This window comes from Capricornis sumatraensis, chromosome 22 (assembly GCF_032405125.1).
Source record: "Capricornis sumatraensis isolate serow.1 chromosome 22, serow.2, whole genome shotgun sequence".
NCBI lineage: Eukaryota > Metazoa > Chordata > Mammalia > Artiodactyla > Bovidae > Capricornis > Capricornis sumatraensis.
The window spans coordinates 22618990-22763168 of NC_091090.1; the positions used below are offsets into that span (position 1 = coordinate 22618990).

Sequence of the window (144179 nt, forward strand, 5' to 3'; positions counted from 1 at the left end):
AGGTTTAGGAGTCGCAGTACGCAGGGCTCATCTAGGATGAGTTTTGGCTCTGCTGTCTGTCCTGATGCCTTGAAACTTGATGGTGCAGGTTAGAGACCTGGTCTCTTTCCAGAAGGATGGAAACAGAAGCGGGAGTAGCTCAGCTCGGGCCTTTGAAATCCATAATCCATCCCCCCATTTATTTGTTAAACTGATCATTGAGTGCCTGTATGTGCTAGGCACTGCGCTAAGTGCTTGGTGTATAGCAGTGAACAAAACACGAAAATCTCTGCCTTCCAGGCATCGCAGCATCTTAATGTTAGCTGGGCAACAATACTTTTAAATTTTTTTCAAGGTTTCTAGAATGACCACTTTTTTGTTTTATAATCAGTAAAAATTTTATTAAAATAAAAACACAGTCTAACTTTTTTCCACTTCACCAAGGCAAAAGTTGCATCAGAATTTGAACTGAGGGACATAAACCAGAGTCGGAGAGAAGGTTTGCCTGCAAGATTGATTAGTTGCTAATAAGAATTAAGTAAGATAATTTAAGTTGGTATGATGGACAGAGTGGTAGATTCGCAGTGAGAAAACTTGGAAATGAATCTCAATTTTCTGGGTGACCTTGAGCAAGCCCTTGCTCAAACTCAGCTTTCTATTTTGAAAAATGTAGCTGGCTGCTTAAGGAAGATAACATCCACCAGGGCGCCTGGCCCAGAAAAGAGGCTCTGAAGTGTTAGGTGATCTTGTCCAATCAATGCCAGTTATAAGACCGCATCTGCAAGCTTTTTTGGAGGGCTCATCATTCACTGCCACCAGAGGTTACAGTCCTGATAATGAAAATTGCCTGGAGAAGAACCACAATTAAAAAAAAGTATTTGTTTACTTGGCTGCACCGGGTTTTAGTTGCCTCTCACAGGATAGTTCCCTGATCAGGGATGGAACCCAGGCTCCCTGCATTGGAGCGCGGGAGTGAGTCAGCCATTCGACCACCAGGGAAGTCCCCACAGTTCTTAAAAAGAAAAAAGAAAAAATTCAGAAACACAAAGCCACTTTCCCATTGGTCCTTGCCCACCACGCCCCGCCAGGGCTAGGGACTCTGGTTTTGCTCCTTTAAAAGACTCCATCACGTGCCCAGAGAGCCGGGGGAAGCGAAGAGGACCGGGAAGCACCGCCTGGCGGGAGGCGGCGGCGCGCGTTGCTGGGCTGGTGTCCTGGCAACCCCGGAACGCGCCTCCGCGGGTGAAGCAGGTGGCCGCAGCGTCCCTCTTGCCCTTGGCTCTCGGATCCTCGGCCTGCAGTCCGGCAGTTCGGCTGCCGGTTGGGGTTGGTGCGTTGATGTCGGCTGTATCATCCTTGGAGGCCTCGGAGCGTAGAGCCAGGCCTCCCCTGGGGGAAGGGGTGGACCACCCAGCGGAGGAAGGGAAGGAGCATCTCGGTGGGCGGGCGAGGGCCCAGGGAGCTCGGCGGGCATCCGAACCCGGAAACGCCCAATCAGAGAAAGCGAGGGAAGCTTTGATCAAGAGGCCAGCCCTGCCCTCTAGACTTTCGGTGGCCCCTGAAGTTTCTGTTTCCTTTGATTGATGCCTTTTTTTTTTTTTTTTAAACAAAGGTCTTTTCTTTGTCTCCGGCTCGCTTTTTAATATTTAAATCAACATCTGCACAGCTGAGTCCATGGACGCTGGAAGCTGTCCTCGGGGCTCTCGTCTCCGCCTCCTCTACAGCAGAGACCTGAATAAGGTTCAAGAGAAAGGAGACTCTGACATCACCACTGGAGACAAGAGATACAGTTGAGGGCTGACTGGGATTTGGTTGCCCCAGCCAAGTACACTGAGCCAGAAGGCATCTTTTGACGTTTAAAAGAAGGCTAGTTTGGGACCCTGTAATAGGGACTATTTGTATTGATACTGTCTGTATTAACCCAAGGTCTGCTAAGGCAGAGAGCAGCATCCAAGCAGGCGTTCTCATAAATGACCTCCCTGGATCTCCTAATATATCTCACGGGGAGGTATATTACAAAGAATGAAGAAGGACATGGGTTTGACCTGCCCAGTGCGTCAGTCAATAAATGATAAAGCTGGGATTTGACATGAGTCTTCCGGTCTCCAAACCCAGGCCCCCACTTCTTTTTTCTCTTTGCTCTTATATCAGATTTGTGGCACTGTTCATTGGATGGGACAGCTCAGGTAGAAATTAGGAACACTTTGATGAAAGGTTTAGCTTAAACAGTGGATGGGAGCTCTGTGATTGATTGTTATGGCTGAAGAGAATGTTTAGGGGTATATTTGCCTTTAGAGAACAGTGCTGTGGAGTAGAACAGCCAGAGTCTCTCAGAAAACCCCCGAGTGAGTACATTTAAGTGGGTAGCCTTCATGCCACAAAAAGAGATTGTAGACCGTTCCATCTCTGCCCATGAGAGCTTGGTCTTTGGTCTTCTGTATTCCGGGTCTGTGATCTCTCCATTTACAAGCGCAGGGAGAGGGTGGCAGTATGATTTACTACCTACCTACAACTGGGGCTCCCCTGGTGGCTTTGACAGTAAAGAATTTGCCCTCAATGACGGGTTCAATCCCTAGGTCAGGAAGATCTCCTGGAGAGGAGAATGACAACACACTCCAGTATTCTTGCCTGGAGAATCCCATGGACAAAGGACCTTGGCGTGCTACAATCCATGGGGTCGCAAAGAGTAGGACACCACTGAGTGACTCAAACTTTCACCTTTTCTTACAAGCAGGGGCCAGTGGAACAATAGAAATTAGAGCCACTAATTGCCCAATGTGGCTAGTTCAGCAAGGAGAAAAAGGTTCTGGGATTCTAGCTTTAAGCTCCAGAATGTTCCGCAGTTTTCAGATTGACCAGGCCTAAAGAAGGATGCTGCTATTTTAAGGGTGGGTAAAAGGGTTTCAGGTTTCAAGGTTAGGGCTCCTGGAAGAACAGCAGCCCCTGAGATTGCCACACCACATGGCTTCCTTTTCTGTTGGAGAGTGGTATCCACTCAGGAGACCACATCTGAGCTCAGCTTCACATGGAGTCCACCGGTTTCAGTAAGGAAAGGAGCATGGATCCATGAACCAGCATAGGCTAAGTGCACAACTCTGGATGTGTATGCATTTTTCCAGCAGAGAGAACCCAGGACTTTCTTTATTTCTTGGGGGGAGTCTGTGATTCAAAAAAGGGTTAAAAACCACTGTCCTAGATCTTTCATTTGTTTGTTGAGCAGATAAACAGGGACTGGAAACCAAGTGTTTGGTTAAAGATATCCACAAGAAGCTAACTTGGCTTGCTGTGTTATTTTCTCCCCGCCAGACAGTGCTATTGTGTAACTCAGCTGAGATGACAAGCGTGTGAAAGTGCCTTGGTTATGTAAGGTGTTATTCCTGCCTGACGGAAATGGAAATAATTATTGTGAATTTCACAGATGGTACCAAAGAAACAGACTTTCTTCTGAAACAGACTTTTTTCCCCCTCAATTCCTTTCTAGTCATCAGAACTTTCTCTTAGGTTGGACCATCTTTTTTTCTTTTTTTGTCTCGAAGTGTTTTGACGTAGGATTTTCAAGTTCATGGCTCACTGGATATCTCTTGTATTTGCGTAACAATGAGCATGATAAATGGTGACCCTTTCAAGAAGAATGTTCCTTAACTTACCGTGTCTCGCCTCTGGCTACAGTGCTAGATAGAGAGGTGGGGCAGGCATTGTGAGCTGGGCACAACAGGTCACTGACTTGCTGAAAGTAACTTGATGTTACTCTACACAGCGGAGGCATCAATATCAGGATGGGAGTGTTCGGACTTGAGGGTTCCGTCTTGCATTTCCAGCGCTCTTCTCCCCTCTGGTGGCTCAGACGGTAAAGCGTCAGCCTGCAATCAGGGAGACCCGATTCCTGGGTCAGGAAGATCCCCTGGAGAAGGAAATGGCAATTCACTCCAGCACTCTTGCCTGGAAAATCCCATAGACGGAGGAGCCTGATAGGCTACAGTCCATGGGATCGCAAAGAATCGGACACGACTGAGTGACTTCACTTCACTTCTCCCACCTGAGGAGATGTGGAGAGGCAGCCTGGGGTCAGGCTTAAGTGTCTCCAGATGATGTTTGAAGCTGAGTTTCTTCTAGGAATTTCCGGAAGTCAGCCAGGTTTGGAGAAGGTGCCAGTTGAGCAGGCAGACCCCTCTTCCAGCCCTTGCTGGTCCGTCTGCAGAGTGTGCTGTTAGGGCAGCTGCAGCCGCTTTCTAGAATGTTGCCATCACAAAACTTCTTAAGTAAACAGGGAAATAGGCTAAATTTGTAGATGTGATTTCACTGGCTCGCTGCTTAGGGTTGCATAATATATTTACATTTTACCTCTCAAAAAAAAAGAAACCCCAAAACTTGTGAGGGGGCCCCCTCTGATACCATCCTTAGCAAACAATCCTTGCTTTGGTGAATTCGCCAGTCCCCCTAGTGGCCGAATACAATATAGAATGTGAACTATTTAGAAAAGGAAGTCTCTGTTAAAACCTATGGGCAAGTATTCTCATAAGTAAATGCTATGATAAGTAACTCAGAACTGACATGAGTCTCAACCCAGAAGACATCTCTGCTCTTAATCTTATTTTTTCCTTTACATATGTGGGTCCTTTCTGCATCTTTATATATACATTTCATACCTTTTTCATATGTTACTGAAAGTAGAACCTTGGAATGAAAGAGCATTTCTCATAGGTTTTGGAAGACATCAGTGGCCAAAGTACTCTTCAGTAAGATGGAAGTTTTTTTCAGCAACAGTGTACAAGAATGTCATTCCTCCAAGCTGTGCCAGCCTTAGGTATTTGTAAACGGATAGAAATAATAATATCTTATTTTAAGTTCAGCTCTTTCATTAATATAAGGATGATTTTTTTTCCCCAAACATATATTGTCTATATATGCGTGTTTGGTGAATTACCTAATTATGTCTTTTGCTCATTTTTTTTCCTTTGGGTATAAGATTTTCATCTTATAAATTTTTAAAAACTCATGTTTTGTCATGATTATTAGCTCTTTTTTTATCCTGTATGTTATGAATCTATTTATAGTTTGCTATGAAAGTTTCAAATGTGTATGTTTTCAAATCTACGCATCTTTTCTTTTGCTTGTATTTTATACCTTTCTTAGAAATAACTTCCCCATTCTAACATTATTTAAACATTTACTTGTTATTTTTTCAGATACATCTTTAAATTTTTGCATTCAAATTTGTAATTCATTTGAAATTTATTTGGGGATAAGGGAGGTTTAATTTTATTTTCATTCCAAATGGTTAATTAGCTGTTCCAGAAATATTTTTTTGAATGATCCATTCTTTCTTCACTGAGATAAAATGCCACTATTATCACATAAAATTTTATTCTAGCTACATTTGCTGTTTCGTTCTGTTGATTTATCTGTCGGGGTTTGTTTCAGTTCCATCATGATTATTGTAACATTAAATTACATTTTTTTGTTGTTTTGTTCTTTTGGCTGCACTGTGTAGTATGTGGGGATCTTGGTTCCCCAACCAAGGATCAAACCCATGTCCCTTGCAATGGAAGCTCAGAGTCTTAACTACTGGACTGCCAGGAAAGACCCTAAACTACATTTTAAGAGTTATACTCCATTGCTCTGTAACCTTGTACAAGTTATTTGATATTTCTGGTACTCAATTTCTTTATGGGTAAGATTATTTTTGTTTTATTTGTAATTGTGGTCTCTTTTTCATTTCTTATACTGTTTACTTATATTAAAATTTTTTCTTGAACTTTATCTACATTTTTAATTTTTTCCATGAACCGCTAATTCTGATAATCATCTTTATTTCATTCGTTTCTGCTTTTATTTTATGATTTCTTTCCTTATCATTTTGAGGCATTTGTCTTTTTCCCCTTGTATCTTGAATTGAAAGTTTAGGTCATTCATTTTAGAATCTTTGTTTTCTGACACTATAGCCTGTCACTTGTAAGATGGACATTTTTCACAGTTTGTGTCTCTGAAGTTGGATGGGTCTTACCAGTGCCATGGGCCCAGTAGCCCCTGTGAAGTAGTTGATATAAACTTTGCTGGATGAGCACTGAATAATGCAGAGGTGTGTCTGTGGTTTGGAAGAAAATTCCAGAGGCACTTAAGAAATGCTCCATCACCTACATTCTTGTTGCATTGCGAAAAATTTTGGTGGAAAATGTGAACATCAGGGATTGAGGTGAAAAGTGATTCAATAATCAGACTTTCGAATGTGCATAAGGTTTAAGAATGCCTTGTGCTCAGTCGCTCAGTCTTGTCCGACTCCTTTCCTCTGTCCATGGATTTTTCCAGGTAAGGATACGGAGTGGGTTGCCACTTCCTACTCCAGGGGATCTTCCTGACCTAGGGATCAAACCCGAGTCTCTTGTGTATCCTGCATCGACAGGCAATTCTTACCACTAGCACCACCTGGAAAGCCCCACGAGTGCCTTTAGCCATTTAATTTTGCTTTTATTTTCCTTCTTTAAATATGCACAGGATTAAAATCTATATCTAAGTAAGTCTAAAAGGATTCTTCAATAAATATAAAAGTCCAAAATGATAAAGCATGTGTCATAATTTAATTGGCAGCCTCTGTTCTTTGTGGTCCATAAAATAATAATGTTTTTACAACTGATGGTGTCTTATATTCAGTAAAATGCAGTGTATGCATTTAAGGCTCCAGGTTCTAATTACTGCTTTAGTTGAATCCACAAGTTTTGATATATTGTATTTATGTCATTGATCATTAAGTACCTCATGAGTCACATTATGCTTTCTTCTATTATGTGAAATGTTTGGAGATGTGGTTTGAGTTTCCAAGCTTATAGGTGTTTTTTGGCTGTCTTTTTATTATTGATTTTTTAATAGTATTGCCTGTGGTCAGAGAGTGTGGTCTGTATTATGTTCTTGATACCACACTGAGGCTCCATATCTGGGGCTGCTGGAGACCTGTGCTCTTTCTTCACAGCTCTGCCCTTCACTGGGTTCCACTCCATCCCAATTACTCACTCCTCAAGCAACCAGTTGGCCCTCGTGCATGGAGGGCTGCCCTAGGCTGCATGCCATGCTGTGCTTAGTTGCTCACTCATGTCCGACTCTTTGCGACCCAGTGGACTGCAGCCCGCCAGGCTCCTCTGTTCATTGGGATTCTCCAGGCAAGAATACTGGAATGGGCTGCCACGCCCTCCTCCAAGGCATGGCTCAGGGCCTTGTGCCAAACACAGCTCTTCCCACACTTGGCTGGCTCTGAGAATCACCCGAGGTGCTTCTTAAACATACAGACTTCTGGGTTGCCGCCTCGCTCCCGCCATAAGTTGGCTTGGAACCCTGGAATCTGCATGTTGAACAAGTGTCCCAAGGTGATTCTCATCACTGGACACATGTGGAGAATCAGGAAGAGGGGCAGGATAGAATGAGTGCATTGATGGACCTGGGCTTGAAGAGGAGGAATTTCACTGCCAAACATGAGCCTAAGAACTACTGAGGGAGTGAGGCTTCTTCAAAATGTGGATTCCCAGGCTTCACTGACCAAGATTCCAGTTTGATGGGTCTGTAATGAGATTTGGGAATAGGTATTTTTGAATTATTTCTTATTTTTTAATGTTTTATGTTGTTTTTTCTTCCACCACCCCCATTTAACTTTTTAAAAAAATTTTATATTGGAGTGTAGTTGATGAACAATGTTGTATTAGTTTCAGGTGTACAACAAAGTGATTCAGTTATACACAGTTTTTAAAATTCTTTTCCCATTTCGGTTATTACAGAGTATTGAGCAGAGTTCCCTGTACTTTACAGTAGGTCCTTGTTGGTTATCTGTTTTAGCACCCCCTTTTTCCCATTTATTCTGGTAAGCTGTATTTTTTTCTTAAAAAAAAAAACAACTTTAAATTTTATATTGCAGTATAGCCCATTAACAATGTGATAGTTCCAGGTGGACAGCAAAGGGACTCAGCCATGCAAATATATGTATCTATTCTAAACCCGCCTCCCATCCCAGGCTGCCGCATATCATTGAGCAGTGTTCCCTGTGCTATACAGTAGGTCCTTGTTGGTTATCCATTTTAAATATAGCAGTGTGTGCATCCCAAACTCCCTAATGATCCCATCCCCCATTTTGCCCCGCTGCTGCTGCTGCTGCATCGCTTCAGTCGTGTCTGACTCTGTAAGACCTCATAGATGGCAGCCCACCAGGCTCCCCCATCCCTGGGATTCTCCAGGCAGGAACACTGGAGTGGGTTGCCATTTCCTTCTCCAATGTATAAAAGTGAAAAGTGAAAGTGAAGTCGCTCAGTCGCGTACGACTCTTAGCGACCTCATAGACTGCAGCCTACCAGGCTCCTCCGTCCATGGGATTTTCCAGCTAGCAACCATAAATTTGTTCTCTAAGTATGTAAGTCTGTTTCTGTTTTGTAAATAAGTTCATTTGTATCATTCTTTTTTTAGATTCCACATTTTTATAAGGGATGTCTGACTTCACTCATATGACAATCTCCAGGCCCATCCATGTTGCTGCAAATGATGTTATTTCATTTTTTCTAATGGCTTGAGTAATACTCCGTTGTATATATGTATCACATCTTTATCCTGGGAATCTGTATTTTTAACAGGCCTCTCAGGTAACGCTGATGCAATAGTTCTTATCCTGAGAAACCCCAGGATGAGGGTATTGTGAGAGGACAGATTTTATAGAATTTAAACTTTAAGCTTTGTAGAGTCACAGGCAAAATCCTCCTAAGAGTAAAGTGCTTGGTAATAGAGTTGGGTCTTGACAAGTGTGGGAAGGATATGATTCACTTGATAGATGAATTTGAGAGGGAGTTGACAGGAAATGAATAAAACCTGGCTAAGGTAGTCCCACTGATGGATGGTGGGAATTTGCAGAGGTGCCCAGTAGATGCCACACACATGTGAATCATGAAATGGTAGGTGGAACAGCAGTCCTTCTAAAAATGTACTCCAGCGTCAGAGAAGTCTGACTCTTATTTCGGAGAATTTTCTTATAGCTTTTTTAAAAAGAAATTATTTACCATCTGGGGAACAAGATCAAGTGGGAGGTAGTTTCATGAATGTAATCCAGTGGTGATATCTATGTGTTACAGGTACCAAGCGCAATGATCTTGTGGAATCTAAGGGATGCTTTGCCAACGTAACATCACCTGGCAGAAGGGTCAGCCCCTCATCTACTGAAACAGGTCTATGTGTCAGTGGGCCTCTCAGCCCTGGCAGAGGCTTTGTGCACCTAGAGTAAGTAAGGGTCCAGGGAAGAGCCGTAGACATTGGGGTCAGTTCTAACCAGGGGACCAACAGTCTGACAGGGAGTGTGACATGTTTACAAGAGCATGGGTTCCGGAGCCAGACTGGGTTCAGATCTCACTCTGTCACTCGGTATCTGTGTGAATTTGGGCAAATTACTTCACCTCCCTGGGCCTCAGCTTTCTTATCTGCAAAATGGGGGGAGGTGGTGGTAATACTTCAGGAGATTGTTGTGAGGATGAAATGCGGTAATACATATAAAGTGATTAGAAGACTCCTTGGCATGAAACACAGGCTGTGCAAGGGCTCGCTATTATGAAGGTGAAATTAAACTATGTAATTTTGGGAGTGCAAATATACACACACAGGTGGCAAATCTTTTACAAAATATTTGTTTATGTCATTTTTGCTTTTGGCTGCATTGTGTCTTAGTTGTGGCACATGGATGTTCCTTGTGGCATGTGGGCTTAGTTGCCCCAGGGCATGTGGGATCTTAGTTTCCTGACCAGGGATCAAACCTGTGTTCCCTGCATTGGAAGGCAGGTTCTTAATCCCTGGACCGCCAAGGAAGTCCTGGTGGCACACTCTTAAAGAACAGCAAAGAAATGGTTACCATAATAGTCGGAGTCAGGATTGTAGTTACCTCTCTGGGAAAGGGACACAGATGGTTTCTGGGGAGTGGGAGGAAAGGGCTGGCCATGCGTTATTTCTTTTCTTGGATGTTGGCTTTAGAAGTATTTGTAAAACTGCACTGTTTTATATACTTTGCTCTGTTTGATTTCTTATGATAAAAAGTCTTAAAAAGCTTTTTCTAACAGTTTCTGTTGTAATGAAAGTAATTTAGTGGTTTCCATGGTGGCTCAGTGGTGAAGAATTCTCCTATCAACGCAAAGGACATGGGTTCAATCCCTGGTCCAGGAAGATCCTCCATACCAGGAGCAACTAAACCCTTACATTACAACTACTGAGTCCACGTGCTCTAGAGCCCAGGAACTGCAAGTGCTGAGCCCTTAAGCCTGTGCTGTGCAACAAGAGAAGTCACCTCAATGAAGAAGCCACAGCTAGAGAAAAGCCTGTGTAGCAGTGAATACCCATCACAGCCATAAATACATAATTAAATTAAAAAGTAAAGTTATTTAAGTTCATTATAGGAATTTTGAAAATATAAAAACAGTATAAAAAACAACCACCATGGTAATCTCATCTCTTAGAGAACTGGTGTTAACTTTTTTTATATGCATGAAAGAAAAATCTATTTCTTATACATGGAAATATGTAATTATTTTTCACAATTAAGATCATATTATACTACTTTTTTGCAAAACTTGCTTTTTCTAACTTTGCACTTACCCACTGTTTCACAGTCACCTGTTTATCTTCCCCTTGACCCTAAGCTCCTGAAAGCAGGGACTGTTTGGATCCCCAGTGTCTAGACCAATGCTTTCCACAAAATGTACTCAGATATGTGTTTGTTAAGTGAAACAAATAGGTGGATAATCCTAAAATTCTTTTGGAACATTTCCTTTATCTTGGCAATGTTTTCTACACAGTTAATTCAGCAAATGCAAATATATAAAAGTATTTAGGAGAGACATATATCACCCAGTGTCAAAGTTATACATTTGGAACTGGGAGGGTAGACTCTGAGTTGTTGGCTTTTTTGCTTTATCTGCACACTATGGAAGTTCAAAGACATTAGTATGGGTATGTTTACTTAAAACTGAAGTTGGACTATGCAAGACTGTGTGTTATGGACCGAGGGTTCTTTATGATTTTTAGGCAACATAGTCTAGAGTTAACCTGCAGATCCAGCTCGGCCCCTCTCTAGGGTGTGGGTTGTTAGTTTCTTTGAGGGGTCATTTCCTTTGCAAATGGAAATGATTCTACTGGCCCCACCTATAATAACAGGATTTTTTGTCAGGAGCAAACAAAATGATCAACATGAAGTTGGTTTGAAATGATTCCAATATCAAGGTGGCATAATATTTTGAAAAAAGATCCTATGACTTGATAACAGATAACTCTACCTGAAAGCATTGTCCAAGGCCATCTATCAAATGCTAGGCCACTAAGACCAGAAGTGATGGCTTTTTCTGTTGACGCCCACAATAGCTCATTACAGGAATTTTTAACTGCCAGGAAGTTCTGTACTAAACATAGTGCTATGTTATTATAGCCATTTCAGTTGAGTCTTATTTTTGATTATTTCTTTCTCTTTTCTTTATACTGATTGATTTTTATTTCCATTTAATTTTTTTATTGAACATGCATTTTTTTGGTAGCAGTTTTAGTTGAAGCATAATTCATATACATGTAATTCAGTTTAATAATGCAACCATTATCACAATCAATTTTAGGACATTTTTTAGGACATTGCCTCCTTAAAGAAACCTGTCGCCCTCATGTCCCCTATCCCTCCAGCCCTGGATAACCATTAATTTTATCTCTATGGATTTACCTGTTCTGGATATGTCATGTAAATGGAATCACCAATATATGGTCTTTGGTGTCTGGCTTCTTTTATTCAGCCTAATGTTTAGGTGTATGCCAGGAGTGGAATTGCTGGGTTATATGAGAATTCTATATTTAACTTTTGGACACCAAACTGCCTTTAGGCATGCATCTTTTGAATATATTTCAGTTCCCTCAAATTATGAATCAATAAATTATATGCTCATGGACTTTTATTGAAGAGTAGTCCTAGTTTTCATACGTGAGGGCAATTCTAGTGTAAGAGATGTAAGATCAGGCTGTAACTTCCAATTTAAGCACATCGACATTTTCATCCTTCTGCTTCCTTTCCAGCCCTGCTGCGGAGTTGGATCTGAAATCCTCCTCCTCACATTCTGATCACTCCTCTGAAACTTCACTGCCTGGAGTCCAAGAGGATAAATATCCCCAGGAATTCAGCCTGCTCAAGCTGCAGACAAGTGAGTAGGTTATAGGTCCTCTCCATGTGCCTCCATGCCCAGGGTCTTTGCAGAAGGCTGCCATACTGTTGGGTGCCATTTGCTGAAGACCCACTGGGTGCCTGGCATTCAATATACTTCGTCTCTAATTCTCACAGCTCTGTGGGGCAGCTACTGTTATATGTTTTGCAAAATTAAAATGCCTTATAAACATAAAAGTACTATAATAAAATATTAAAATAATAAAGAAGCATGTAGAATATGAAAACCCCTTCCCCAATATTTTCCAATCATCCCCTTATTCTGCTCCATAGCTGTGAAGAATTTGATATCTGTTCTTCGAGAATTTTGAAATGTAAATGTATATGTATTTGAGATGTATATGTATAAATATATATATGTTTAATATATGTATATATATATGGATATATATATTTATGGATTGTAATATACCACCATATTTTCACTGATAGGAAACAGTACAAAATTATTTTCAAAGTATTGTTTTCACTCAAAGTACAAATAGATCATGGATTCTTTCTGTGTCAATACATATAGACCTATGTGGCTAATACAGACCTCCCCGTTTTACACAGAAGGAAACTGAGGCTGGAGAGATTCAGTCACCCACAGAAGCACACATAGTTGGGAAGTGAAGGGATGGGATTAGAACTCAAACATGCCTGCCTCCAAAGCCTCTGGTCCTTCACGGCCACCAAGGAGACAAGAGTTTCTTAAGCCACCCTAGAGCTGTCAGATCTTTCACCGTTCAAAATCACTTGAGCAGTTTTATTGGAAAAGGGTCGGACGAAGAAACAGACTAAGGTCTCAGAGCAGCCCTTCTCCTCGGTCCTAATCACACTGCATCTCTCTGTGTTTCTGTAGCCTGGCATGTGCCAGTGTTGGCTGCCAACACCATATGCCATCTGGTTAAGATGCCATGGGTGTTCCAGCCCTTCCCCTGACGGGCTTTCTATTCCTACACATTTATTAGAGTGAAGATTGGCTCACAGATGCTTGTAAAACTGTCTCTGAGCTTCCTCACCCATACATCACTTACAACCATAAAACTGGCCTTATTTTTGAAAGGGAGAGTAAAAAGGAAAAAGAGAAGAGCCCTCTTAGATAGCTTTCTTTCTACTTCCCTTCTTTTGTGCCTAGTCCCATAGAGGTTAACACTGCCCTTGATGTAGAATTACGGAACTACACACATGGGTACAGGTCGTATAGCCAGATAGTGCTGGGGGTGGGGGTGGGGTTGGGGCTTCACACCATTTTGTTATCCAGCTACACTGTGAGGCCTGAGCAGTGCTGATCGAAGCATTTCTGATGTCTTGCAGAAGATGGGCAGCGTCCTGAGTGGACATTTTATCCAAGGTTTAGCAGCAACATCCACACCTACCATGTTGGAAAGCAGTGTTTCTTTAACGGGGTCTTCCTCGGCAATAGGAGGTCTCTATCAGAGAGGATAGTGGACAAGAGCCTTGGGAGAAAGAAATATGGTAACGTTTTCCTCCTGAATCTTCATTGTGCAATGCCCCAGAATACTCGTGAGTTGTCATTCCGGCAGCCTAGCCTTGTGTGGCTGGGGCAGACCTAGGGGGTCACTGTGTCATCCAGGTGCAGCCAGGAAAATAGGAAAGACAAGGGGATGGTTGGCAGGCTGCACTTTTTGGCAAAGAACTCACACCATATGCTGATCCACATTTTTGTTTTTCTCTGAGTTTCATAAAATGCTAATGTGATATTTGAGTCATCAGATAAGTTCTCTTGGATACTTATTAATAGAAATCTCCATTGAAGTCCGAGGAAAAGAATTCATGTTTCAATTAGATGCTGCTTGTCATATGCATTTAAATTGTACTTTCGATTCTTTACAAGGAAAACATCCTGTAACCCTTAGCTTCAGTGTGTGTTGTTGTTTTGTAGCTGATTTAAAGAAAGGTAGATGTGATGAAGTGTGTATATATATCTCCTCAGCTTGTGACTTGGTGAGTTCTCTGTTCCAACTTAGCCATCATAAGTTTATTGAAAGACCCTAAAGAGTTTCTGAATAGCAAGGGAGCATTTATGGCACACACTTCTATAGAAATACCTGTATAGGAGTCAGCAAGTGCTTCAGGGAAGAGTAAGATTGCTGTAATAGGAATACAGGGCTTCCCTGGTAGCTCAGCTGGTAAAGAATCTGTGTGCAATACAGGAGACCCCAGTTCAATTCCTGGGAAGATCCGCTGGAGAAGGGCTAGGCTACCCACTCCAGTATTCTTGGCCTTCCCTGGTGGCTCAGCTGGCAAAGAATCCGCCTGCAGTCTGGGAGACCTGGGTTTGATCCCTGGGTTGGGAAGAGCCCCTGGAGAAGGGAAAGGCTACCCACTCCAGTATACAAAGAGAAATAAATAGAAACTTCTAGTTTTATTTATTTATTTTTTTAGTTTTAAAATAGACTTTTAAACTCACAGCAGAGACAAGTAGTTTTGAAAACCAAGGCTTTTCCTTGGGTAGTTGTTATTTAGTTGCTAAGTCATGTCAAACTCTTGTCCGACCCTATGGACTGTAGCTCTCCAGGCTCCTCTGTCCATGGGATTTTTTAAGGCACGAATACTGGAGTGGGTTGCCATTTCCTCCTCCAGGGGATCTTCCTGACCCAGAGATCGAACCCATGTCTCCTGCATTGACAGGTGGATTCTTTACCACTGAGCCACCAGGGCAGCCCTTGCATGAACAGAGAATACACCACAAGCCAGACTAGAGGAGGTAAGAAAGTAGTCATTGATACAGGGACTCTGAGGAGTCCTGTGTCCTACCCAACTCCTGAGATCAAAATCTAGTGGCTGAGGGGACATGAGTCTAGCTGGGGCTTCTGCCTCACAGGGTGGCTGGGGGAAGACCTTGAGCTTCCAGATGAAGTGGCATCTCACCTGACTGTGCGCAGAGAGCGATGATAACTCTGGGCAATGTTTGGGGAGAAAGCCTCCTGAGGGTCTCATCCACCCAGGAGATGTGGACGAATAGCAGCGTTTCTGTGCCTTGTAAAGACTGTGGAGCTTAGGACAGAGAGAAAGAGAGTGATAGCGAGCAAGCGAGCAAGCCAGGGGAGCTGGTTGTACGGCTGGAATGCTGGCAGGCCACCATTATACTGTTGATCACCAAGCCGGGGGTCATATGGGAATAAATGTGTGTTTCACCTGATGCATGCCAGACAGGGATGGCTTCAGAGGATCAGACTGCTGCTGCTGCTGCTAAGTCGCTTCAGTCGTGTCCAACTCTGTGCGACCCCATAGACGGCAGCCCACCAGGCTCCCCCGTCCCTGGGATTCTCCAGACAAGAACACTGGAGTGGGTTGCCATTTCCTTCTCCAATGCATGAAAGTGAAAAGTGAAAGTGAAGTTGCTCAGTCGTGTCCGACTCTTAGCGATCCTATGGACTGCAGCCTACCAGGCTCCTCTGTCCATGGGATTTTCCAGGCAAGAGTACTGGAGTGGGGTGCCATTGCCTTCTCCAGAGGATCAGACTAGATGGCCCATTTTAGTAGACAACAGAAATAGATACCAGCTCTCAGAGAGCAGCAGGTACCCATGTGGTTTGCAGATGGTGACCTAGGACCCAAAGCCTTCTCATAGATCCTGATGTCATGTAAGCCTGCTGTGCACACTCTGACTTCTCACTCCTGAGAGGCAGCCCTAGGGAGGAGAGCCAAGTATTTATTTAATTGGTTTAAATCTGGAATAGCTGAGAAAAACCAAGAAGGGACTAAGTTTAGCTGTCTATTACTTAGGCATGCTTTTGGCTACAAGTAAGAGAAAAATCAAATTATCAGAGACTTAAATTGTAAGATATTTATTAAGTAATTAACAAGACCAAACGCTTTGGTATCTAGGTGACCTATATGGTCTGGTTGCCCAGTGATCTCATCAAAGACACAGGCTCATTTTGGGTTTTTTGATGTATTACCATTCTTCGTAATGTTGGATTTTTTTGTCTAGATGCTTGTCCCCTTATGGTTATAAGATAACTGTTGTAGTTCTAAGCATCATATTTGCATTCAAGACATAAAAAAGGAAAATCTCCTGTTGCCTTCCCCTTTTAGAAGGAAGGAAAGTTTTCCCATATGGTCCTTGGGAGACTTCCTTGTCTCACTGGCCAGAACGGGGACAACTTCAAGTATATATTAAAAGTAAATGAGGAGGACTTCCTTGGTGGCTTAGTGGTAAAGAATCCACCTACTAATGCAGGAGACATGGATTCCATCCCTGGCCTGGGAAGATCCCACATGCTGCGGAGCAACTAAGCAACTAAGCCCGTGTGCCACAGCTGCTGAGCTGTAGAGCCCAGGAGCTGAAACAACAGAAGCCCAACTAGAGACAAGCCTGCGCAGCAACCAAGACTCAGCACAGCCAAAAAGCAAAGAAAATGAGGGACTTTCCTCCTGTTCCCAAAGCGGGAGCCCGGGTTCAATCCCTGGTCAGGAAGCTAGATCACACATGCTGCAAAAACGAGTGAAGATTCCCAAGTGCCATGGCCAAGACCTGGCCCAGCCAAATAAATACAAAGACAAAAAAAACTTAAAAAGAAAAATTTTAAAAGAGTCCTGTCTGTTGGGTGTGAGCAAAGAAGGAGGTTGTGTCCCCAGCCACATGGCCCTGCTTCTAGTCCCGAGGCAGTCTTGCAGGCCAGGATTACTTTCTTGGGAGAGGCATTTGGCATTGGAGGTGCATGTTTAAATGGCCATCCTGTGCCAGCCTGACTCCATGGGAACTCAAGTGGTTTGTTTCTTGTTCCTGGGGCATTGGAAGGGGCTGGGTCGGGTGTCAGAGCCTGGGCTGAATAAGCAGTGTTTATTCAGCATCAGTAGACTTTTTCTTGACTCCTCTTCACCATGAAGGCCACCTCCCACTGCTGCGTGGCCTCATTCTTTTTTTTTTTTTTTTAAATTAATTTATTTTTGGCTGTGCTGGGTCTTTATTGCTGCATGAGCTTATCCCTAGTTTCAGTGAGAAGGGGCTACTCTCTAGTTGCAGAGCACAGGCTTCTCATTCTGGTGGCCTCTCTTATGGAGTGTGGGCTCTAGGGCTTAAACAGTTGTAGTGCGTGGGCTCAGTAGTTGTGGCCCCCGGCTCTAGAGCACAGACTCAATAGTTGTGGCACACGGGCTTAGTTGCTCCACAGCATGTGGAATCTTCCTGGACCACAGATCGAACCCATGTCCCCGCATTGGTAGGCAGATTTTATCCACTGCGCCACCAGGGAAACCCCCGTCCCAGTTTTTGAGACAGAAGGAGGAGCCAGGATCCTTATTAGCTGAGATCCAATCAGAGAGGCAGAGCCCCAATTAAAATGGCCTCTAATCCCTGAGGAATTCAGGGATTCAAAGTGCTCTAATGCCTAGGGAAGAAAAGATTTCAAGTCAGAGTTCATGCTCCTCATTGCAGATAACTTTTGATTCACCATTCATTTTAAACCAAACCATCCCATCCAAACCTAAGTTATTGTTCTTTCTCAGGGTAAAGTAATCATAACACCTTTAAAAAAAATCTCAAACATAGGCTCACACTTGAAAAAAGTTTTTAAATTTGTTTCTTAAATTTATTTTTTACTTTTATTTCAAGCTCACACTTTTCATCTCCTCAAGGTGAAACAATCATAAACAGAACATTTAAGAAACCTATATGTACCTAATGATAAAACACTAAATTATCCTATTTCCACTGTCATGTCAATACTTAGAACAAATCTGGGGACCATCTTCAGCTCTTTTTATGATTTCATTTTTAAACACCATTCGCAGTTCTTGACCCCAGGAATGGCATCCCAAAGTTAACTCCAGGAGATAATCCATATATGTATCCAGAACAGAGTAAAGGCTTTCATAAAGCAGGATCAACTCTCCCGCCAGTGAATTTTTCATTGTAAGTATATGTTAATACTAGCATTATTTAGTGAACTTTAAAGGAATCATATTTCTCTCTGTTACATATAAATTATATTTTTCAAGGGGCAAATCTCAACAGGACATGGTGAAGATTTCTAAAAAGGTCCACGTCTATTTCCTTAGTGTATGTATATTGCATGTGTGTAACTGAGATCATACACAGGATCTTGACTACAAAAATGTGGTTGCTAATTTTGTTGCTATTATTACTACTACAAATATGAAGGCTTAAATTTTCATTCTGAATCATATTGTTGGTTAGTTGGGTTGACTTACACTTGAAACTAAGCATTGACGAGAAAGGGAGGGTCACTAAATTAAAAGAAAAATAGTTGGTGTGGTACATTAAAAATATTTTAGAAAATTAATCACGTTCCGAAGAAAACAAAACCACCAATTTGAAAACATACATGCGCCCTAATGTTTATAGCAGCATTATTTACAATAGCCAAGATATGGAAACAACCTCAGCAGATGAATAGATAAACAAGATGTGTGTGTGTGTGTGTGTGTGTGTGTGTGTGTGTGTGTGTGTATATCTTCCCTGGTGGCTTAGATGGTAAAGCGTCTGCCTATAATGCAGGAGACCTGGGTTCAATCCCTGGGTCAGGAAGATCTCCTGGAAAAGGAAATGGCAACCCACTCCAGTATTCTTGCCTGGAAAATCCCATGGGCGGAGGAACCTGGTTAGGCTATAGTCCATGGGGTTTCAAAGAGTCGGACACGACAGAGCGACATCACTCACTTCACTCATACATATATATATAACACACACACATATATATATTATATATATTATACAATGAAGCAATACTCCACCATAAAAGGTGAAATGTCATTTGCAACAACATGGATAGACTTGGAGGTATTATGCTTAGTGAAATAAGTCAAACAGAGAAAGACAAATACTATATGATATCACTTATCTACAGAATCTAAAAAGTAAAACAAACTAAAAAGTAAATATAACAAAACAGAAACAGACTCACAGACATAGAGAAGAAACTAATGGTAACTAGTGGGGAGGGGGGTTGGTGGGGGGCAAGATAGAGGTGGGGACTGAGAGGTACAAACTACTATGTTTGAAATAAATAAGCCACAAGGCTATAAACTACAGGGAGTATAACCAATATTTTATAATAACTACAAATGGAGTATAACCTTCAAAAATCATATATCACTTATGTATCCACTTTAAACATACTGTAAATCAACTATATACCTCAATAAAAATTAATCATGTTTGTTTTAATGATGTTTACAAAAAGCGATAAAAAAAAATACTAAGAACTATGGCCCTTAATGGTTTTGAAGCCCATACATGGCAATTAAAACAAGAAAATAAGACATTGTATTGAACACAATGAAGTATTGATATCTTTGCCATAGAAGCCATACCAATCTGATGGTTGTCTTTTCTGATTTTCAGAGTGCCTTATGAAAAGAAATTTGATACATTCATTCCACTTGAGCCTCTTCCACAAATCCCCAAGTGAGTTATCTCAACATATTTCATATTATCCTACCTTTATGAAATAATCAATTATTTATTTTCTCCTATGGAGGAGCTCATAGACACCTGAGGCATAGGGACATTTTGAATCCTGGCAGCTGGGTGAGGCAGTTTGAATGGAGGGTTTCTGGTTTTGAAGGTCAAGTGTCTATGGAGTCTAGTCTCTGGGCTGCTTACATCTTCAACAGATATGATTGACAGACCGCCAGATGCCACGTGTTATTGTAGGCATGCACCATGAGGGGTTTTATGTGGAGAAACAGTCAGGGTCCTTGCTTTCCAAAACACAAGAGTTTGTTGTGAAAGAAAGACATATACTTAAATAAGTGCAGCCAGGGAGGATGGTTAGAGTTTGAAGAGGCAGAGAGTAAACTAGTATTTCTGTATTTCAGGAAAGTATCATTCCTCTGATCTTTTCTTTTTAAAGAATATTCATTTTTATTTATTTGGCTGTGCTGAATCTTTTAATTACAGCATGTGGGATCTTTAGTTGCTACATGCTAACTCTTAGTTCCAGCTTGTGAAATCTAGTTCCCTGACCAGGGATTGAACCTGGGTCCCCCTGCATTGGGAATGTGAAGTCCCAGCTGCTGGACTACCAGGGAAGTTCTCATTCTTCTGATCTAATAGTTTAGCTCTGCTCCATTCTGAACCAAAATATTTTGATATGTAAATTATCTTTATTTTTTTGAAGAATTCTGTCATTCCCACTGATAGTTCCCTTTTGACTAAAGAATTCCTTAATAGGGAGATTTTCTAGATAGGGGAGCTTTTTGGCTTTTATTTTGTAATTCATTCTTAGTTGTATTACCTTGTGACCAGAAAGTATTTTTATTATTTTTATTTTATTTAACTTATCAAAGTTTTCTTGTGAGCTAATATACATTCAGTTTTGGGACTCTTTCCATATGCATTTGAAAACACATTCTAGGGACTTTCCTGGTGGTCCACTGGTTAAGAATCCACCTTGCAGTGTAGGAGATGTGTGTTTGATGTCTGGTTGGGGAACTAAGATCCCATGTAATGTGGAGCAGCTAAGCCCATGAGCTGCAACTAAGACTCAATTCAGCCAAATAAATATATACATATATATTTAAAAGAAAGTGCATTCTATTTTATCAGGATGCAAATTAGATACATACCCAAAAGATTTATCTTATTGTTTATTGTTTAGTCCCTATTTCTTCTTACCCATTTTTGTCCACTTGACTGCTCATTTGGTCCACTTGTACTAAGAGTTGGTGTGTTAAAGTGTCCAAATATTAGTGTGTTTCTGTCTTTATTACTAGTAGCTTTTAGCATTTCAAAAATATCTTTTTCTCATTTAATGCATTTTGTCCTGTGTTATACCTAGCCAGATATTAAGATTACAACTCTTACTTTGTTTTGTTTGCATTTGACTAATATGCTTTTGCCCATTCTTAGACTTTCAAATTACTGTGTTTTACGTCTTTCTCTCAGAAATAGAACTGGATTTTTCTCTGTGAGTCAATTTGAAAAGTAGTTTCTCTAAGAGGTGATTTAGGGTCACTTGCATTTATTGATTTGACAGATTTGATTTAAATTCTGTCAGAATAGTTTGTTACATGTGTTATGTATATTATATTTACCCTGAGTCTTTCACCATTTTATTTCAACAAAAGTTAAAAAATTATTTCTTTGGATGTTTAGGAATGCTGGTGTTTTTTATTTTATTGGTCCTTTATGCTGATATCTTCCTATATTGCTTTTTGCCCTAATTTTTTTAGCTGGGCTTCTAGTGGGTTGGCCAAAAAGTTTGTCTGGATTTTTACACAAGATGTTATGAAAAACCTGAACAAACTTTTTGGCCAACCCAATAGTATTGTGTTGTCAGCTTTAAATGATATCCCATCTATTCCTACACGTGGTAATCCTCCTCTGTCTTCTTACAGGGACTTCCTTACCTTCAGTTTATCAGGGTGTTTTCTCAATCATAATGCATTTCTCCCCCCAAATATGAAAATTCTAGTGGCCAAAAGATGAAAGCATTCTTCATCTTCCTGCTCTGACTCATCCCAGGAGCCAGACTTCCCAAGACCTCTTGGATCACACACAGCACAGCCCAACATATGCCCTTTCAAATCTCAACAGACCTGGGAGGATGCCAGGTGTCTGTATTAGCTGAGGTCCCAGCAGAAAGCAGAAGGCATACTTTGCTGGGATTCTGAAGACAGTTTAATGAAAGGACTGTTTCCCAATGAGTGAGCAGGTTGAGGGAACTCACATGGGATGGTGAAGCACCCAGGGACTCCCACCAGTGGGAAGCACTTAATAATGTCTAGGTCTGAACAGCAGGAGAAGAGCTCATGGTTCACAGGGCAGTGAGAGAATGGAGAAGGGCTGTTGTAAAGGAGCTGTGGCTGTGGAGAATACAGCCACTCCAGAACTGGGGTACCTCAGGAGACAGGGTGGGAGTCAAGGAGCTCAATAAGACACATCTCAGTCTCTGTCTTTGCACCTTCTGATCTCCTGTGGGTGCTTCCCACTAGCCAAGCCCGACTCAAAGGTGGGGGCAGGGAGGAGTCAAGGTGATGCAGGGTACAGGGCTCAGATTCCTGGGCAGAGAGGGACACAAAAGAGACATGGGTTTGGGGCAGGGACAATGATGACAACTAATATGATGGGTTTTTTAAAAATATTTATTTGGCTGCATCGGGTCTTAGTTGTGGCATGCAAGATCTTTTATTGCGGAGCTCAAGCTTCTCTCTAGTTATGGCACGCGGCTTCCAGAGCATGCAGGCTCAGTAGTTGCGGCTCGCTAGCTTCGTTGCAAGGCATATGGGATCTTAGTTCTCTGACCTGGATTAGCCCGCATCCCATGTATTGGAAGACAGATTCTTAACTGCTGGACCACCAGGGAAGTCCCAATACGGTGCTTTATGTCGACACCCGGTCTCCAGAATTGGAGGCCTTCTTACTTTTGGAGAATGGAGTACCTTGTCTCCTGAAAGTGTTTGCAAATTTTGCATCAGGCGGACTGAAATGGTGTTGTTCTCTTCCCACAGCTTGCCTTTCTGGGTGAAGGAAAAGGCCAACATGCTGAAGAGCGAGATAAGAGAAGTCGAAGAGCTTGACGATTGGCAGCCAGCAGTCTCCTTGCTACACAGTTTTCTACCTGCTGGTGGGTCAAAGGACTTTCAAAGAATAGCATAACAACTGGAGGCAAGCCCGGAAGAGCAGGCTTTTGAGAGGCTTCACAATGGAGAGGAGAGAGGCAGAGCCTCTCCCAGAGTGGATGGAATCCTTTGCCCCGAGGTGGCCCCTGGGCGGATGTCACGGCTGTGGGTCGCTGTCAAGTGTATGTTCGAGAACTGTTAGTCTTGCGATGGAGCACAGCCTTTAACTCTGTGCCTCTATCCACAGGTTCTTTGGACTTTCCAAGACAGTCCTGAACAGGTCCAGGAAGCAGGCCCTGACTGGCCCCTAGAGAGCCTTTTCCTGTTGAGTGCTCCTGTTAGTGCAACTGTTCTAAATCAAATGTTTGACTTGGACGGAAAATCACTGTGTTTTGCCTTTTTAAACGTTGTTATTATTTTTTGGCCATGCCATGCCATTCGTGGGATCTTACTTCCTCGACCAACGACTGAACTCCGGCCCTCAGCAGTGAAAGCTCGGAGTTCTAACCACTGCACCACCAGGGAATTCCCTTCACTTGTATTTTGAAAACTTTACTGATGGAAAAGTTTTCAGAATCGTACAACAAACATCTACATATTCTTCACTTAGAATCTACAGTAGTTTTGTCCAAAGGTACACACATTCTTTTTCTCATATTATTCCTATTGTTATTTTGCTCAGTTATCTGAGGGTGAGTAACAGGCGTCATAACTCTTTACTCCTACCTACCTATTATACTTCAGTATGGTCAATGGTAATTGACTTCTTCATGCTTCTCCTAAGGTCAAGGGTAATCTGGCGGTTCACAAGAACCAGCTCACTGTGCAGGGGTGACGTCTGGGAGTAGCCTCCGAGTGCAGGGCACCCAAGTCCAGGGCCAAGCCCCTGAGAAGAGCAGGGCTGCCGCCTCCATGGAGTCTTTGGACTCATCCCTTCTCCCTCTGGTCCCCTGCCTTGGCCCCTCTCCCATCTTTTTGTCCTGGGACCTTTCTCCCCATCTGGGCCTGAAATGCACTAAAGGAACCCCCTGGCCCTGCATCCCTTGTAGTTAGAAGTTCAGATGCTGATTTAGTGCGTCTACTGGCCAAGTTCGAGCAGACTCGAACTTGGGAAAGACTGGGAGCCCACTTGAGATGTCTCGTATTCTCCCAACACCAAGGAATTCCACAGGGGTTATGGCCTGAGCCTCCCCGGGGGGTGGGGTGGCCACTACTGACTTGAGGCTCCCAAATTTGGACTTTGTAAGAAATCCATGAAAACTAAACATTTTGTGGTGCACATGGAGAGACCCAGCCTCATATCAAATAAGAAGCCCCAAATCCCAATGGCTTGTTTCTGAAGAAATGTTTCTGAGTCCAGCAAATACAGAGAGGGTGTGGGGGCAGCTTCTAGTGATGACGGTGTGAGCATGGGTGTGACCATCTGGCTAGAAATATGTTCTATTGGCTGAGCGGAGCGTGGGCTGGAGGAAAAAGCTAAGGTTCTCTTGGAAAGAGAGGACAGACGGAAGGCATGGGGCATAATTATACTAAAACCCGCTTACTGTCTATTTGAAATTCAAATTTAACTGGGAACTCTGTATTTTTATTTGCTCTATCTGGAAACAAAGAGCAGAGGTGGCACATAGGAGAGGAACTGGAGGGCTGCCTAGGAGATGAAAATGGCAAGACTCTGGGATGACTTGGATACGAGTGGGAGGAAAGTATGACGGAAGGGAAAGTGGCAACAGGTAGATGGTGGTGCTGTTGCCAGGGCAACATGTGGTGTTCTGACCATAGAGTGTCTTCACTCACCTAGAGAGAGATGCTCTCTTGACAGACATTGTCCCATGGATGCATTACTTGGTGAGCAGTGTGCAAATTAGATTTTAGCCTCTATTTGTCCCTTATGCAATGAACCACTAACACAACCATACATGCCAGCCCTGTGCTATCCCCTGAAATAAGGAATACTGGGAAAGTATAGGTTTTCTAGAGGGAGCTCAGTTTTTGTTTTTTTTTTTTGGCTCCACCATGCAGCTTGTGGGATCTCAGTTCCTGGATTGAACCCAGGCCCTCGGCAGTGAAAGCGTGGAGTCCTAACCACTGGACCACCAGGGCTTTCACAGGAGCTCAGTTTTTGGAAGTTGAATTTGAGAAACCTGTGACACGCTCAAGTGGAACTGTTCAGGATGTAATTGGGCATATGAGTTTGGAATCTGGTATATGAATGTGGAAAAAAAAAAACAACAGTCTCCTGTGAGAAAGGTAAATCTGAAGCCTATGCCTTGTGGATGCAGGGTTAGATGTAAATTATCTGATTGGAATATTGATCCCAAACTGGGAAATGAGCTCGAAAAGACTCTTGAACCTCTGGGGACTGAGAATGAGAGTATTCTCTTTGGGAATACTTCCCCACCCCAGGGCACCCCATAAATAACAATCATGAGTGTCTGAGAAAAAAATTACAAGCTACAACTGATACACCACAAGGGAGTATTGGTAGGTGAAACTCAAGCCAGTTTAGATGATTAACCATGGTTAACATTATGGTATGGATTACTAGCATTTAGGGTGCATGGAATTCCATTTTGTAGTAAGTGGACACCCAGGGAGGAGCTTATGGGTGGCAATCTGGTAGATGCAGGGCAGGGCTGGAGGACCTGTCTTGAAATTATATTTGCAAAGCATCAGAGTATTTCTACTTAAATTCCATATCCTTATTTGGGGAGATGATGAAGATGACGAGGATGGCTACCCCTAGCCTCTTGCCATGCCTTGGTGTTGTCACAGGCTTTTGACCCTAATTTTAGCCCTTTCTTGCACAGTTTCTTGATGGTAAAAAAAGGGATATTAGAATTTCACTGGGACATACATGCATTCAAGGGTGTGTTGGGGAACTTTTAATAGGGCTTCACTGTCCTGGTGGGCAGGTTGTACAACACATGTCCGTAAGGGGGTGCAATTTGTGTCACAGACATGGGCGATCTAATTTTCATATAGTAAGTGTCCTGTTCTCCAAACATCAGTAGTTGTTTTTTTTTTTTCAGTAGTTTGTTGACAGTTTTCCACCAGGTGTCAATTAAAGTGCCTGCAGGAAGGGGCACCTTTTTCTAGTTGGTAAAAAGCTGACATAGAGGGTAAAGGTGGTCCTGAGTGGAAAGGAGAAGGCTCTTGGGATGTTAGATCTGAAACGGCTTTTGAGAGAGGATAGGTTCAACTCTGGATATGCTAGGAATCTGGCTTATAAATAACAGAAACCCAACTATAACTGGCTAAAGCCAAAAGGGGTAGTAATCATTAGAACTCAAGAACAGGGATGCACCGCGGACTAAGGAACAGGTTGCATCCAGGAACAGCGGCCCAGCCAAGACCGACCTCTGTCTTCTATACTCTCCTCTCTGCTTCTCTCAATGCACCTGGGATCCACATTCCCCCCTTCTCAGTCTACATTGTACAAAACATGGTGGCAGACAACTCCAGGGTGTCATGTTAGAGGTTCATCGGCCAGCAGCGACCCGGCTCTTCTAGGTTCCAGTGTCGAAATTCCTTGGGGAGGAGATTTAACTGGCTCAGCTTTGATCAAACCAATCGGCCAGTGTGTCTGTGTGAGAGACAAACTGTAACCACTGCAACTGAGTGGATATTGGGGCTGGGGTAGGCAGGAAGTAATGGTCACGAATCCTACAGAAGAGCCCTGCAAACAGAGGTCCAGAGACAGAAAATGGTTTGTCACCAGTCACACAGCCAGCTGACAGCAGAGACAGGAGTGGACTGACATCTTACAGCACAAACAGCAAAGTCTGTGTGTTCTTCATAATCTGACACTGTGTCCTCTTAACAAAGTAGTGATTTTATTAATACAATTTCCCATTTCATGGCAAAAAATATACATATAATCAGAAAGTTCTGTAGCTTTTTCAGAAGAGGCAAAGGGAAAAATGAAGAAATATAAAGAGAAACTCGTTAAATACTTACGGGGTATCCCAGTCTCCTGAATATTTTCGTCCCTTCCAGGACTAGCTCCAAAGAGATGTTTTTGAATGGAGAAGGAAACCAAGTGAGTTGGAATCCCAGTTTGGCAATCCCTATCTCAGTGGGTTTTTGGCCTCAACTAATTTGCCCTTCAGATTTATGAGGTATAAATTGTTAACTTCATTTTTCAAATCAGGATACTGAGATTCAGTATGATTATTACTCAAGCTGATGAGGGAGCCAAGATTTCAACCCCGATCAAGTTTGCCTAATACTAGCACCTATCAACAGTAGCTCTCTGCTATTAATATTAAGCCATGTAGACTGAAGTGCAATAATTGGAAAACTCTGACATGACTGTTTCTGGGACAATCTCTGATCACTTGAGCTTGCGCTTCTCGTAGTAACAGTTGCCATTTTTGTGAGCACTTCTTAGGTATCAGATACTACGATGGATTTACGATCTCATTTAACCCTTGTTAGTTGCTCAGTCCGGAGAAGGCAATGGTACCCCACTCCAGTACTCTTGCCTGGAAAATCCCATGGATGGAGGAGCCTGGTGGGCTGCAGTCCGTGGGGTCGCTAAGAGTCGTACACGACTGAGCGACTTCATTTTCACTTTTCACCTTCATGCACTGGAGAAGGAAATGGCAACTCACTCCAGTATTCTTGCCTGGAGAATCCCAGGGACGGGGGAGCCTGGCGGGCTGCCGTCTATGGGGTCGCACAGAGTCGGACACGACTGAAGCGACTTAGCAGTAGCAGCAGCAATTGCTCAGTCGTCTGCCACTCTGAGACCCCATGGACTATACCCCGCCAGGCTCCTCTGTCTACGGAATTCTCCAGGCAAGAATACTGGAGTGGGTGGCCATTTCCCTCTCCAGAGGATCTTTTCCATTCAGAGATCGAAGCCTGGTCTCCCGAATTGCAAGCAGATTCTTTTACCACATGAGCCTCCAGGGAAACCCCTATTCAATCCTTAGGACAACCCTATGAAGTTGGCACTATTATTATCTCTATTTTGCAGGTTAGGAAATTTAGGCTTAAATAAGCTATTGCCTTTCCCTGAATATTTTTTGAATAAATTCCTGTTCGTTAAATGCTTAATAAAGCGCTAAGTTAATAAATTATCAACGCTATTTTTAGACCAGCCGAGCTTAAACCCTACAGGAGTGACGTTCCTATTCTTTGCCACAACGTGACGTCACGACCAATCCCAGGACTACATTCCCAGCCAAGAGCCTCCGCCGACATCTCGCGAAAGCCGCGGTTTCTTCCAACCTATTTTGGGCATGCGCGCGGCTTCGAGTACCTTGGCTAGAGTGGTTTGATGATTTTCTGTCAGTCTCCCTAGAGTAGAGTTTTACCATCGAGGCACTTATTTCCTTCGAGTCACTCCAGTTATCGCGAGACTTGCTACTCCTGCTCTTTCCCCACCCTGCCCCCGCGCTTGCGCAGAGCTCTTCAAAGCAGACGGTCGCGCTTGGAGGAAGTGGCGGCTTTGGGTCCCGTGGCCGCTGCGCCGTTACTACTTCTCGGAAGCTCCGCTCGGCCGCTTGCCGAGACACCCCGCCGCCAAGATGCCTCGAATTATGATTAAGGGGGGCGTGTGGAGGAATACCGAGGTAAGTCCCCCTTTCCCGCCGTCTGCCCTCCGCCCCTCCGGCTGCGGGTGCGCACGCGCGCAGAGGTCCGGGAGGCGGAGAGGATGCCTTCGGGGTCTGCGTGGGGGGTGGTGCGGGGCCTTTACCCTGTGCCTGGACCTCAGTTATCTGAGCATCTCAAGGACGGGGACCGTGATTTAACCGCTTGATTACCTGCTGGGCACTTATTAGGCCCTCAGTGAACATTTGTTGAGCTGACGCGTCCTCCGCCGTGGTGGAACTCACAGTAGGAGGGGGACACAGGACAATTGCGATAGTCGGTCTTCTAAGCCCCGCCCCCCGCACCCCACCGTTCCTCATCCCAGGCTCCGCGACTCTCTGCTGTTCAAAAATGAAGAGGTGCTGTGGCCACAACTTTGTTCTTTCCTTGAGTTCCTTGCTGAGGGGAAGCAGTTTGAGTGCCAGGTCTTAAGTACCCGGTTGTGTCCGCGTCCCCGCGGTCATGTTACTACGGGGTAACTTGTCCGCCCTCCCGTCACCCAAGGCCTGTCTCTTCCGCTTCATCTTGGATAGAAGCCAGATAGGCCTACCATAGTCTCTTTGCTTCCAGAAATGTAGTGGATCGTGCCATTGGTGAACCAAAGAACAGTAGAAGAGTAAAATAGAAACAAGGTTTTAGTGCAGTTTCTGTTTATAGTGCCCTGAACTTGTCAGTTTCCCCAGAACACTCTGTCTTTTTACATCTTGCACCTTCTTGAAATATCCTCCTACTGCTTGGCATCTTTCTGACCTTCCTTCAAAAACAGTTCAGAAACTCTTCTGAAATTGGTTCAGAAGACCAATTTGCCTGGTCATCCGGTAAAAAGTAGTTGCACCTGCAGTGGTCCCTGGACACCTCTTTCATCCATTTGTTATGGTTTGCTTTTTTTTTTGCAAGCATCACATCCTGTGTGATACTGGGATTATTAACCTCTCAGAGACTCAGGTTTCTAATGGGGATGATAATAATATACTTATCTCTCGGAATTAAATGAGTCACTACATTTGGAATATTTAGAACAGAGTCTGGCACATAGTAATCTTTCAGAAAGTACTAGCTGCTGTTTCTTTTCCCCAGTAGACAGCACTGCAAGTGGGCAGGATCAGATCTTGCTATCTTTAGAACTCCGGACAGTGCCAAACAAAGTTTGCTTGGGAAGTTTTGCTGAATGGATCTAGTAGGGTGGATAACTGTAGTATATACTTAGTTGAAGATGTGATTAAGTATAGCAGTCCTGCAACAAAGTTACAAATTAAGTCAGTGAGAACCTTGCCTCTCAGCTTACACAGAGGCTGTTTCAGTTGGAGAAGAGATGACTTCTGAGGGAGAGACAGATGTACCAAATCAAGTAACAGCAGGATTCTGATGCTGTGGCCAAAGCCCTGCAGTCCTTGAGTCTCAGATGTTAGGGGTGTGCAGTGGCGAAGAGTGGCTAACATATGAGGCATATAGCTCAAGTTCATTGTGGGGAAAAAAGCCTAAAAGTAAAATGCCCTGAGTGCATTCATCTATGGCTCTGATATCCCTGGTGTCTTTGGTTTAGCCTGACAGGCTCCCTTGGGATTGGTGAATTCCTTATTGGAATGGGTGCCCTGGTGAAATAGTATCTAGAGACTGGGGGGAAATTAGAGACAGAGTTGATTGGTGACTTAGGGGAGACGTACTTAATTCTTAGGTTAGACCTGAGATATGGATTCTTAGGTCAGAGTGGGGGCTGTGGGACTGGAGAGAAAATGCTGTTCATAAACTGGGAAGCCTCAATTGGAAATTGGATTCACTTGAATCTTGACTTTTTGAGGGCTGGATGTGTCCTGTTTTATCTTGTTTTCTCAAGTATTGATATACAAGACCTGATACAGGCTGGTGTTTGGGCAGTATTTTTTGTGAATCAGTAAATCAATGAGCCATAATCTTTTTAAGAGACTAACAACCACACATTGGAGAATTCTTTTTAAAATCTCTGTCAAGTAGGGTTTCTCACATTGGGCTGTACCCACTCCCAATTTTTGGACGGGATTAGGGGAGGGGTTGTGTGTAAGGGAGGGTAGGATATCCTTCTAAGGGAGTTCTTAATTTCTTTCATTTTGTTGATTCTGGGTTGCTGTTTTTTAAAAATTTTTATTACTGTAATGAAGTTTTATACTTTTGTTTTAAATTTAGGATATATGTGCATGTTTATATCTCTTTCTCCCTAGTACAACCCAGTTAGAGTTAATTTAAATCTTGTCTTTTCTCACTTGGAGTTTTGTGAATGAATACATTGTTTTTCCTTTGAAAAAATTTAGGATGAAATTCTGAAAGCAGCGGTGATGAAATATGGGAAAAACCAGTGGTCTAGGATTGCCTCACTGCTGCATAGAAAGTCAGCAAAGCAGTGCAAAGCCAGATGGTATGTATCAGCTAATGAGTGGAAAACACAAAATGACCTTCATTATGATGAGGAGAATGTCATTTCTTTGAACCTTACCAAAGAAAAGCAGGCACTGTGATGTAACAGAAAGTAGGGAGTGGGAGTTGGGAATTTCAGTGTAAGAATTAGCTGTCTTTTGCTTCCTGCGTGGTCTTAGGCAAGCCATTTTCTGTCCCCTCTCTCCTGCCATTGTTGTCTTCCAGTGGTATGACTCTTTACCCTAACTCATGGAGATGTGAGGCTCAAATTAGTTAATGTTGTTTGAGAATGCTTTGTGAAGCATGAAATAAAACTAATTTTGGGTACAGATGGACCCCAGCTTATAAAAGGATTGTATTCCAAAAGTTTGTAAGTTTATTGTCTTAGAACTTACTTTCCCAAAGAAATAAACAAGACATGTTGGTTATTTTTCTAGGCTAGCTTTCAGTAGTTGAGTTTCCTCATTAATGGTTGAAACATTACATATTTGGTTTCCCAGAATATAATATACCCCAACATTTCATCTGTGGTTAAAGGGCAGTGGACACATTAAGTTCTTTACATGTGTTTTTGGCATGAGTGATCTGGCCCTAGCACTGACCCATGTGGTACTAGGATCATATTTTGGATTGTATAAGGTGACCTAATTTCCTGGGCACCTGCGTAGGGGAAAGGATCAGAACGTAGAGATTGGCCCACAATGAGGAAGATGGTCCTCAGCCTGTGTAAGTGGTTCTGATTTCTGCTTCTCTTAAGTGAAGCTAAGCTCCTACCCCCATGTTTGGTAAGGCTTATATATTGTTTGTAGGCTTCTCCAGCTAAGTAGACTAGATGGAAAAGTTGGGTCAGGTGGGGCATTAGGAAAGACAGCTATGACAATAGCGGTTTTACTTAAACTCACCATACAAAAACATACAGTGTTGAAAAGTGTATAGTCAAATGCTTCAGAAATAAGCGAAGGTGTTGTGAGAAAATCAAAATGTGAGAAAGTACTATAAAAACTGGAAGCACTATGAAAATATGAGATAGTTTTATCTTATTTGCAAATAATTTCAATACCTCTAATAAAGTATAAGGTGAATGACAGCAGTTGATAGTTGAGAAGGAAGGCATATTGTCATGTTTCAGTCAGGTTACCTTTTTCAAGCATTACTAACCTTGCATAGTTAATTAATAGAATTAATAGTTAATATAGTAGAATTTAGTGAAATAGGGTATTTGGAATGGAATAAGTTTAACCAAATAGGGGATATTCTGTTGTAAAAAGAATAGTTTTTGTGATTGACGGATGAGAGTTAGCTTGCATTTTTCGAATGCTAGAAGTTAGTATGTCTAAAATGTAAATATTCATGCTGGATGACTGATTAAGGTATGAGATGATGTCTTTTAAATAGGTATGAGTGGCTGGATCCAAGCATTAAGAAAACAGAATGGTCCAGAGAAGAAGAGGAAAAACTCTTGCACTTGGCCAAGTTGATGCCAACTCAGTGGAGGACCATCGCTCCAATCATTGGCAGAACAGCTGCCCAGTGTTTGGAACACTATGAATTTCTTCTGTAAGTGAACCTCCAAAAATGGTACTGAAATGTGTGTATATCTTTTGAATGAGGCTGAATAAACTTTAGCATTTTCTATCTTTAAACATTAGTTGAAGATCTGAATAAAGCCAGAGGAGCTAAAGCTATTGGATAGTATATTCCAGATCTCATGTGGTTGATCAAGATTATGTCTCCAGTTATATACTTTTTAAAAGAATAATTTAAACATATTACACAAATCATACATGTTCATAGAAAATAGGGGAAAAAAATAAAAAAGCAAATAAAAATCACCCATAGTTACACTGCTGAGAGTGAACAATTGGAACACGTTAGTTGTTCCACTAAAAGCTTTTCTGTGTAGCTCTGCTGCATTTGTGATTTAGGAAGCATCTTTGAAACAGCTAGTTCATGATGAATGGAACCACTGAAACTATAAATTTAAAACCATCTCTTTTAGGTGAAGCAATAGTAAGAAATGCTTTATTTTGTTATGCCCATCCATTGGGTTTCAAGAAAGAGTGCTAGTACTAGGGAATCTGGTATTTCTAAGACTGAATGGTGTGGTGGTGTGATTATAATTACTCTGGATTCATTTCTAGGGATAAAGCTGCCCAGAGAGACAATGAAGAGGAAACAACAGATGATCCACGAAAGCTTAAGCCTGGAGAAATAGATCCAAACCCAGAAACAAAGCCAGCACGGCCTGACCCGATTGACATGGATGAGGGCAAGTGTACTTTTGTGAGGAATTTATTTCTTTGGTAACTATAGACTCCTCAGGCTTTCTTTTACCTTTGAGTTCTTTTCCAAACTTCTCCGACTTTTTAGAACTGAGGTTCTGTCTGCAGTTGTTACTCTCAGTCTCCTTCCAAATGCGTCCACCCTTCTGTTGTAGGGTAATTGCTCTTTTTGGATGCTGTCCCTTTATCTTTTAATGTTTCAGTTCACTTAGTTAAGCAGTGTGGTATTCCTGGACATTTCCTGGTGGCTAGAGGTAAGCTCTTTAGGACTTTGTTGTCATTCCTCTTCTGAGGGATGAGAAGTCTGGATTTGGGGATCCAGTGCTCCTATTAGCTACTTCTTTGACTTCGGACAAGTAGTTTGAGTTTTGTGAAAAGGCAGCACTGTAGTACCATGATGATGCCTTTTTGAGACATTGAATCAGGAATCAGAGGAACTAGACTTTAGCTTAGTGCCATATCTGCCAAGTATTAAGCTCTTTGACTTTGGGTGAGTCAAATAATCTCTCTGAACTTTGGTTCTGTTTCCTGTCAGATGTAGAGTAATAGTGTCTGTCTTACTTCCCAGGGTTGTTGTGAGCATTCAGTGAATATTTGTCGAGTTTTTAGTTTAAAAACTTGAAGGTGGTGGTTCCCAGAGGCAGACTGGGGCTGGGCTGGCTGCATCACTGTCAGATGGTGAACATTAAAAAATTCAGGTACCAGGGCCTCCCCAGGAGCTCTGACTCAGTAAACTGGGGAAGGGGAATGGAGGGTAGGGTAATCCTGGAATCTGAGATTTTCTTTTTTTTTAAAGTTCCCTTGTGATTTCATTGGACACCTTTGTATGGGAATTGCTCCAAGGTATCAGTAATGAACTCTATTCTACTCTGGAGAACTATGGAAAATGTACTGGAGAAGAGAAATAGTTCTGAGGGAGAAAAATCAAGGAAAAAATGATAATGAAGATTATCAGTCCCCTTAAAATTAAATTACAGCTTTTATAATATTTCACAATTTGTGCTGTGCCAGATAGTTGATGATAATAAAGGACATGATAATTATAGCCATTGTTCAATGAATATTTGCTGGATGCTTTACCTATTCATTTTGGTTAGTTCTTCTCAACATCTCTGAGAAGTAGGAATTGTTATTCCCATTTTGTAAATGGTGAGATGTTGTTATCTCAGAGTCACATAACCAGTGAGTCATGGGCATGATTTTTAACTTAGATACCTCTGACTTCAAAACCCAAGCTGTTTCCTTTATGCTGCACCATTTAGTGATTATATTGATGGGTTTTCTCATCTAAGCACTAGGCTACATCTCTTACCTTGCTTCTGTTGGAGAAGAAGTTAATTTTCTCTTAATTTTTGCAGATGAATTGGAGATGCTTTCTGAAGCTAGAGCCCGCCTGGCTAATACTCAGGGAAAGAAAGCCAAGAGGAAAGCAAGAGAGAAACAGCTGGAAGAAGCAAGGTATGGTTGTTTCCATACATAGTTGACCAGTTAGTCTGTGCATCCTTAGGTCCAGTAAGACTTCATCAACCCTGTTTGGTGAATGACAATTGGAGTTGTCTCATTCCAGTTTTGGTAATAGTGCTTAACTTCCTTATTACTTTGGAAGAGTCTTCTATATATATTTCTAACCGTTTCAGAGTAGTTATAGAAAAAATACACTTAAAAAAAATCAGTCATTTTAAATTTTGACTGCTCGGGCCTTCGTTGCTGCGAGGGCTTTTCTCTAGTGGTGAGCGGGGACCACTCCAGCTGCAGCGCACAGGCTTTTCACTGCAGTGGCTTCTCTTGTTGGGAGCACAGGCTCCAGGGCCTGCGGGCTTCGGTAGCTGTGCTCCCAGGCTCTAGAGCACAGGCTCAGTGCTTGTGGCGCCTGGGCTTTGTTGCTCCATGGCATGTGTGGTCCTGCCGGACCAGGGATCATACCTGTGTCTCCTGCATTGGCAGGCAAGTTCTTTACTACTGAGCCGCCAGGGAAGCCCCAAAATACATGTTTGAAAAAAATTTTGTAAGACGTGGCAGAAGTAATGCCGAGGTATAGACATACATGTAAGTCTTGCTGTGCTGTATTCTGTTAGTATAGGAGAGCTTCATTTGTTGTAGCCATCTTGGTGTCAGATGGCGGGAGGTCACACTGGGCTCTGTGACTTTGGCATGACTGCCATTAGTTAACTCTCATTGATTAGTGTTGGGAAGTGGGAAGCCTGTCTGAACATGGAAGGAGTAAATGAGCCTTGAACCACGTTTTAGGCTGTCAGAAATTTTTATTTAAAAAATGAGTGAAATTAAATACTGCCCTCTGCTCAAGGTTTTCTCCACTTTCCTCTTCTTTTTGGTTAGATCCATTATTGACTTCATTCCTAATGGCCTAGAAGCCAAGATAATGTGGGTAAAGGGAAATACCTGAACTTTAAGAAAGCTTATTAAATTTTGGAATTCAGGCATTGAAGTAATCTCCCCAGCCTCCATAACTGCCGTTTTGGTCCTTAAGCTGGGAAGTATTTCCTGACCTGATGACTAGCATTCTACTGATGGTTTCCTCAGCAATGACAGTGAAGTATCAGGTCCTGGGATGAAGGATTCTTTCCTGCCCAGAGGATGCTTTTTGGCATAGCTGACCAAGCACTAGCCCAGAGTAGTTATTTGTGATGGGAGGATGATTGGCCTGGGACAGTAAACAGAAACTAAGAGGAGGTGCTAAGTTTTCTGCCCATCTCAGTCACCTTTCTATTTTGCTTACATTTAGGGTTGAGTAATGTGAGTAAGGTTACAAAAAATTGATTTTCCGTTTTTGTTCATGGTGGTTTGGGAACTAAGTTTTTTGAGCCTTTTAACCTTGTGAGTTTGACCACCATATGAGTTGGATCACCTTGTGAATTGTCCACTGGACAACCAGCAAAAGGCGCCCCCCACCCCCATCCACCCTCGTGACTGCTTGTTTACTTGTTAGTGACTAGCTGCTGCTGCTGCTAAGTCGCTTCAGTCGTGTCCAGCTCTGTGTGAACCCATAGACGGCAGCCCACCAGGCTCTGCTGTCCCTGGGATTCTCCAGGCAAGAGCTCTGGAGTGGGTTGCCATTGCCTTCTTCAGTGCATGAAAGTGAAAAAAGAAAATGAAGTCACTCAGTCGTGTTCCGACTCTTAGCGACTCCATGGACCACAGCCTATCAGGCTCCTCCGTCCATGGGATTTTCCAGGCAAGAGTACTGGAGTGGGGTGCCATTGCCTTCTCCGGTTAGTGACTAGCAGACAGGGTTATTGTAGGGAAGTCTGTTCTCCCCTTTCCTCCCCAAGAAATGTGAAGTCTTTGATAGTGTTCTTTGTGGGGGCAGTCTTGGGTGTGGCCGTAGTTGCCTGGGGATGAGGCGATTTTGACCAGACCTGCTTTGACATAGTTTTCCCTGGGTGCACCCAGCTGTTAGACTCTATTGACTGCCAGCTTATTGCTGTAGTGTTTCCAGCAATGTCTTGAGGCATAAGTTGCTCCACAGACTGGTCCAAGTAAACTTTGGCTCCTTTGAAGGGATGGTTTCTGAGGTCAGTGTTTGATATTTGTTCTCATCCCAGGAAGGCTTCTCCCACTTTTCGAAAGGGATTGATTCTGGAAGACTGTAGTAGGCCTGCAGTTTAGCTGTATCTCCAAAGAATCTATCAGATATCAGTTGCCTTTTCATCACAACTTCTACTGTTTTTGAGAGTGCCCTGAGGCCTGAGCCTCTGCATTTCCTGTTGCAAGTGAAAGTCAGTTTCTTTGGGGAGAGCTTGGAATTCTCTATTCTGTCCCATAGGCTCTGATGTACTTGTTGCTGCATGACACCCCACTTTAGAAGCTGAGTGCTCAGTGTCAGGGGTGGGGTGGGTAGCCACCCCAGATCTCCTTGGCTTGCCTCCCTTGTCTTGGAACCCTCATGCCACAGGCCCAGGCAAGGACTCTTGGGGCTACAGTATTCTCAGCAGCGCTGTGCCCAAGGTAGAGCCGCTGGGCAGAAGGAAGCCTTTCCTTCTCAATGACTGTGTCTGGACTTAGCCTCTGCAGTGGTTCCCTGGAGGCAGGGAACACTTAGTGACTGAACAACAACAATTTATTAGGTATGCAGAAATGGTACTTGATTTAATTTATGATTCTTTAATTTTTAAAGTACACTTTGTCATTTTCAGTTCAGTTTAGTCACTCAGTCGTGTCTGACTCTTTGCGATCCCATGAGCCACAGCACGGCAGGCCTCCCTGTCTATCACAAACTCCGAGAGTCCACCGAAACCCATGTCCATTGAGTCGGTGATGCCATCCAGCCATCTCATCCTCTGTTGTTCCCTTCTCCTCCTGCCCCCAACCTTTCCCAGCATCAGAGTCTTTTAAAATGAGTCAGCTCTTTGCCTCAGGTGGCCAAAGTATTGGAGTTTCAGCTTCAACATCAGTCCTTCTAATGAACACCCAGGACTGATCTCCTTTAGGATGGACTGGTTGGATCTCCTTGCAGTCCAAGGGACTCTCAAGAGTCTTCTCCAACACCACAGTTCAAAAGCATCAATTCCTTGGTGCTCAGCTTTCTTCCCAGTCCAACTCTCACATCCATACATGACCACTGGAAAAACCATAGCCTTGACTAGATGGACCTTTGTGGACAAAGTCATGTCTCTGCTTTTTAATATGCTGTCTAGGTTGGTCATAACTTTCCTTCCAAGGAGTAAGCATCTTTTAATTTCATGGCTGCAATCATCATCTGCAGTGATTTTGGAGGCCAAAAAAATAAAGTCAGCCACTGTTTCCCCATCTATTTGCCATGAAGTGGTGGGACCGGATGCCATGATCTTCATTTTCTGAATGTTGAGCTTTAAGCCAACTTTTTCACTCTCCTCTTTCACTTTCATCAAGAGGCTCTTTAGTTCTTCTTCACTTTCTGCCATAAGGGTGGTGTCATCTGCATATCTGATGTTATTGATATTTCTCCTGGCAATCTTGATTCCAGCTTGTGCTTCCTCCAGCCCAGCGTTTCTCATGATGTACTCTGCATAGAAGTTAAATAAGCAGGGTGACAATATACAGCTTTGACGTACTCCTTTTCCTGTTTGGAACCAGTCTGTTGTTCCATGTCCAGTTCTAACTGTTGCTTCCTGACCTGCATATAGGTTTCTCAAGGGGCAGGTCAGGTGGTCTGGTATTCCCATCTCTTTTAGGATTTTCCACAGTTTATTGTGATCCACACAGTCAGAGACTTTGGCATAGTCAATAAAGCAGAAATAGATGTTCTTCTGGAACTCTTGCTATTTTGATGATCCAGCGGATGTTGGCAATTTGATCTCTGGTTCCTCTGCCTTTTCTAAAACCAGCTTGAGCATCTGGAAGTTCACGGTTCACGTATTGCTGAAGCCTGGCTTGGAGAATTTTGAGCATTACTTTACTAGTGTGTGAGATGAGTGCAGTTGTGCAGTAGTTTGAGCATTTGTTATTTTAGCTGTTTGCATTTTTTCCTTAGTGAACTGTCTTTCCTTCTGCTTTTTTCCCTTGAGATGCATTTAAAAGAAACTTGCCTGGATTCTTTATATCTAACCATTCCTAATACTAATTGCAAATTGTTTTCATACTCTTTACTTTTTGATACTGTTTTATGATTTTAAAAATGGTGCTACAGATATAAAATTTAAAATTAAAAGCTGTTGATTTTTTTTTTTTTGCCCATTTCATTGATATTAAGTGAGTATATTCCCATCCAGAGATTAGATACATATTTATTTGTAGTTCCTTCTGGTTTTTCTCTTTGCTCTAGTATATATGTGTACCTTTAAATCAGAACTGGAGTTGATTTTGGTGCATGGTGTGAGGTGAGGATTTAAGTAAATATTTCTTTTCCAAATGACCGGACAGCTTTCTTAGCTCTGTTGGATGAGACATCCCTTCCCTATGGTCTATGATTTTCAAGGTGATCTTTTGTTCTTTTGCTTCAGGCGTCTTGCTGCCCTCCAAAAGAGAAGAGAACTTCGAGCAGCCGGCATAGAAATTCAGAAGAAAAGAAAAAAGAAAAGAGGAGTTGATTATAATGCTGAAATTCCATTTGAAAAAAAGCCTGCTCTTGGTTTCTATGATACTTCTGAGGAAAACTACCAGACTCTTGATGCTGATTTCAGGAAGTTAAGACAGCAGGATCTTGATGGGGAGCTGAGATCGTAAGTTGCCTTTCTGGATTTTTTTTTCCTTTCTGGTTTTATAAATGGAAAAGTATAGTAGGAATTTTATGGAGGGCCAGATATTACCCTTGTCAGAGCCAGATTTTTCTTAGTCAGCACAATGTGGCTTATAATGCTTTTACTTATTTAATGGATTCACCTTTCTGAGAAAACCAGTGACCCTGGCTGTAATGTTTTTAGCACAGAATACTGTTTGCATTTCTTGAAATGTCAGCATTTGGCTGTTAGTGAATTTGGAAACAGGTTAGTTATTTCACTAATGGCCTGAAGGAATATGTCAGAAATCTGGTCTGCTTTTTTTTCCCCTTAGTGAAAATTTTATCTTGTTTTTCTTAAAATGAGATTAAAAGGAAGAACTGACCATTACCAGTTCATTCTTAAATCTTTTCATCTAATGAGGATCAGTGTGTATTTTTATCAGATGTCTTAGGATGCAAAGGATTTTGCTTATTTATAGGGATTTTTAGAGTTTCTTTAAATCTTATATCTGAATGTTGTGGAAAAAACCTTTTATGCTTATCAAAGATTTTTAGTTTTCCACTCCCCCAGTGGCCTTCTATATTTCTGTTGACATGAATTGTTAGTAAACAACAGATGTCAGCCAGTGTGGATCAGCATTTTCTTGAATGTACTCCGTTGCATTTGTTTTTCAGATTAGACCCTTGTTTTAGGTAGCCTCTACAGATAAAAAGATTGAAGAAAAAAAAGTCATTTGGGTGGAGTAGACTAGATAGAGGAGAAGGGTGACATGCAGAGGGGAAGGAAGCATTCCTGGTCCTTTAGAAAATGACCTTGAGCCTGGCACTAGACCCTAACACCTCTCTGATGTCATTTGTGAGAACTTAACTATCCTTTAAAAAAAAAATGATGTCAAACAATTGAAGATTAGTTTTAAAGGAAAATTTAAAACCGATGTTTTAATTCTGTTCCCTTCGTTTGTTTCCCTTTTTGTATACTTTATCATTTTCCTAGTACAAACACATATTTTTGTATGAAGGTAGTCATGATATAGGAGTAGTTTTATGGTTTTCTTTTCATGTTATATGTAACATTTTGCTTATCATCGTAGTCTTTATAGTTACATCGTTTTACTATTTAGTACTTAAATTACTTAGTGTATCTTATTTTCTTAATAATTCTATTGCTATTCTATATTCCTATTGAACATAGTAGTAAGTGATGTATAGGAAAAGGAAACAGCTTAATGTATATAGTTTTGTCTTTTTATTAGTACTTTTCTTAAGAACAGATTATTTTGTTCAGAGTGTATGACTATTTGTATGGCTTTTAACATTATTGCCTATGAGTAACTTTGAAAAATTTGTTCTCCACCTTGATCCATGACAGTGAGAAAGAAGGACGAGATAGAAAAAAAGACAAACAGCATTTGAAAAGGAAAAAAGAATCTGATTTACCATCAGCTATTCTTCAAACTAGTGGTGTTTCTGAATTTACTAAAAAGAGGAGCAAGCTAGTACTTCCTGCCCCTCAGGTAATCTGATGAAAGTAGTTTTTTCACTGTGTGAACTCACATGCATTTATACCTTTTTTCAGCAAATGTTTGCGGGTCTGTGTGCCAGGTTTTCTTTTAGGTGCTTGGTACTCCTAAGAAATATTAGCCCTTGAACTTCTCATATGATGGTTTAGTAATTAATTGTCAGCTCTTAGCAATTTGTCAGTAGACTGGGGCTGCAGGCCTCATTTTTTTGTAGCTGGTAATGGTGGTATTTGGCCTTGTGGACTTTAGGTGACTGCCTTTTAGGGAATGTTTGGTTGTGTCATTCTTCTGTTTTTGAGACAGTAACTGTGAGAATCAATGTGGGAGTTGTGGAGAAGAAACAATTCATTCAGCTCATTGTAGGCTCTCTTCCTATGGCTGAATTGTGGTTGGTTAGAAACATGGGGATTTTGAATAAGCTTCTCTTGCATTTTGATGAGTACAGCTCTGTAGAATTGGACAGTTTAATGGAGCAGAGGGATGGATTTAGGAGGTTTGAACAGCTTCTTTAGCCAAATGAATGCCCTGGCTGCATTAATATAAAATTCTTGGGTATAAACATAAAATAGTTTTGTCAGATGCTATCATTTGTAGTGGTGATATTTCTTAAATTGGAATTTTGCCTGTAACCTTTTCTTTTTTTTCAGTTCTTAGGATATTTGTTTTGGTAAAATTACAAAAATAACACCTTTTGATTTTCTTAGGGATTTTTGTGGCTCAGTGGACTCTGTGATAATTTAATTCATTTTTAGTATGCGCCCCCCCAATTGATAAATGGTTTTGTACAAACACTATTAATTTATAATCTTGATTTATTAATATATTGTTTTGAGAAAATTTCAGTATGGAAATAGAAGAATACAGTTTGATATTGTATCATGTATGGAATTTCCCCCCTACTTTATACAGCAACACTTTAAAAAACTAGTAATATTATGGAAATTTTCAAACCCACAAAGTAAAGAGTATACAGTGAACCTCTGTGTACTCAGCAGTTCATCTTTCTAGAATATGGACGTTTTAAGCTGTGTTATTCTCTGGTTAAATATTGCTACTATGATAACTGTTATCTTCAGATTTCAGACGCAGAACTCCAAGAAGTTGTAAAAGTAGGCCAAGCAAGTGAAATTGCACGTCAGACTGCTGAGGAATCTGGCATAACAAACTCTGCTTCCAGTACTCTCTTGTCTGAGTACAATGTCACCAACAACAGCATTGCTCTGAGAACACCACGAACGCCAGCTTCCCAGGACAGAATTCTGCAGGTAGGCTGCCATATGGTAGAATGAGCCTTTCACTTTGCTTCCTGTCCTTACAAGTAGTATAAAGGAGAAGACTAAATGGTTTGGTTTTGTGTCTCTTAGCATAAGCAGTTTGAAACAGTCCTGAATGCATAGCTGCTAGAGATTTCCATGGTAGGGAAGCTAAATCTTGTCAGTAAAGCACAGCATTTAAAAATTACACATTGCCTAGCAGTCCTGGAAAAAAAAATACGTGTGTAGTTAGTGGTTTTATTTATTTGGCTGTACTTGGGTCCTAGTTGCAGCCCACAGGATCTTTCATTGCAGCACACCGATTCTCTAGTTGTGTCTCATGGGTTCTGCAGTTGGGGTGAGCGGGCTTGCTTGCTCTCTGGCACATGGGATCCTAGTTCCCCCAACCAGGGATTAAACCTGTGTACTCTGCATTGCAAGGTGGATTCTTACCCACTGTGCCGCCAGGGGAGTTCCCTGTATTCAGTAATTTTTTTTTTACAGTGATTTTCAAAACTTCCTTGTGATTCTGTACTTAGCATGGCATAGACAGCCTTCAGTACTATTTCCCTCTCGCTCCTTAACATATAGGGTGTACAGCTCTGTGTGTTCCTAGGGTGTTACCATGCTAGGTGATAGACAGACCTAACTTTCACTTTTCACTTTCATGCATTGGAGAAGGAAATGGCAACCCGCTCCGGTGTTCTTGCTTGGAGAATCCTGGGGATGGGGGAGCCTGGTGGGCTGCCGTCTCTGGTGTTGCACAGAGTTGAACACGACTGAAGTGACTTAGCAGCAGCAGCAGCAACAGAATACTATTGAATCTTTCAGCACTCCTTACATCTCAGTTTTCTAAGAGTCAAATATAATCTTAAGGTCTTGATTTAGGAGTCAAACAGTCCTATATAAGACTATGTAAAAAAAACAGTGCCCCTCATTGTCTGCTTTCTAGAGTTATCAATGACAGCTCTTTGTTTTCACCACTGTAATGCTAAGACACTTGTTTCATGTTGGTTTTATTTTCAGTTTAAAGCATTTTTTTCCACGTAGAATTTGAGCATTTGGCTCTCTCATGCCCTCTGCCTCTACTGTGCATCCACTCTTTCCATTTTCCCATCTTCCATTGTAGTTAATCATAATTTTGGTTAGCTCTATATTTATGGTTTACCTTATGCCTATGTGGGGCTTCCCTGGTGGCTCATATGGTAAAGACTCTTCCTGCAATGCAGGAGACTCAGATTCCGTCCCTGGGCCAGGAAGATCCCCTGAAGGAGGGCATAGCAACCCACTCCAGGATTCTTGCCTGGAGAATCCCATGGACAGAGGAGTCTGGCAGGCTACAGTCCATGGGGTTGCAGAGTCAGATATGACTGAGCAACTTTGACACTCACTTGTGACTGTGTAAACTGCGTTCACTGCTGACCTGGAAAGTACCTTATAATTATTCTACTGCATAGTATTTTGTTTTTCTTTGCATTAATACTTATTTTACTTAGTTGCTAACATTTTTGATGACTTGGCACAAATTCATTTCTTGATCTGGACTTTATTAACTGTCAGGCTCCTGTAATCTGGTAAAATTTTAGGTATTCTTATCTTTTTCAGCGCTTGAAGTCTTTCCCAGAATTTCTGAATGTTCTAGTCTGGACTGACTGCTCCTTAGATCTTGTTTATGGCTCATTCTCTTGCTCCCCCTTCACTGTCACCCTGGAAAGTTTTCCCTTGGGTTTCCTCTTTCCCGGCTCCCATGTCTCTCGCTTTCTTGGTTGGCTCCCTTTTAGTGAGGCATATCTGTCGGTAGCTTTCTGAGGAAGGTTTCGTGGGAGATACAATTTTTAAGTCTTGAATATCTGTAAATTACTGTTTTACTCTCTTAATTTGATTGATCGTACAACTGGGTATAGAATTCCAGATTGAAAGGGTTTTTGTTCATAGCTTTGAAGGCAGTGTTCCAGGGTCTTCTGACTTGTGCTGTTAAGGTTAATAGGAAACCTGGTTTTTTCCTTCCTTTGGAAGCTTATATGACCTCTTTTTCACATGCATATTTCTTGATGTGGGTTTATTTTTAATCACTGTACTAGGTACTTGATGAGTCTTTTCATTCTGTAGACTCATGACCTTCAACTCTGGGAAGTTATTCTGAAAATTAGAAAAATTTCCTCCCCTTTATTGCTTTATTTCGCTATTCCCCTCTGATTTTCTGTCTTAATTGACTTTTTTGATTCATTGCTAGGAGATTTTCTGAATTTTACTTTCATACAGTTTTTAAATTTCTACTGTCATATTTTAAATTTCTGAACTCTCTCTTTTTTAATTAGACTTGTGTGCATGCTCAGTCTCTTCAGTTGTGTCTGACTCTTTGCAACCCCATGGACTGTAGCCCACCAGGCTCCTCTGTCCATGGAATTTACCAGGCAGGAATACTGGAGTGGGTTGCCATTTCCTTCTCCAGGGAATCTTCTCAACCCAGGGATAGAACCCATGTCTCCTGCATTGCAGGCAGTGTCTCTACTGTCTGAGGCACCAAGGAAGCACGTGTGTGTGTGTGTGTGTGTGTGTGTGTGTGTGTGTGTGTGTGTGTGTGTGTGTGTGTATTTTTTTTTTAAGATGCAATTGATCCTTTTATAACGTACAGTTCAGTGGTTGGAGTATCAGAGTTGGATTGTAAGAAGAACATGTGAGATGAGAATTATGGTTGTGACTCTGGAGAATGTAGCCTGCCACAGACCCTGAATTGGGGATTAGGAGTTGTGGGTGCTGTGTTAGTAATGAGTGCAGGGGGACTGTAAAGAGAGCATGTCAGTCCAACCTGAAGAGGTCAAGCAAGACTTCAGAAAGTAATCTGTCTTCTTAAGTTTTCTAATGTAGTAGATAGACCAGTTGGTAATATTTTAAACTCACAATGGAAGAAACTGAGACTCAGAGAGTCTAATGAAGATTGGATAAAGCATTCATGATAAAGCCAGACTGGGTGTTCTAATGTTTAGCCCAAGCTCATGTTGGAAAAGTTGAATTCTTAGTTCTTCATGTAAAGAGGCTTGGCATGGGTAATAGGAAAAGTTCTTGGGTAATGGTAATTTCATATGTGAGGCCACAATCACATATACATTTCTTGACATATAAAACTATTTCAAAACTTCTGACATGTTAATGTCAGAAAGAATGGAAGCATTGAATTCCTCCATGGTTCAATATTCATTTTCTCTCTCGGTTTTCATTGAGAAAATATGTAAGAATTCTGCCTTCTTTTTGTGTAGTAGGACTATAAGAGAAGGGTTTGCTATCTTGTCTGAATTGTTAAAACATGCTTGTTTACTATCTTGTTAATCAGGAAGCCCAAAACCTCATGGCTCTGACCAACGTGGACACCCCATTAAAGGGTGGACTCAACACCCCTTTGCATGAGAGCGACTTCTCAGGTGTGACACCACAGCGGCAGGTTGTACAGACTCCAAACACAGTTCTTTCTACCCCATTCAGGTATTGTAAATAAACAACTGATTTTTGCTTTAGAAAAACCTGAATCCGAGGACTTGGACAATGTGTTTGCTTTAGAAATGTTGACGGAAAATGGAAATTAGTGTTTAACTTGCTTTTAGAGATCCCCTCATTCATAGAAGCAAATAACATTATAGTATTTAGGAACTTGTCAAATACTACGTGAACCGTCCTTCTTTTTTCAGAGTTTCTGGTGCTGTCAGCTTGTTTGTGAATACTTTTAATCTGATTTAAGAAGTAGATCTATCCATTATTGATGATGATTTGGTGACTTTTATAAAAATTGTAACCCCTTTTATGCATGCATTACTGTTGCTTGTTCCCCAACATTTTATTATGAAACAGTAACAATAAATGTATCACATTTAGAGAGGTTGAAAGAATGGTAAAACAAACATCCATATACTCACTACTTGATTCCATGGTTTATGTTTTATTGTGTTTGCTTTATCATGTATCCATCCAGCCATCAGCCTATCTTATATTTAAATACATTTCAAAGCAAGTCGCAAGGTATCAGTACATTTCACCCTAATCACTTCTTTGTCATATAAATCATTGACTAGAGTTCAGTATTTGTTTATACTTCTTTTTTTTAACTTCTTTTGTTTTAAGCTACTGTTTTTAAAGAATTTTTAAGATACAAATAGAAACAACTTGTATTAAAATAGAATTTGAGGTTTTAAGGTTAGAAATAGTTGGGGTTTACTATTAATTTTAAAATTTGTCCTCTTACTGGTTAAGTATGTGAAACATTTCTGACTGTTAGAGTTGTGCATGACAGCAGGATCAAGAACTTTGGCAGCGAAAACCTTATGTGACATAACACTTGTGCAAGGCTTGCAAGAGAGCCTAATCCCTCTTTCTCCCGTGTATGTCTTGTTTCTTAACTAGATTGTGAGCTCCTTGGGGGCAGGAATCACGTCTTATATGGTAGCACCTCACCTCACCTCTGGGAACAGCTCTCTGGCAGCATCACCTGTCTGGAACACAGCCAGGATTCAGGAAGTAATCAAAAAAACAAAAGTCTTTGAACATATAAAAAGAAAATTATTTATTTTTGGCTGCATTGGGTCTTCATTGATATACGAGGGCTTTCTTTAGTTGCAGCAATTGGGGCTGCTCTCTAATTGTGGTGCACGGGCTTCTCACTGTGGTAGCTTCTCTTGTTGTGGTGCACGGGCTCAGTGGCCCCAAGGCATGTGGAATTCTCCTGGACCAAGGATGGACCAGGAATCGCACCTGTGTCCCCTGCTTTGGCAGGCAGATTCTGAACCACTGGAATACCAGAGAAGTCCAAAGCTTTGGACATTTAAACTGTATGGTATGAAGTTTATGGCTTTTATTTCTGAGAGTTTCTTAGACCTAACTCAGAACAATTCATATTTAGATGTGATCCTAAAAGTCTGGTGTTTGGTTTCCAAACAAACTTGAGGTATGCATACATGTGATGAGAATGTGATGGCCAACAGCTATAGGCAGGGAGGAAACAAATGATCAATTGAAGATACTGAACTCAATAAGAGTCGTTTGGGGTCTTAAGTGTGGTGGCCAACCTCCCTGACTACTGTGTGTTCTTGCCACCCTGATGTGTTAAGAAAAGGTTGAAAAATGTTTTATGGACCTAGTTAATAAGGTAAAAATATACTAGCTATCATGACTTTATTTGAAGTCATTAAAATAAATACACTGTGTATTTAAGCTGAACCTTTATTTTAACCGAGAGGTCTAACTTAAAACTAGATAGGGAGACAGAATTTTAGGAATCTTTATTTCTTTTCTTGTAAAATAATTTATGTGAAAAATATTTGGAAGCACAATTCAAATAAAGTTGGCACTTTCATTAACTAGAATTTCTGTCTTTCTAGGACTCCTTCTCATGGATCTGAAGGGCTGACTCCCCGGAGTGGGACGACTCCCAAACCAGTTATTAATTCCACCCCGGGTAGAACTCCTCTTCGAGACAAGTTAAACATTAATCCTGAGGATGGAATGGCAGACTACAGTGATCCCTCTTATGTGAAGCAGATGGTATGTGTCAATTCTTTTAGTACTTTTTAAAAAAAGTTAAAATCTCAAGGGTACCAAAATAAAATTTTCCCCTTGTCAGTGCATATTTCATATGTCTTCAGATTCTGTACACCTGCAGACACTAGAAAAGGAACATGATTTGTAGGACTTGAGAAGGGAAACCTTTTGGTAGGCTAACTTTTTCTTATTCTTAATTTATTTTTCAGTATTGATTATGCTGATAGTAATTCTCCTTGTGTATTTTGTGATTTTTAACTTTTATTATTTACTAATTAATAGTTTAGCTTCTTGAATGGTACACTGATTTTTTTTTCTATTTTTGTAAAATAAGGTATGAATTTCAAATGCCTCATAAATTAGATTTTGAACTTTGATTCCTGTTTGCCTCTGTACTTTTAGAAGGACAGTCAAAGTATCAGAGCCAAGTTAATTTGATGTTCATTGCAGACCTTAGTGAAGTTTTTCTCCTGTATGTTTTGCAAGATTATATAGACAGCTAATTATAAAAGTTACAGTTTTATTTTTGATCATGTTATTGCTTTTATTACATTACTGTTAAGCCTTCTTATTTATGCCATGGAAGATCATTGTGAGATTTTTAAAAATGAATTAAAAGACGCTTACTCCTTGGAAGGAAAGTTATGACCAACCTAGATAGCATATTCAAAAGCAGAGACATTACTTTGCTGACTAAGGTCCGTCTAGTCAAGGCTATGGTTTTTCCAGTGGTCATGTATGGATGTGAGAGCTGGACTGTGAAGAAAGCTGAGCGCCAAAGAATTGATGCTTCTGAACGGTGGTGTTGGAGAAGACTCTTGAGAGTCCCTTGGACTGCAAGGAGATCCAACCAGTCCATTCTAAAGGAGATCAGTCCTGGGTGTTCTTTGGACGGAATGATGCTAAAGCTGAAACTCCAGTACTTTGGCCACCTCATGCAAAGAGTTGACTCATTGGAAAAGACTCTGATGCTGGGAGGGATTGGGGGCAGGAGATGAGAAGGGGATGACAGAGGATGAGATGGCTGGATGGCATCACCGACTCGCTGGACGTGAGTTTGAGTGAACTCTGGGAGTTGGTGATGGACAGGGAAGCCTGGCGTGCTGCAATCCATGGGGGTCACAAAGAGTTAGACACGACTGAGCAACTGAACTGAATGGTGGTTTGCTTCTAGTTTACAAATTAATTCTAACTTCATGTATAGATTTGGTTAGTTGAGAATTTTGTTAAATGTCCGGATTGATACCATGTAATCCTGACTTTGAATGGCTACATAGGAATTAAACAAGTGAAGGATCTAATGTGTGTAAAAGCACAGATCTGGACACTTGATGGGATTGAAAGTTGAGTAAAGATGTCCCTTGTCTTAAAGAATAGTTTATACTCTGGAGAGATTGGCAGTACTAAACCAAATCCAAAGATAATTGTAATATAAGAACAAAATAAAGCCCTTTGAGTAAAACCAACATGTTTACGGTGGCGGAAGAAAGAAAGAAATCACATTTGCTGGGTGGGTACTAGGAAAGCCTTCCTTGAAGGAGGTATGCTCAGAAGTAGGGTTGGGGGCTGTCCCATGTGGAGATCACAACGTGAGTAAGCGTGGAGCATGTTCTGGACGTAGCAGCTCACCTGGTCTTCCTGTCTTGCATATATGTGACGGACCAGTGGGGAATGAGACGGACAGGTGAGCTGAGGATAGACTGGGGAAGACTTTGGGTACTAGGCACTTTGAGGAAGTATGAGCTGGTTTCTTTGGCTTGCATATGACCTGTTTTGCATGAAAAAGAATCATACACATGAATTCAGCTGTCTTTTCAGATTAGGTTTTATTTCTCCAAGGACAAGTTTACTTTTGAACTTTTCTTTCATTTCCTATTAAATTTCAGAAATCCTTAAAAGGAAATCCTAAAGGACTTCTTAGTTTTTTTGCCCTTCAGAGGTGTAATTCTCAAACTTTTTATGATTGGTCTTAATGTAGGGAAGAAGTAGAGATAGAAATTAAACAAAATTTTGTCTCAACCCTTAAGTTAGGGATCATTTTTCTAGAATTTTGGCTAATTGTGTTTTAGAAACTCTTATACAATATTAGTTGAGTATTTTAATGTGTATAAATTGAGAAAGACTAATTTTTTTCTACAGGAAAGAGAATCTCGTGAACACCTCCGTTTAGGATTGTTGGGTCTTCCTGCTCCTAAGAATGACTTTGAAATTGTTCTACCAGAAAATGCCGAGAAGGAACTGGAAGAGCGTGAAATAGATGATACTTACATTGAAGATGCTGCTGATGTGGATGCACGGAAGCAGGTGGGTGACGGCTGTTAACATGTCTCAAGATCTCTACTTAGTGTTTTTTTCAGTACTGAAAAAAATTGTACTAAAGGAAAGTACTTAGATCAGTCTTGATAGGTGTTCTTAAAATGTATAATCATATAGGTCGCAATTTAAATATCCTCTGTCAAATTCATTCAGTTCAGTTCAGTCGCTCATTATGCTCCTTTAAAATATGTGTAAGTGGTCTTTTAGACATTGCTTTCATTCTTGCCAAGAAAAGATGTTATTGACGAGTCTTAAAACAAGTACATCTTATTGATTGATTTTGTTGGTTGATTGATTTCTTTGTCAGTGTAAACTAATGGGAAGTTGCGGGTAACACAGGGAGCGCAACACGGTGCTCTGTGACAACCTAGAGGGGTGGGATGGGCGGGGTGGGGGGAGGTTCAAGAGGGAGGGGACATATGTATATTTATGGCTGATTAGGTTAACTGTCCCAGGTCTTGTGTCTTGAAAGTGGTAAAACTTGAACTAAAACTGAGATCATGTGATCAACTTCAGGACTTTTTGTTGCAGCCCATTTTGGGATATTTTTAGAAATCGAATCATTTCTAGGGATTGGAGTGATGGAAGGCATGCTTTAGAGAGAAAGCACATGAATGTGCTTTTTGGTGGGGGATATATAATACTTTATGAATTTAGTTCTCTTCGCTATTTTGAGCTACATTTTTTCTAAAAAATGGTTTAAAGTTTTCTTATGTTAACCCACATTATTCATAATTTATGAGTCATAAAACAGCACCCTTGCTGGCTGGCCTTTTAAATAAAAAATCAGTAGCTTCTTAGGTGAAAGGGAAAGGTTGTATTGCAGGAGGGATAATTGGAAGCATCCCCTCTTAAGTTTAGGATTTGGTCTTTTAGACAAGAAAAGAATGATTATCTGATTAAGGGAGCCATGCAGGTCTGGAGAATGCTCCTAGTAGCTGTTGGAAGTTCTTAGTTTGTGTTGTAACATGAGAATGAATAGACTGGCTAATTTCAGTGGCGTTCTGTTGCCTTTCTACAAACTTACACAGATTACTACAGCTTTAGCTCTTGAACATACATGTTCTTATAGACGAAAGTGTTTTCACCTTTACTGAAATGTGTCAGATACTGTATAGCTGTAAAAATGGTTATAAAAATAATTTTTCTAGGCCATACGAGATGCAGAGCGTGTAAAGGAAATGAAACGAATGCACAAAGCTGTCCAGAAGGATCTGCCAAGACCATCAGAAGTAAGTATTAGAATTTCTGCCTTAGGAAGTTTTAAGTTTCTTTTTATGTGATTGATGTTTTTTATATTATTCATGAAGTCTATAAAACAACATTTCATCTACTTTTTGGAATATAGTAAAGCAGTTCCTAGATCCAATCTTTGAAATGCTTCACTGGTACAAATAAGAATTTTGAAAGAAAAAAGAAAATAATTTCTTTTGAAAATGTTAAACTGCTTTAGGTATACTTCGGAGATGTTGCAGGTTGGTTCCAGGCCACTGCAGTGAAATGCATGTCACTCAGTGAAGCGCGAATTGTTCTGTTTGCTTGTGCATATAGAAGTTACGTTTATACTAAACTGTAGTTTTTTAAGTGTGCAGTAGTGGTATGTCTAAAAAAAAGTACATACCTTAATGTACTTAATGTACATACCTTGATTAAAAGCTGCTTTATAGCTAAAAAAGTGCTAGTTATCATCTAAGCTTCTGACCCTGAGTCGTAATCTTTTTGCAGTAGTAGCATTAATAATCACAGCTCACCATAGCAGATAGAGTAGTAGTGAAAAAAATGTTTGAAATATTGCAAGAATTGCCAGTGTGACATAGACAAAATGAGCAAATGTTGAAAAAAATGGTGCCAATAGATTTGCTCAATTCAGGGTTGCCATGAACCTTCAGTTTTTGGAAAAAAAAAAAAAAAAAGCCTTGTCTGCAAATTGCAGTTAAGTGAAGCACAGTAAAACAAGGTGTGCCTGTGTTTAATTCATTGCTAGAAGAAGTAGTAACATTAGTGTGTTGTAGTACTATGTTCAATAATTGTACTTGTTTTAAAATTTTAGGTAAATGAAACAATTCTAAGACCCTTAAATGTAGAACCACCTCTAACAGATTTACAGAAAAGTGAAGAACTGATCAAAAAGGAAATGATCACAATGCTTCATTACGACCTTCTACATCACCCTTATGAGCCATCTGGAAATAAAAAAGGAAAAACTGTAGGATTTGGTACCAATAATGCAGAGCACATTGCCTATCTGGAACATAACCCTTATGAAAAATTCTCCAAGGAAGAGCTGAAAAAGGTATCATTGAGTATTTTTGTCTCAAGATTTAAGTATTTGTTAGATACTGTGTATCATGGACAAACATGAACATGTTTTCCCATATGGATATTCATAAACAACAGAAGTATATGGTTAAGAGAGAAATTTTCATGTTAAATGTTATGCATTCATCCTCCCCCCTCTCTCTGCAATGTTCAGTGATAGACCTTTATCAGATAGACACTGGCTTTGATGGCAGGGTGTTTTTGTCTCATGGGTGTGTGCCTCATTGATCGGTGTTACAGTTGGCATTTTCTGGGTTTAATTCTGTTGTCTCTGAATAGGGTGGGGTTGCCTTTAGTACTTAAACCTCACTTACTTAGAATACTATGAAAAAACGAGAATGTATTAAAATATTTACAGATTAAACCTTTCATCTATTCACAGAAAGGAAATACCATTTACTGCATGTGTTTCCCTGATGTGGTTTCCCCCTACCCTCGTGGATAAGGAAAGAAATGTTTTCTTGTATAATATAACGTCTGTCCTACCTCTTCCTCCATATGCATTTTATTCTTTCTGCTTTGACAGAGCCAACAGCTGTGATTGTGACTAGAAATCTGTACAGTGACACAGGAAAAGAGAGTTGGTGTCATGGTTGGAAGAGGAGTGGTCTTTTGCTGAAGTCTTCTTCCTTTAGTCTTTCATTCTGAGGGGCAGTGAAGTACCTGCCCATTAGAATGGGCTGACTTAGGAGGAAACCAGATTCTTCTGTCTCTTTTCTCTCTTGTGTTCGCCTTCTCTCTTTCTTACTTTCCCTTTTTCATACTGTATAAGTGATACATGTTTATTATAGAATTTTTAGAAAAAAGAGGAAGAAGGGTTTAGATTTCTGTTTCAGTTTGCTTCTGAGTAACTTTGAGTTGCTGTCTTCTAGTAAGTGCCATGGAAGCTACCCTCTGTTGAGAATTAGATAATGACCTCATTGCTGAACAGTTTCCTCTTGTTAGAGTGAAAATATGAAAAGATGGATTTGAGGAAATCAGTCTTCCTAAATTTATTGTATATATGGAAACCTGAAACAAAGATCACATTGTTACTAATAGAAGTTCTATAAGGGACAGATTCTAATGCCTGCTTTGAAAATAATAATTGTAAGTAGTGCTTTAGAATTTTATATGAAACCATTACAAAGTAGTTTATCCTCCTGTATTTTATTACCTGTTTATAGTCCCCTGTGTTCTGAAAAATTTGAAGCAACTATTTACTTAGCAGATTCTTTAGGCACAGTTTCAGTGGAACTTAGCTATACTTTCTCCTAATTATTATAAGAGTTAAATTTGTCAATTTTTACCATGTGCAGTTTCAGAGTGAAATACCATTTCACTGATAATAAAGTGCCCAGTTGTCATTAAGTGTGTTAAAATTGGTTTGTTTCCATTATTTCCCCTAAGAGGTATCATTTAAAAGGATCCATTCTTTATATTCCGCAGACATGATTCCCCCCTCTTTTTTTTTTTGTTTAAATTTTTTCATATGCTTGTTATTTATCTTGATTTTTCTTATGTTTTGGTCTGTGTTTATTTTCTGATGTTCCTGGAATGATTGAGAGCTTTCTATAAAGTACAAAAAGTAATTGTTGGTTTTTCATGAGCCATGAAGCAAAGGCCTGGAAAGAGTTCGTGTGGTATGCTGATGGAGTCTGTGTGTCTGGTGCTGGGCTGGCTTTTTGTGTCTTGCTGTATCACTTAATCCTCATAACAAACATGTTAGGTATTATCTCCCCTCTCCAGATGAGAAACGGGCTCACAGAAGTTCAGCAAGTTCAAATAGCTATTTAAATGCTAAAGCTGTGATTGGACTCCACTTGTCCAATTCCATCCTCATTCTATCATCTTAAACCATATCTTTTCTAGTGACCAGCAACTGGTCTGTGATCTGTCATTATTTGATCTGTGCTTTCAGTCCTATTCTCTGGTAATGTCAGGGACATTCTTTCAGATGAAAAAAAAGGCATGTGTCAAAAAAAAAAAAAAAAACCCCGCCTAATTCGCCTTTACCGCACTGGGAAGTTGGAAGCGTCGGGGTTGGTGGTGAGTGGAAGGCGTACCCTCCATGAAGTGGTCCCGTTTGGTGTGGGTGTGAGCCTGTCTCTTCTGCTTCCTAGTGTTGTGTTTTTGAACAAATTGTTTAACCTCTCTGAGCCTTTGCTTCATGAACTGTATTGAGGTTAATGAACTTCATGAGCTTCATGAACTTTAGTGAGGTTACTGTTGACTGCTTTGTAAGAGTGGTATGCTGTTTGGAGATAAAATAGGTAAAACTTTTCAGTCCAGTTCCTGGCACCTGAGAAATGGTAGCTGCTGTTTTAATGAGTGAAGGCAAAGAATGTTTATATTATTGGGGGGAATACATGGATGCCTGACTCTTCAGATCAATTTGCATTGATTTCTAGACTTCTTAATTTGTTTCACTTAGATAGTTATAACCCTCTTCCAAAAAACAGTCAACCAAAGCTCATTGCTTTTGCTCAGGGAGGGAAAGGCCAGTCTTTTAAAACTTTCTATTGATGGCAGGTGTCTCTAGTACTCAAGCTTACTGAAATTATTATTGTGAACAGGCTCAGGATGTTCTGGTACAGGAGATGGAAGTGGTCAAACAAGGTATGAGCCATGGAGAACTCTCAAGTGAAGCTTATAACCAGGTGTGGGAAGAGTGCTACAGTCAAGTTTTGTATCTTCCTGGGCAGAGCCGCTACACCCGGGCCAACCTTGCTAGCAAAAAGGACAGAATTGAGTCGCTGGAAAAGAGGCTTGAGGTTGGTATCCTTTTAATATTTAACCTTAAATTTGTACTTTGATTGAAATGATGAATCTAACTCATACCTCTGATGAATGAAACTCATACAACTTGAGAAAAATAGATGTAATTGTTTTTGAATTTCTTGAGAAAAAACTGCACTGCAACTGAAGTGTTTGATCTGCATTGGTTTTTCAGAATGGCTGGGCTTTGTGATAAAGAGAGCTCTAAGTTGACCACAGGTCAGTCAGAACCTTTTACATGTGGGAGCAAGGAGCCAAAAAGTGAATACTGGTCACTCAGACCAGTGTAGATGAGTGCTGAAATAGCAGTTTTCTCTAAGGAGGGAGATCAGTGTACCAGGGAGCTTTCTTTCTGTAACCAAGAGGGCACACTTAAAAACATAAGTACCTTTCTGCTCACTCTCTGATTCTTGTGAGTTTGTGACAGGGAGAGCGCTGAGCTGGATTACCTAGACAGTGGCTTCCATGATTTTTCACGTCTGTGAAAATGTTGAAAGGTACTCGATGGGAATTTCATAGCATGTGGTTTCTTAATATAGTCTGCATGTTTTGAATTCCAGAATCTGTGTAGGAATTTTGCCAGTGGTATGTAAATTGTGGTTCATGGACTGCTAGGCTGCCTTGTGAATTCTTAATAGTGGTCTTCAGGGATGTTTCTGAGGCCAAGATATCTTGGGATGGGAAGTAGAAAGAGGTGCTTCAGGCAGTCACGTGCAGAAAGTGGCTTCAAGTTCCTCTTATGTGATTACCAATTTCTCTTTGCAGAAAGTAGATTTGAATATATTTTATTTAGGGTTAAAATAAAAAAATAGTGAAGTCATTTGGAGTGGTTGGGGCTGTGTGAAGCTAGGGAAATGAGCTGGAAAAAGCAGTAAACTTCAATTAATTTTTAATTTTACCTTTAAGGTCATATGTCTAGGCACCTAATGGTAATGCTTGTGAACTTCTTTTATTTGGTGGGAAATCAGTTTCTTCCTGAAGTGATTTTCATCTTGGGTGAAATTTTAACAGTCCGTTGCTACTGGTTACTCTAGCTGTGTTACTGACTTCCAGCAGGGTGTGCTGTTGCTCCGTGTGTTAATTCACAAAGTCAGGGAAAGTAAAAAGAACATCAGTGGTTAAATTTAAGTTATATTTTCTGTTGTGTAGGCTTCGTTTCTGATAAGTGGTAGTTAGCAGTGTAATTCTGTTCTAAGGTCAGCATCATAATTGATTGGAAAGCTATTTGGAAAGCTTCCTTGTAACCTTTATATATAAATGCTTAGGTCTCTCACTTGGTTTGAAAATCTCATTTGAGGTGGGCAAACTCTTTATTGCTCAAATGGTAAGGACATTTTGTGCTGTTTAAAATATAAAAAAAAGTTTTTCCCCCAAATCTCATTTACTTTGTTGAGGCACTAACTTTCATGACAGCAAATAAATGTGTCACAAAGTGAGTGGTGCCATAAAGTACAGTAATTTTTATTTCTATGTTGAATTGGTCTTGTGAGTTTTGAAGGGAAAAATACAGAGAGAACCACTGCTGTTCTTTTGGAGATTTATTTGGGTCGTTTATGAGCAACCATTAGAAACATGTGGTTCTCTTTGTTCAGTTCAGTACCAGGAACCGAAATCTTCCGTTGAACTATTTTTGCTGAAGGATTGGTGATTTTGGAAGAATATTCATAAAACAGTCTGAAGTAATTTTTCTTTTCTTGACTCCTGGATAACTTGCTTTAATGTTTACTCAGCTAGTTACTTTTAAAGAACACGTAATCAAATCCTTTAATTTAGTAAACTCTGCTTATTTCAAATGAAAGTTCATTAAGTCTTTAAAAAGAAGAAAAGAGACTCAAAAACACAAATAAACAAATCCCCCATTTTATTTGTATCCATCCCTAATTCAGAACTAGATTTGTCTTAGCTTATTTTAGTTTTTGAAGACACAGTTCTCCTGATTTGAAATACATAAATATTTTATTTCAATTGTGGTAATTCTTTCATCATTTTAGTTGATTGCTAAATTATAAACATTATTCAAAGTTTGTTGTGGGGAAGGAACTCTAGTTGTATTATATAAACTTAAGGCTGTACTTAAATTATCCTTCCACTCTTCGGTTCAGGGAGATGTGCCTGGCTGTGCTGAGCACAGTACATGACTGCCAGTGGGCTTGAGTTCTGCTGCCATGAACTCTGGAACAGTGAGTCTAAATTAGGACCCTCTCACACCATATCAAGCAAGATGAAATCCAGCTTTGTCATGCTTGGTGTCTCCTATATGGATTAAAAAAATATGCCCTGAGGTTTATATTGGAGCTAGTCTTCAAGCCATTACACATGATTAGCATTTGAAACTTAGAACTTAAATTAAAATCCTTAAGATTCTCATTTAAAACTAGTTAGAACCATCTCAGATTTTATGTAGAATGTTTTGGCTGGTACAAGGAGTCCGTTAAATAAATAGAATCAGAAGATAGTCACAGGTCAGAAGCAAGTGGGAAAGACTAACCAAGTCCACATACTTTATTCTGCTTAGGAGATAGAATTAATTTTGGAACTTTACCAGACATCTGTGTGTAAAATATGGCAGCACCTGCAAGCAGAAATGACAGCTAATATCAGAAAAGGAAAGTTATGAAAACACAGCATGTTGAGGCCATTTAAATATGGTGGCCAAAGGCCATGTTATTTGAATAGCTTCTGAAGGCATTATAGGTGTATTCGGTAGGAGTAGCATGTTTGCTGTTAATGGGGATACTCCAGTTAAAAGAGAAACTTAATTTCTGTTCAGTGTCATGTTTCTATAAAACAGAAAAAGAAGGATGGCCAGTGTCGAAGAATTTTCATCAAACGGTTGAAAGTAAAAGAACTTTAGGCCTTTATTTAATCACACATTCAGTGTGTGTTACTGAGCATCTGCTGTGTGCCAGCCCCTGCTCTAGGCCCTGGGGATACAGCAGGGAACCAGGCGGATGAGCTTTCTGCTCCTCTAGACTTTATTTATCTGGAAAACACTTAACGTGGAGAACCTTATTTTCCGATGATGCCAGATAAGTGAGTCATTACTGTATTTGGGAAGTGCAAATAGAATTTGAAGTGTTCTAATTTGTTTCCACTTTAAGTGGAAATAAGAAATCGTCTGAAGACGTAATTATTTTGAGTGAAATAATTTCCAGTAGGTGCAAAAGTGAAATGAGAAGTCTGAATTTAGGCCTGCCATTAAATTTAATAGTATTTGAAATTGTATCTAAACTGCTGTGTTGAGGAAGTTTGGCTGAAAAGTAGATTTTGTCATGTTAGCTGTAAAAATGGAAAGGCTTTCCTTAGAGGTGGAAACTAGGTCCAGAAGTAATACTTCTCCCTGTATTTTACTGGCACAGCCAATTTAGTCAAGAAATACTATGTGACATTGACTTCTTGGAAATAAAGTAACTTAAAGAACACAGATAACACATTTAAAATCCGTCTCAGTGTGTTTGTAGAACTCGTTTGGGGACCCCTGACTTTCCCGGATGGTTATATTTCAGCAAAATTAGCTGCACAATGGATCCTGTTTTCTCAGTGATCGTCATTTATTTTTACATAAGATAAAACTTCTCTTAGAACCTAGGGTAAGGATTAAGCTGGTGTGCAGTTGAGGGTGTAGGGATGGTATGTTGTATCTCAGCAGGTTTACACTTAGGCTCTTGTGTGGGTGGGAGCGGGTATGTGGGGTGGTGTGCGGTGACAGGCGAGAAGTCCTCAGTACTTGGGACATTCTCAGTTCTCAAGTTCTCCTCTCTGCCATCAGCCTTAAAGGCATGAACAGATTTCTTGGTTGTTTCTAGCGGCAGCCTGGAAGCTAGACCAGAGATCTGTGATAACAATGGTGTTGCTTTCATTATTCCTCAGCATTGAGTTGAATTTGTTTCTTGTAGTTGTTGGGTTTCATTTCCTAACTTATGCAAATGTAAAATGCTCTTGGCATTGCTTTATTGGTACTTTTCTGTTCTTGGAAGTGTGTTTAGTAAGGTTTTGCCTTATTGCTTTAGCTTGCGTTTTAGGGAGGCAGTCTGATGGTTGCTAACTGATAGATGCTGACTAATAATCACTTAATTGGACCTGGATCTCATCAATATTGAGATGGCTCACTGCTAAAACAATGCTAATGAGCAGTATAGAGATTAAAGGAGTATCACTCATGGGCTCTTGTTTGCAAACATTTCGATGGTTGAAATCACATCTTTACTACTATAGGATCATGTTGACTAGGAAGTGGAGCTGCCATTAACTTTATATTTACTTTAGGTATTCTGAAACCTGTTTTTCCAGTGGTATAAGGTTATTATCTGGGTCCCCAAGCAAGAATTTCAGTGAGGGATGCTCTTAATGTTTCTGAACCTCACTGTAACAGACTTTAACTGAGGACAGTATTGGAGACCCAAGGATAATGTGTTTATTTTGGAATTACTTAAGCTTCGTAACCTTAACAAACTTAGTGAGTTTGAGAGTAACAATTACACTTTTATAAGTCCCATACAGCTCCCTTTTGTAATGACCCGAGGAAACACTTATGGTTCCACTGATTCATCTCTTGGGGACCATCAGTTTTCCATTGGTCTCTGGCCAGTCTTTTTTAGACAGTTTCTCTTCTATGCATTTAAAAAATAACATTTGTAGGCGTCTTTTCTAAAAATAATACCAGTACTTTGTAGAAAATTTTAAATTAAAGAGAAAAGCCTACCATTCAAGTGTAATCACATTAAACATCTTGGGGTGTGTATATATAAGATTAAATATGATAGAAAGAGATTTAATATATGTACAGCCACACATATCAGTGTGTGGATAAAGGTCTTTAAAACTAAATTGGGATCACCATGTACTACTCCATTCATTTTCTAGTATAATATTATAATTACCATTCAAAAAAACAAAACCCTGATCACTTATACTCTTTTAAAGCCTGCGGCAAAAGATTAGCTTTGGTGAAATCTCTAATAATTCTAGTTATATTCTGCCCAGCTTCTCAAAAAGTTGTTAAAATAAACTTTTTTCCCCCATAAAATTTTTCTGAGAGATGTTTTTCCTATAGTTTTGTAGCTTGTTAAGAATAAAAGAATTCGGAATTAAAAAATGTAAGCTGGGGAAATTGAAAGCTTTTCTCCAGTGTCAAATAAAATTTTTACAAGTAGCTATATACAGGTTAATGTCTAAATCAGGGAAGGAATGATGGGCAAGTTCATTAATTGAGATCTTGTTTATGTGTGTGTGGAATAATTTTTCAGGGAACTGTCTGGTGGCGTGAAGCCATCTAGCGCCGCAGCTGGAATTTCTTCAGGCAAGTTTGCATTTTACGGACTGAGGCAGAGAGGACATCTGGTTGAGCTGCAGTGTACCCTAGTGTTGGGCTTTGAAGTAGACACAGTGGCAGAACTTCATCTCTTGGTGACTGTGTAGCCTAGGGCAAGTTACTTAACCTCTCTGGGTCTCAGATGTTTCTTACTTATAAAATTTGGGTGATAGTTTTTATCTCATGGAAGTGAGAGCTTGAAATAATGTAAGATGAAATAAGATAGGGGGTGCCTTACAGTTAGTAAGTTTTAGTGGATAGGAATCCTCTCCCAAGTCTCTCAGGGTCGTATCACTCTTGTGTAGTTGCTACCTTGTTTGGACTCTTCTGTGACCTCATGGACTGTAGTCCGCCAGGTTCCTCTGTCCATGGACTTCTCAGGCAGGAACACTGGAGTGGGTTGCCATTTCCTCCTCCAGGGGATCTTCCTGACGGATTGAACCCAGGTCTCCTGCATGGCAGGTGGATTCTTTACTCCTGAGCCACCAGGTAAAGTGGCTCATTATCACTCTTAGTGTTAGCTTAATTAGATTTGATGGTATAAGGTACCAAGAAATAACTTTACCTTGAGTAAGAGGGTGGCTAAGTTTTTGCTCTATAAATTTTGATGAATGTCTGAAATACGAGACATGGGTCAACTTGAGGAGAGAGATTTGAATAATACTCAAAGGCTCACATTTTGTTTCGTACAAATGAATTTTACAAAATTGTGGATTTTAACGTTTCATTTGTTTATTTTGGCATGTTGAGACAGTTGACATACTTCTATTTTAATGTTTCCATTATATTGATGTTTCATGGTTTGTGGTGTATAGTCTTAACAAAACAAAATAGTTATCCTTTGGAGTAGACACTGAATTTGAAATTTAAAAAAACTTTTATTATGGGAATTTTTAAATATACCCTAAAGTAGACTGGTGTAATGAGTCCTAGTGTGTTATCACCCAGCTGTGACAGCCATCAGCTCATAGCCACTCTTATTTCATATCATTTCCCCTTCCCCGCTATTTGAAACAAGTTCCAGACATCATATCGTAAAACAGAATTATGATGCATGAAATTCGTCAGCTTGGTCCCCCTATACATTTATATGTAGATATATTTTCATTCATCTCTTCTTGAATTGAATTTTACACTTTTGTTTTGGATGTAGTCAGCTTTTATTATATTCAGTGTTGTCCTACTTTAAAATCCTAATAGTTATAATGAACTTTATTTAAAATCAAAAGAAATTTTGTGCTGATAAATATTTAAGCACAAACTTCTGTTATAACCATATTTGGGAGGCTTGTCTGGTGACAAGTGAGCAAAGTATTTAATCCTAATTCCATTGTTAAAAGTTTGTTAGTTGTTTTAAGAAGACTTTAAAGTATGTCTCTAAGTGCAGTTAAGGATTTGAAAAACATTGTTTGACAACTTTTGATAAATGAACTATAAATGCAGTGGTTTGAAATCAGTTTTTGGAAGAACTTTTGGTAAATCACCTGTAAGAAGTAGTATAAGCTCCCTAAACCAATACTTTTTTGTTGAAAATAAGTTGTCCTTCAGGGCAGTTGCTAGCGTTTAGTTGTATTTTTAAAAAGGGCTTAAAATATTAATCTAGTTAAGTCAGAGCCTGGTTCTTCTTGATTCTGTCTATTTTTAAAAAAAGTTTTTATGCTCTGTTGGACTTTAATGTTGTTTCTGTGTATGCATGTGGGGTGAGGGAGCTGGGGCTGATGCAAGTTAGATGTGTTCCATGTATGCATGTATGGTTCAAGCTTGAGATTTACTGGCTAGAAAAAGGCCAGACTTCATAGGTTAGTTTTTTTCCCTCCTAAAATGTATTGAGCAGTCATAGGTCAAGCATTTTACCAACTATGTGGATATGGTCCTTTACATTTTAATGATCAGATGGCAGATGTAAGCTAGAACTGAATATTAAAAGCTATATTCCTTTCTTTACATTTAAGGTATATTTACATATACTTTATATGTTTCTTCTTTGTATTTTCATACTAACATAATAGTTATTGGGGGTTCTATGGTGGCTCAGACAGTAAAGAATCTGCCTGCACTGCAGGAGACCCAGGTTCCATCTCTGGGTTGGGAAGATCCCTGGAGAAAGGAATGGCTACCCACTCCAGCGTTTTTGCCTGGAGAATTCCATGGACAAAGGAGCCTGAAGGGTACAGTCCATAGGGCTGCAAACTGACGCGACTGACACTTTCATATAGTTAATTGACTTAATTTTTTTTTCTGTACTTTAATTTTTTGTAAAATTTATTTCCATATTTGCTTGAAATCTTAGCACAGTATTTGAGCCTGAAGATTTTAATAAAGCTTGAGCTAAATTAAATAAAATTGTTCATATTAAATGGAAACTTTGCAGTTTTAAAATCTTTGGTGTTTTGGGAATAATAAATGACTCAACTGTGTGAGGTGAAGTAATTCCCAGATATGTCATACTAAATGTGCCTTGATGACTAATTAAACACTTTCTGAGCCTAAGTGTTATGTTGTTACACCAAATTGGAAATTGAATTTCCATGGTGTGCAGTGTATAGCTAATTGAATTATCTTAGCCAATGAAAATGATAATTTATGTGACTAATTTTTTAAAAAAGCACTGCATATATTAATTTGAAATTCTTTACTGTTAAGGTTTTTGGAATGTATTTGAATCCACATGTGACTAGAGTGTCCAATGTTGCTATTGTTGGAACACACTGAATTATAGTATCAGGAACTTAATGCAACTAACTTACGGATTTAGTTCACTCATTATTGGAGATAAGGACATTTTGGTAGGCCTGGTTAAGAGAAAACAGCTGACACCTAGCTTCGGTAATGACAGTGGCTGAAACAGAATTCTCCATCCTGATTGCCTCCTGCAAACTAAGGGCTTTAAAAATGCAGTAGTCTGAGACCATGTAAATAAGAGTCTCTGCACGGATAGATTTTAAAAACTCTACAGTTAACTTCTTAAATTTACAAACATGTCACTCAGTCATGTCCGACTCTTTGCAGTCACATGGATTATACAGTCCATGGAATTCTCCAGGCCTGAATACTAGAGTGGGTAGTCTTTCTCTTCTTCAGGGGATCTTCCTAACCCAGGGATCAAACCCAGGTCTCCTGCTTTGTAGGCAGATTTCTTCACCAGCTGAGCCACCCGTGAAGCCCAAGAATACTGGAGTGGGTAGCCTATCCCTTCCCCAGGGGATCTTCCCGGCCCAGGAATTGAACTGGGGTCTCCTGCATTGCCAGCAGATTCTTAACCAGCTGAGCTACCAGGGAAGCCCCTTTTAAGTTTAGCTGGGGTTGAAGAGCATTGGCTTAAAAAGATGTACTCCAGTACCTGTTACTTGGTGTGGTGGTCCTAAAGAGGCAGACTGCTCACTTAAGAAACAGCTGTCTTTTCCTTGCTTTATTCCCAGGAAGAGATCTCTGTCATTTTTAAAATTAAAGTTGAAATTTAAAAGATTTTAAATTGTCATCCATAGTCCCTTGGTCCATTAGAGAGGAGAGCAAAATGGTTAACCTCTTAGTACCTATAATAATTATAATCAGAGCTAACATTTGTTGAGTGCTTGCTTTGTGCCAGATATTACTGGGTGGCTAAGGGCTTTTCTGTACTTAATGTAGTAACTTTTAGTGATAACTGCCATGTTATTGATGGAGAAATGGAAATACAGAGGTTAAATAACCTACATCAACTCAAAACAGCTGAGTGACTCACTTCACTCCACGGCACTACTGATTTGTTCGAGTATTTCCTGACTCTTAGTAGATGTATCTTTGCTGTGGAACTCACTTTAATTTGTTATCTATTGGAGGAAAATGACTCTTTTATAAAGGACGTTATTTATTAATGGATTTAATCTTTAAGTGCATTGCAGAGGAATAAGAGCTTATTTTAACTTTTATAAAATGTTGAAGATAGGAGGCTTTAAATGAGCTTTATGTTAATTAAGTTTAGATCTATCTCATGTTCTTAAGGAACCCATACAATATGTCCCTTCCCTGCCACCCCCTCTGCCCTGGGCTTACTTGACTTCGGCTTCAATAAAGTAACCTGGAGATGGATAGGTATGAAGTATTACTTTTCCAGTAGAAGTGTACTTTATATTTTGGGGAACATGGCATTTTTTGATGTTCTTAAATATTCTTTTTTTTTTTTTACTTCTTTTTTTAAAAATTAATTTTATTTTATTTATTTATTTATATTTTTACTTTATTTTACTTTACAATACTGTATTGGTTTTGCCATACTGTTCTTACATATTCTAAAAAAACAAGAAAGCATTGAGATTGACATGTTTATTTTTATATCAGACATAATGCTTTGACGTGAATGTTTAATGGAAAGCTATATATTTGTTTTGGTGATTATATTGTTTCTAAATATTTAAGGAAACATCCTGTGAACAGTTTTCTTATCAATATTGTATATTTGACAGCATTTTTCCATGGTACCATTTCTACTTATTTACCCCCCCCCCACCCTCACATTTAATATTGCAGAAAAAAATTGTCACTGTCTCCCTTGTTACAGATACTCTCAATTATATTATTATGAATTACAGAGTATCATTTGGGTATATGTTATCCTGAAACTACTTAGCTTTGATTGCTTTTAGAAGTCACTTGATGGAATCAGTTTGGAGGGTGGTAGGAGAGGAAAGAAGTTGCAGGGAAAAACGGACACAAAGAAATTGACACAGATTTAATAATTATTCCTGAGACTCTGACCTCACAATTACAAGTGTTGTTTGTTGGAAACAAATATTTGCAGATCATGGTGAAGTGGGATGTAGAATGTATACCCAGAGAAGGCGTTATACTGATGGAATTCTGCATCACAGCCTGCTGGCCTCTCAACTTTTCCTTGTACCCTCTAAACTGAGGCTTTCTCTGTAGCAGCTCTAGAATTTTGTTGAAACCTTCTGCTAAGTGTTCCTCTCCAGTTCTTTTTGAATCTATACATTTAAAATTTTTTTCACCTAATTTTAGAATCATCTGAGAGGCCACCCACTTGTGCTCAGTGTACATATTTAATAGGAAAATTGTTATTTCTCTTAATTTTATGGAGTCTTTTTGCTCCTCAAAAGTTAAAAACATTTTTGTTGTTGTTGCCTAATGTGATATTCTCTCCTTTATAGGTTTTATGCTGAGTTTACGATTATAACTTTATAAAAATAATCTAGTAATTTTGTACTTTTGAGGGGATTGTTTTGATCACAGCTGTGGTATATTAATTGAGTATTATTCAGTTATTTTAAATGTGCTTGATGTATAATATATAGAAGTGCATTTTTGAGATACGGGTGGTGAAGATATATCGCTGCCAGCCCCCAAAACTGCCAGCCCCAGGATTAATGATAGCAGGAGTTATTTTTGGAGGTAGAAATTAGTTTTCCCCATACTGTGAAATTCAAGCCTGCTTTGAGTTTGGATCATGGGTGAAGTTATTATGAATAACTTATTTGGGACTAAACTGTAAAACTGTTCAAGTGTAAGAGAAACCCTTCTTAAGCCTAATTTTGTATTATGGTAGTTGAAGTATAAGAATAATGTACTCTTTTTTTTCCTTTTCCATTGTGGTCTGCTACAGGATATTAAATATAGCTCCCTGTGCTATAGAGTATGATCTTGTTATTTGTCCCTTCTATACATAATATTTTGTATCTGCTAACCCCAAACTCCCAGTCCATCCTTCTCCTACCCCCTCCCCCTTGGCAACCACAAGTCTGTTCTCTATGTCTGTGAGTCTGTTTCTGTTTCATAGGTAAGTTCATTTGTGTCATATTTTAGATTTCACATAAAAGTGGTATCATATGGTATCTGTCTTTATCCTTCAGACTTACATTGCTTACTGTGATAATCTCTAGGTCCATGCGTGTTGCTGCAGATGGCATTACTTCACTCTTTTTAGTGGCTGAGTGGTATTGGATCGTGTGTGTGTGTGTGTGTGTGTATATATAGATACAGATATACGATATCTTCTTTATCCGTTGATGTGTCAGTGGACATTTAGGTTGCTCCCATGTCTTGGTTATTGTGAATTGTGCTGCTGTGAACATAAGGGTGCGTGTAGCTTTTTGAGTTAGGATTTTGTCACAATGTATGCCCAGGAGTGGGTTGCTAGATCATATGGCGGCTCTGTTTTTAGTTTTTTGAAGAACCTTCATGCTGTTTTCCATAGCGCTGCATCAGTTTACATTCCCATGAACAGTGTAAGAGGAGGGTTCTCTTTCTCTGCACGCTCTTCAGCATGTTATTCGTAGACATTACAGTGATGGCCGTTTTGACCACCTGGTACCTCATTGTAGGTTTGATTTGCATTTCTTTAATGATTAGTGATGATGAGTGTTTTTATGTGCCTCTTAGCCACCTGTAAGTCTGTTTTGGAGTCTATTTGGGTCTTCTGCTCATTTTTTAATTCTTTATTTTGCTATTAAGATATGTGAGCTGCTTGCATATTTTGGAAATTAAGCCCTTGACAGTTACATCATTTGCAAATATTTTCTCCCAGTCCTTAGTGTGTCTTTTCATTTTGCTTATGGTTTCTTTTGCTCTATAAAGGCTTCAGAGTTTGATTTGGTCCCATTTGCTTATTTTTGCTTTTGTCTCTATTGCCTTGGGAGACTGACCTAAGAAAACATTGGTATGATTTATGTCAGAGAATGTTTTACCTGTGTTCTTTTCTAGGAGTTTTATGGTATCATGTCTTATCTTTAAGTCTTTTAAGCTATTTTGAGCTTATTTTTGTATAAGGCATGAGGGTGTTTTCTGACTTCACTCAGAAAATGTACTTGTGGCTGACTTACTTGTGGCTGTCCAACTTTCCCAAGACCGCTTGCTAAAGCAACTGTCTTTGCCTTATTGTATATTCTTGCCACCTTTGTCGACGATTAATTGTAGGCGTATGGGTTTATTTCTGGGCTCTCTGTTCTGTTTCATTGATCCATTCGTGTGTTTTTGTGCCAATACCAATGCTGTTTTGGTTATTGTAGCTTTCTAATATTGTCCAAAGTCTGAGAGGGTTATGCCTCCTGCTTTGTTCTTTATCCTCAGGATTGCTTTGGCATTCTGGGTCTGGCATATATGGTTCCATATAGATTTTATGATTCTTTGCTCTGTGTGCATGCTAAGTTGCTTCCGTCATGTCTGACTCTTTGCAGCTCTATGGACTGTAGCCCTCCAGGCTCCTGGGAAGGCCAGGTGGCTTTGCTCTGGTTGTGTGAAAAATGTCACAGGTGATAAGATGGGGATCGCATCTGCTGTACTTTTGCTTTGAGGTGGTAGGTGAGCAGTTGTGCCTTTTTTGTCCTGTTATTGAGAATGCTTTTCTCATGATGTGATCTCCCCCTGGCCCCCAGATAAACAGGGGTCACATGACGACAGAAGCCAAGCGAGCTGCGAAGATGGAAAAGAAGATGAAAATCTTGCTTGGGGGTTACCAGTCTCGTGCGATGGGGCTCATGAAACAGCTGAATGACTTATGGGACCAGATTGAGCAGGCTTACTTGGAGTTACGCACTTTTGAAGAGCTCAAGAAACATGAAGATTCTGCTATTCCCCGGAGGCTAGAGGTACCATTATTGCCTTGCAGCCCTGCTTAGAAAGAGAACTCTGAAGAATAGTCAAGGTTTCCCTCTTTTGCCTGCCTGTGCAGGCTGTTGTTTGCATTTGACATTGTCTGGCTTTTTTTCAATGAAAGCCTAAAATTTTTGACTTTCTTATCTAGAATGGCCTGTGTGCAGATGGATAGGCCAGGCCATTGTGGATACAGAGACTATTCCTTTACTAATTTTTTGTTTTCCACGTAGATACACTATGAAATAGAATATATAACCCTATGATTTCCCCCCCGAAACTTAATTGCATCCATTCATACACCTCTCTGAGGTAATTAAACCGATGATGTCTTTTTGTTTTGTAATTTAGAAAGCTGAAAATATAATATAGCTAGTCATCCCAGAGCATCAAATTCCTTTGGCCAGATTTGGTTTAACTTTATTTGCCAAATGTGCGTGAAAAGTCCATTCCCAGATAAATGCCAGCCAGGGCTTATTTAAGTGCATGGTGGGTGTTCATAGGACAGTGATGGCTTTTTTATTTGAGATAGCAGAGATTTTACAAATGCTGGTACATGTATGACCAAATCAAAGAGTGGCCACAGCACCGGTCTTATAGCAAAAGTAGTTGCTATTTTTATTTCTCTTAGGGGAATACTTAACTCTTGAGAGTGTTGACCTAACTCAGCTGTTTGTAAGATTATAAAGTACCATAAGATATTTTTAATTTTCAGTGTGCTTACCTGTGAAATAATGTTTTTATTTCTTCAAGTGTCTAAAAGAAGATGTTCAGCGACAGCAGGAAAGAGAAAAGGAACTTCAGCATAGATATGCTGATTTGCTGTTGGAGAAAGAGACTTTAAAGGCCAAATTCTGAAGCATATTCTCTCACAAGCTGAATTAATTGCTGGTGTTCAGACCCTGGAAGGCTGAAACTGCTGTTTATCTTCATTGACAAATTTGCCCACCGTCTGTGGTTTTTCGATTATTTTCAATGATACCAATCTTACGCATTTATGTGTAAAGACTTTAACTCCACAGGACATTTTAGGGTTTAAATTATTAAGACGATCATTCTTTTAGCAGTGTCTTATTTGCAAATTTTTTTAGTTTTGGCCTTTAATTTTAAAAGCCTGATTTTAAAGTGCTGCCTGTGAGTAAACTCTTGAATAAAAACAAAATATAAAAAATTGAGAATGTAGCCTTTTGTTTGAAATAGATACTTAGAGTGCCCAGAAACCAGCAGATACATACTGTGTGTCATAATTAATGAGTAACTTTTGGATAATAAAAATGGCAATCCAGTATCTTAATTTAAATCCTTAAGAGGCAATCCTTTTGTGGCTTTGTTAGTTTTTACCATTTTTGCATCGGATGATCATTTCTCTATACACTGACAAGAAAGGTTAACTTTTTAATACCTCAGTTTTGTTTTTTTTCCCCAGTATAACTATCGGCAGGTCTCTTCTCTGCCCAGCTACTTATACAGATGGGACTAGATTAGGACTCAAAAGATTTAATTTTTCTTGACTTGTTATTGTCTTGTAAATAGTTTTTTGACAAAGGCATTTTAAAGATTAATTCCAACCATACTATCAAATTTTATTAAAGCTCAGTGTTTAACAAGTTAATCACACAAGTGTAGAATTTGGGGAGTGTGTAGAGGTAGAAAGATCTAACTATAATAATTCACATGAAATCATTATTTGGCTACAAGTTCAAAATAAGCCAGTGATATCTTGGACTCACCAAAAAAGTTTGCTTAATCTTAGACTGCTAGGGATTAAAGGGAGCAGATGAAGGATTCATTCATGTATTCATTCATTCATCAGATGTTAACTGTCTAGCCAGTGTCTGAGTCCTGGAGACAGAACAGCGACTCAAATAGCCTTCCGGTTTTGTAGAGTTTATAGTCTTTTGAGGATGACTGACAGTGAAAATTCAGGGAAGAAGAATGACTTCGTACACACCAGGACTTATTTAAGTTTTAGAGATGACATGTTATTAAGACAAAGTTCTTGCTCTCACAGAGGTGATGTTAATGGCAATAAGTACCAAACAGGGGCAAGTATCAAATCATGAACTTTAGATTCAATGGAGAGAGTTAAAATAGGGTGACAGGACATAGTGACTGAGTGGCTACTTTAGGAAGATCAAATTAGCTGTATTTGGCATCTTAAAAGGAGCCATCTTTGTGAGGTTCCAGGGAAGAGCAATACCAGCAGAGTGAAGCACCAGCACAAAGCGCCTTTGGTGTATTTGAGGAGCAGAAAGGAAGACAGTGTGACTTGAGTGTTAACAATGGCATTTGTATGGGATACCTGGCTGGATAGGGCCACTCAGGAGGCAATGGTAAGGAACTTGGATCTTACTCTGTGATGAGAAGCTAGGAGAAGATTCTATACAAAGGAATGACACAATCAGATTTATTCTGTGGATATACAGTATGTCTCACCAGGCTGGAGGTAAGGAAGCTGGTTAAATATAGGAGCCTGGTGCAGTAATCCAGGCAAACAACAATAGGGACTCAAACGAGGGTGGAGCCAGTCCTGATGGAGATAGGTTGGAAGAATCTGAGCAGTAGTGATTCTGTAGTCTTTATAAATATATTTGTATTTTCCTCATATCTAGTCACTTTTTTGACTTTTTTAGTCATCTCATATTCTAGTACTTTTTTCAGTAACTGCACATTTTTTTTTAGGAAATATTTTGACATCCTCTATGGATAATGATAATATTGTTTTTTCTAATAGTTCTAATTTTTATTGCATGTTTTGGTGGCTGAAATTTTCAATAATCATGATGATGATGGTGGTAGACATTCTTATATTTCTGGTTTTAATGGGTATGTCCATGGTGTTTTACCTTTAGGTTGGCTGTTTTGAGTCAGATATTATTTTCTTTAGAAAGGAAATATCCTCTTTTTAGATTTTAAAGAATTAGAAATAGCTCTGAAATTTTATCAAATACACATTTTGGGTATCTCTCAAGATGATCATACAGTTTAGTGTTTTTTTTTTCTATTTGATTTGTTGATGATGCTTTGATAGATTTTCTAACCATCTTTGAACTCCTGAAATTAGTTAAGTGAAGAAGATTTTTTTTTTTTAAAGATTAGTTTACTTATGTGAGCTTGAGTTACGTGGTTTAAAAATAACTGATCAAATAATATTAAGTTACTTTGTTCTCAAAATTTGAAGTAATGCACATACTTGTACCCTAAAAAATGACCAAGAATTGCATCATTTCGAAGCCGGCAGTTCAGCTCTGTCAACTGCTCGTGGCTTTGGCCCTTAGCAGTGCAGCTTTAGCTGCTCATCGTAAGCAGACGTGCCGTGGTCTTTGTCAGTGTCCCGTAATGCCTGGGATTCTTTACCAGCACCCTCTGGGGGCCATGTTGGGTGGCTGTTTAACATGCACTTCTATTGTATTCTCTTAAACATGCGATCATTCGGTGGTGGTGGTAAAACTAGTGATCAAAAGCATGTTCACATTTCAGTAACTTTGGGATAGAAATTAAAGTGATGAAGACCCAAAAGAAACCACCCCTATGAGTGAGAGCCCTCTTTGAAATATTAGAAATAATGGTGAGATAAGAAAAAGCAGTCTCAGAAAAGAAAGTACACTACAGTGATTGTAGACTTACACTCTCCGATCATGCATCCTCTATCTTTGCGTTAGTTTCCCTGGGAAGACTAGTTTTGAAATATGGGATGTCCTTCAGAATCCATTTCTTCTAAAATGTGGACTGCCCTATTACTACTATAGAGTTTGATTGGCTAATTTTTATTTAGGAAAATTGCCTTTTTACATGAGAGTTTGGGCTTTGGGGCTAGTGTCTAGGTTTTGAGCTAGGCATTTTGCTAGCTCTATAAAGTGAATAGGATACCTGTATATATTTTACTGTATGTTAAGTCGTTACATTATAGCATGAGAGTGATTTGTTTCATGAAAAATTGAAGGACTGTGCTTATAAAACTGTTGAGTTCAGACTTTTTTTAGGAAATAAATTCTTGATAACTCCAGTTTCTTTTGTGGCTATTAGTATGTTTTTAAATTTTAAAAAATTTTTTGTTTTAAAATGTATTTCTTTTGCATTTATTAATCTACTAAATTTAAGTATTTTATACTTTCCCAGAAAACTTTTTATTTTGTTGAAATTTAACACATTCAATACTTTTAATAGAGAATAAAAAAGTCTCTTTTCTATTAAACTTGATACTTGTAAGAAATTTATCTTTTCTTAGTTCTACCATTTTCTTTTCCTTGATTAGACTTTCTAAAGGTGTCTCTTTTCTCTTAAAAAAGAAAACTGGATTTGTTTATCAATTATGACTTTGTTTTAAAATGTATTACTTTCTCATTTTGTGTTTATTATTTCCTTTGTTTGCTCTAGATTTTTTTTCCCTGTAGCTTTTTAAGTCTGGTACTCTTTTGTTTATATACAGTTGAATATGTTCAAGGCTTTTCCTTACCTCCAACTTCAAGTATGTTCACATCCCAGCTATAATAACGTGTCTTGTTTTCTAAGTAGTTTATCTTTGTGTTTTGGTTTAATAGCTAAGAATATTTTAAAATTTCTGTGTGATTTGCCTTTAAAAAAAAATTTTTTTTTTGCTACTTGTAGAATATTTACCTTGACAGTAAATACGGCTTATTTGGTTTCTTTTTTAAAGAATTTGTTGAGGTTTGGGGGCCTAGCATTTTTGAAGAGTGTTCTGTGGGTGTCTTGAATGAAAGTTTATTCAATTTGTGTGTGACGGGTGAATGTGTATCTGTTCAACTACTTTAATCCAATTTTCATTTTCTTATTTTTTTAATAAACTACCATAGACTAATAATATTGTCTTAGAGTCTCCTATTATAGTTATTTCTCTGTTCCATCTTGTCTAGCTTTTGCTTTGTGTATTTTGATACTGTTACTTAGTATATAAATACCTGTGTCTGTTAGGTACAATTCATAAGGAAGACTTACTAATGTTATTCTTTGTGTCCTACTTAAGCTTTTTGCCTCAAGTTTTACTTTCTTTGATACTAGAATATTTGTCCTCTTTGTTTATATTTGCTTGATAAACCTCTTATATTTAGCTTGCATATAATTTCTAGTTGTGTCTTAAACAACGTGTCTTACTGGATTTTATATTTGAACTCATTTGGAGAGTCTCTGCATTTTAATAGGGAATCTAATCCATTTGCCTTTATGCTAATTACTGACTTTGGTGTTCTGTGATCCTATTTTGTGCTTTCTCACTGATTCCTTTAATTTCCTAAATGAACTGTAATTTCCTGGTTTTAATTTTCTTAGCAATTTAAAAAATATATATCCTCAAAAAGAAAAAAGAGAAAAAGAATTTACGTCCTCTTGTAAATTTTACTGATGAATGTGTTATCATTTAAGGTTCAGGATCATTCAGAAGAAGGAAATACCAGTAATTTGAACAGGGAACATTCAATATGAAGAATTACTAACTACAGGTAGCTCAGTGGTGAAGAATCCACTTGCCAATGCAGGAGACGTGGGTTCAATCCCTGGGTCGAGAAGATCCCTTGGAGGAGGAAATGGCTGTCCACTTCAGTAATTTTGCCTAGAATGTCCCATGGATGGAGAGACCCAGCAGGCTCCAGTCCAAGGGGTTGCAAAGAGTTGACATGACTGAACACAGTCTGCAGCACAGCTAATGGGATTACCCACTAAGAGGGGCTGATATCTCTAAAGAATACCTGAATAGCAGATGTAGGGAGCAGCCACTACTTGTAGACTGAGAGAGCCCCCGAGGAAGGAACAAACTTTTGAAAGAGCCCTTTCCCGCCTCCCCCAAGGCTGAGATTCATATCTCATTGAAGACAGTGTGGTGTGGCTCACTGGGTGGAGAAATTTGCTTGAAGTTGCCACAGTTTAAAATGGCAGGCAGGATGTTGGGGAAACTCGGTAGGAAGTCACTTGCTGGCATGCCTGTGATGATTGGAGGGAGGCTGCCTCGAGTGGCTGGCTGAATTCTGGAGAGTGTGTGCCACTGGCCAAGAAGCCTGCTGGCAAGAAAGCCACATGATGACAATGATGTGTGAGGAACAAGGAGGAAAAGCAGCAGAACCGGGGTGAAGCCACTTGCACTTAGAGCGCCCGCCAGTGCCTTCTGCTGACAGTGCTAATGTGTCGCCGCTGAAGGAGGAATGTTCATAGGCCGCAACTTGGTATCACACGCAGTGCAAAAGCGTGGATTTGGAGCTGGCTCAATAGCCCATTGTTTTCCAGGCTTTTCTGCTCAAGCCTGTATTTATCTTAGCAGCTGAGTAAAGAGTGAAGCTGTTGTCTGAACCACTTTTAATTCCATTAACAACACCTTTATATCTCTGGGGAATCTCCAGTGTATGTGTCCTATTTCACTAGTCAGAGCTATTTTATTTCATCTTGTTGTCCCTGATAGGTAATCTTTAGACTTGAATCCAAGATTTTCATCTCTGTCTGGCCCCTTGCGTTTAGGGCATTTGTTCAAAGTGTTACCTTGATTCCTTCTTCCTTCTTCACTTCTGCATTCTTTTTTGTCCTCTCTACTCCTCATTTGCAAACCTAGACAGCCTATTAAAAAGCAGAGACATTACTTTGCCAACAAAGGTTCATCTAGTCAAAGCTATGGTTTTTCACATAGTCATATATGGATGTGAGAGTTGGACCATAAAGCTGAGTGCTGAAGAATTGATGCTTTTGAACTGTGGTGTTGGAGAAGACTTGAGAGTCCAAGGAGATCAAACCAGTCAGTCCTAAAGGAAATCAGTCCTGAAAATTCATTACAAGGACTGATGCTGAAGCTGAAGCTCCAGTACTTTGGCCACCTGATGTGAAGAACTGACTCATTGATAAAGACCTTGATCCTGGGAAGGATTGAAGGCAGGAGGAGAAAGGGACAACAGAGGATGAGATGGTTGGATGGCATCACTGACTCGATGGACGTGAGTTTGAACTCCAGGAGTTGGTGATGGACAGGGAGGCCTGGCGTGCTGCAGTCCGTGGGGTCACAAAGAATTGGACACGACTGAACTGAACTCTACATTTGCACCCGGAAATGAAGCCAAGAGAGGAGTTCAGACAATATCCTTAAAATTTTTGGTTTTATCAGTAATAGATGCATATGTTTAGAATATCATATTCTGGAATGGTGGATTATTTTTTATATTTTTGAATTGTTTTACTCTCCACATAAAAATGTAGCAGCCCCAAGCCTCTGAAAAACACTTTGAAAATGACGAGATGACAAGCTATCCCAATGGACTCCAGAATATGAGTGGGTGGAGATAAACCACCAGGAGGCAAATGACATGTTTGCTTTCGTGTCTGTGCAGGGAAAATAAAAGGGAGGCAGTGGGGGCATCTGCCAGACCTAAGAACAGGAGAGCCCCGAAGCAGCCAACAGGTATTCAAGGAATGAGCGGTGGATCCACCTGAGATTGACGGCTGAAACTGGGAGGTGTTTTGCCCACTCTGGGGTAGTGGGTGAGTGAGAGAGTAAAAGTTTAAAGACAAATTGGCAACCTCAATGATTGATGTGTTAATATTTTTTAAGATAGGCCTAAATGCCAAAGAATTGATGCTTTTGAACTATGGCATTGGAGAAGACTCTTGAGAGTCCCTTGTACTACAAGGAGATCCAGCTAGTCCATCCTAAAGGAGATCAGTCCTGGGTGTTCATTGGAAGGACTGATGCTAAAGCTGAAACTCCAATACACCTCATGCGAAGAGTTGACTCATTGGAAAAGACCCTGATGCTGGGAGGGATTGAGGGCAGGAGGAGAAGGGGATGACAGAGGATGAGATGGCTGGATGGCATCACTGACTCGATGGACGTGAGTCTGAGTGAACTCCAGGAGTTGATGATGGACAGGGAGGCCTGGCGTGCTGTGATTCATGGGGTTGCAAAGAGTCGGACACAACTGAGCGACTGAACTGAACTGAAATGTTTCAAAAGTCTGTTTCAAGGCAAGATTTTTTTCCTTTGGGTATGGGGGAGTAGGGGAGGAGTACAATAACTTATTATGGGGCTTCCCAGGTGGTGCTAGTGGTAAAGAACCCGCCTGCCAATCCAGGAAAGATATAAGAGATTTCAAGCCCTGGGTTGGGAAGATCCTCTGGAGGAGGGCATGGCAATCCACTCCAGTATTCTTGCCTGGAGAATGCCATGGACAGTAACTTATTGTACATGGGTATTAAAATTACCAGCCTTGGGTCTTCCCTGGTGGTCCAGTGGTTAAGACTTGCCCTTCCAGTGTAGAGGGTACAGGTTTGATCCCTGGTCAGGGAGCTAAGATTCTACATGCTTGATGGCCAAAAAACCAAAACATAAAACAGAAACAATACTGTAACAAATTCCCTGAAGACTTTAAAAATGGTCCACGTTAAACAAAATCTTTAAAAAATTATAATACCAGCTCTAATATATTTGTTAACCTACCCTGTAGAGTTGTGCTGTCTAGCATGATAGCCACTAGCCAAATGTGACCGTTGAGCATTTGAGATGTGCCTGGTTTAAATCGAGCTCTGCTCTAAGTAACTCACTGGATTTTGAACACTTAGTATGGAAAAAATATAAACTATCTCAACTTTTAAATATTGCTTACATGTTGAAATGAGAATATTTTTGATAGAGTGGGTTAAATAAAACATTATTAGAATTGAGTCCACCTGTTTTTACTTTTTAAAATGTGGCTAGTAGAAAATTTAAAATTACATGTGTGGCTTGCATTATATTTCTGCTGCTAAGCACTGTTCTAACTCTTTTTGTTATTGATTTATAATTTAATTCCATTGTGGTCTGAGAACATACTCTGAATGATTTCAATCCTTTTAGATTTATTAAAGCTTGTTTTATAGCCCACCACATGGTCTGGGTGAATGTTCCCTGTTCACTTGAAAATAATGTGTATTCTGCAGGCTGTAATGTTCTATAAATGCCATTTAGATCACATTCATCGGTGGAGCTCAAGTTTCCTAAATCCTTAATTGCTTTTTTCTCTCCACTTCTTCTATAAGTTGCTGAGAGAGATACATTAAAATCGCCAACTATAATTGTGGGTTTGCATATATGCCTGCTTGTAGTTGCATTCGCTTGCTTTTTTCTGCATTCACATTTAGGATTATTATGTCTTGCTGAATTGTCTCTTGAATTGTCATTGTGAAATGTCCTTTACATGGGGCAACGTTGTCCTGGAGCCTGTTTTGTCTGATACTGTGTCATCGTGTGTCTTTTCCTGTCTTTTTGCCTTTAACCTCTCTATCCTTACAGTTAGGGTAGTTTCCGTCATGTTGGTTGTGGCCAGCATGTCTCTCAGACATCTTGATATTCCACAGGTCACTGAAGTTCTGTTCTTTTTAAAAACTTACTTCTTTTCTTGTCTGTTCTTCCTCTTGTTTAAATCCTATTGCTGTTTTTCAGGTTCACTGATCTTTTTTCTGCATTATCTACTTTTTTCTCTTTATTAATATTCCTTTCCAGTTAATTTTCATTTCAGGTATTTCATTTGTCTTTAGTGGTTTCATTTTGTTCTTTTTTATGTCCTTTCTCTCACAGTATTTGTATTTTCCTTTACATTCTTTAGCATAAAGAGCATGTTTATAATAGCTTTTAGTTTAAAATTTTTTAATATATCTGTACAACATAGAGAGTCAATATTTTTGCAGCTTATTCTCCACTGAAAATTTATAATAGCTTTTCTTTTGTGTTGGGAGATGCATCATTAATTTATTATTTTTTATTGAAGGATAATTGATTTACAATGTTGTGTTAATTTTTGCTATACATCAAAGTGACTCAGTCATACATTCTTTTTTATATTCCTTCCCATTATGGTTTGTCTCAGGACACTGAATATAGTTTCCTGCTCTATGCACTAGGACCTTGTCCATCCATTCTGTATGTAATTGTTTACTATGAATAGCTTTCAGAATGTCCTTATCTGCTAATTCCATCATTTGTCATTTCTGGGTCAACTTCTACTCAATGATTTTTCTCTTAGAAGGTCATTTTTCCAGTTCTTTGTAGGGCTAGTACCTACAAAGGATGGCATACATTTTGAATGTTATATTGTTGGCTTTTGCTTGCTTTATTTTAGCCTTTATTCTAGCAGATAGTTAATTTACTTTCAGATCAGTTTAATCCTTTGAGGCTTGTTTTTAAAGCAGACTATGGCCCATACCTGTTTTTGTAAATAAAATTTTATTGGAACACATGAATCTACCTTTTGAAAGTTATGTATATTTATTTATTTATTTTGGCTGTGCTGGGTCTTTGTTGCTACGTCCGGGCTTTCTCTAGTTGCGGCAAGTCGGGCTACGCTAGTTGTGGTGTGTTGGCTTCTCGTTGTGGTGGCTTCTCTTGCTGCAGAGCATGATCTCTAGGACATATCGGCTCAGCTGTGGTGCACAAGTTTAGTTGCCCCACAGCATGTGAAATCTTCCTGAACCAGGGGTCAAACCCATGTGCCCTGCATTGGCAGGAGTTGAATCTACCTTTTTGATTCATGAATAATTCTAGAGGTTCTTTCTATATCTTGGGAGTATATCTTGTACTGATACCCTTTGAAATCAAGTTCATGGAAAAGCAGTTGTCATCCTTTTCTACCCGGATATCACTTGATGTTCCGTCTTTGCCCAACCCCGCTCCCCCGAAAATGTTTGGTTGAATGTACTCGAAGATTGTCGTGCAGTAATGAAGTGGTTAAAAAGCAGAAGCTGGACCAGATTTTAAAAGCCATGCATGTGGCTTGCCTCTAGGAGGTGTGTGATGGATTATTGGAAGACTAAACATATAATTTAAATCTTTACTCACGCCCCCAGGAGAAGGGCATGGCAACCCACTTCAGTATTCTTGCCTGGAGAATTCCATGGACAGAGGAGCCTGACAGGCTACAGTCTATGGGGTCACAAAGAGTCAGACACGACTGAGTGACTAACAAACATATAATTTACTCTCTGCTTCCAGAGTAGCCACTGCAGAGAAGCTTAATATTTGACTGAGAGTAGAACTGTTCAGAATGTGAGGGCGTGGACTTTCCCAGTGGTCCAGTGGTTGGGAGTCTGCCTGCCAATGCAGGGGACATAGGTTCAGTCTGGTCCGGGAAGATCCCACATGCCATGGAGCACCTGAGCCTCCATGTCCTGTACCCCGCGCTCCACAACAAGACAGGCCACTGCAACAAGAAGCCCGTGCTCAATGAAGAGGAGCCCCCGCTGTCTGTAACTAGAGAAGTCCGTGCACAGCCACGGAGACCCGGCACAGCCAAAACTGAACAAGTGCATTTAAAAACCTGAAAACAAAAAAATGTGGGTGATGGTTATTCAATTAGCCCAAAAGAGAACTTCAAACAAAAGTGGTTAGGCTTGCCAACTGTAGTTCTGTGATTAAGACCTTTTACCTGAGGAAGGAGAGGTGAAGAAAACCTGTCCAGGTGTAGGACTTGCTTGCTTGAGAAATCTAGACTAGAAGTTGTTAACCTCTGTAGAGGTGTCCAGTATCTGCCCCCAAAGTTCAGAATTGATTGATAAGATTGTGGGGGAGGAGAGTGGCAGCCATGTTTAATTTGGCTTTGGTCTGGCAGGAGTGAGCTGTTTCTCTGCTTGGTGGGTTAGGCAGAACCTACATGGATGAACTTCCTTTGATGGCGCTTTGGAGAATTGAGCTTGGAGGGAAGATGGGGATCTTAGCAGTGATGAGCTTGCAGATACAAACAGGCAGTAAACTAGAGGGCTTTGGGGGCATTTAACTTGGCAGAAGCCATCATTTTCAGAAGAGAGTGGGATGGAACTAGAGAATGAGTCTAGGGGAATCATGACTTATTAGACTCTTGTGTAGACTTATTTTCCTAGTCACCTGTTTGGTTTTATTTTCCGCTATTGCCTTGATGGTTGATCAAGTATTGGGTTGACCAAAAGATTCATTCATTTTTTTCCCCATAATATCTTATGGAAAAACCCAAAAGAACTTTTGGGCCAACCCAATATTTTGGTCTTGCCTTTAATAGGAATCAGTCCTGAAGTGACATGCGGTTATGGTTGGTTAAGGAAGTGGTGGCATACCTCTTCCAAATTCCAACTGACTCTGTCAGGGCCTATGGAGTGTGGTCTGAAATTTGAGCTGGTTGGCTCAGCATGCCAGGGCCCAAATGCCATCTAGTGGTTAAATGGAGGAGTTGCTTTTAACTGCTGCTGCTGCTGCTAAGTTGCTTCAGTCGTGTCCGACTCTGTGCGACCCCATAGACGGCAGCCCACCAGGCTCCACCGTCCCTGGGATTCTCCAGGCAAGGACACTGGAGTGGGTTGCCATTTCCTTCTCCAATACATGAAAGTGAAAATGAAAGTGAAGTCGCTGAGTCGTGTCCAAAACTCAGGGACCATCAAATCTGAGAAACAGAACATGTTCATTCTCAGATGTCATCATGATTTTCAAGCACACTTGCTTCTTTGAGAATCCTTGCTTTGAACTAGCCTGTATGTGCTCTGTCCCATCTGACTCTTTGTGACCCTATGGACCATGGCTAGTCAGGCTCCTTTGTCAATGGGATTCTCCAGGCAAAAATACTGGAGTGGGTTGCCAGGCCCTCCTTCAGGGGGTCTTCAGGACCCAGGGATTGAACCTACGTCTTCTGCACTGCTGAGCTTGGAACTAGATGGATTCCCAAATAATATTAGGTCCAAACATTCCTACTGGGACTCCCTAGTAACTCAGTGGTAAAGGATCCACCTTCAATACAGAAGACACAGGAGACGTGGGTTTGATCCCTGGGTGGGGAAGATCCCCTGGAGAAGAAAATGGCAACCCACTCCAGTATTCTTGCCTGGAGAATCCCACAGACAAGGGAACCTGGTGGGCTACAATTCATGGGGGTCCCAAAAGAGTAGGACAAGACTTAGTGACTAAACAACAATATCCCTAGCAGATAATGAGGAAATGATAGCAACAGTTTTGCTTAATGACAAAACCACAGCAAGCAGGTAGAGAAAAAAACCTAAACAAAACCAGTGCTCTTTGAGAAATAGGTTCATCCACCTTGAGACTGAAATCTCCCTCAATAGACTGAGCTACTGTAGGAAGCGCCCTGAGCGTGGATGAGGAAGTGAAGATCAACGACTAACTACCTGTGATGTGGCTGACTGTGGAACAGTTTCATAAACATCAGGATATGTGTGAGGCCTTTCCCCAAGTATTTGCCTAAGAAGTCATGCCCCTTTTCCAACAATGCTGCCACTGCTTTTAAAAAGTTCTTTGGAACTGCTTATTGGGATTGTTTTGATACCTCCATTGGTGCTTGGGAAAGACTGACTTGGAGACAGTTCATGTAATGGGGCTGGAAAGGACAGAGGCAAAGGCAGAAAGATTGATGAGAAGATATTGATTGCAGGAGTCCAAGAACAGGTGACGAGGTATGAGCTGTAGGGACAGAAGAGAGTGGATCCAAGAGGCTTTGAGAAGTCAGAACTGAAAAGTGTAGTGCTTGGATAGGGAGGCGAAAAATGGTGGTGGGCCAGTTGTCTCTGAGAGGGACAAGTTGTCTCTGATGACATGGTGAATGAATTTTCTCCAATTTTTGAAGAAAAGATGAAAGGGTTGCTTCTGGTGGAGACGTCAAGCTGGCATTGGGTCTGGAGGTTAAGAAGGAGATTGTTATTGGAGACCGATCATTACTTATTCATGGAACAAACATCATAAAATACCTGTAGTAACAGCTGGCGGTTAGCACCTGTCGTGCTGTGGACAGTGCTGAACCCCTCTGTGTGCTAATTTATCCTCACAAAACTGCAAAGTGGGCGTGCTCTCATTAGCTGCACTTCGTAGTTGGAGATAAATGGTTTGAAAGGGCAGATTGTACCAATCTTCATCCCTAGTTAAGTCTGAATTAAGTGAACGATAGTAGGGAGCAAGAAGAAATAAATGAAAACATCAATGTTATTATCGATGAAACCAGAATGCAATATGGAGGTTAGATTTGTGCTGACCCTCAGGCCTCAGAGCAGCCTCCCTCGTGGGCTGGTCTGAATGTGGAGCAGTCGCATTCTCCCAGACTGCTGCCTCTCCCTGTTCTCCCAGGGCTCTGGTCCTAATATGTTTGGTCCTCTATGATGGCTTCTGACAACTTTGAAAAGGTCTTTTGATCTCTGGTTGCTGAAGGTGAGTTTACAAAGCAGGATTGAATTCCTTGGAGACAGGCTCCAAGCTGATCATTTCAAGAGAAACAAGCCCTTGGCAGGCAGGAGTGGGCTGGGAGTCAGGGTTCTGGCGGCCAACTGCCAGATGTTCGGAGTGGACCTCAGGAGCTTCGAGGCTTAGAGGCTCACTGCAAAGTGTGATCTCTGCACCCGCATCTGCAGTACCACCGGCACCCCCTTCCCCTGCTGCTAAGTGTGAACCTGCATTTTAACAGGACTCCCCTGTGGTGGCCTGCGTGCATATTAAAGTTTGGGAAGCACTGCTGGAACCGTACCCAGGGGCTGCCTTATACATGAAGGAGAAGCTTGTTTTTCTCCTGGTTGCCCCCTGGTCTCGGGAAACGTTGATTAATATTCTCCTCCCTGCAGAGGCCTTCCTGCTCTAAAGGCTGCCAACCAGGCTTTCCTTCGATCACTCATTATATCAACAATTTGTCCGTTATTTGGGAGCCGGGGAAAAAAAAACCTTCTCAAAACATGCCCTGAAGCTCATGGGGCATATGTGATAACTTACTTAAACCAACCTGATACTTATTTCATTTCCCTGCATCGTCCACTCCAAAGAGTTTTTTTAAAAGTAATTTCTGAAACCTTTGGATAGGCCATTTGTTTCGTTCTAAGGCTTTCTCCCCAGAGAGATCTGTGATTATAACTGGAGTGAGAGAACTCTGTTATTAGAAATAATATTTGGTCCTGGAAGCCCCTAGAGGACTTGGGTGGAAGGGGGAATGGTAGCAAGGGCAGAGGGAGTTAGGGGTGAGGATGAGGAGAACAAGGGCTCTTGCTGTATCCTTAGTTCCCAAGTTGGTACTTTGAGAAAGAGGTGGACAAATCCAAGGAAGAATGAAGGTTCAGAACTGTGTGGGCTCTCCTAGAACCGTGCTGTCTGACATGGACACTCACTACATACAGCAGTTAAAACGAACATTTTGATCAAATTTACATAAATCTAAGCGAAATTATGAGAATTTACATTCAGTTACCCTAGCTACATTTCAGGTGTTCAATAGCTACATTTCCACCATCAGGAGAGTTCTGTTGTGCCGTGCTATGCTCGAAAATCATGTGGAGTTGAAAGGCATGTCAGCTGCTAAGATGTAGTAATTTATTTTTAATTCACAACTGAACTGCACAGGAAGGGGCCTGAGGGTATGCATGGTTTTCCCTAAGCCTAGGTGGTTATACCTTTTGACTCTGTGATGCTTTAAAAGATAGAAAGTAAAGCAAGGGTTGGACTTCCCTAGTGGTCCAGTGGTTAAGACTCTGGACCCGTGCAGGGAGTGTGGGTTCGATCCCTGATCAGGGAACTAAAATTCCACATGCTGTGCAGTGCAGCCAAAAACAAAAAAAAAGGCAAAAAAGAAAGTGAACAAAGATATCTGTGCCCATTTCCTCTTGAAGTGGGCCATGTACTGAGTCTGGAGCCAGAAGACCCAGTATCGCTGTCTGCTCTGCGACACACTGGACAGGTGCTAACACCAGTGGTCTCTTTATGCAAGGATGGTGTCTGTCTCTGACTGGCAGTGTGCTCGTGTGTTGGGAAGGGTGACAGTGCAATTCTGAATTGCATATGGGACGTAGAAGATGGAACGCTTCATGACTGCTCATTTAGTTAAAGCAGCAATAAAATTAAACAACAATATTGACAGCAAAAAATATACTCATCTCCCTGCGCTTCCCCTAATGTGTGTATTTATTCCCTTTAGAAGAGGACTCAGGGGTGAACATGGCATCAGTGAGCTTTTTTAGTGGTATCAAAATATGATGCCATAGAAGTTTAGTATTGCTACACTTAAAAGTATTGCTTTTTAACAGGTCTGAAATAAACCCTGATGCCGGCTGTTTTGCATAACAAAACCTTAGTTTGGCAATTCAGCAAAATGATATTTTAAGACACAATGGTATTTGCATTTTTGTATAGCTCAACATTTAATGTAAGGGTTTGCACATATAAAATGTGTCTGATTTCCTGCCTAAAATTCAAAGCACCTTGTCTTGTGGTTTTTCTCTGTCACTAAGGGGAAGTTTTTTTCTTGTAACTTGTTAGTCAGCACTGTTGATTAGTTCTCCTTGTGAATAAATAAAACAGTGTCTAAGAAATAATCCTATGTCTGTGGGCTGGTCTTTTTAATATACATAACACAAAATTTATCATTTCAACCCTTTTCAGGTGTACAGTTCAGTAGTGTTTGCTGTGTATTCATGTTGTGCAATATGCAAGATGAACTTTTAGAAAAAATCCTCACTTTACATTTTTTTTTAAAGTATGTATTTTTGGCTGTTCTCGTCTTCGTTTCTGCACGTGGGCTTTCCCTAGTTGTGGCGAGCAGGGCCATTTGCTAGTTGCAGCGTGCGGGCTTCCCATTGCGGTGGCTTCTCCTGCTGTGGAGCACAGGCTTTAGTGTGCCTGGGCTTCAGCAGCTGTAGTGCTCAGGTTCAGTTGCTCTGCATGTGGAATCTTTTGGACCAGGAATCAAACCTGTGTCCCCTGCATTGGCAGGCAAATTCTTATCCACTGTACCATCAGGGAAGTTCGATGAACTTCTTCATTTTGCAAAACTGTAGCTCTAAACCCAATAAACAACAACTCCCCAATCCCCACTCCTCCCAGCCCCTGGGAACAATGATTCCTCGATTAATCTGGCCACTTTGATGCCTGGGTAAGTGGAATCATATGGTATTTGCCTTTTGGTGACTGGCATATTTCACTTTACAAAATGTCTTCAAGGTTCATACAATAGCATGTGTCAGAATTTTCTTCCTTTTTCAAGGCTGAGTAATATTCCACCAGGAGTAGTTTTTGTCTAGTTTTGAACTTTGTATTGCTTTTCAGTCTCTGTTTATGCTGTTACTTTCTAGTTTCAATGCATTGTGATTAGAGAGTTATCTGTACTCATTCTGCTGTTTGAAATGTATTGAGTTTTGTTTGTTTTTGTGACCTTACATCTGGTCATTTAAAAAATTAATGTACATTGGCTTTTAATGGCGTATCTCAGTGTACTTCAAACTCAGCTGAGCTCACATTTTGTAGATGCTGTGAACACAGGTACACACTTCTGAGTGACACTGAAGTAGATGAGAAAAGGGATGTGCAAGTCAGTGAAAGGTTAGGATTGCAACACGTCTAATAGGCAGTCACGACCCAGCTCCCATCTGTGCCTGCTCATTTCCCAGTCTGACATCTGCTTCACCCCCTTAGGCCTGGGGAGGTGGAGGTCACTTCCGGAGGACAGTGTCTTCCCATACCCTTCTAAGTAAGCCCTGCAAATACCGATCCATCTGAAAACCTGGATGTTTTCCCAAAACACATAAAGGAGAGAGTGATTGTTCACTACAGTTGAGTCAGTGTGGAATTTACAGCTCTGGTACACTTTGAAAGGTTAGAATATGCTTATAAACCTTCATTTCCCTACATTTCCTCAAATGCGCGATCAGGGTACAAATGACCTTGTCCCTGAGCTGGGGAGAAGCAGAAGACCAGCTCTGAAGCTGCCTTCCTACAGGGAAACTCCTGTCTTCCTAGGAGATTTATATGACAACGCAAGGGAAATCCACTACGTATTGCTTAAGTCAAAGACCGGGAACAGCCTAGACGTCCATCCAGGGATTCGATCCGTCCTGGCAACACCTACACCTGGGGATATGGTGCTGCCCCGCACCCAGCGTGGAGGGCCCTCCCCTGCTCACCCTGCTGCAGGCTGGTCTTCCCTCCATCTTCCTACCAGGCTCCGTCCAAACCCAGCCAGGCCGGCTCCAGCCCACCCTGCCCACTCAGCCCTCCTCTGTCACCCGCGGTGCCGATGTGTGCTTGGTCTCATGTATTTTCCACCTCCTTCCTGATCTCTTCCTGTGTCTTGTTTTTGCCCCTTAGCCAGAATCTAGACTTCTTGAACCATGTCTTCTGCCCAGAATGAAGACTGCTCCCTCAATCTGTCTCTCTCTGTATTTCTCTCTTCTCCTCTCATCTCTGGATGCCTGTGGACCACAAACCCCAGCTCCTCACGCCTGGCACCCACACTGGCAGGATGAGCCTTCACTCTGAAAATGACCGCCTGACAGCCGGGTATGGGAAAGGGGAGGCATTGGGGAGGACCTTCCAGGGAACAGGATCACACCCTGTTCTCAGAATCAGATGTTCTGGGTTTAAGTCTTGCCTCTGTTGTATTTAGGCTGTGTGACTTAGGGCAAGTTACTTGATATCTCTGAGCTTAACTTCTGTTGTTGAAAGGCAGCTGTGCCTGCTCTCCTGAAGGACCACATCGAGAGTCAGGTTGGTGTGGTTGGTGAGCTGCCCAGCGCCCACACCTGCAAAGCTTTCCTGCTCCCTGGGCTCTTCATGACCTCTTGACTGGAGCTTATGGAGAAGGAACCTAGAGAGAGCCTCACACCAGATTCGGAGCTGCAGCGAGGTCTGTGGAGGGGGAGGCGCTGGCTGGGAAGGCCCAGAGCGCCTGTGGACCCACCATCCCCGGTGACTTGACCCACATGTCTTTGGCATCGGCTTCTATCTGAGTCAGTGGATGTGCTGATTAGTTGTACTTGGTGAGCCAGAGGCGCAACCAAAATATGTTGCACTGTGGGATTTAAACAAATTAACAGAGCACTGTGGTGATGAGTGTGGAAACACGTTTCAGTTTTGGTTTTCAACCATTAACATATATGTTCTGAAAGCCAGTCTGGGAAAATGCGCTTCTGTCGATGGCATGGAAGCTAGGTGCCGTCCCTCCTCCTTAGTGCTGATGAGGGAGACAGGAGGGTGGCGCCTGTCGTCCCCTGGGGGGCAGGCAGTGGGGTGGAAAGAGCTCTGGATTCATGAAGGCTTGACCTCAAAGGAGCTGCGTGACCTTGGGCAAGTTACTTACCTTCTCTGAGCTTCAGTCTCTCACCTGCAAAGTGGGGGAGCTCCTTTACAGGGTCTTGTGACGTTTAAATCAAAATATCTGGGACCTCACCCGGTACACAGTGGGCCTCCAGTCAGTGGGAGGTTTTACTGGGATACCAAACAAAATCACTGTTAACGCTGGGGTTTTCTGTTACAGCTGAACTTAATCCTGGCTAATGCACTTGTCTTACAAATGAATTCCCCACATTGCTTAGAAAAGGAATCCAAAGTTACAAACCCCTAACTTCCTACACATGGCCTAGCCTCTAAGCCTGTTTTGCATTTTTCCAAAATAACTACCACTCTCTCAGTGAACATTCTCGGCACTCTTTAACAGTCAGTTTTCAAAGCCCTTATAAAAAAAGCTATGTCTCTCAGTTTTGGCCAGAGGGGCAGAAGCAGAAATGTCAGAGACATGTTCTTAAAATGAGAGGGGGTGTCCATCACTCTTTCTGCACTGTTTATACTTACATTTATGGCGCCAAATGTGTAGTTTTCTCCCTGGCAAGCCAGCCAGTTCTCTAATTCTCCAGACACCCACTGGGTGTCCTACAGTTTAGCTCAGTTCTGACACTGTGACTATTTGGAGTTGTTATTTGTATTCAAAAATACAGGACCTCCCTGGTGGTCCAGTGGTTAAGATTGCACTTCCAGTGTGAGAGGCATGGGTTCGATCCCTGGTTGGGTAACTAAGAGCCCACATGCTGTGCAGAATGGGCAAGAAAATACTAAAAAATTAAACAGTGTAACAGTGCGGATGGTGAGTTGTAATGTTTATGTTTGACATATGCAAATGTTAGACCAATCAGTGTTTTAATATGTGAAAAGTTTTTGTTAAGTTTGTTAAGTTTGTTTCTGTTACTGCAGTTGTGTCCAACTCTTTGCGGCCCTACGGATTGTAGCTTGCCAGGCTCCTCTGTCCATAGGATTCTCCAGGCAAGAATACTGGAGTGGGTTATCATTTCCTCTTCCAGGGGATCTTCCTGACCCAGGGATCAAACCCATGTCTCTTATGTCTCCTGCATTGGCAGGGGCCTCTTTACCACTAGTGCCCCCTGGGAAGCCTGTGATTCACTATGGGTATCAAATATGCTGAGTGAGCAGAGGTGCTCGAAATAGTTGAGAAATCAGGGGAAACTGGGCTGTCGCAGGACAACTGGCCATCTCATTAATGAGCAAAGGTCAAAGGATGAATCTTAGGGAGCAGTTCTTCTTTTCCCAGAGGCTAGAAAAGACCAATCGTGGGATAGGGTGGAGGCGAAAGGAAACACTGGTGGGAGATAAGGACCACTGGAGGAGCCTAAGGGTGACCTGATACATTCTTCAAAAATGTGCATATCATTTAGTAAAAGTGCCATACTAATGTATGTGCAATTTGTCATTGGCTTTAAAAATGTATAATACGGTAAATCTTTTCATGCCATTACTTTTTCCTGTAGTGTTATTATTTTTAATATTCATTTATTTATTTGGCTGCATAGGGTCTTAGCTGTGGCACCTGGGCTTTTCTAGGTGCAGCATGAGGCTTCTCTCTAGTTGTGGTACATCGGTTTTAGGGCACAAGCTGAGTAGTTGTGGTTCGTGGGCTTCGTTGCTCTGTGACATGTGGGATCTTAGTTCCCTGACCAGGGATTGAACCCGCGTCCCCTGCCTTGGAAGGTGGACTCTTACTTACTGGACCTCCAGGGAAACCCCTGTGCTGTTATTTTTGGTGGCTGCGATCCTGTCTCCTAGAGGCCCTTCTGTGTGTCTCCTTGCCTTGTGTCCCTCCCCAACACCATTCACAAAAATAAATTTCAGATGCCATAAGAAGTTAACCTGAAAAATAAGTCCTAAAAATATTAGAAAAAAATAGAAAATTATCTTCAAGAACTTAGGTACGGAAGCTGCTTTTAGTTACTGCCCCACTGTCCAACCATGAAGAAAAAGAACAATTTGATGTCATTTTCAGGGTGGCCAGAGATGACACATAAAGCTGAAAAGACTAGGAACAAATTTGTAAGCTACATATAAAGCAAAGGAGGGTAACCAGACTTCATAAAGAACTCCTCCAATTAAAGTAAAGAAAAAGAAAAATGACTTAATAGAAAAAAAGATACGAACTGGTTACAGAGGAAGCCCTCTCACTGGCTAATACACAGGAAAGATGCCTAACCACACCAGTGATTAGGGAAATTAAAACAACACTGGGATACCACTTTCACTCGTTAGACTGAAAAGATTAGTCTAATCATATCAAGTATTGAGGATACAGCGAAAAATAATAATCTCAGACACTGATGGAGGGAGAGACTCAACAGAACCTGGTAAAATAGAAAATGTGTGTATCTTGCTGCTCAAGAATTCTATGTCTACATTTATACCCAGGGGAAACTCTTCAGCTTGTGTACAGGGGAGCAACCTGAACGTCTATGAGTAGGGAAAATGCATGGGATGTGGGAAGGTCTCAAGAGGAATTGCTGTGCAACAACTGAAAGAAGTTACTGAGAAAAATGGGATGCAGAGTCATTTAGCAAGACGGCATTTGTGAAAATCTAACCCACTTGTTTGGAGAGGGCTATGGCTCAGAGGTTAAAGCGTCTGCCTGGAATGCGGGAGACCCGGGTTCGATCCCTGGGTTGGGAAGATCCCCTGGAGAAGGAAATGGCAACCCACTCCAGTACTCTTGCCTGGAGAATCCCATGGAGTGAGGAGCCTGGTAGGCTGCAGTCTTTGGGGTCGCGAAGAGTCGGACACGACTGGATGACTTCACTTCACTCATGGCACCACACTCCAGTACTCTTGCCTGGAAAATCCCATGGATGGAGGAGCCTGGTAGGCTGCAGTCTATGGGGTCGCGAAGAGTCGGACACGACTGAGCGACTTTACTTTCGCTTTTCACTTTCATGCATTGGAGAAGGAAATGGCAACCCACTCCAGTGTTCTTGCCTGGAGAATCCCAGGGACGGGCGAGCCTGGTGGGCTGCCGTCTATGGGATCACACAGAGTCGGACACGACTGAAGTGACTTAGCAGCAGCAACCCACTTGTTCATTGGGTAGGACTAGGAGTTGATACATACAGACACACACATACACATGGTAGAAGAAAATGCAATTCCGTTAGTAAATCTGCTATCTTCTGACCAAATTATACTTTAAAAAACAGAGTCATGGATACAGAAAACAAATTAGTGGTTGACAGAGGGGAGAGGGGTAGGCAGTAGGGTGAAATAGATGAAGGGGATTCAAAGATACAGATTTTCCGTTATAAAATAAACACATTGGCGTTTCTGATGGTTCATTTGTAAAGAGTCTGCCTGCGATGCAGGAGATGCAGGTTTCATCCCTGATCTGGGAGGATCCTGCATGCCTTGGAGCAACTAAGCCTGTGTGCCACAACTACTGAGCCTGTGTTTTAGAGCCGGGGAGCCACAGCTACTAAAGCCTGCTCGCCCTGGAGCCTGTGCTCCCCAACAAGAGAAGCCACCGCAGTGAGATGCCTGAGCACCGCACCTGGAGAACAGCCTCCACTTTAGAGAAAGCCCACACAGCAAAGACCCAGCACAGCCAAAAATAATTAGATTGATAGATTTAAAAATTTAATAATAAAAAATACGTTGCTGACATGTAATGTGCAACATAGGGAATGTAGTCAATATAGTCTATTATAATAACATGGTGACAGATGGTAACTAGACTTTTCATGTGGATCATTTTGTAATGTATCGAATCACCATGATGTGTGCCTGAAACAGATGCCTGGAAAAAGAGGATGTGGTATATATATACAATGGAATATTACTCACTCATAAAAAGAACGAAATTCTGCCAGTTGCAGCAACGCTGATGAACCTAGAGAATATTGTGCTTAGGGAAGTAAGTCAGAGAAAAACAAATACTGTATGATATCACTTATATGTGGAATCTAAAGAATCATACAAACAACTGTATACAGCAGAACAGAAACAGACTCAGATACAGAAAACAAACTCATGGTCTCCAATGGGGAAAGGAAAGTGAAGAGGGGCAAAATAGGGGTAGGGTATTAAGAGGTACAAACTACTATGGATAAAATAAAAAAGCAACAAGGACATATTATATAGTACAGAGAATTATAGTCATTATCTTACAATAACTTTGAACAGAGAATAATCTATAAAAATACGGAATGACTGCTGTACACTTGAAACTAATGTTGTAGATCAACTATCCTTCAAAAAAACTGTGTATCTCCTGCTTGAGGAAATGAACAGCTAGGGCCATCATTTCAGGTGCAGACACTGCAGTTGGACAGAGCAGTTGGGCAGGGCTCCTCCCGGGATGGGTCAGACTGCATTGGGTGGACAAGGGCCCGGAGCCCATAGCCCAGCATCAGGGCTGCAGCAGACCAATAGAGGGGACAGTCTGGGAGAGGGGCAGTGGGCAGGTGCTGGGGTCCTCGAGGGAAGCACAGGGCAGGCGTGAAGTTGGAGGGGCATGACCTTCACGTCAGCTCCCCTTCTGGACTTTGTTAGTGGTGGAACTCTGATGGTACCTGTAGACACCCAAGCTGGGGGACAGGAGGCTCCTGCAGTCCTTGCACCAGAGGGGGCATTTTCTAGGTGTCTGCGGGGCTCAGGTGCGCCAAAACTTGCCTGGGGGAAACCTCTCTGCCACTGGCCCTGATAAGGGAGATGCGCTGCTTTGCAGCTTGGTTTTCTGACCAGTCGCCTTTGGCTCCCTCTGACTGGCATCACTACCTCCTTTCCTCTTCCTGACAGTCTCCCGGAGACCCTCCAAGGTCATCCTTTCCTGGAGCATTTCTATTTCCAAAGGAGACAGTGGGGCAGCAGGAGAGGGCAGTGCTTTAACCCAGAGAATGCAATAAAAACCAGGCTGTCAGGAACTTGCAGACCGTCACTTCATTTCAGCTCTGCAACAACCCTGGAAGGTTCCCGCCCCCTTCCGCCCCTTCCGCCCCGCCCGCTGTCCCGCCCCTCGCCAAACTAACAGATGGGGAAGTGGAGGTTTGGGGGCTTAGAAGGTGCAGTCACTGGGTCAAGGGCACAGAACTCGCGCCTCTCAGTGGGGCTGCCCTTGAAAGCTCTCTGGGTAGAGCCTCAACGCCCCATCTTTCCTCAAGACGGCATCCCTTCCTCTCCCTGCCCTGCGCCTCCCTCAGGCCCCTGGCCTCCAGAGCCCACCCGGGAGCCAGGCCCCTTGCCCCTTGCCCAGGCGCCTGGGCTGCGGTGGGTGGCGGAGGAAGGGCTTTCTGGTCCCGGCTGCCCTTCTGTGGCTTGAACAGGAAAGAGACAAAGGTCCCATTTTCGGGCCGCAGTCTGTTTCCATGTCTCTAGTTGCTCAACCACCAGGAGGAAAAGCATTTGAGGTATTTCCATGGGAAATGGTAGCCAACAAAAGCGCCGTTGGGTGGTATTCTAGTTAATTGCAGGAAGGCGGGCAGCCCTCCAGGATATTACCTTTCTTGGGCTGGAAAGTGTTTCTTTGAAAAACGTTTTGGTTCAGCCGAGGCCTCCTAAGTTTTCTCAGATTTGCTTGTTCATAACTACGAAGTCACCAAGTCGGTCCTTGGCGGGGGCTGGGAGGGGGTGAGGCGGGAGGGAACCATTCCGATGACAACTCTTTGCTAAATGATGGCTGGAAAACACTGGATTCTATTTCCCAGCCGGTATAAATTCCTAACGGGGGCCATTCCCCCGAGGCCTGCCTCCCCCAGACGGAAACAGAATCTGCAACCCTGAATGAAACGTCTCTGCCCCTTCGAAGGGGAGAGGGCAGGAAATGAGGAGAGGTGATCACTCTTCTTAAACACACTTAAAAAAAAAATAATGAAAAGAAAAGCATTTGCAAAGGTGCATGAAGCCAAGCGTGTTACTCCTGACACGTTGGGTTTACATGTGCTTTTGCTGTTTCAGAATGTTTCCAATTCACTGCAGCCCCAGGAGGTGAGCAAGGCCTCCATCAATCCTTGCACCTGAGAGAAGAGGGCTCTGCAGTTAATGACACACAGCCCAGGTCAGCCTGCTGGTGACAGAGAGCTGGCATGTTCCATCCGTCATGATTGCCTATTTGCCAGCCAACACCCTTATGCCCAGCGCTGGGCTGTTGGCAAGGACTTTGAGGTGGCCACTGTCTGGCCAAGGATAAACACATGCCTGGTTGAAGTGGAACCATCCAGAACAGTCCAACCTGAGCTCCACTCCTCGCCCCTGGAGCTCTGAGCAGGGAAGTTTGGGGGAGGTGGGAATACAGGCAGACCTCTTGAGGGAGGTGACCCTCCTCCTACATCTCTTCCATCAAGCTCACTGAATTTTTTCTTTTTGTTTGTTTTTTGTATATTTCGGCTATAAACTAAAGTGACTGTAAAACAACCATTTCCCAACCAGGGATAGAATCTGTGCCCCCTGCAGTGGAAACACAAAGTCTTAACTACTGGACCACCAGGGAAGTCTCAAGCTGGCTGAATTCTATAAGCAGTTCCCCAAATGCAACACTTTACTTATTGTTGGCGATTATCCGTTTTATCTTTGGCTGCTGCTGTTGCTGTTTAGTAGCTAAGTTGTGTCTGACTCTTGAAACTCCATGGACTGTAGCTCCTCTAGGCTCTTCTGTCCATGGGATTTCCCAGGCAAGAATACTGGAGCAGGTTGCCAGTTCCTTTCCAGAGGATCTTCCCAACCCAGGAATTGAACTTGCATCTCCTGCTTGGCAGGCAGATTCTTTACCACTGAGCCACCTGGGAAGCCCTTTATATATGGCAGTTGTTATAAATCCAGATTCAGCAACGTAGGAAGTAAAAGGTCAAAATGTCATTTCCCCTGCTTCCTGTAATTCCAGCTCCCTCCCCCTGTAATGAACACTCTTAACACTTTATCATGTTGCTGGGTATCCTTTTGGACATTTTCACATATGTTCAACCTGTGTGAGTCTCTTCCTGGGTGCTCCCCCAGACCCGCTCCCCCCTGCCCTGATGGATGCTCTGCCTCTGCAGGGGATGGGTATGGCCACTGGGATGTTTATCCCCTGGCTGGCTCTCTCTCTCTGGCAGGTCAAACACTGGCTGCAGCCCTCGGCTGGCTGCACTGTGGGGCAGAACTCCCACCAGGAGCGTCTCCCCTCGGATTCCCATAACTGCCTCCTCCTTCACCCTTCATCCCTGGAAATGGCTACTGGCTCCTGTATGCTTCAACATCCTTTACACCCCATGAGTTCAGTTCAGTTCAGTTCAGTCACTCAGTTGTGTCCGACTCTTTGTGACCCCATGGACTGCAGTACGCCAGGCCTTCCTGTCCATCACCAACTCCTGGAGTTAACCCAAACTCATGTTACACCCCATAAAGAAGCTCTTTTATTATTATTATTTTTAAGACTCTTTGAGACCCTATGGACTGTAGCCCGCCAGGCTCCTCTGTCCATGGAATTCTCTAGGCAAGAATACCGGAGTGGGTTGCCATTTCCTTCTCCATGGGATCTTCCCAACCCAGGGATCCAACCTGGGTCTCCTGGGTCTTGAACATTGCAGGCAGACTCTTTACTGTCTGAACCACCAGGGAAGCTGGGAATAAGTATCCCATCGGCCATGACCCATCAGTTCAGCTCAATTCAGTCGCTTAGTCGTGTCTGACTCCTTGCAGCACACCAGGCCTCCCTGTCCATCACCAACTCCTGGAGTTCACTCAAACTGACGTCCATGGAGTCAGTGATGCCATCCAGCCATCTCATCCTCTGTTGTTCCCTTCTCCTCCTGCCCCCAATCTTTCCCAGCATCAGAGTCTTTTCCAATGAGTCAACTCTTTGCATCAGATGGCCAAAGTACTGGAGTTTCAGCTTTAGCATCATTCCTTCCAAAGAATACCCAGGGCTGATCTCCTTTAGAATGGACTAGTTGGATCTCCTTGTGGTCCAAGGGACTCTCAAGAGTCTTCTCCAACACCACAGTTCAAAAGCATCAATTCTTCGGCTCTCAGCTTTCTTCACAGTCCAACGCTCACATCCATACATGACTACTGGAAAAACCATAGCCTTGACTAGACGGACCTTTGTTGGCAAAGTAACGTCTCTGCTTTTCAATATGGTATCTCGGTTGGTCATAACTTTCCTTCCAAGGAGTAAGCATCTTTTAATTTCATGGCTTCAATCACCATCTGCAGTGATTTTGGAGCCCGAAAAAATAAAGTCTGACACTGTTTCCACTGTTTCCCCATCTATTTGCCATGAAGTGATGGGACCAGATGCCATGATCTTCGTTTTCTGAATGTTGAGCTTTAAGCCAACCTTTTCACTCTCCCGTTTCACTTTCATCAAGAGGCTTTTTAGTTCCTCTTCACTTTCTAAAGAAACTCTTTTATTAAACACCCCCCTCTGGTTTTGCAGGACTTTGACTGATAATAATATATTGTTTTGTGATCTGCATATATATGTGTATGTGTGTGTGCGTAAAAAGTAGTAGCGTAAATTTATGTAAATCTACTTGCGGAATCTCAGTTCCTTGACCAGGGACTGAACCCAAGCCATGGCAGTGAAGTGTTGGGTCCTAACCACTGGACCACCAGGAAATTCTCTAAGTCTGCTTTCGAAGATGAGCGTAGTATTCTATAGTATCCCATCATGGGATATGGATGTGCATTATTTATGAAGCTAGCCCCCCTACTGATGAATATTTAAAGCTGTGCTCAGCTTTTCTGTCTGATGTCTTGGCATTCCGAGTCGTATCTATGACTTCTTCCAGGAGCCTGAAGCATAGCATTGAACAGTGGAAATGAGCTGTGAGGTCCTGGGCTAGGCGCGTCACTGTCCTAAGCCTCAGTTTCCCCATCTGCCCAATGGGAATAGCATTCTCTATCGATCATTCACCTCAGAGGCACAGGATGGCCTGTGATATTGCTGAGGCCTCACCTTTTAAAAAATGTTTATTTATTTTTGGCCGTGCTAGGTCTTTGCTGCTGCATGTGGGCTTTCTCTAGTTGCAGAGTGGGGGCTACTCTTCGTCATGGTGCATGGGCTTCTTATTGCGGTGGCTTCCCGTTGCAGAGCACAGCGGGCTTCAGTGGTTGCAGCTTGCGGGCTCAGCAGTTGCGGCTGGCAGGCTCCAGAGCACTGGCTCAGTAGTTGTGGCGCACAGGCTTAGTTGCCCCACAGCATGTGGAATCTTCCCAGCCCAGGGACTGAGCCTGTGTCTCCCACACTGGCAGGCAGATTCCTGTCCACTGTACCACCAGCAAAGCCCAAGGCCTCATCTTTGAACAGCTGATGTTGGGAGGGTGGAGTGCGGGCAGTGGCTAGCTAGCCACCTGGGGAGGCAGCGGATGGCCAGTGTCCCCACCTCAACACGGCCTAGTGATTGCACACTGGGAGGCCCCCTCCTGGCCACTCATGAACAGCCAAAATGATAATTTCTGGAGGAAGCCCTGAGAAGAAAACCAGCTATGAGGGCTAGAACTGAGACACAGAGAAAATGAAGATTCAGGGACAGTGCAGGTTCTTTGTCACAGGAAGAGTCCTGGGAGAAATGACAGGGTCTAGGGTCACTGGGAGAGCTTTGAAGAGGAAATGGGTGAATAGAGGGGAGGGTGTTTGTGGCTGCGAGGCTGTGGGAGACCTAGCCCCCTAGAGCTGGACTCCCCAGACCCCTGGTCCTTCCCTCCCCCAAGGCTGCAAGGCCAGGGCTCTGTAAGCATCTGCAGCCCAGTTGCCTGGCCGGGGCGCCCTCACCCCAGGGGCTGCGGGCCCTGACGTTGTCCCAGGGCCGGGACTCAGGTGAGCTCGGCCTCCCCTCTGCGGCCAGCGAGGGTCCAAGGGAGGCTCACTGGGGCAACAAACAGTGGCCCTCAGAAAATTCCGAGAGGGCTCCATCAGGCTGACCCAGCCGGCAGCCACTGCGGCCCCGGCCAGTAGGTGTCACTGCTGCCCCAGCGGAGGGCTGGGTGCTCAGGCTCTAGCCGTTCTGTGCCCGCCTCACAGGGTTTGCTTCTAAAAGGACCGGGTTAGAAACCTGTGCCCCACCACTCGCATTCCCCGTCCCACCCCCACAGTTTCTGCCTAAGCAAAGGAGGGAAATGCCCTCTCCTCTTTCCCTTGAAAGGCTGGGAAGGTGCAGGTAGAGGAGGGGTTCATGCAGACTGGTCAGCGCGTGTGGCATCACTCCAGGGCTGGTCCCCGGGGCGCCTCTGCCTGCTCTGCCCTGGGAGCCACTGGGGCGGGTGCCCAGAAGAAGGGGCATGGGGCACCACTCTTCTGGACTTGATAATCCAGCAGGCAGATGGATAAGGAAGGGGAGTTAGCAAGTGTAACAAAGAAAGGGCCCAGCCAAGGTCTGGTGGGTAGAGTCCATCTCCTTCACAGTCTCCTGAGGTGGTTCCCAGGGTCTTGCTCAGGTTTTCAGTCATTCCTCTGAATATTAGGAGAAAAGGAAGCGGCTCACCTGAATGGGGTTATAGGGTAACCACCTGTCCCTTTTGCCCAGTACAGGAGGGGTTCCTAGCATGCAAGACTTTGGCGCTAAAACCCGGAAACCCCCGGGCAGCAGGAACAACTCCATCATCCTAACTGGGTACCAGCTACTCTTCAGGCATTATCTCTTTCACTCTGCATCAGTGGTCGTAGTATCATCCCCACTGTACAGAAGAAGATACTGAGGGTCAGAGAGGCCAAACAAGCTGCCCCAAGCCTCAGATGGGAAGGGAGCAACTGGTGTTTGAAGGTGGGTCCACTTGATGGGCGTATTTCTCTGCACCCCCTGCTTCCTGATGCCTCTGAGGTGGGGAGCTGAGCAGTGGCTTTCACTGGCCAGTCTGTGAGGCCCAGACGGTAGGCAGCTGTGTGTCGTGGGCCCAGATAATTACACCGTGTGCTACGGTGATTGCCTGAGCCGGGGCGGCAGCCCAGGTGCTCCTCAAGGGCCTGGAGTTCTGGGGAGGCAGCCTGTTTGGAACCTGGCTGGAGATGGGACTTGGGCGGTTCTGGAAGGCAGGCCACAGGCAGCAGAAAAGTGTATGTGGAGCCAGGCTGAGGAAGCACATTTGGGCTGACAAGGCTTGATACCACCAGATGGAGAGAGGCCAGGCCACACCGCTGAGAAGGCCCTGGTGACTTCCTCTACCCTCCCTGGAGCCCAGACATTTATCTAGAATATCTTCTAGTACAAGGGTAAAAGCCCCAAGCCCGGTGAGCTCAGGCCCCAGGTAGGGGAACCCAGGGGCTCCGGCTCCCCCTGTCCAGCTGTGCTGGGCAAGGGCTGAGTGGGCAGGAAGGAGCAGACCCGATGGAAGCTCACTGTGGCCTCCCTTTCCGGGCAGACTGGGGCGGCCTCGGCCACCTTCACAGCTCATCTTGAAATGTCATCAGATTCTGACAGAGAAGCTGCAGAAACACTCAATCTGAGCATGAAAACCCAAATGAAGTGATTTACACAGTCCTAGATTCATTTGGTAGGACCGACTCTTGTGAGCCAGGCTGGATGCAGGGTTCAGGACAGTGTTACACAGACACGACCTAGCTCTCTCGTCCTCTCGCAAATCACTGCACCCAGGATGAGCGACAAGCTTATCAAGCCAGTTGCTCAAGGTGTCAACTCTCCACTCCTGGGATCTGCACGTGTCTGCTGAGCAGAGCTGCTGCTGCTTTTTCAGACAAGAGTTAGAGAAAAGCGTCCCCTCTGGGTTGGCACAGCTCTCAGCAGCACAGTTTGCAAGTGGAGTTAAGTCCCCACTAGCTCCTGCCACTGAATCCCTTTGTGCAGTGCACAAACTGCGCAACTGTACATGGCAGTCTTGCCAACAGAAGCCTGTTTGTGTCAGGGATGGAGAAGCCCTTTGGGAGAGAATTCATCAGAAAGGGAGAGAGTGCCGGGCATGAGTGGGCCTAGGAGTGAAGCTGGAAGTATCAGAGACCTGGTGATGCTCTCTGCATCTGGCTCCCCTCTGTGTACAGAGTGGATCAGCTTTGCCTGGGAAGCACCCAGGAGAAGTTAGTTACTCAGGAAGATAAAGAGGAGGAAGGGCCTACTGGACAAAGGAATAGCAAATGCACAGAGGCATGAAAGCCTCAGGCTGCCTGGGGAGTAGTGAGCAAGGTGGAGACAGTGGGGGATGGGGTGAGCAGGGGCTAGAAGGTAGAAGGTAGGGGCCTGGGCTTCTGGGCTTTGTTCTGTGGTTGGAGCCTGGATGGGATGAGCCAGGTTGGAGAAAAGAGGGCAGGTGGAGAGATGGCCCTTGTCTTTGCAGGCTCCCCTGATCTTTACTCCTGTAGCACTGACAAGCAGCCCTGGAGACCTCCACCAGTGTTGTGAGCTCTGTCTTCTGCTTATTGTGTTTGTTCCTGCTGAGCACCTTGGAAACAGAAGCTGGGAGCCTTCCTCTCAAGCAAAAAATGCTAAGTCTGGAGAAGAAAGCCCTGACCCCACGTGTGCGTCTGTTGGGACTTACGGAATTCAGAGGGTGTGGTGGGGGTTTTGGAAGGAGCCAGTCCCCGTGGTTGGGGTGATCTGGCAGGCTTCTCCTACCTGCTTGCTGTGTGTGTGGACCTGGGGGAGCCACACACCCTGCCCTGGGTTCTGCCACCTGCAAGAAGGCACAACAGCTCCTACCCAGCCAGAGGACATAAACTGCTCAGCTTCTTCCGGCTGGGTGGCAGCATCTCAGGGGCCAGCTCCCACCTCTTGCCCATGTTTGCATGTGGACCAAGGTTGATTTTACAGAGCCAACAAATTTTGCTATTTTCTTTTTCTCTTCAGTTCTAGTTTCACTTTTTTGGAAGGCTCAGCAAGGAGGCTGGAAAGGACTTCTTTGACCGATGCTGATCTGGAAAGGCTGAAGTTGTGTGGACAATGGCTAGTGGGCCAGGCTGGCCATGTCCCAGGGGCTGAGCCCCACGCTGGGCTGTTCCAACAAGAACTTCAACTGAACCGAACCATGACCCCGAATTGGAAAAACACTGCCTTGATTCACCGAACCCAAATTTGAATCCAAATATTATTATTTTTGACTGAACTCTGAATTGAACTAATGTTTCTTTTTTTCTTAAATACCGACCAAGCCAGTTGGAACTAGACACAAACATATGTGTTTTCTGAAACTATTGAACCTGAACTTCAAAATAAGCTATCCGAGGGCGAAGTGAGACCTTATTTGCTTGAGATTGTCCTGTTCACAGCAGGCTAGTAGTGTTCCCTTGATGGTAGCTTTCATTTGTCCAGTTTTGTTTATCATCTTGAAAAATTGGGGTATAATTTACATGTAGCGGGATGCACAGATCTTCAATGTACATTTTGATCAATTTTGACAAATGCATGTACTCAGGGAGCTCCCCTGATCCATCAAAATACAGGGCATTTGTCCCACAGACTTCCCTCTGTCCCTTCCCAACCCATCCCCATCCTCCTCCCCCACAACCACTGTTCTTATATCTGTTCCCCTTTGCTTCTTGCTTGAGGTTTCTAAACACCCTCCTCCCCGACTCTGGAAAGAAGAAGGACAAATATGATAATACCCATTCTGTGGATGAGAGAACTGAGGATCAGAGAAATGCACATACTTTCTTGAACTCATAGAGCCAAGCAGTCACCAGGTTAGAACAACCCAGCTTTCTCGTCTCCCGGCCAGGTGCTCAACAATAGATTTAACGCCTCCATAGGCTTCCTTAGGGAATGTACCCACCTATGGCTTCCAGGGCCCAGTGGGATTTGCTCACCCCACAAGCACGGCGGTTGCACCTATGTTTAAAGACTTGGCAAAGAGGGTGTGTCTGGGTCCCAGGCCCCTGCAAGGGGGACCCTCTCTTGGGGCCTCTGTGCACCCCACGGTGGCAGCCTGCACCAGGGCGCCTGTCCCCTGTCTCCGGCCCGCCTTGTGTGTGGCTGTCTGTTGGTGTCTCTGGCTGCCTGTGTGTAGACAAACTGCGTCTGACCCCCGTGGAGCAGTGTCTGTCTCCCTGAGCAGCCCAGCTAGAGAACATTGACCAGGTTCCCAAGCTGGTTCTCCTGGGGAAACATTTTCCAGGGCCTACAACAATGTTGCATTTGATTTGATTTCTTTCCCCGCTTTGCAGGCGATTGTGTGGTTTGGGGTGTTTTGCTCCTAGTTATAATCCAATAAAGGCCAGCTGCTGAGATTTTTCCAAGAGTGCTGCTTTCAACCGCCCTCGTTGAAAACGCTCTAATTTATTTCAGTCGCTTGTGGGAAAACCAGCCTCAGCTCAAAACAAAGGCGTCCTGTGCTGATGTAATTGCCCCCTGAGTCGCTCCTCAGGGCTCCGGGTCTGCTGGTGTTCGCAGAGGCGGGCCCTTGAAGCAGCATCCTTTCTTAATGGCGGAAGTCATTCTGAAGGACTTCACTGTCTTCCCAACCTCTCGGGGGGAAACGGGCATCTCAACTCCCAGCGAGGCTACAGGGGTCATCTAACCACGTTCTGTCCGTTTAGTAGGTAGTTGAGTCCTTCCCATTGAGGGGCTAGAAGTTTGGGTGACAAGAGGGAATTTTGGACTTGCCTGGTGGTCCAGTGGTTAAGAATCTGCCTGCCAGCGCAGGGGATGTTTGTTGGATCCCTGGTCCAGAAAGATCCCACATGTTGAGGAGCAACGAAACCCTGGAGCTGCAGCTACTGAGCCTGTGCTCGCGAGTCCGTGGTCCACAACAGAGAAGCGAACGCAACGAGAAGTCTGAGCACCCCAACTAGAGAAGGCCCGCGTGGAGCAACGAAGACCCAGCACAGCTCAAAGCAAGTGCACACATAAAATTAAAAAAAAAAAGAGAGGGCACAAAGCAAGTACACACATAAAATTTAAAAAAAAAAAAGAGAGAGGGCATTTGATTAAAACAGATCTTCAATGGGGCCCAGATGTGGTGGAACCTTCAGGAGGAGGTTCTGGGCACTTTGGGGAAGGGGAAGGGGGAGAGAGAGAGAGGCAGGGAAGAGACACCAAGGTGGGAGGAGACCTACCGGGTCAAACCTGCTTTCAGCCATCCAAGCTGGTCTCTTCCGCCTCCCGTTCAGTCTGTGTGCCACTAGACCCCTGGCTAACGTGATTCCTGACCTAATCATCGACTTGGTATCATGGTGTCCAAGCGGCTTTCCTCTTCTGAAGCACAGGGACTTCCTGGACTGACATCCAAAATCCAAAATGGTGGCCCTATGACCCAGCGACATGTGAATTGTAGAGAAGATTCTGATTGAGTTACAAGACGGGTGGTGCCACCTGTTTGGCTATAATTGTGTTTCCAAATGAGGGGCTCCAGGGAAGTGCTGTGGGGCTGGCTGCCTCCAAGGCCTTGTTTTTCATTTCATTTGCAAAGTGATTTCCATAGAGCCACAGAGCTCTGTTTTCTTTCAAGTCAGAGGAAGTCACATGCTGGTGAGCATTTGCCTAAGGTGCACTTCCTCGCCCTTGGGCTCCCCTCTCTGCCCAGCCATTCCTTCCTTAGAACCACCTGGAGGTAGCTGGAGTCAGGTGGCTGGAGTCTTGCACAGGTAGGAGCGAGACCTCTTCTGGCCTGGGTTGTTCAGTTGAGTTCATTGCTCAGTCATGTCCAGCTCTTTGTGACCCCATGGACTACAGCTTGCCAGGCTTTCCTGTCCATCACCAGCTCCTGGAGCTTGCTCAAACTCATGTTCATCGAGTAGATAATGCCATCCAACCATCTCATCCTCTGCTGTCCCCTTCTCCTCCTGCCTTCAGTCTTTCCCAGAATCAGGGTCTTTTCCAATGAGTCAGTTCTTCACATTAGGTGGACAAAGTACTGAAGCTTGAGCTTCAGCATCAGTCCTTCCAATGAATATTCAGAACTGATTTCCTTTAGGATTGACTGGTTGGATCTCCTTACTGTCTGTTAGTGAAGATTTAAAGCACTGGTGCGGTGTAGGCACGGAGGACACCCAAACGCTTTAGAAATCTGGATTTCTGGGATTCACAGCCTTCAGAGATTCTGGTTCAGTCCGAGGTGGGATTCAAGTATCTTTTTTTCTTCTTGGCCTCACCACGAGGCATATGGGGGTCTTCGTTCCCTGACCAGTGATTGAACCTATGCCCCCTGCATTGGAAGCTGTGAGTCTTAACCTCTGGATCGCTAGGGAAGTCCCAACAAGCATATTTATTTTTATTTCAAAAAATCTTGAAGGCTGCGTGTTCACTGAGAACGTTTAGAGAATTAAGAAAGTATCAACCATAGTGGTTTCTCTCTCCCCAAATCACACGGAGCATTTCTGCCCAACTCTAATCTTTAGTATTTTACGTACATTCCTTTCTGGAACAGTAACAGCAACACACACTCACTTTGGTGTCCTTTTCCTTTTGAGCATCATGAGCATTTTCTCGTGACATTCAATATTTTTTGAAAGCATGGTTTGTACCGGCTGTACATAAAGGAATCTTTGTCTGCATGTCTGATTGCTTCCTTGAGCTGGGTTCCCGGGTGTGTGAAAAAGCTCCAGAGGAGACTTTGAAATAGTTCATTCCCTCGTGCTGGGTTCCACTCCCCCAAACCCACCCACCTCCTTCCCCTGACTAGATGGAGAGCATTTGCTCATTTATTTCCTTTGTTTTATTTATTTTTTTAAATATAAATTTATTTTCATTGGAGGTTAATTAAAACCACAAAAGTGGGACTTCCCTGGCCATCCAGTGATTGAGACTCTGCACTGCCAATGCAGGGGTAAGGGTTGATCCCTGGTCGGGGAACTAAGGTTCCCATGTGCCCCATGGCACAGACAAAAAGCAGAAAAATAAAAGAAAATCACAGAAGCAGGGCATTCCCAAGCAGAACCAGTCAGACAATTTGAAGGTGTGTGAGACAAAAACACAGCCTTCCTGTTTCCCTTTAAGGCCCCACCATTGGTTTGGGTGCATCCCTGTCTCTTCCATCTCATTCTTATTTTTAGTAAGTTCTGTGCTGGGGCAGATGAGGAGCTGTTGGTGTAGGGAAAGAACAGGCTGGAATCTGAAACCCAGGTCCTGTCCCAGCTCCGTCACTCACCGGCTCTGGGAGTGTGGGCGCAGTGGAAAGTCCCAGACTTCTCTTTCCTCTCAGCAGAGTAGGGATAATGACATATTCACTGCTTGCTCATCCAAATGCTGTTCTGGGTTTAGATTAGCCAGATTTAGCAAGCAAACAAACAAAATGACATAAAACCAAACAGGATGCCTGGTTACATTGTGTTTCAAATGAACATCTTCATGGCAGCCTCCTCCTGGGATCACAGTGCCCAAGACCCCACTTCTTTGTGTGTGCCCGTGCCGTGGGGATTGTGTTAAAATGGGGGCATCCTATCTAGTCGGTCTGGGATGGGTACCTGAGATTCTGCATTTCTAACGAGCTCTCAGGTGGTGCCCATGCTATGGTTTGGACCACGCCTGAGCAGCAAGATTTCCTTAGTTAGCATCGTGAGTGTCCGGAGGCTTTTTAAGGGGAATGGGAGGAGTCAAGGGGTCACAGTTGCAGTGTGTTTATCACTGACCTCCAGTCTGGTGGGCACTTTGACCATAATCACTGTAAGCATCAGACATGCCCACAGCACACCCAATGTCAGAGCTAGGAGGGCTCCCAGAGGCCAGCTGGTTCAGGACACTGAGGCTCAGAGCGGGAACCAGGGTGAACCAGATGCCACGATGCTGCAGCCCACTCAGGCCTTTCCACGGGGGTGGGTCCAGGGAGGCTGGGGCCTGGCTGTCCCAGGAGGCCAGTGGCTGCTGAACCCCCATCCCCACCCCTGTCTGAGATCCTTCTTCCTATGTCTTCCTGTGTCTCACCATTGTGACTGCAGAGCTTGATTCGAAGAGCTGACTGGGAAAGAAGACTGAGGCCTCGGACAGCAAAGGTGCCCCTTACTGTGCAAAGAGGCCTTGGGAAATTGATATGGATTTAATGGCAAACATTCATATTGGTTTCCAAACAGATTGCTGATCAAAGATTTTATCTGGGTTCAACTGCCAGGCCTTGTCTGATGTGGGCTTGACTAGTCATTGGCTTTGGCAGTCAATGCTTCTTTGTCTTCTGCCTGGCAGCATGCCTGGTGCAGTCTCCCAGCTGAGGGGCCACTGACTCACTCCCTCATCCATCCATCCATCCACCCACCCGTTCATCCACCCACCCGTCCATCTATCCATCCATCCAGCAAATATCTTTTGGAATGGCCCTAGAAGCTGTAGGGGGATGCAAGGATGAAGGAATAAGGAGGGTCCTTACCCTGAAGAGGAAGAGATAGCTCAAGATGCCAGTCATGTTCACATCTTCCATTTCATCTGGTCTTCAAAGTCAGAGACTGGACTCTTGGGAGAGATGGTGGTTGAGCTGAGTGACCTGCATCCAGGTGACCACTTTGCTCTCCTCCATCATTTCCTGGGAGTGGTCTGTGAGGGGAGATGTTAAAGGCATTGAGTGGATGGGTACCTGGGAGGCCCTGGAAGCCACGTCAGAGCTCCCATGGGGAGCTCACACAGCGGGAGGCTCAGAGCCTAGGTGATTCAGGATCTGAGATGTGTGGGGCTGGCGGGGGAACAGCCGCTCAGCAACCTGCTAGTCCCTCCCGGGCAAGGAAAGGAGCCTGGGGCTCACACTGGGGAGATACTTGCCCAAAGTCCTGCTGCCACTGAGGGCAAGGCTGGGGCTGGGGCCTGCTTTTCCTTGAAGGCCGCTTCCCTGCCCCGTTCAGAGCCTGAGTACTGACCTCCAGCTGTGGGTTGCTGCCCCTGCTGGATCCTGCCTGCCCCACCTGCCTCTCCTGCTGGCCTCCCACTGTCCAGCTCTCCATCTAGAGCTGAAATGCTTTTTTAAAGTTGTGACTTTGGGGTAATAACCTTGAATGAGGCAGGTAAAAGTTCATTCCCTTACTTAGCTGGAGCTTACTCTAGCCACTGATGGATTGTGAGGGCTGCTGAGTGCCCCATGAAGTGCAGGTGGGTGTCCAGGCAGCTGGGGGGCCTGGAGGTTCTGGACGGGCGTGTTGAGGGGAAGAGCAGCTGTTTAAATGGAGTGTGAGATGTCGTGGGCACGAAGGGAGTGAGGGCCAACCTCACTCACCTCACGGGTGCCCCCCATGACCTTTGCATCTGAGCTTGATCGTGTGGGCTCTTCCAGCGGCTTTGGTGGGAGCCGGTGGTGGGGAGTGGTTTCGTTGGCATCAATGCCTCACCTCCCACTCCAACCTGCGGGAGCTGGGGTGGCTGTGAGGGTTATGGCTGTGCTCCTGTGCCTCTGATTCTTGGAAGTGAGGCTTCCTGGAAAAACTTTGAGGCCTAGAGCACTATTTAATAAAAATTAACACTCAGCAGACCCCAGCCTTGAGTTGCAGAGGAGTCTGAAATATTTCTGCTTTGCCAACAGCCCCTTGGGAGCATCTCCTGGGTCCACACACACACACACGTGCTGAGGCCTTCACTTTACCTACCCTCTGATGCTCCTATTTCACAAACGAGGCAGGTGAGGCCGGGGGAGGCCAAGGAATGCATGTGCTTCCACAACCAGAAGAGGCTGACAGGGACGCAGCAGATCTGCTGGCCCCAGAATCCAGCTTCCTCCACTTTGAATATGCAGGATTTAGGTTAGATGTGAATTTGAGCAAGCTCCAGGAGATAGTGAAGGACAGGGAAACCTGGTGTGCTGCAGTCCATGGGGTCGCAAAGAGTTGGACACGACTGAGTGACTGAACAATAGCAATAAGGGTAGTCATTGGAAGAACATTTTCCTATACTGATGGGTCTGATTCTGTGCTGGCCTTGGCAGCTGTTGTTTGGTGTAGACTGAGATTCTATCACTTGTCAATCACTTGGGTGAAGGAGGAAGGTGGGAGATACAAAGTTGGGGGTCTCTGGGCTCTGCCTCTGCTTCTGTCTCAGTATCTCTTGTTTTACTGAACCAGCAATCCCCAACCTTTTTGGCACCAGGGACCAATTTCAGGGAAGACAATTTTGCCATGGACTGGGGGTGGGAAAGTTGGCTTTGGCATAATTCAAGTGTGTTACATTTATTGTGTATTTTATTTCTAATCTAATGCCATCACTGATCTGACAGGAGGTAGCAGTCCGAGGCCTGGAGTTTGGGGACCCCTGCACTAAACCTCAGATTCCTGGGAGGGAGGAAAGAGGAAGCCACCTTGAATCACTTCCTCCTGCTGCCTTTTTACACTGGGAAAACTGGGGCGTGGAAGGGGGCATTGGCCCCCAGGCAACTTCCAGGAGGTGGTTCCCTGGTGGCTTAGCGGTAAAGAATCTGCCTGCAATGCAGGAGACTTGGGTTCGATACTTGGGTTGCAATGATCCCCTGAAGAAGGAAATGGCAAGCCTTTGTAAATGGGAATAATTATACACATGTGTGTATGGCACCTGGGGCCTCCACCATCCTGACCTGAGGCATGCATATCTTTTGGGGCAGGTGATAGGCCTTGGGAATGAACAGTTCTTGGGGACAAGAACCAAGCTCTGAAGTTTTTCGGTCTCTGTCATGGTCTGAAAACAGGAGCATGTGCTGTACTCCATAGGGGCATCAGAGCATGTGTGCGATATTAGGTTTTCCGAATGCCCATAACTTAGTGTACTTGGAGAACAGGGATGTGAGACTTTTCAACTCCAGACCTCCAGGTGCCCTTGCAAAGTGAATGTTTTAGGGAAAGAAGAAGGTGAAAGTGTTAGGTGCTTAGTTATGTCCGACTCTTTGCGACCCCGCCAGGGTTCCACAGGCCATGGGATTATCCCAGCAAGAATACTGGAGTGGGTAGCCATTCCCTTTTCCAGGGGATCTTCCCCACCCAGGGATCAAACCTGTGTCTTTTGCATTGCAGGGAGATTCTTTACCGTCTGATCCACCAGGGAAGCCCATGTTTTAGGGGACAGACCTCTAAAGTGACCTCTGAAGGAGACATCTGAAAACTGCTTATCTTAAAATGAGAGGCACCTCGACCACAATAGAGCTTCTCATTACTGGGGGAGGCGTGGACTGCAGTGAATCAGGGGTCCTGGGCCTGGGGCTGTGACAGTCTTTAACTTGGATGAGCCATGTCACTCTGGGCCTCAGGCACCTCCTCTGACATGAGGAGTGAGGCTACTCCATCTCAGATTTTGCTGTGCATACGAATCCCCTCGGTGTCTTGACAAAGTGCTGGTTCTGATTCAGTAGGTTCGAGGAGATGCTTCAGAGTCTGCGTTTCTGACCAGCAACAGGTGATGCCAATGCTGGTCCACGGACCACACCTGGAGGAGCAAAGTTCTAGGAATTACCGAGAGCCCTTTTAATAAGAACGTCATGGGCTGCAGTTTTCCTAAAAAATATTTATTTGTCTGTGCCAGCTCTTAGCTGTGGCACACTTGAGATCTTTGTTGCAGCATGCGGGGTTTTTAGTTGCAGCTTGTGAACACCTAGTTGTGGCATGTAGGATCTAGTTCCCCGACCAGGGTTCAAACCCGGGCCCCCTGAGTTGGGAGCTCAGAGTCTTAGCCATTGGACTGCCAGGGATGCCCCCGGGCTGCAGTTTTGAAAGGAGAACATGGAAACTGGGCTTCCTCAAACTAACAGCCCTGGGCCCAGAGTTCACATACATATCCCACCAGGGTAGGCAGAGAAAGCAGAGAAGTGGGTACCATTCAGCCAGGAACAGACACAGTGAGAGATGCTGTGAATGGGGGAAAAGACAGGAGGAGAGGCCTGGGGACAGAGAGGGAGGCAGGGAGACAGCTGAGGAGAGGGGGGAGGAATAATGGAGGCAAAGGGAAAAAGGGGGTCCCAACCCTGCCTCCATCGGGATGGAGTGTGCAGAGGGTAGCCCTGCCTTCTTGGCATCTTGGTCCCCCCAGGAGGGGGCGGTGACTCTGCCTCCAGCTTTAATCAGGTCTGCTTCAAGCCCTGAGGGGTCCCATTATTTTATTTCTCATGTTTATATTTGAAAAAAAAGAATCTCCCCTTACCCCCCTCTCCCCTTCGCGCCCTTTCCCCTCCCCATCACTGGACTCTCACCAGCATCCCTGCCCCGAGAGGAAGGACAGACTCCCCGCCCCCGTTAATCAGAGCCGGCGAGTGATGGCAGTGAGTGAGGGGTGGGAAGCTACTGTCTGATTGAACATTAGTCATGCTGCACGCTATAGTCTCTAATGAGAAAATTACTCCAAATTGCCCCAAGGGATGGTTGTGATTAAACTATTTGCCTTGACTTCCTTTGCTAAATTGAACGTGTGTGTGTGTGTGCATGGACACACACACACACACACACTCTCACAGTCATCCCCACCTAAGCCACTCACCCAAAGCCTTGGAACATACTCTCTGTTCCAAGGTTTGGTTCAGCCTCAGAATTCCAGACGGTTTATTCCCAACCTGTTCACAGCTTGCCTTTCCCTGCTTCATTTTGAAGTCATCTAGGCCCTGAGGAAGGAGGGGGAGGCTGTCAGCAGAGCCATAGGAAGCCCTGTCAAGCTACCCACCCACCTTCCCAAGACCTTAATTCTATATTCCCAAGGGGGCTCAGCTTCTATGGATGAATGTCTCCTGGGTGTCAGATGTCTGTCTTTTAAAAGGAGAATTGTTTTGCAGGCAACAATCTGGAACTCTTTTCAGATCCCTCCGTTTTCTCGGCTCTGAAACTCCACTTTTATTTGGACCTTCTTGCCCTGCCTGGGTTGGACCAAGCCATTCATACGCTGCCCCTGTTTGTGGTTACAGGTTTTTGAAGTGTATTTCAAGAGAGAACCAAAGCATACTATAAAACAAGGATTTGTAGGAACTGAAAAGCTTTTCTGCACGAGTTATAACATAAAAAAAGAACCCAGGTATCCGTGGTCTTGATTACTAGGACATTTTCACCCCACATCCCCCCCCATGCCTCTTCCTTCATTATTTATTAAAATTATTAAAAATTATTTATTTATTTGGTGAGTTGGGCCTTAGTTTCAGCGCATGGGGTCTTTCATTGCAGCATATGGGTGCACAGGCTTAGTTGCCCCAAGGCATGTGGAAGCTTAATTCCCCTGCTAGGGACTGAACCCACGTTTCCTGCATTACAAGTCAGATTCTTAACCACTGGTCCACCAGGGAAGTCCTGCTGCTTCTTTGAATTCTGGCCAGACTTCACGGTTTAGAACAAATGTTTCCTTCTCTGCGGCTTCTTTCTGACCATCACCTCAAACATACTTGGAAAAAAAAAGTGAAAGTGTTAGTCGTTCATTCGTGTCCCACGCTTGGCGACCCCATTGACTGTAGCTCACCAGGCTCCTCTGTTCATGGAATTCTCCAGGCAAGCGTACTGGAGTGGTTAGCCATTTTCTTCTCCAGGGGATCTTCCCCACCCAGGGATCAAAAGCAGTGTCCTGTTTTGGGAGGCAGATTGTTTACCATCTGAGCCACCAATTGAATCCTATCAACTTGAGAGAAATTGATGAGAGCCCAGGATTTGGGGTGCTTACGTATGATTACACCTCCAATTGATGAAAGCCAAGATTTGGGGGTGTACTTGTACTTAAGCACTCCCAATTCTGGGCTCTCATCAATTTGTCTCAAGTTGGTAGGATTCAGTGACCATTCATTCAGTCTCCTATCAGTCAGCTTTTGCCAGGTTATGCTACGTTAACGAACACCCACCGTCCCAGTGGCTTACAGTAATAGCCTCCATGTCTGCTGCAGGTTGGCTCTGACACTGTCTATTCCTCTGGGATCCAGGCTGAAGGAGCAGCTTCTGTGTGAGACCTGCTCTTCTCGCTGTGTGGGGGGTGGGAAGAGGGCACTGGGGACCCCCTTGTGGCTCTCACGCTTTTGCTCAGATGTGGCACACACGACTCTCTCTACATCCTATTGGCCAAAGCCGGTCAGGAGCCTGACGGTCAGTGGAGTGGGGAAGAGCAATCCTATTGCCAGAAGGTTCAGTCTCAGCATCTCCACTCACGCGTGTGACATGTCCCGGGTGTGTATACAAACTGCCTTCAGGCTCACCAGCCAGAGCCATTGGGTGTCTTTTCTTCTCACTCTGCCTTAAGGCTCTCAACATGTTCATTGGGGTCTTGGCAGTCACCATGTCTAATAATTCTTTTTCTTTTTTTTTTTTTAAGGCACACTGCATGCAGCTTAGTATCTTGGCAGCATAAGATTCTGTCAACAACTCTCTCCTCTTGGCTTCTAGAACAGAGATTTCCTATGGTGCTTTCTACTCAAGTCACCTTATTTCATGTCTTTGGGTCCATCTTTACTTTTTTTTAAGCAAATATAGTTCATTTAAAAATATTTATTCATTTTGGTTTTGGCTGCACTGGCTCTTTGTTGCTGTGTGTGGGTCTTCTCTAGCTGTGGCGAGCAGGGGCTGCTCTCCAGCCGTGGCAGGCAGGCTTCCGGTTGCAGTGGTTGTGGGCTCTAGTGGTCGTGGTATGCGGACTCCGCAGTTGCAGCTCGCGGGCTCTAGAGCACAGCCTCAGTAGCAGTGGTGCATGGGCTTAGCTGCTCCACAGCATGTGGGATCTTCCCAGACCAGGGATCGAACTGGTGTCCCCTGAATTGCAAGGAGGATTCTCAACCCCTGGACCACCAGGGAGGCCCTTCTATCTATGTTTTCAATTCCTTTAAGTGTTGTGGTTCCCATTGGGTTGGGAGTTCTCTTCCTCTGAGTTAATTTTAATTTCTCTTCTATTCTCTATGACCACAAACTTGTTTTCTCTGCTAAACTTGCCCCCCCCCCCACCCCTTTTTACAGCAGATTCGGTATGGCCACACCTCCTTTGCAGCTTCTATCCAGGGTGGAATCTAGCTCCCCTTCCCCGAATCTGGGCTGCCCTTGGGGCTTGCTTTGATGGATAGAATGCGACAGAGTTGACTATGAGAGTTCTGGAGCCTAGGCTTTAAGAAAAGCCAGCTGCCACAAGAGGAAGCCAGTCCAGCCTGTTGGAGGATGAGAGGGGCTGAGAACTGAGGTGCCCTGACTGAAAGCCAGTGCCCATTGCCAGGCTTACAAGTGAGGCCAGCTTGAATGTGCCAGCCCAACTGACCCTCCAGCTGAAGGCAGCCCAGCCAGTGAGCCCAGATCCAGGCAGCAAAGGAAGCATCCAGCTAACCCTCCAAATCCTGAGCAATAATGAATCTGTGCTGTTTTAAGTCACTAAGTTTTGGGATGGTTTATGAGCGATAGATAACTGAAGTATCCTGTGTATCTGGAAGTGGTTAATGGCACCACCATCTCACCAGTCTGCTGCTGCTACTGCTGCTAAGTCGCTTCAGTCGTGGCCGACTCTGTGCGACCCCATAGACGGCAGCTGGGAGTCACCCCTTGCTCCTCCCTCCTCTTTAGCCGCACAGTCTGGTAAATCAACAAGTCTTAGCAAAGTGATCTGAGGGAGGAATGGGGAGTTGTCCTTCAACTGGGTATTTGTTGTTCAGTCACTAAGTTTGTGTCCAGCTCTTTGTGACCTCATGGACCGAAGCACTCCAGGCTTCCCTGTTCTTCATTGTCTCCCGGAGTTTGCTCAAACTCATGTCCATTGAATCAGTGACGCCATCTAACTATCTCATCATTTGTCTCCCCCCTTTTCTCCTGCCTTCAATCTTTCCCAGCATCAGGGTCTTTTCCAATGGGTTGGCGCTTCACGTCGGGTGGCCAAAACTATTGGAATGTCAGCATCAGTCCTTCCAATGAATATTCAGGGTTGATTTCCTCTAGGATTGACAGGTTGATCAATGGGTATAGAGCTTTAGTTTTTCAAGATGAAAAAGTTCTGGAGCTGTGTTGTAGAATAATGTGAATAGACCAACTGCATTGCGCTGAACCAGTACTGAACTGCACACGAAAAATACCTAAGACAGTAAATTTTCTACACCTGTGTTACCGCATAAAAAAAGTGACTTAAGCGCCTCCTGATCCTGCCCCCTGCTCGGTCTTCACCCACCACCCTGGTTCTTTCTGAGATGCAGCTCTGGTCCTGACACTTATTTGAAAACCCAGAATCTCTCCCACTGCCTTCAGGGGAAAATCCAAACTTTGTACCAGGAAATCAACCCTGAATATTCATTGGAAGGACTGCTGCTGAAGTGAAAGTGGAAGTCAAGTCGCTCAGTCGTGTCCGACTCTTTGTGACGCTGTGGACTGTAGCCCACCAGGCTCCTCCGTCCATGGGATTCTCCAGGGAAGAATACTGGAGTGGGGTGCTATTTCCTTCTCCAAGGCTCCAATACTTTGGCCACCTGATTCGAAGAACCAACTCATTGGAAAAGACCCTGATGCTGGGAGAGACTGAAGGCAAAAGGAGGAGGGGGTGGCAGAAGATGAGATAGTTAAATAGTATCACTGACTCAATGGACATGATTTTGAGCAAACTCTGGGAGATAGTGAAAGACAGAGGAGTCTGGCATGCTGCAGCCCATGGGGTTGCAGGGAGTCCGACATGACTTAGCAACTGAACAACAACACCTATCCACCCTTGTGTCCATCAGCTTCTGCTCTGACTAATGTTCTTCCTCTGTCTCTGTGTGTTTCAGGCCCTTTCTTGCCTCCATGTCTCCAAGCCCTTGCAAAAGAAATTCTTTTTTTTTTTTTTTTTTTGGCCATGCCTTGAGGCATGTGAGATCTTAGTTCCTCTGACTGAGGATGGAACTCATACCTCCAGTGGTGGAAGTATGGAATCTTAACCACTGGACTTGTAGAGAAGTTCCTACACAAGAAATTCTTTCCACTGGAATATCCCCACTGCTTCCTTTGTTTTCTTTGCATTAAAATTATTGGAGTATGGTTGATTTAGTTGATATAATGTTGTGTTAGTGCCTGCTACACAGCAAAGTGAATCAGTTATATCTATATCCACCCTTTCTCACTGTTTTTTATTCAACATTGGCAACATCCACTGGGTTTTCAAAGGTTCCTATTTTTTAATACAATTTAACCAATATGTTCAAACCCTTATTTTTTTTCCTTCATTCCTAATAATTGGCCTACTGATTTTAATTCTGAAAATCTAACCCCAATAATAATTGTTAGTGTTCATTTGCTTAGTCATGTCCCACTCCTTGCAACCCCAGGAACTGTAGCATGCCAGGCTTCCCAGTCCTTCACTATCTCCCAGAGTTTGCTCAAATTCAAGTCCATTGAGTCACTGATACTAGCTAACCATCTCATCCTCTGCCTCCCCCTTCTCCTTTTGCCAAAAAGAACACCAGTGCCAAACGATCAACATACACTTTGGAGATAATGGTTGGGAGTGGATGAGAGGGCAGGGCAGTGGACACCATGGTTTATTGTGTCAAGCCTTTCCTATCACAGGAGATCAACACCTGAGCACGTTTGGTCATCTGCAGTATCTACTAAGTGATGGTATTGTGCTGGACACTTTCTGTCAATATCTCTAATCCTTGCCACTCTTCCATAAAGTAAGAGGTGTTTATTTCTATCCCTAGATGAGGAAATTGAGGAGCAGGTAGAAAAGGTATTTGTAAAAAATTGACTTTTAATAGAAGTATAACATACATATAGAGAACACATTCTATGGAGAGAGTTCTGCCTCAAAAACTGGGAGATGAGATCAGTTGACACTCATGTGCTTCCAGATAGCAAGTAGCATGCTGCTGCTGCTGCTGCTAAGTCACTTCAATCATGTCCGACTCTGTGCGACCCCATAGACGGCAGCCCACCAGGCTCCCCCGTCCCTGGGATTCTCCAGGCAAGAACACTGAAGGTTGCCATTTCCTTCTCCAATGCATGAAAGTGAAAAGTCAAAGTGAAGTCGCTCAGTTGTGTCCGACTCTTAGCGACCCCATGGACTGCAGCCTACCAGGCTCCTCTGGTCCATGGGATTTTCCAGGCAAGAGGACTGGAGTGAGGTGCCATTGCCTTCTCCGAAGTAGCATGCTACTTGTCTAAAAATAACTGAGTCACTAGATTTGATTGAAAATCTTGATAGATTAGCACAAAGTGAACACCTCTGACAACCACCACCCAGATGATGTGGAACATCACCAGTGCCCCAGGAATGCCCCCTCATGCCCCTTCTGGACACTGCCCCACCCTCCTTCCCCAAGCTAATCATCATCCTGGCTTCTAACAAACAGGTGAGGCAGTTTGCCTGAAGTTACATCTTGGGTGGGCTTTCCTGGTGGCTCAGTGATAAAGAATCTGCCTGCCAAAGCAGGAGACAAGGGTTGGATCCCTGAGTAAGGAAGATGCCCTGGAGAAGGAAATGCCAACCCACTCCAATTCTTGCCTGGGAAATCCCATGGACAAAGGAGCCTGGTGGACTACAGTCCATGGGGTCGCAAAGGAGTCGGACACAACTTAGTGACTTAACAGCAACAATAACACATTCTGGGTAAAGGGACTGATGCTTTCTCTACCACTGGAATATGAGCCCCTAGAAAGGGTAGTGTTTCTCTGAAGGCAGTGACAGGAGAGCTGGGGCTGACTTCATAATTTGCCTCTATCCTGGCCCTGACTTCACTAAGGGTAGGCTGGACATCTGTGTGTCTGGGGCTATGCATTCTCAGTAAATGGAGAAAAGGCCTTTCAAGGAACCAATTCTCTTTTTATCTATCTCAGCCAGGCCTTAAGGCATGTGGATGCATTCACACACACACACACACACACACACACACACACACACACACCCTTCTCCCCATGATCCATCTACCATTTAAAGTCTGGTTATAACTGCAAGCTTCCTAATAAATCTCCCATCTCTCCCAGAAAGCTGTTGTGAATTCGGTGGAAGGGAAGCTTTTAAAGTGACTCTCCATTTAAGCCTGGTGTCAAAGCCTTGTGTGTTTTCCTTCCTTTTCTTAACTGGAAGGTTATGTGTTTCTTAGCTACTGGTCAGACTGGATGAGACTGCCAAAAAGCTTTCAGGGAATTTCCTCACCATGTAACAAATTTATGAGTCATATGAGAAACTGGGAAATGCTTCAACCAGCTGCCTCTCATTGACTCTGAGCCTCTTTTTTTTTTTTTTTACAACACCTTGGTGCTGGGGCCTTGGATGGAGCCAGCAGAAAGGTTTATCATAACTACGAAGGGCCTGACATTGCCTGGGAAGAAGCTGTCTTGGTCTCTCTTTTCACCTCCATCTCTTGTCCTCCCCAGCAGAAAGTTCTGTGAGATTGCTCAAGCACTGAAAGGTCAAAAATTGTCCTCCAAAGGACTGGCAGATGGATGGGTGGCTGGCTGGGTGGGTAAAAGCAGGTTTGGGGCTTTAGCCTCCATCTCTGCCTAGCTAACCAACGGGAACCTCAAACTCAGCGTGTCTGAAGCTGAGCTGTTGCGTCCTCATCGGTATGGGCTTCCCTGGTGGATCAGCGGGTGAAGAATCTGCCTGCTAAGGCAGGAAGTGAGGGTTCTATCCTTGGGTTGGGACGATCCCCTGGAGAAGGAAACGGCAACCCACTCCAGTATTCTTGCCTGGGGAATCCCATAGACAGCAGAGTCTGGTGAGCTACTGTCCATGGAGTCGTGAAAGAGTTGGACATGACTTAGCAACTAAATGGCAACAACTCCTCACCTGTACTCCCCTCCTTGTCTTAGAGAGTGCTAACATCATCTGTGCCAGATTATATTTTCCAAAGATGATCACAGTGATGTCTACCATTCCATGTGTTCATCTGCAGTGTGATCTTCATTAAGAAGTAGAGTTAGGGACTTCCCTAATGGTCCAGAGATTAAGACTCTGTGCTGCCAATGCAGGAAGGGCGGGTTTGATCCCTGGCTGGGAGTCACACATGCTGCCTGCCTCCCAAAAAACCACAGTTAATTTTTCACCTGCTTGAAATGGACCAGGCCCTGTGACCCCTTTGAGTAATAGAATAGGGTGGGAGGGACAGTGTGCCAGTTTGGGACAGAGCCGTTAATTAGCCCACAACCCATGGAAGGGAGCTGCCATGTAAGAAGTGTGACTCCCCAGGGTCTACCATGCTCTGTGTGTGTGTGTGTGTGTGTGTGTGTGTGTATGTGTGAGAGAGAAATAGACAGACAGACAGATAGACAGCCCAAGGAGCGGTCAGCATGAGTGAAGCAGCCATCTGAGATGCGGTGCCATTTCCCAGCCTCCCAGCTGGACTGCATGGAGCAGAGACAAACCACCCAACCAGCTTTTTCCTAATTCCTGACTCAAACCCACAAGCAACACAAGTGGTTGTTTCATGCCACTGAGATTTGGGGTTGTTTGTCTCATAGCAGTGGGTAGCTGAGACACCCTCTTCCCAATTGCCAGACCTAAGGCTCCTCACACGTTCTTGACTTTGCTCTTTCTCTCACGCTCACAGCCAGTCTGTATGCACGTTCTGTCGCGTCTGTCTTTAGACAGCATCCGGCATCCGACCACTTTGCATTGCTTCCCCCGCAGTCACTCAGCCCCGTCAGCACCTTCATTTCTCTCCCGGGTTACTGCAGCAGCCTCCTAGGTGCTCCCTTCCATCCACTCTCTGCAGGCCGCCCAAGGATCCTGAAAAGGCCAAGCTGGATCGTGTTAGACCCGGTGGCTCCTCAGCTCTGGGACCCTCCGAGGGCGCCACCCTGCTCTGTACCTCTGACCTCATTTCCTAGTTCCCTCCTTTGCTCGCTCTGGCCCGGACACACTGACTTCCCTGTGGCTTCTCCGCCGGCCTCAGGCCTTGCATTTCTGGCTCCTGTTTGCTGGGATGCTCTTGCTCAGAGGCCTGCATGGCTTGCACGCTCACCTCCGCACAATCTGGATTCAGTCGGCACCACTGAAGCCCTTCTCTTGCTGCACCCACCCTACTCTGGGCACATCCAGTCCATGCCCCTTGCTTGCCACTCCAGATGCCTTTCCATAACAGGCAACAGCCAAGGGGGCCACACTGTCCAGCTGTTTAGTCCTTGCCCCTCATTCACTGCAGTGTGGATTCCATCGGGGCGGGGCTTGGTCAGCTTTGCCCACAGACATAAAGAACCATGCTGGGTACACCGGAGGAGCTCAACAACCTCTTGCAGCCTCCCCTCTCTCTGAGCCTCAGACTCTGGACTCCAAAATGAGGGAGATTATTGTCACTTTCAGGGGGTTGTGAAGACTAAATAATAACACTTACAACATGCGGCATCGAACCTGGAGCAGAGCAGTGCTTGGTAAACCTGAGGGTCTTTCCCATACACCCACTCACTTCTAGCAACTGGCTACTTGGAGAATCTATTCTGGAAAGTCTGGGGACAAATTATATAGATTATATATATCAGTTATATACATAAATAGAATTATATAATGCAGAAAATATTAACATATTAAAATATAATGTATTTTAAAATTATATATGTATTTTATTCTTTATAAAAGGACATGGGTAAAATCCCACCTATTTCTAGTAAATGATCCTGGCTCTATCTAACATTTTGTCTTGCATTATAGTTTTTGTCTGTTTTTGGAGTTATTTATTTAAAATTTCATTTATTTTTACATTTTTAAAGAAATTGCAGTATAGTGGATTACACTGTCATGTTAATTTCTGCTGTGCAGCAAAGTGATTCATTTATACGTATATATGCATTCTTTTTCATATTTTTTCCATTATAGTTTATCCTAGGATATTGAATATAGTTTCCTGTGCTACACAGTAGGACCTTGTTGTCTGTCCATTCTTTATGTAACAGTTTGCATCTGCTAATCCCTACCTCCCAACACATCCCTCCTCCTGTGTTTTTGGTCTTTATCCCCTTCCAGAGTGATCATTTTAATAAGTTTACAACTGAGGTGATAGAGTGCCTCCTATCAGATCTGTAGGTTACTGCCTGTCTCATCAGCCGGGTCTCCAATTCCTAGTTGGAGATGGAGTAAATACGATTGGCCCCCTTGGGTCAGTTGTCCATGCCTGGTCCAGGGGTGGCGGTGATGGTGGGAGGGCAGGGTCGCACAGCCAGACGTGCCCCCTCAGGCCATCTGCAGCTGATGTCACGGGGAGGGGTAGCTCCGAGGTCAGGGGCCTGTCTGCCTGACCTTTCCTCACATTGGTCACAGACCTGTGTTCTGCTGATGGAAACTTTCCCCTTGATCTCATGGTTCAGGGTCTAGGGAGCAGGTCTGACCCCCAGGATCAGCTCTTTCTAGCTCAGCAGCCCCTCACGATGTCTCCCACCTGCCTCTCCAACCCCTTCGCCCCCGGCCGGGAGGCCCTCCTCTTCAGTCCCTCTGCATCATCGGTGGCCTTTCCCCACATTCCCACAGGAAACCGGCGGCACACTAAGAACAGGACATGAGAGGAGGGTTTCTGTGCGGAGGTGTGGGTGTAGGGGATTGTGTTAGGACAGCCCAGCTGTTGCCACTGGGGGGCCCCAAGCCTCGCTCTCTCCTGTGCTCTGAGCACCCGCCCAGGGCCTCTCATGGCTGGACCCAACCAGAGGTCAGGGGCACTTGGGCATGGAGGTAGCCCAGGGGTGGTTCCCTGGGTCCTGGGGCAGGGGGAGGGGGCAGAGTGCATGGGATGCAGTAAAGGAAGGCCCAGGGCCCTCCTCTGATTGCTTTCCAGTTCCCTCCAAGCACATCCCCGCCGGGCGCTTGGGCCAGGAGAGCTTAAATTTCCAGTATCCCTTCAAATGAAGTCTGCCTTTTGGGGCAAAGAACATATTGACCACTATTGTTGGGAATTCTTGAGTCATAACTGACGATTAATATAGAATCTGCAAGACACAGAGTTTGGTCATTTTCTCCAAATACAGATCCTTATACTTGCTCCTCTGAAAACCCAACTGTGCGCTCATCTGGCGGCTTCTTCCTGATTGTGGATGGTTGCGGATTGACATTAGCGTTAGGACTTGTTTCCTAAAGACGTTTTTTTTTTTTTTTGGCGGTACCATGTGGCATGTGGGATCTTAATTCCCTGACCAGGGATTGGGCCTCTGCCCCCTGCATTGGAAGTGTGGAGTCTTAACCACTGGACCACCAGGCTTTTTTCTGATAGTCCGGCTCTATCAGTCTACTGTTAAGAAAGCAGAAGCCTGGGGAAGGGAAGCCATTTATTTTAAGGAGAAAGGCGTCTTCCTTTACTCTCTGCTACTACTGCACTGACGCTGTGCTCAGTTGCTAAGTCGTGTCCAACTCTCTGTGACCCCATGGACTATAGACTGACAGGCTTGTCTGTGATGGGATTTTCCAGGCAAGAACACTGGAGTGGGTGGCCATTTCTCCCTCCAGGGGATCCTCCCAACCCAGGGATCGAACCCACATCTCCTGCATTGGCAGGCGGATTTTTTACTGCTGAGCCAGCAGGGAAGTACTGACACTTCTGCTCACCAAATGTGCGGATGTTTCCTTCCCCAGTCTCTAAACCTCTGACTCCAGCAGAGTGTCCCACCTTTCTGTTCAGGGCTAACATATTCTCCCTGGAGTTAGCATCCAAAGCCACAAGCAAGGGGTCAGTCCCACAGCCCTGGCCTCACTTCAGACTCCAGTCGAGGTCTAGGTTGTCACCCGTTCTTCTGACCAATTGATTATAAATCAGGGTTCCCACGGCCCCTTCCTTGGGTTCAATCATTTGCTAGAACAGCTCACTGAATTTAGGGAAACGCTTATGTTTATCAGTTTATTGTATAATAGAGGATATGATAAAGGCTCTCAAGGATGAGATACACGGTGTGTGTGGGGGGAGTATGGGAGGGGCTTGGAGCCCCACCTGCACCTTCATGGGTTCAGCAACCCGGAAGCTCTCTAAACTCTGTACTTCTGGAACTTTAATGGAAGTTTCACCACATTGACTATTAATTAAATTTCCAGCCCCCTCCCCAGTCCAGAAGATGAGAAGTGGACCTGTAAGTTCCAACCGTCAAATGAGCTGGTCTTCCTGGGTTCAGCCCCCATCCAGGAGACTGCTAACAGTCACCTCATTAGAACAAAAGATGCTCCTATGGCTCAGAAAACTACAAGGGTTTTAGGAGCTCTGTTCCAGGAGCCAGGGGCAGAGACCAATATATTTATTTTTATTACTTCACGCCTGTCCAGAGCCACACAGCCCAGCTGACGGCAGAGCTGGGACACCACCGCAGCCGTGCTAACCCTGTGCCCAGTGGGCTCTCCACTCCTTTTTTGTTTAGTTTCTACTTTTTGGCCTCCCTGAGCATCATGTGGAATCTTAGTTCCCTGTTCAGGGATAGAAGCTGTGCTCCCAGCAGTGGAAGGGCGGAGTCTGAAATGCTGAACCGTCAGGGAAGTCCCATCTCTCTACTCCTTGCTGCTGAGGGACTAAACGACACCGGGGAGGCAGAGGGGAGCCAGGCCCATCCTTCCCGAGTGCCCTGAGTCCCTTTCTTATTTTGTCTCATTCGTTCACTCCTTCACATGTTCCAGCAGTGAGTGAGTGATTTCTGCCTCAGTTATTAGGACTCCATTGTGTCTTCCCTCCTTCTAGACTCCTTCTCTCCTTCTCCTTCTGTGTCCTGCTGAGGAAGGATCGAGGAGGGAGGGACAAGCTTGTAGGTGTTCACGGCCCTGAGATTTTGGTACCACATAGTAAGCCTATGCTGACTAACACACAGCTCCAAATTGCCAGTTTGAGCCCCGGAGTCAGTGATGCAGGAGGCCTGGGGTGAGGCCTGAGACTTTGCCTGTCTAGCTGCTGGTCTGGGGACCACATTTTGAGAATCACGACCCTGGAGAGCTTTGAATGGCCCCAGATCCTCTCGAGGGAGATTGGGGAGATTCAGGGGTGGCCGGACTGCCGCTGCTTGTATTCCTCCTGTTGCCTGTGCTGGCTGCTCCGGCTGCTGCCGAGTCTCCCTCAGTGGCTTCTGAGCCCGGAGACCTTTGTCTGCTTTATGGGACTTGGCGGAGCCTCAGAGGCTGAGGGTGGATGGAAAACTCCTAACATAGAGCACATCTGACTCTTGTGTTGGGGCATTTTTTATTACTCATGGGGGAGAGAGCTCCACGTGGAAGGCCTACTCCCTGGCCTGCCATAAAACTCGGTAATGAAGTGCAATGGTGTGGTTATGATTTCTCTGGGAGCTGCGCCCTTGCCCACCCTGGAGCCTGCTGGGGGTCTTTCTGAAAAGTGCTGGAGCTGGTGCTCGATGGCCCTGGTGGGGATCTTTATGCCCTGGGGCTCCCCATCCTGTGGGCCATTAGGGCTGGCCCCTGCCGGAAATGCCCTTTGAAGCTGTATCTGTTCAGGCTGACTCCTGTCCCCATGGACTAAGTGACCAGGACGCCCACCTCAGAAGAAAATGTGTCCAGGTACAGCTCCCCGTGTCTGAGTAATGTGACATCACCTTTCTGGGTGCTGAATGTGGAAACAGCTTCCGTTCCCTGGTTGCCTGCCAGCTGCATCATCCCATTCTGTCTCCGCCATGACCCCAGGGGACCCTAAAGCACAGCATGTGCTCACTGCGTGCTCTCAGTCAACATTTGTTCATTAGGAAGGTGGGAGTCAAAGCCCGGCTCTTTCCTGTGCTAAGAAGCAGGGAGTGCCCTGCCCTCTGTCACATCTGCCTCATGGCGGCAGGCTTGTTTCTCTCAGTGCAAAGGTCCCAAGAGCCAGGGCTTCAGCCTTTCAGGTTTGGTTGAGTGTGAGCCAGAAACCTAGCATGTGAGTGAAGGAGACACTGCTGTGTGTCCCGGTGGAGTCTTCCTTGTGGTGTGCACATAGCAACAGAACCTTCCAGAATTCCTCTTGCTGGGTGTTGGGGCCGCACTCTATCAGGGATGATATTAATATTCTTTCTTTCATAAGACTGGCACAACCAGCTTGAGGTGGTGAGGAAACCAGCCTCCAAATAGTCACCCCGCTCTCTGAGGGCCAAGGAGGAGACTGTCCCTGTCCCTTCCTTTTGGGTTTCTCCAGATCTCTGCACCCGGAATCACACTGCAGACCACCCTCTTTTATCCTCTGGACATAATGCAGAAAGAGTCCTTTTTCTGTTTTCTTCCCATTTTAGCTGAGAGTGTCGAGACTCACCTATAGGAATTTACCAAGAAACTGAGGGTGGGGTCTTCCCTGGTGGTTCATTGGCTAAGACTCCATGCTCCCAATGCAGCGGGCCCAGGTTTGACCCCTTCTCAGGGACCTAGATCTCACATGCCACAGCTAAAAGATCCTGCATGCCACAACGAAGACCTGGCACAGCCAAATATATAAATATTTAAAAAACCCAATGATCTGTTTTGAGACATAACCCATTCAATGAGCTCCAGAAGGGCCACATTTGGAATCAGTACCTAAAAATGAATAAACAGATTTCTAATGACTGGTTTAATAGAATTGGGGGATTTTGTAGTTATGAGGGAACTTAGAAGTCATTTATCTCTACACTCCCATTTTACAGAGGAGGAAATTGTTTCCAGAGAGACAGAATGGTTTATTTTTGGCTAGAGGGCGAGCTTGTGATGGAATAAAGATCAAAGAGCCAATCTCCTACCTCGTGGGTCTGCAGTGCTTGGGACAGGGATAGAACCCTGGATTTGGAGTCCAGACATTTGGCCTGAGGTCTCTGAATGAATGACCCATTCCCCAGTGTCTACCTTCTGAGCTTAATCATTGTCTAGACAAAAATATCATCCATTTGGGACACTGTTTATGTACAGTGTTAAATATTCTCAATAAAACTCAACGCTATTCCTTAAAACCTTAATTAATTTTGCCCCAGTAAACAGCTCTGGGGAATTTAAAGCCATGTGACTCTGTTTAATTCAGCTCTGTCCATGGAACAACAAACTGGGGCACCCATGGAGCACTAAGCTTGTCATCCTGTTAGTTAAGCTTTTTTGATATTTTGGTTGCATGGTACAGAAACTCCCTCTGACTAGCTTAAGCAAAGGAGAATGATAATTGTGTACAGGGACTATGGGGTACCTCACAAGTCAAGGGAAGACTTGAACAGTTAAGATCTGGAATGAAACCTGGCTGCCCTCAATGGCTCAGCAGCTGGAGTTCCTGGCTCTTCTCTTCGGTAGGCTCCCATTAAGACCACCCAGCCTCAAAGATTTCTGGCCAGTGTGTGCTGATACAGGTTCAAATTTTGGGGAAGCAGATTGTCTCTGACCCACTTTGGGTCATGCATCCTTCCATGGCTGTGACCAGCAGGCAGATCATGTAACGGAGCCATGACCTTTGGGGTTCGCAGTGAAATGTCTGGCCGTGCCCGCCTCTGAAGGGGCTTTCCAGGGAGTCAGCCAAAAGGTGTCTGTGGTGCTCTGTGAAATCCCGCCACATCAGCCAGGCTTGACCTTGGATAATGTACAAAGTCATTCCTACCACTTTACTACACAGGAAACCAGCATCCTTAACACCACTATTAACTCACTTGTTTTCACTTATTTTAAGCATGGAGCTTTGGGATGCTGGCCAAGACCTTTGCCTTCTTGGGATTTAGCTTCTCATCTGTCTAGTGAGGGATCATCCCTTTAAATTGTAATTTAACTTGTTGGCAGCTCAACAACCCCCTTTCTCCTGCCTGGCTTTGAAGATCCCATGCTGTGCATGTGAATACACACAAATATATGTGTGTGAATATGGTCTCTAGGAAGACATCATTGACGCCTTCTAAATTGCCAGAGTGTATTTTCTTTTAATGTGAATGAACTAGCTCTGGGCTGAGCTGGTCATGTGATGGGGGTGGGGGTCATATGGATGGATTGTTAAAATTTCCAGGCAGGAAATTCAAAGGCTGGTGAATCTCTCTTCATGATGTATAATTGTTGGTGTAATTTAGGCTCAGACTGGAATTAAGGGTTCTTCCAGGGTACAAACTGTAGCAGTAAATAGGGGATGAAGAGGGGTCGATGGGTTTCAGATAGAGAAGGCGGGATGAATGAGAGTGAGACTTCAGTTAATCTCAGAGGCTCCTTAAGCGTCAATAGATATTGATACATGGGCTTAGACGAATAAAATATTTTGGAGCCTTGGAGGAACCCTCTAAACATCAACAGTTGTTTGGTTGCTAAGATGTGTCTAATTCTTCTGTGACCCCACGGACTGTGTAGCCTGCCAGGCTTCTCTGTCCAGAGGAATTCCCAGGCAAAAATACTGGAGTGGGTTGACATTTCCTTCTCCAGGGGATCTTCCCAACCAGGGATTGAAACCAGGTCTCTTGCTTAGTGGGCAGATTCTTTACCACTGAGCCAACTGGGAAATCCCATCAACAATTGGGAAAGTGAAAATCTACCATACCTTATGTTACATCTAGGGTTGTGGGGGAGGTGATGGAAATGGAGGTGAGGAATGTGTCAGTGGAAAGGACCCATCTCAAGCTGGGAAACACCTATCACTAGACTCTCAAACATGACTTTGGTTCCCACCTACGAGGTGTAGTCCAACTCAAAGCTGAGTTTTGAACCATTCTAACCTGACTTGGGATCCCAAGTCAAAATCATGTAGTCAGACAATGATAACCAGACAGGTCCACAGAGACAGCACAACTTATTCCCAACACTTTCTCCCCAAGTTCTCCAAACTCCCAAAGTCATGTCTTTGGTAGTTCCACACAAGTAGGAAAGTTTTCTCTCTGTGGTCACTAGTTTTTCACTATACTGGCTGCTGCAGAGACAAGCATCTCACCCTCATACAACCAACTACATTCAGGGTTCATAATTTTTTTATCATGGAAGAGAATCTTTCCCAGAAACTTCCACAGACCTCTCCTTTTGTCTAATTGGCCAGAAGACGTGGGTTAAATGTCACCTTAAAGCCAATCAGTATCAAAGGGCCCTGGATTGCCACTCCCGGTTCAGACTAATCCTACTTCATCTTCTGGAGCTGGGGGCAGGCAGCCCTCTCCTGAGCCCAAGGCTGCCCACTAGGTGTGTACACAGCAATATTGTGATCCATGTGTGCAAGATGACGACATGAATGAGGAGGGCCAGTAGCTGACACAACTATTATGGCATGCAGTTTAGCTATCTCATTCATCCCTGGGCTCTAGAGTGGGCTGCCTGTGATTGCAAATAAACAGTCCATGTTGCTGCTGCTGCTGCTAAATTGCTTCAGTCGTGTCCGACTCTGTGCGACCCCATAGATGGCAGCCCACCAGGCTCCCCCGTCCCTGGGATTCTCAAGGCAAACAGTCCATAAAAGGTTCTTAAAAACATTTGTGTATGTATGTGTGTGTGTATGTGCGTGTGTGTGTGTGTAGCAGATGTGCACATATGACAGAAAGAGACTTATGACCCAAGGCCTTATAATGTTCCTTCCTTAATTAGACATGCGGAAATGCACCGTTTTTGCTTTAAAAGAAGGGTAATGAAGATGGATTATAGTTCAGGGTCTGATTGGAAAGAGCCAGGAACTAAGATTAATTAGCAGCAGCATGTGGTTTATTTTCAAGGTCGTTTTTACTTGGCTTCAGAAATCCTGGCGTAATATCGTCAAACTCTCACTGAACTTCTCATGCGTCACAGGGTGGAGGACTCCGTATTCTTGGTTGTTGGGGAGCAGCACTAGCATTAGCCCTTCTACATGACTGTCTGGGCCACCCAGTCCCTATCGTTTGCCTTGTCCGGTGTCTGTGGATGGCTATCCAAGCTCAGCTGACCTTCCCATTCTTACTCAGGTATGGCTTCAATATGAATTGTTTTCCAGCAGACATTTATCAGGAAGTGTGTGGGTGTTGGGTTTGAGGGTGGATTTTAACTGTGCAAGCTGTTTCAAGTCTCCTAAAATTCCGCAGTATCTTTTCTTTTTATTAGTGCTTAAAATTTCCAAGGATTTTCTGGAACATACACTGCTGCTGCTGCTGCTGCTAAGTCGCTTCAGTCATGTCCGACTCTGTGTGACCCCATAGATGGCAGCCCACCAGGCTCCCTCAACCCTGGGATTCTCCAGGCAAGAACACTGGAGTGGGTTGCCATTTCCTTCTCCAATGCATGAAAGTGAAAAGTGAAAGGGAAGTCGCTCAGTCACATCTGACTCTTAGCGACCCCATGGACTGCAGCCTACCAGGCTCCTCCATCCATGGGATTTTCCAGGCAAGAGTACCGGAGTGGGTTGCCATTGCAACCACTCTCCGGAACATACATACACATACACAAAGACACAGACACAGACATACACGGCTTTAAAATAGCCCAGTCATTACAGTTCCTGTGTCCTTTGGAAGATTTAAACACTTTATGAATAACTCCTTGGTTAACACTCATGAGACAATCCCATATAGTCTTTTAGCTTTTATTTTCTCTCTTTACAGCTTTGCCTTTTCCTGAAAGACCATCTCTTCTCCTTTCCACCCAAAGGCTGGCTGTCAGCAGCCTGGTAAGCCCACTGGTAGATTCTTGCTGCTCTTGGGAGAAAAGCTGACCTCCTCACCATGGCCCACAGGGCTCTCTGCCTGCTCTGGCCCTCAGCTTTCTCCTTTCCTTCCCATGCTTCAGGCACACTGGCTTTCTCTGGATTCCTTAAATAAACGAAGGGCTTCTCTTGTGGCTCAGCTGGTAAAGAATCTGCCTGCAATGTGAGAGACCTGGGTTCGATCCCTGGGTTGGGAAGATCCCCTGGAGAAGGGAAAGGCTACCTACTCCAGTATTCTGGCCTGGAGAATTCCATGGACTGTATAGTCCCTGGGGTCACAAAGAGTTGGACATGACTGAGCGACTTTCACTTCACTAAATAAATGAATCTTTTTCCCACTTCAGAACCTGTTACACAAATGGTTCCTTGTGCCTACAACATTCTCCCCATTTGGTCATTGGCTAATTCCTTCTCACCTTCCAGGTCTCAGTTTAAATGTGACCTCATGGCAGTCTTCCTTGACTCTTCCAAGTGAGATCCCTTCTTTAAATATCTACCACACCATCCTGCATGGGTCCTCCATAGCACTCAATGCAATTTGCTATTATTTTGCCATTTTCCCCATGCTGCACCAGTCTTGGGGGGATCTACCCACCATCCATCCCCGTTTCCTCCAGATGATGAGCCCAGTTTTATTCAGGTGACAGCATGTTAAGTTCTCAGAGACAAAAACTGTTTTAACTGAAACCAGCTCTTCACGGCCACCCCATTTCCATTTGCGGGGTTGCTGTGGGAACGCTGTGAGACCCTGTTCCGGTCAATGAGATGTAAGAGGAACTCTCCAGGTGCTTCAGGAAGAGGTTTTCCTTCCTGGCAAAAGTGAAGGTAGCATGAGGAAAAGTCTTGTGTCCTCCAGCCACAGCTGCTCCGGGAGCTGTTGGGCAGTGGAGAGAGGCATGGAACTATGGTAGCCTTGAGGGGAAGGCTAAGGGAATCGCAGAGACACTGACTCAGCATCTTGATGTTCCTGAGCTCCTGTCTAACCCAGAACCCAGACTTCAACCTCTACCAGCAGGAAAGAGTAGAGCCTGTGACCACACCACCTTGGAACACGTTGAGTGAGTCCTGGCTCTATCACTCCCTTGAACTTGGGCAAAGTGCTTAACTTTTCTGAAGCTCAGTTTCCTCATCTGGAATTTGGGGACCATACAGCACTTCCCTTGTAGGAAGGATGTTAGGACTAAACTTCTGAAGAAAACATATAGAACAAATGCTGGCAGTAAGGATTGCATAATGGTTTGCTATTATGATGTGAGATCATTAAAATGGCATTATTTAAATCTCCAAGTAGGACTTCTATTACTTGCAGCCAAATGTATCCTAATTGATACACATGGCTAACAGCTATTACTTTTAAAAATATAATTTTATTTATTTATTTATTTCTGGCTACGCTGGGTCTTCATTGTTCTGCATGGGCCCTGTCCAGCTGCGGTGAGTGGGAGGCACTCTTTGCTGCGGTGTGAGGGCTTCTCACTGCGGTGGCTTCTCTTGTTGCAGAGCACAAGCTCTAGAGCAGAGGCTCAGCAGTTGCATCACATGGGCTTACTTGCGCTGACGCATGCAGGATCTTCCTCGACCAGGGATCGAACCCATGTCCCCTGCACTGGCAGGTGGATTCTTAATCACTGGACCACCAGGGAAGTCCCCCAGCTATTACTTTTTATGTCATGTCATAGTGGTCTTGTCTTTATCATCAGTATAGCATCAATGTCGCCATCTTTGTCATCACCAACGTCATTATCCATCTCATCATAATCACTGACACCAGCTTCTTCATCTCCTTCTCCTCCTTTTCTTCCTTTCCCTTCGCCTCCTTCTTCATTGTCATCATCATCATCTCAGGTGATTTTGAAAACCACAGTCCAGATGATCACTAAGGTTTATCCACCACTGAGGTTTTAGGTGTCTCTGATCATTCTCTTTTCTTCTTACTGAGGAGTCTGCAAGGAAGGTTGGCAGAACACCTCAGCAGGAAGTGAGGGGAATTGAAAAGGTTCAATGCAAGCCAGCCCTAGGGCAAATCAGGCTGTGACCCAGGAAGGCTGCAGCCAAGAAATCCTACTGGGAACATAGGACTTGGGTCTTGAGGACCATCATCGTGTCTGTCAACATTATGGCCATCTCTGCTGACTGTGGGGCATTTTAAAGAGAAAAATGATTTTCCTCATTGTCTCTCCCTTGAAAGCAAAGGCAATTGTTGTCTTAGGGGTGAATTTAGAAAGAACAGTTCATTCCATTCTGAAACACACACAACCTTAAAGCTCATTTTATCCAAGACTCTTATTTTATAGTGAGGAAACTGAGACCCAGAGGAGGATAGTGTTGTGGTCAACTTACTCACCATCCATTGGAAGGTCCTACTTGCTGTCCTGGAGAATAAACCCCATCAGGCTTCTTGCTATGAGGACTTTATAAAAAGCCAGTTCAATATGCTTACTATCATTTTTGTTCATCTTTTTGAAAGATGCAATGTGCCAGCAAAGTCCACTGTCAATATTTTTATGAACTCTGTGGAAAATATGATGTTAAAGGCTTTTGGTAACCACTTCATTAAGCTTGGCTTTTTCTAGGCCACCACAAAAGGTAAATAAACCCTAATGAGTAATATGCCCAGACTGAGATCCTGTAAATTATACAAAGAGTCAGTGCCTCAAAACATACTTATCCCCCCCACCCCATGCCCCAAGGGAGTCTGAGAAAGGTGATCCTAGTCCTGCATTGTACACCAAGACCTTCAGACAAAGACTATTAACCCGCAAATTAGATACTAACTAAATGAAGACAGAGTTTCCATAGACTGAAAAGAACTACATAGCATCAGTAATGCTGTAAAGTTAGCACTCAGCCAGTTGGCCTCCTATCAAAGCAGAATTCCCTGGTAACCAGTACACAGTGATTAGTGTGGGCTGCTGGGCCCAACACTGACACCCGCTTACTGTTTTTGCTCCTCCCACAAATTCTATGCTAGATGTTGGGGATATAGCAGTAATTAAGACAAAGTCCCAGCCCTCCAGTAAAGTGAAAGTCGCTTAGTTGTGTCCAACTTTTTGCAACCCCATGGACTGTAGCCCACCAGGCTCCTCTGTCCATGGAATTCTCCAGGCAAGAATACTGGAGTGGGTAGCCGTTCCCTCCTCCAGGGAAACTTCCCAACCTAGGGATTGAACCCAGATTCTTTACCACCTGAGCCACCAGCCCTCCAGGAACTCGTCTTTTGGGGAGAAATTGCAATATAAGTGAATGGACTATAATCCTGGGGTGCAGTGGGGATTGGGAGGAGAACGAACTAGTCCATATTGGAGAAGCAGAGCCAAGAATACATCCTCGAAAGGACTGTAGAGTTGAAAGAAAGAGCTCCTTTTAAAACAGGGAGAATTTGAGAGATACAAGATAATGGGAAGGAGCCCCTGAAAAGAGAAAGGATTAAGGGCAGTTATTGGTCTGAGGTTCCTTAGAAAGGGAAGGGGAGGGAAGGTGGAGCCAGGTGGAAGGAAGTGCCTTAGGAGGAAGGAGACTCTTGCCTGTGACACAGATGAGAAAGAGACAAGGGCGGACTTGGATGCAGAGGAGCTACAAGACAGGGAGCCAGAGGTGGAGAAATGGGAAGATGCGACTGCCTTGGGTGAACCAGGAGGAGCGAGCATCTTTGAGGAGGGGGGCTGGTGAGAAAGTGAAGGGCTTCCTGTGAGGGGAAAGTTTAACAAAGCTGTTGGGAAAAATGGTCATGGCAGCCGATTGTGTCACAGAGGATGTCTGCTGGATGGTGATGGGGGCGCTGCTGTTGTTATGGGCCAGAGGGAAGAGTGGCACCGAAGAGAGTGGCTTGGTGGGTTTCACTGTATTCAGCAGTGTGAGTATAGAAGCAAAGAAACCTGGCCCTTCGCTGGTGGTAGAGTGGCTAAGACTTCATGCTCCCAATGCAGGGGGGCCCAGGTTCAATCCCTGGTCAGGGAACTAGATACCATATCACAACTAAAAGTTGTCATGCTGCAACTAAAGATCCTGTGGGCTGCAACTAAGATGCAGCACAGCCAAAAACATAAATAAATAAGTAAAAATAAATATTAGAAAAAGATAAAAGCAGGGCAGCTTGCCTCAACCTAGGATTAGCTTTTTCCAGGTGGATCTAAGGGAAGGAAAAAGTGGGGCAAAGGGATTAAGAGTTTTTGTAAGACAGAGGCTGGTGATGAATCATGATATAAAGAAGGGAATAGAAACAGAGGGTCTGATGTATTAGGAAATGAAGGAGCTAGAGATCTAGGGGTCTCAATACAGTTAAAAACATGCTGTGAGATTAGTGGAGGAGAATAGGTGTTTTCCTCCTAGAAGAAATAGGTCTTTGTTGACAGAGAATGGGCAATTAAGAACTTAGGTTCCAGGTAATGGTGAGTTAGGTTTTTTGGGACTCTTGCCTGCTGAAAACAACCACGAATGCTGGGTAAAATATAAAGTCATCTTCTTAAAAGTAAGAAGATCAGGATCAGTAAAAAGTACAAGATAGTAAGGAATTACCAGGTCAACATTTAAGGAAAGAAAGAAGCCAGAGAGGTAAGGGAGCAAAGAATCTGCTTTTGCCCTGAGGGAATTTGACATTTTAGCAAATCCAAACCTCTGTTTTATCTGATAAAGTTAAGTCAAAGGCCAGTAAAAAAGTATAGAGTCTAACAGAAAGCTTTCCCCATTATGAGTGGGCCTCCTAAGAAGCTTTAAAGCAAGTGAACTGAATTAAACCATCTCTTACACAGTCTTGCAGCTCAGATTTGTACTACATGAGTAGTCCAGAGAAATTCAAACCTTGACCTTGGGTTAAATCTCAGTTCTAAACTAAGTTTACCAGATATATATCCTCTACAAATAATTTTTCAAGTATTATATAATGACTAGCACACAGTCAAAGATAGCTAAATAACATAAAAATATATACCAGGAGCAACCCACAGATGTAACAGATTTCAGATATTATTATCAGACACAGATTTTGAAAAAACTCTGCTCATTTTGTTTAAAGAAGTAGAAAACTAGCTGAAAAGTATCTATGGGGAATGGTAAACCATTAATTAAAAAGGACACACATTTGAAAATCAAATAGAATTCTTAGAATTAAAAAATACAATAACCAAATTACAGCATGATCTCTTTGATCAGAATAGAGTAATCAAAATACAGAATGATCCACCTTCTGAGCAGAGTGGTTACTAGTGTTGACATTGTTCAAAATGTGGCCAGTGAGAGCTTGTGGCTAAGAGGGAATGGAGAAGTCATTCAGAGGAGCTGAGGTGATAAAGGAACTGAGAGGTGAGGAGGGTGGGTGGATTGTTCATGTGACCTGTGAACTCATCCAGAATCAATGGCAAGACTTGGGGTGAGGAGACAGGTGCCACTGGATGAGAGAATAGTTATTAGATGACAGTGAAGAGAGCTAGAGTGGCCTTGCCAAGTGAGATGGAAACCCATCAAGGAATTCAAACAGGAGTGGAGAGGGAGTGATCAGGAAGTGGTGTTGCTGAGTGAGGAGATAGATCTCATTTCTGTGTCAGGAACTATGTCTGCTAAGTCGCTTCAGTCGTGTCCGACTCCCTGTGACCCCATAGACGGCAGCCCACCAAGGCTCCCCCATCCCTGGGATTCTCCAGGCAAGAACACTGGAGTGGGTTGCCATTTCCTTCTCCAATGCATGAAAGTGAAAAGTGAAAGTGAATTCGCTCAGTCGTGTCCAACTCTTAGCGACCCCATGGACTGCAGCCCACCCAGGGTCCTCCGTCCATGGGGTTTTCCAGGCAAGAGTACTGCAGTGGGGTGCCACTGCCTTCTCCCAGGAACTATGTAGGGTCTGCAATTTCACCTACTTATAAACTGTTAAGACTGACACAGCTTCATGGATGCTGGCAGAACATTTGAAATTCCTGGGTCAGAGACAGAGGATAGTTTATTACTCACAGCAATATCAGTAACCAGATGATTATCACTTGCATTGATTCTTTGAGCCCCAGTTCCTACAGGGTGATGCAAAGACCATCAAGTGATACATACATGTGAAGTAAGTTATGTTTCAGGAGAGGAATGCTGAGTTCAAAGGTCAAATCTTTTATAATAAGGCATAGCTTGGCTTTACTTCTTCTTTGGAGGCAGACAGTCTCTATTGTCAGATTCTGGTCACCACACAAACATCTTGAAAAGAAAGTCCAGAAGGAAGGGAGTCAGTGACACTGCTGGAAAGATGTTCTGTAAGATGAAAGACCCGTGGAGGACTATCACACATACAAGCCTCTGGTCCACCAGCTATGAGGAAAAATGGCTTTTACTTAACAAGACTCAAAGGAAGTGATGTTCTCAGAGGCCAGCAGGATTTTAGGTAAGGCCAGGAGAGGAAGGATATTATGAACGTCTATGGGAAAATTAAGAATTTATGGAATGTGTTCTACCTATTAAATAAATCCTTAAAAGCAGAATTAAATAAAATCTTAAAAACAGAGGTGCTTATTGGATCATTAAAAATAAAATTTTGCACCAGAACTGTGTTTGGTATAACACAACACAATACAACATTGTGTTGCAGTGTGTTCCAGAAAAGACAGAGTGAGAGAGGGGCTGGCCACTGGACCAGAAACAAGGCAACCTGGACAGTGGCCCAGCTCTCCACCAACTGGCTGTGGGAAATCGCTTTCCCTCCCTGGTCATCATTTGTTCATATAAAATGAGAAGGAAGGAGATATTCAATACTTTTGAGATCTACCCCCCCCCTTTTTTTGAAATCTCTCTCTGTCTTTTTTTTTTTTTTAACACTAACAATCTATGTTGTAGCAACCAACTTCAGTATTTTTGCTTGGAGAATCCCATGGACAGTGGAGCCTGGCAGGCTAAAGTCTATGGGGTCGCAAGAGTTGGACATGACTGAGTGACTAAGCACACGTGTGCGCACACACAACACACACACACATCTATGTTGTCCATACTCAGAAAATCAGGACTCTAAACACAATACCTAAAGAAATTCTCTATTTACCAGAAAACCTCACTTTTCATCCAGGCTGAGGAAGAGTTTAGTAAAAGTTAAAAAGATGGTTTAAATAGTAATCACAGAGGTAGTGATAACCATGACTATGAAACAGAAGTTGGACAATATGGCACCCAGTCTGGTGCTGCCCTTCATTTGGCTTTGGATGCCAAAAGTATCCATGGCTATTATTGCCTAGACAGTACATTTATTTTAACTTTCTGGAGAGTCAGACTGACCAACTCTGATTTCCTAATATAGGAGTGCACATTTAGCGCCTCAGAGAGGCAGCATGCGTCAGAGAATGAATGTGGGCTTTGGAACCCAACAAACCTGGGCGTAAATCCAGACTCTTCCACTTACTGGCGAGGTAACTACAGTCTGCTACTACTTTGTGGTGTGCTCCACACCCCTCTCCTTTGGGAGCCGTTCTGGAGGCTGCTCCCGTGGCTCAGTGGGAAGCTGCATATCTCATATGGTCACGCCTTCCTGGTCACAGCTGATTGGTTAAGGGACAGGTATCCGGCCCAAGCTGAGCCAATCAGAGTCTTTCCCTGGGATTTCTGAAACTGAAACTGAGTAATGGAGTCAGTCCTCTGCTAACCAATGCTGTGGATGACAGCCAGGAGGGAATGCAGGCGGATGCTAACTGCCACGTGCATTGGAGCAAAGACGGGAGGTGGAGAGAGAGGCCCAGGGTATCTGAAGCCCTGCTTCTGGTCACTCTCAGGCTGCCACCCCTTGCATGGTTTGCTTCTTAAACACGTGATTGTACAGGTATCCCTTGCTTTTTGAAAGTTCACTTTACAGTACTTTGATTTCATGAAAGCACAGCGTTAGTACTTGTTATTGCTAACCAGGAGAAATCTGAAGAGGATATTTACTATTATGGAAAAAGGGGAAAGTGAAAATAGCGTTCAGTGTTTGTTTTGCAGAGGCGAATTGTAGAGGCAGCGTGTACCGATGAGAGTGACTCCGCCAAGCTCCTTCCCTGGGAACTACACTCAGCTTCTCAGCAGCATATCGCCATAGCTTTGAACTGTGTCTGTGACCGTCTGTGCTTTATATCGATTTATTCTGTGCATCCCTAATAAGAAGATGAGCCCCAAGGTAATTGCCTCTTTGCTTTAGCGCTGATTTTGGACAGTGAGGGGAACTTGTGTCTTTGGAAACATTGAGTCCCTTTGGTGTAAAGTTGGCTGAGTTGGCTTTAATCATTTGCATTTCAAAGAAGACTGACTTGTTTAGAAATCCTGAGCAAGGAACTTCATTCACAGTTCTTCAGTCTTCTGATTTATAAAATGGTAAAATTGGGATAAAAATGTATAGTAGGGGTAGACAAGCTGATGAACTGACATAGCTTATGAGAACACTTGGCACCATGTCTTGCCAGTAGGTAAGCTCAAGAAATGTTAATATTCTTTCCTTTTTGGCCTTTCAGGCATCTGGGGTGCTGTTTCTTTCTTCTTTTTAAAAAAGTTTATTAAGCAGAAGATTTCCCTTTTTTTTTGACTGTACGACTTGTGGGAACTTAGTTCCCTGACCAGGACCAAACCCGGGGTCCCTGCAGTAGAAGCATGGAGTCCTAACCATTGGACCGCCAGGGAATTCCCTGTTTCTTTAAGTTAACATTAATTGAGCACTGATTCCAAGCCAGGCATTATGCCTGGTGCTTAGAATGCCTACTCTCAGTTAGCCCCACAATCATCCTAAGATGTAGCTACTATTAACATTTAGCTCCCTACCCCACCTGTCTTGTGCCCAAGATTGGTGGCTGTCCCTTGAGGCATCCAGCAGTGTCTCAGCACCAATAAGAATGCATGCCTCCTGCCCTCCTTGCACTCTGGGACAAGGCTGTGCACATCTCCATCTTACAGATGTGGAAGTGATCATGAAGGGAATGGATAGGGGGCTATGAACTTGTTCACTGGAGTTAAGGACCTTCAACTCCACCCAGTCCTACACTGCCTAAATTTCAGAGGAGGTGGGTTTGGACAGTTTTAACACAGATGTGAGAGTAAATATGCAGAACTTACTACCTTGACAAGACCTTTAGGCTGGAAACAGGAGACAGTTCCAAGAAGGCTCTGTTGAGATAACACAAGCGTACCATAAGGGGTATTAAGGGGTGCTATGGGGAGGGAGGTGCCTACACCTCTTGAATTTAGCATCCAGGAGGAGACCCTCCTTTACCTGGTAGAATCCCCTGCTCCCCCTACAGAGTACAGCCTTGTCCCAGAGTGTGAGGAGGGCAGGAGGCATACGTTCTTACTGGTATTTAGACACTGCTGGCGGAGAAGGCAATGGCACCCGACTCCAGTACTCTTGCCTGGAAAATCCATGGACAGAGGAGCCTGGTGGGCTGCAGTCCATGGGTTTGCTGAGTCAGATGTGACTGAGCGACTTCACTTTCACTTTTTACTTTCATGCATTGGAGAAGTTAATGGTAACCCACTCCCGTGTTCTTGCCTGGAGAATCCCAGGGATGGGGAAGCCTGGTGGGCTGCTGTCTATGGGGTCGCACAGAGTCGGATACGACTGAAGCGACTTAGCAGCAGCAGCAGCAGCAGACACTGCTGGATGCTTCAAGGGACAGCCACCAATCTTGGGCACAGGATAGGCAGGGTGGGGAGCCATGAAAGACACTGGAGTGAGTTCCTAGGGAACACGAGGAATCGAACTGGGGCAGCTACCAGGATGTGGTGAGGGATGGGGGAAAGCTATTTTTTAAGATTTTCTTGAGTTTGGTGATCAGCTGGACACAGGAAGTAAAAGAAAGTGAGGATCACAAAGTTATCAGTTTTTAGATAGGTGGTTTCTTGGAAAGACAGAGAAAAATTCCTGAATTTTACTACTGTTAAAAGTAATAATAATAAAGAAATCAAGAAAAAGCAAACCGTCAAACCACAGCGATCAATCAGTGGTGTGTGGCTAAGAACCGATTGTCATGGGACTTCCCTGGTGGTCCTGCGGTTAAGACTTTGTCTTCCAGTGCAGGGGGTTCAAGCCCTGCTCCGGGAGGTAAGAAAAAAATCAAAACATATTGTAACAAATTCAATAATGACTGTAAACATGGTCCACATCAAAAAAAAAAAAACTTTTTTAAAACAGAGAAATGATTGTCATTTCTGGTTTTGGAGGCACAGTGTACCATACACTTCTGTACTCACCGTTTTCCACCTCCTTTCTGTTTACAGCTGGTCCTCTCTGGATGCTCCATGGTTCTTCAGACCCCAAGAAACAAAGCAGCATGACGTGACTTTTCAGCGGCCTGGTTTGGAGCTTGGGTGGTAGAAACAACAGAGTTTGAGGGTCCTGCGTCTGTGTTCTTGGGTTGCTATGAGCTGGCTGTGGGATCACAGCCAATTCAGTCTTCTCTCTGAACCGCGCAGGAAAGTGTCACCCAGACTCCTTAGTGGCTGCCTCTGGGCATGCTGAGTGGGAGTGGAACCTACCTGTGCCCCCGCCCCCCGAAGAGGGCCTCCACTTCTGTCTTTAAAAAAATTTATTTATTTATTATTTTTGGCCATGCTGGGTCTTTGTCGCTGCATGCCGGCTTTCTCTAGTCGTGGTAAGTGGGGGTTACTCTGCATTGCGGTGAGTGGACTTATTGTTGTGGCTTCTCTTATTGCGGAGCATGGGCTCTGGGTACACAGGCTCTGGGCACACGGGCTTCGGTAGTTGTGGCATGTGGCCCTAGTTGCCCCACTTACAGCATGTGGAATCTTCCCAGACTGGGGATCAAACTGGTGTCCCCTGCATTGGCAGGTGGATTCTTATTGACTGTACCACTAGGGAAGTTCCTCCGTTTCTGTCTTATACCCTGCAGACTGTAAATAATATTAATTTTTTTTTTAACAAGTCTGTTTTAACCCATGGATGAGACTGTATACTTAGAGTAGTTTCTTGCAGAGCTCACATTCATGGGTCCTCTAGCCTTGAAGGATTGTAGCAGCAGCTAAGCATGACTTCACCATGTGCGCAACCGGAGGCTCCTTAGGCCCCAACTCTCCTCCTGTGAATTAAGCACCCTTAGGTACGTGCAGGTGGATGTCAGTGCAGATGGGGCGTGGAGGGTGCTGACCTGGACAGGCGGGCGGTTTGTACCTGCATCTGGTAACCATTTCCTGTGCACTCCCTGGGAAGCATCTGCTTGCTGCTAGAAAGGACTGGATTTCACTTTCAGCGTAATAAGGCAGACATCATAAGGTGTAGGGTTACCTGCAGGCGTAAATGCGGAGGCATGGCATGTGAAATACAGATTCTAATCATCTTCAGTGGGTTTTTGATGTGCTGGTTGGAGCCTGGCTGTGGGCCCAGCCAGAGTCCCTGGGGCCACCCCTGCCCAGAGGTGCATGAAGGGGAGAGCTGGAAGGAGCTGGTATTGGGGCTCATGGCTGGATTGGGAGAAACAGTCCCTTCCAGAGAGCGGGAGGGGTCCCTCACACATCTCTCATGGCTGGTTCAGGCTGTCCTTCCTGCCCGGTCTGATGTCCCTGCTCCCGAAACACTTTGCTGACTCTTGGTTGGCTTCCTTACTCAATGGGTGTGATGAGTGCTCCCTGGAGGCTGCTCCTCCCTGCCCTGCCCCCATTCTCGGCCACTCAGTCCGCTCCCATTGGGACTGTCTAGGATATCTGGGGCTGGGGTGGGGAAGGACCTTCCCCTGTGGGTCAACCTTCCCCAGCACGTGACCCCAGAGTGCTGCCATCTCCACCTCTGCTCGTGCCCTCCTCCCTGCCCTGGCCTGGCTTCCACTGGAGATAAATCTCTCCTTACCCACACTGACCAGTTGAGGAGGAAGCCATTCAAGGTCTAGAGCTCCCTAAGCAACACCCCATGTCTCTAACTGAGTCTATTTTGCCTCTGTTTTAACAACCCTCCCCAGACAAGCCCTTCAACTTCTCCCAGTTTTCTAATGAATTACACGCATGCTGCTTCATCTGGAGTTCCAGACTCTTTGCAAGCTGGACCTATCCACTCTGCCAGCCTCCCTTCCACATTGCCTCTGCTCCCACCGCTGCTTCAAGGCCGCTTGCTGATTCCTGAAGGTGCCCCAAACCCTGCTTCTACCACCATGCCGACTGGTCCTGTGTCTGAGCTGCAAGTGCTTGAAATAGACCATCCTCCCAGTTCATCTCTGGGGCCGAGCTCTGGGAAGCTTCACGATCCCTCACACGCATCCTCTCCACTTTTGCGGCAGCTCATCATCTCCAGCTTCCTGCTCTGCATCCTGGGGCTGCATCCCTGTATTCCTAGTGGTGCCTGGTACATAGAAGGGGGAATCTGAGTTTATCCACTGAGTGGAAATGGGAGGGGTGAACCGTGGTTCTGTGAATGGAGCATGAATTGTCTTTCCTATGGCAGTCGTACACATTCCACCATTGGTCCAGGCCTTTTAAAAAATGACGGTCACTCTTCTTTAGGAATTTCTTCTCCCACATCTCTGGTGTCTGCATGTCTTCTGTCAGCTCAGATTCCTCTGCAGCGCCCCCCGACCCCTGACCCTCTCATGGGTGGTAATGAGAGCTGAATTTCTCTTTGCTTGCCTCTGTAGGGGACACAATCTGTGCCCTGTCCCCCACCCCTGCCACTCACCATTCCCATGCACTGGTGGCCAGCTGCAGCATCTATCCATGACTTGCTGCCTGAGGGTTGGGCTGGAGATTCTGGGGCATCTGTACTCCAAGGAGCAGTCCGGAGTGTGTAGCCATTCCCTCCTCCAGGACATCTTCCTGACCCAGGGATTGAACCCAGGTCTCCCAATCGCAGGCAGATTCTTTACCATCTGAGCCACCAGAGAAGCCCTTGCTGATGCCAGTGGTGTATAAGTACCCCAGCTCCCTTGCCCCTCAGTGGGACAATTCTGAGACGTGTCCTACTCAGGGTCTCTGAGGTCCCAGTGGCATCGAGCCCCAGATGCCTCCAGAAGCCACCTCTCATTGCTATACCCCTTCCTTTCCCTGCCTCACTTCCCTACTCCCTGATTCCAGCTTCCTGGGATCACCTCCCAAGTAAACCACTTGCACCCAAATCCTCATCTCAAGCTTCACTTCCAGGAGAACTCAGCCCAAGGCAGTGTCTTATTCTCATTGCCAGTAAGACGGAGACCCAAATCTTTTGCCTGGCACAACTCCATTTCCAGACTGGTGGTTTGGCTCCTTTTGCAAGGGTGAACTGGCTAAAGATCTCTTTGCTCTGGCCTGCTCTCTGACCACCAGCCTGTAATTAGCGCTGGCTCCACCATCCCCATCAACATGCAATCTAGTTCCCTGGCCTCTTTACGAGAGTTGCTCAGTCTTCCCAGAACAACGTGACCACCCACCCCCACCCCCGGCCTCTCCTTCTCTGGCCAGAACATCCCACAGCACCCAGCATGACCAGCAGCTCTTCCAGGATGGTGCTCACGGCTGCAGTCATAGTTGGAAATGCCCTTTTGCCCCTCACAATGCACTGAGGTCTCACCACCCCAGTGGTTATGGACACGTAGTCACCGTCTGCACCTGGCGTGTGTGCATAAGAGACTACCCATCTCACCTGGACACCAGCTCTGGAGAGACGGGGCCCAGATCCCTAATTCTCTGTGTTCCCTAGAGGCACCTGCTCAATCTGAACAGATTGGGGTCCAGAAAATGCCCATTGATGACTCAGCACCCCCTTAACCAACCAAAGCTATTGGGTCAGCTAAAAAGACCATTTGGGTTTTTCTGTAAGATGTTATGGTTTCCCAGGAAAGTGGATTCCAGAGAAGGAAGACCAGAATAGAGCAGGAAGGTGGAGGTTGGAGGAGGGAAGAAACAGAAAAAATGTGTGAGTCATAAAGTAGCAGGGAGCTCTGCAAACCATTAGATAATTAACCAAAGTGAAATATCAGAGCGCCCAGCTTTGGCTGCTGTTACAGGGTTGCAGCTGCTTTCAGAGTTTGATTGAATAAAGTATTTTTATTAACTTCACATTTTGCTTCTAATTTTTCCCCTTGTTCTTTCTCATTGTGGGACCCTCCTGTTCCTTGGCTCCTTGACTTGGTGATAGGCAGTGGCAGGGGCCGCCCTCCCCCACCTTCCCCACCCTCCTCCCCGGCCCTGCCCTGGTTCTGCTTTTTCTGTGTTCCGAATACCTGTCCCCATAAACTTTCCCATCAATGCACACTTTGGGGCTACAGATCAGGCTAGAAGGCAACTCTTGGGGTGTGACTGAACTGACTGTATTCTGGAGCCCACTGGACCCTGACCTCTGGCTGTGAGGCAGACATTCACGGAGGAGGGAAAAAATGTAGAATCAAAGAGGTCATAAGACGTCCAAGTTCACAGAACAATTGAAAAGGGGCAGGGCTCCTACTCAGGCTTCCAAGTTCTAAAACCTACCAACCAGCAGTCACTGTAGACCCCAAACCTGCCCCCACTGCTGAGTTCCGCTGCTTTGGTTCTCTCTCAGGTCCTCAGATGATGGGGTCCTCACCTTCCAGGTATCTCTGCCACCTTAGTTATTTTCCCTGGAAACAAACCTGATGTTCATGTTCTGTTACTTGAAACTCCTCAAAGCCTCCTTAGTGTCCAGAAACTCAAGTCCAGATAAGACCCTGGTGGTCTTAGGTGCTTCTGGAAACATCTCCTTGATCATCTCACGGTTTCCTGAACAAGCCTCCTTTCTTCATGCATCTGTGACGATGCAAACATGCGGGGTAGGAGACCCCACCCTGGCCTCCCTGTCTGATCTGCCTGTGGACTCTTCCTCCTTCTTCAAGGCCGAGTTCAACATCAGCTCCGTGGAAGCTCCCCCTCACGCCTTTGGACAAACACATCCCTCTGTGCTCCCAAGAACATGTCTACTGTTGCCCTTTAAACCCTGTCTGCTCACGAGACACTGCTCTGAGAAAGCAGGGACCACTTCTCATTCAGCCCAGGGCTGCCAGCTGCTCACAGGAACAGGCACCACACCAGATGCAAAATGCTGCCACCTCTTTGGGGAAAGTTGCTGTAGGCTGTGTTCCCAGGGAAGCAGATTCTGAAAAGATGTTTGAGCGCAGGATGTAGAGTGAGGAGGGCCCTGGGTGCCTAGGATGGGAGGAGAAGAGGGAAGCAGGCATGGGCAGGGGGAGAAGGTAAGTGGCCCCATGGCGGGCTCTGCAGCAGCATGGCCCGGGTTGGTGTAGACTTGCTTTTGGCTGAAGTCGTCTCACTTCCCAGGACTCCAGATGGGTCACTCATGGATGTGGGCTGCGTGGAAGGAGGCTCAACTTCCGGGAGAAAGCTTCCAGCAACTGAGGGCTGCCTGCTGTCCCCACCCCCAGTAGCTGAGGATGTAAGTCTGTGGACAGAGGTGCCTTTTTCTGGGGGAATCAGATGTGAGGCAAAGGGTCCTTTTGTTGCGATCCTATGGATGCTTCTCAGAACACTGTTTTCAAAAGCATAAGATAAAAAAAGTAAAGGATTACCAAAAAAGCCAATTGTACTGAAATAGTTATACACATGGTGCTGAAGCTGTTTGTGTCATTACAGACACATGAAGTGGCAAACACACCCATTCCTGCCTTTATGGTTTCATCTGAGTATTTTATGCCCCCTGCTTTCTCTCTTTCCCAGGTCCGCCTAAAGCCCGTCCTTCAAGGTCACACTCAAATGCCACCCTCTGCATTAAGTGCACCTAGACTGCTCCAGTGTGGCCTATACTAGTTTTGGCAGAGTACAATGTTTGCTTTTGTTTCAAGACATGTTCATCTTTTGCCCAGAGATTATAATTCTTGATGTAAGAATAGCATGATAATAAAGGCTGTAATCACTAGCTGAGGTCCAGAGAGGTTAAATAACTTGCTTAAGGTTACGTAGTGACAAAGTGGCAGAGCTGAGCTGGATTGGAGCTGCCTGGCTCTGAGCACTGTGCTCAGATTGGCTGTGTCTTCTCCTTGGGTGTCTTGCACTCCTTTGAGTCTTCCATTAGGAACTACCCCACTAGTCCTTCAGGTTGGAGAGTGGATACGAGGGCAGATGAAGGGGTGTCTTTAAAGAGGGGCAGAGGGAGCTTGGTACCAGTCAGATCTCAGCTTCTCATGCCAAGGAGACTTGGGTGCCAGGCACCTGAGGTCAGATCCACATCCCCCTCCTCCCCCCACCAACCCCCGCTCTTCTCTTTAGTTCTGCAGCCCCGAGAACTTGCTTCGTATCTTGTTCTCAGCTCAGACATTCATCCAACTGTTTCTAACGGCTTGCTGCTTCACATGAAACCCCATCCAGGTAATTTTCCATTTCACACTGCAAAGAATAATGGCCCGGGGGCTCTTTTTATAGGAAAAACTCCTCCAAGTAGAGCAAGCCTCCACTCCCAGGCAGACAGCAGAAGTCTGCTGGGCAGCGGTATCTGCAGGAGCTGGAAAACATTAACTCCGCGTATAGATTTCCACTCCTCCCTGGCTACTCCTCGCGGTGATGAGTTTTGATATTTCCTGGCCATCTGAATCCACTTCTGTCTCTTTAATCACAGGGCCCTGCATCTCTTTGGGCCCTGCCTGCCTGGCCTCCCCGGGAACTTGGCATGTGCTGTTGCTGAGGCTCTCCTATCCTGCTGGAGAGATTCAACTCAAACTGCCTCCAGAAAGCCTTCTGTTTCTTTCTTACAGTGCAGCGGGGGGGCAAGGGGGTGGGGTTGGAGGGGTGGGTGGGCAGGGGGGCGAGGGTAAGGAGGAGAGTGATGTTTCTGAGCATTTACTATGTGTTAGATGACAGTGACGGGTGTTTTGGGGTCATAAATTATAATTCACATACTCTGTAACAGGTTGGTTTCTCAGAAGTGGTTGTAGAGTTGGAGTTTGGGGAACAAGATGTTTAGGAGGGAGTAGGATTAATGGGTAGGGAAGCAGAATGTGCAGAGGAAGTAGGTGAATTGTGACCCAGGTCTGGTGGAAGCACAGAGCAATATTGCCCCCCTAGGAGTGTCCAGTGGAGAAGGCAATGGCGCTCCCCTCCAGTACTCTTGCCTGGAAAATCCCATGGATGGAGGAGCCTGGTGGGCTACATGGGGTCGCTAAGAGCCGGAGACGACTGAGTGACTTCACTTTGACTTTTCACCTTCATGCATTGGAGAAGGAAATGGCAACCCACTCTAGTATTCTTGCCTGGAGAATCCCAGGGACGGCGGAGCCTGGTGGGCTGCCATCTATGGGGTCGCACAGAGTCGGACACGACTGAAGCGACTTAGTAGTAGTAGTAGTAGTCGTAGGAGTGTCCAGTGTGGGACCAAAGTGGGCCAGTACTGTGCGGGCCCAGAGCCCCCACATCTGCTTCATAATTG

General features: G+C 43.9%; 2 protein-coding genes and 1 non-coding gene across 3 annotated transcripts; all 3 read left to right on the top strand.

The window, feature by feature from the left end:
• The first annotated feature begins 1317 nt into the window (after positions 1 to 1317).
• SPATS1 (spermatogenesis associated serine rich 1) lies at positions 1318 to 22993 on the top strand. The gene is made up of 8 exons (XM_068994148.1): positions 1318 to 1417; positions 9075 to 9219; positions 12034 to 12158; positions 13478 to 13639; positions 17924 to 18044; positions 19497 to 19559; positions 22607 to 22722; positions 22965 to 22993. The coding sequence occupies exons 1-8, from the start codon at positions 1318 to 1320 to the stop codon at positions 22991 to 22993; spliced, it is 861 nt and encodes a 286-aa protein (XP_068850249.1).
• On the top strand, positions 18609 to 18681 carry TRNAY-AUA (transfer RNA tyrosine (anticodon AUA)). The gene has a single exon. It is a non-coding gene; the product is annotated as a tRNA-Tyr (tRNA).
• A 5175-nt stretch (positions 22994 to 28168) lies between the features above and the next one.
• On the top strand, positions 28169 to 68849 carry CDC5L (cell division cycle 5 like). The gene is made up of 16 exons (XM_068960456.1): positions 28169 to 28296; positions 30601 to 30704; positions 32099 to 32260; positions 32845 to 32972; positions 34344 to 34443; positions 38925 to 39143; positions 40512 to 40656; positions 41739 to 41927; positions 45247 to 45395; positions 47282 to 47444; positions 49581 to 49745; positions 50909 to 50989; positions 51808 to 52050; positions 54632 to 54829; positions 67509 to 67721; positions 68479 to 68849. The coding sequence occupies exons 1-16, from the start codon at positions 28252 to 28254 to the stop codon at positions 68581 to 68583; spliced, it is 2409 nt and encodes an 802-aa protein (XP_068816557.1). The 5' UTR covers positions 28169 to 28251; the 3' UTR covers positions 68584 to 68849.
• Positions 68850 to 144179: the final 75330 nt, after the last annotated feature.

Coding starts and splice junctions, on each gene's coding strand:
- CDC5L (XM_068960456.1), top strand. CDS start 28,252: ATGCCTCGAATTATGATTAAGGGGGGCGTGTGGAGGAATACCGAG. Junction 41,928..45,246: donor CCCAGGACAGAATTCTGCAG/GTAGGCTGCCAT, acceptor CTTGTTAATCAG/GAAGCCCAAAACCTCATGGC. Junction 47,445..49,580: donor CCTCTTATGTGAAGCAGATG/GTATGTGTCAAT, acceptor TTTTTTCTACAG/GAAAGAGAATCTCGTGAACA.
- SPATS1 (XM_068994148.1), top strand. CDS start 1,318: ATGTCGGCTGTATCATCCTTGGAGGCCTCGGAGCGTAGAGCCAGGCCT. Junction 1,418..9,074: donor GGAAGGGAAGGAGCATCTCG/GTGGGCGGGCGA, acceptor TATGTGTTACAG/GTACCAAGCGCAATGATCTT. Junction 13,640..17,923: donor CCTTGGGAGAAAGAAATATG/GTAACGTTTTCC, acceptor CACCATTCGCAG/TTCTTGACCCCAGGAATGGC.